The sequence below is a fragment of the Homarus americanus genome, unplaced genomic scaffold (assembly GCF_018991925.1).
Source record: "Homarus americanus isolate GMGI-L3 unplaced genomic scaffold, GMGI_Hamer_2.0 scaffold50281, whole genome shotgun sequence".
NCBI lineage: Eukaryota > Metazoa > Arthropoda > Malacostraca > Decapoda > Nephropidae > Homarus > Homarus americanus.
This window is the reverse complement of record NW_024742338.1, coordinates 1755681-1899859: the sequence shown is the minus strand read 5'-3', so window position 1 is coordinate 1899859 and position 144179 is coordinate 1755681. Positions and strand designations below refer to the sequence as shown.

Below are 144179 nucleotides of genomic sequence, written 5' to 3'. Positions count from 1 at the left end.
CTGGCAGCCCGGAGTTTCACTAATATAACCATTATATGAACCGATTGCCCCATTAACGGGAGGTGGGGCGGGGTAGGGTAGGGTGGTGGTGGGGCGGGGTAACAAAACACGACGGCTCGCCAGCACAAGCAACATACATTACTCGAACCAAATGACGCGTCTCTGCCTACCCACATTCACTCACTCTCTCAAAGTCTTTAAAAAAAATGAGACCTACCCGAAAAATACTAAATAGGCATACAATTGGGACCGACATACAGACGGGGATAATAGTAACGTAATAGACAAAGGTTCATACGTTCAATATTCCTCATCGGTGAAAATAATAGAATGTAATTAACTTGAAGATAAAAACACCAAATCAAAACATTAATCGTCAATTTAACACTAAGATACATTCACTTTAAGCATTCTCACACCAGTTAAGTGATTAAATTAAGTTAGATAAGTGTTAGAAGATTTATGTACCTTAATTTTATCTCCTGGTGTAAAAGTGAATGTTACAGTATCTAGTTAAGCTTGGAGTCTCAGTTTGATCTTGGTGTTTTGTGGTATAATTGGGTTATTATCTTTGTGATTTGTGGTATAATTCTGTTATTTTTCTAATTTGTGGCATAATTCTGATGTTATTTCTTTGTGTGTCATTAATGTGCCTTTGTGTCAATTTCATGTTATCTTGTCCGTGTCATAATTGTGTTGCGCCAATTGGTTTTGTTCTTGTTATAATTATCTTGTTCATACTTAACTAATTAGGTTTTCTTTTTACGTCTTCCCAACTCACAAAGGAATATTGATCGTGTGAACCTTAGTAAGTCAGGAGCTGGTAAGTGTTCAGCTGGACGAATGCCAAATTGGTGCCTGTGACGTCAATGACACCTCCATGACGCCATAGAACAATTGAAGTCGCCTCGATGACGTCATAACAAGTGGTAGAGACCTTGGTGACGTCATAGCAGGTGGTAAAGACCTCGATGACGTCATAAGTGGTAGAGGCCTTGGTGACGTCATAGCAGGTGGTAAAGACCTCGATGACGTTATAGCAAGTGGTAAAGACCTCGATGACGTCATAGCTAGTGATAGATATCTCGATAATATTATGGAGGGAAGGAAGGAAAAAGAGGGAGGGAGGGAATAGGAAGAACAAGAGAAAAGGAGGAAGGAAAGAATAAGAGGTAGAGAAGAAGGAAATAAGAGGGGATAGCGAGAAGAGAGGAGAAAAGAGAGAGAAAGAGAGAGAAGAAATAAACACAACATAATCAGAGAGACATCTGACTTTTTACCGCAGAGTAGTGTCTTAGGGCGGCCATCTTTGAAATCATAACCCCTGGTGGAGCTCGTAACTTAAATAAGTTGAGAAAATTAACTTGCGAACCTTTGAGAATCCCTCTTTGACTTACGAACTTTTGAGAATCCCTCTTTGACTTAACAACCTTTGAGAATCCCTCTTTGACTTACGAACTATTGAGAATCCCTCTGACACGAACTATTGAGAATCCTGCTGACTTAATAGCCTTGCAGAGAATCCCTCTTTGACTTAACAACCTTTGAGAATCCCTCTTTGACTTAACAACCTTTGAGAATCCCTCTTTGACTTAACAACCTTTGAGAATCTCTCTTTGACTTAACAACCTTTGAGAATCCCTCTTTGACTTAACAACCTTTGAGAATCTCTCTTTGACTTAACAACCTTTGAGAATCCCTCTTTAATTTACGAACCTTTGAGAATCTCTCTTTGACTTAACAACCTTTGAGAATCCCTCTTTGACTTAACAACCTTTGAGAATCCCTCTTTAATTTACGAACCTTTGAGAATCCCTCTTTGACTTACGAACTTTTGAGAATCACTCTTTGACTTACGAACCTTTGAGAATCTCTCTTTAACTTGAATCGTATATAGGAAGGTTAGGTCAGTCTTATATATTATCAAGTTAAGGTTGTGATCCTAACTTATAAATATATTCAAGAATTATTAAGTAAAATTCGTTGTTACCTTTTAAGTTAAAGAGGAGCTACTACTACTACTACTACTACTACTACTACTACTACTACTACTACTACTGCTACTACTACTACTACTACTACTACTACTACTACTACTACTACTACTACAACAACAACATCACTTCTTCCACTAATACGACCACCATCACCACCACCACTGCTGCCATCACCACCACTACCACCATCGCCACCACTACCACCATCATCGCCACCACTACCACCATCATCACCACCACTGCTGCCATCACTATCACTACTACCATCACCACTAACTCATTACCACTAGAAACATCATAATTACCACCTTCATCACCACAACCACCATCACTAAAACCACCACAATCACAACCATCACCACTACCATCATCACCACAACCACCACCAACACCACAACTGTCAATAACACCACAACCACCACCACAATTACCCTCAACCATCATCACCACCACCACCACAACCACAACCCACCACCACTACTATCACCCTCATCACCACCACCCTACTACCACAATCACCCACCACCACCATCACCACCCCCACTACCACCACCGCAACCACCACTACCACTACTGTGTAGTCGTCTCACCACCCTAGTATGCTGCTCTGCTACAACACTGTTCCGCTATTGATCCCCGCCCACCTTCTCTCTCTCTCTCTCTCTCTCTCTCTCTCTCTCTCTCTCTCTCTCTCTCTCTCTCTCTCTCTCCAATGGACGGGTGTGGACTCAATCTTATGAGACAAGTGTTCAGACGGAGACCCATTTGCTGCTATAACTGTAAATCTGTTTCTTACACACACACACACACACACACACACACACAAAGGCCTTAGAAGTCCTCAACCTAACACAAAAACGTTTATAAATTACTTGCATGTCAACACGCTATACCAGTGTAGTGCCTCCTCCCTGCCTGCCACCACCACTATTAACACACTATACCCTGCCATCATAACCACCATCACTACTACCACACCACCACCACTACTACCACACCACCACCACTACTACCACACCACCACCACCATGTACACAACTCACTGCACACACACACAACATGAAGTTCTCAGAAATGTGTGTGCGTGTGTGTGTGGGGGGGGGAGGTCTTGTGTTGCAAAGCGCCTGAGGCAACACACACACACACACTCCTCCCTGCTCTCTTCATAGTGGAAATAAACTTGATATCAGGAAGATCTGCCCGGAACACACCCCAACACACCTCCTCTCTCTTCTTTCCTCTTGTCGATAATACTATTTTCCTCTGACAGGGATGGCTATTGTGTAGTGTCCCGAGATCTCTTGCCACCAAATCGAAAGATCTTTTTTTCTTCCGTTTTTCCGGGTTTTTTTTTTTCGTTATTTCCGCTTTTTCCACTATTTCGTTTTTTTCCCCCGTTTCTTTACTCTCTCGTTCTGTTCCACGTGTTATTTAATACTCTGTCGTGTTTATCCAATTCACACAGGAGCCGTACAAGGTTGTGGTGTGTTATAAAGAGGTGTTGTTGTTGAAGGTGAGGTTGTAATGTGGTGAGATCGTGTTGTTGTTAAGGTGTATACACGTGATGATTATTATATGGGACAAAGCTAAAACCTAACCTAACCCAACCATACGCAATTTAACCTAACCTAACCCAACCATACTCAATTTAACCTAACCTAACCCAACCATACTCAATTTAACCTAACCTAACCCAACCATACGCAATTTAACCTAACCTAACCCAACCATACGCAATTTAACCTAACCTAACCCAACCATACTCAATTTAACCTAACCTAACCTAACCCAACCCAACCCAACCTAACCCAACCTAACCTCTCCCACGCCAACCTAACCAAAGAAGCCTTGTCCTAATAATAACTTGTTTCGAAATGATCGTGTGTGTGTGTGTGTGTGTGTGTGTGTGTTTTGCCTCGTCCTATGCATAATACCTGCTGTAGACGCTATAACTACACTGTTCTATTTAAGTTACTTACGTCACGATTGTTAGCCTCTGACTTAAAAGAATGGTCTTGAGCTTTGAGTTACGACATGAAATAAGGCTCCGAGTTACGGAGAACGTATTTATCTCTGAGTTACGACAAGAAATAAGGCTCCCAGTTACGGAGAACGTATTTATCTCTGAGTTACGACAAGAAATAAGGCTCCCAGTTACGGAGAACGTATTTATCTCTGAGTTACGACAAGAAATAAGACTTGAGTTACAGGATAAGTGTTTAGCTTTGAAATACAGGGGAGGTATTGAGAGTGAGTGGCTAGGTGGAGACACTCATGCGGGCCAGACATTTACAGTGTGTGTGTGTGTGTGTGAACGTGAGAGCCAGGACTACCACAGCTCCTGGTGACACACACACACGGCCCCAGGTTCTCAAAGGTTCAACAAGCTCGCCTTATTTGTTCTCCCTGTCTACTATACAGTCTCAATTCAGTTCAGACGCCATTTTTTAGCAGTGAATACATATGTTGTTCTTAATGACCCAATTAACTGTGATCCTATACTTTACCACAACCAGTTAAGAGAAAAAGAAAATCGACTTACGAACCTTTGAGAATCTTCCCTTGTATCATAATGAAAGGTTAAGAGGGAAAATCGACTTACGAACCTTAAGAGAGACCATCTTTGTATCGTTGCTTAAATGAACCAGTATTTCTCCATCACCATTTACGAGGAAAAAAAAAATAACATGATAACTTTTGAGAATCCCGCCTTGGTCTGACCTAGTCTGACCAGTCTCAGCCATTCACTATGTTGGACAAGTTCCTTCTGTGAGTTGTTCCGAATTTCTGTGTGAGCAAAGAGCATCCTACACTGGTACCCCCCTATAGTGTACACAAGACAACAGGTATCTACTGGCAGAACGAAGGCATCTGATTGGCTGATAAGCTAACCATTGACAGACGAGTTGCAGTCAAAACAAACATGGCGGAGAAGTAACAATTATAATTTGCGGTAGAAACAAACTATTTTTTTGTGATATCATAAAATTTAAAGTTGTAGCTATTGTATGTCATTTTATTTTAATTGCCTCGTCCCTTATTGGTTGGTAAATTAGCCAATCAGATGTCATCGTTACACCAGTACATACCTATTGTCTATGTATACTAGAAGGGGGTACCAGACGAGAGCATCCTACAGCACGCCATGTTGCACGAGTCAGTTGTCCTCTGTATTACGTTGATGTTCCACTCCACGTCATGATACCTTAACATATTTCACATTAAAAAAATAATTCATGGTTGTGAAAATCTTTTTTTTTTTACCATTTTGTGACAATAAGCGATTATCTTTTGTCTGTTTGTATATTTTGAGAATAAAGCTTATGAGGCTTAATGCAGACTCTCATTTGACCCCCAACAACTCCCCTCATTTGATGTAAGAAAACTGAGACGATGGTGTTACTGGCTGTCTTAAGGCTGTGGGCACATCACGTGGGCCACAACCTTAACACAGCACGGTAGTGACGTCACGTGGCCCACAACCTTAACACAGCACGGTAGTGACGTCACGTGACCCACAAACTTAACACAACACGGTGGTGACGTCACGTGACCCACAACACTCACAAACATGAAGGTAAGTTTTAAAACAAGATCGCTAACACTTGTTTCTCTACTTACAACGAGTCATTTACACCACTATACCCTGTAGGTTCCTTTACAGCGGTAAAACAACGTAATCTGGGTTCAATTCCCGGCCCGGGACAGATGGGAGAAGGATATTATCCAGAGTGACCCTAACAAACACGGCAAGTTATCTCCAAGTACCACAGTTTCCCTCATGAACTAACACTGAACAATAAAGTTCATAACAGACCAACAGAACGGCTTGTAAACTGATACGTGGAAAAATTAAATCAAGCTGAACTTTCATTTACAATATACACAGCCATCACAACTTTACACGTGGCTCTCATTATACACACGCAACCGTCAAAGTATAATCAATAACATTGGTAAGTAATTATATACAAGTGAAAAGTAATAATATATACTTATATTAGCTGACTGATAAACGATCTAATAAAAAAATATACATAAGGATATATACAAACCTTTTAACAGACACAGATATACGTAAATAATCAGCACAAGAAAATACACAATAACATTATTAATATATGATGTATTAATATTAAAATAAAACCAAGTTAAAATATGATACTGAATATTGAAAAAAATGCATTTATAAAATTTCACAATAACTACGTAATTGTTAAGGAATAATATTGTAATCGCTTACTATTATACTACAACAACAGTGCAACATGGCGGAGGTCGGATGAAGTCATTATGACATGAACTACAATAAACGTAAATTACAATTACTGGGATGAATATGATTTGTTCTCAATGAATGGATTTGTTTTATACTATAGAAATGTATCTTGAAAATAGTTAGCTTGGGGGCACAAGAACTGATCATAATGGTACTAAACTATTAAAAATTTCTTAGGCTTTTCTTGGTTGGATCAATTTAGTCTACCACTATTTATATACCTGCACTGTCTATGTACGTTGTTTGTATACCTGCACTATGCACATTGTATACTATGTATAAACATGCCAAACCAATGTGAACTTGCATGATAATTTTATTGAATAAATATCTATGTGTAAATGCTTACCTTATTCATCCAATTTTAACTTCTAATTAATAAAACGGAAAATGTTATGTTGTTATTCCTGATACACCTGAGTGAGGGGCGAAGGTGCAGTACTCTAAACCTGCATTACAACAACACTGGCTCTTCTGAATCTTGAGTGGACTCGTATAATACCCACTGCCGAGCCGATGTCCATAATTAACAACTGTACTAAGTTATGAAATCTGATATATCTAATATTTTATAAAACTCGTATTAATTATCACTATTATTATCCTTATGCAAAAAAATCAATAAAATTTAAAATAATTCATCTGCACTTGGAAGATATACTGTAGGTATATGATAATAATATGGATGCTCATAGAAGAATTAAAGAAGTGATTTTTTGTAAATAATTTTACAAGAGGGTAATAATATTTATAACGATCATTAACACGATAAAGTAACATCAAGATCACGTTTATTATCAAAATATGGCTCCGTTATTTCCCTCGGGGGCTCTTCGGTGTTGAGTGTTCAAATTATGAAACTTCTCGGGGCTCCTGCCAAGGAATACCTATTTAGAAAGTAACATTCCCAAGAATTGGTCGGATGTCACAAGAGATACTTGGCATCTAATTTAGTTGGCGACTCGTGCATTAAGTAGCGCACTGTCGCAAGTCGTCTGTTGCGTTTATAAATTTGACAGGTGGCATACTGCGAGCGGAGGTGTTGCCCTCGTTGAGTGCCCGCCCTTATTTACACTGAGGTGCCTTCTTGTCTCACCAGAGAGGTCACCCATGATGAGCGTACGCCTTACGGGCCTTCCAGTGCCTGTAACTCCACGCTCACCATCTGTAGTGCCCGCGTTGCCCGGAAGGACATCCAAGCTCTCACCACTCACCCGTCCTTGTGTCAGCTCTTCGGGAGTACTTCAGCTTGCTTGTTAGATGGATAGCCCACCTGTTATCAAATCTCCTACTTTATTTCCCACTTACTAACTTTACCTTCCTCCTACACCTTCTTGCTCCTTCAGAGACAACGGCTCTCTTCTCTACATCTCAACAACAACTTGCTTGTTCTCTTAGGAAATTGTATGTGCTATAAAGTGCTCTCTTATCTGCATGTCTACCTTATTTTTTTATAATAAGAGTTGTAACGGCTTTTGAAAACTAATTATGAATTGTGCTCGTTGTGTATGATTTGTTAGTTTTTGGTAACAATAAATATGATAGACATTATGAATATTTTTCTTTAGCCTTTTATTAATTCCACTTGTAATTCAAATTGAATATTAAAACAACTAAATGAAATTTATTGTTGATTTATGCTTAGACAATTCAGAAGAGTGAGAGGGAAAGATTATTTATATTGGGCTAGGCCCAATATAAATAATCTAGTGCCGTTTTCTGTGACCAATGGAATACTTTAGTCTACCTAAATGGTTTTCTACTCGTTCTCTTTTTGGTAGTTAGCCCACCCGGGCACAGGTCATCAACCCACAACGAGGCCTGGGGGGCGAATAAAATAACAGTAAAAGGAAATTAAAAATAGAAGAGAAAAAGACTATACAGGTATTAATATACACCACGAAGATGCTGCTGCTTAAATAAACTTCTGACAACTAGAAAGTAGAGGGATTGTAGAGGATACCTCCCCTACAACCGCCGTTTGTCGCTGACTAACCCGACCCTCTTCGAGTTCCCCAGCCTGCGCCTCGTGGTCTAGGTCGGCAACCAGCGCCGCCTAACAAGGCGGAGGTCAACTATCAACCCACCCCTACCCCCGCTATATGACACCTCACCCCGCCGTGACCTACCTCTTTCTTCTACCTACAGCCACCAGCAAGCAACACCTCTGCTCCTGCCTGGTGGCTCCCGCTCCCGCCGGCGACTATGGCGGCCCACAAACTGGTCCTCCTCTGAGCACCCTCACCAACCAGCTCTCTCTACTCCACGCTTGGACCCACGCTGCCACTCCCCAGCACCAAGCTGCATTGTACATCCAATACAATATGTATACAGAGAGCACATTGTGAGTTTCCTTTCTCCAACCCATCCTGAGTGTGAACCAATATCTCAAAACCCCACAGGATTATAAGGGAGTGTTACTTTTTTTTTTAAAGGGAATTAGCCCACCCAAGCTGCTGCTTAAATGGGGTCGTCTTATCAAATATTAATTTTTGGAGATACAACGAGAATATATCCTTCGAGACAAGATACAAATAAAATTAAAATTAAAATATTTCTTATATTAAGATATACTGCACAAGCGTAAAAGCCTTTCATCTTTGAGAACTTTGAGTTTTGAAAAATACTATTTCTTTGGGCTGTGTGAAAGTCGGAAATGGAGTCCCATATATTTGTTTTGTGTCGTATAGAGAAAATAACACTAGGATTGATTTTCATCAATTGTATCTTAAATAATGAATTTTTTATTTAATGTTGTCATTATTATAAATCGCATAGATGTTAGTGTTTATTAAAACCTACTAGAAATATAAAAAAAATTGTTGGAAAAATTCGGAAGATGATTAAGCACCCTAAACGCTGTTTGGGGGAGTAGATTACAGTTAGGATGGTTAATCTTAAGCTTGGGGTCTAATCTTCAGGTGATCCGTTACGTTGACATCGGGTTGTTTCTATTAAAAATTGAATAACATAAAAGGTAATTATTAGTTTTTCGCCCATTCCCCTCTTTTAATGTGTAGTGTGTTTTAGTCAAATATGACCTTCATTTCTTGTGCAAATAAGCAATTTTGTTCTTGAAAATCGACCTAACCTTATCTAACTTCCTAACCGGAGAGCCCTGCCTGCCCCCATACCCCCAGCAATATTAAATATAAAGTACTTACTTTGATATCTGGTACCAATAAAACCAAAATTGTGGAAACGTCATGCCGTAATTTTACGTTTTTTGTGGACATGAGACAACGCTGGGACAGAGCGGGACAGCGGGTCTGTTTAAACAGTTCAGACGAGAACATGCGCCGACAACAGCAGATACCTAATGTTTGAGGGTAATTGTATTAAAGAGTAGACATTTTCACAAGAAACGTTACTCTTAAATATCGATTCGTAATTAAAAAAACAAAACATTTCGGGTTGTCTGAAACACTAGAACATGAATGGGTGAAAGGCTAATATTAACCAAACTATCTAAGGCACCAATATAGAGTACTGTACACTTATTTACCATGAACTACAACACTCCTGGGGCCGGGATTCACGAGGAACTGTCAATTAAAACAGTGATTAGTTCTTGTAAGAGACACCTAGTAATGACCACTGTATACATAGTGTGTACGGTATGTTTTAAATACGAGTCACAAAATGTATTAAGTAAATAGAACCTAATTTAATTATCAAATGAATATTTCTAGAAAAGTAAAATAGTAAAAAAATAATAAATGTTATGTATTATGAGTAAAAAAAACTTATGATATAATTCAATGACATAAATGCATAAAAATAATTCAACGCTACATAAACCTGAACTACGTTTTAAAAGTTGTCCACAACAAGAGGTGGCGACGCTCCTTCAGTGTACACAATATTGTACCTGTACTCTACCTTTATTACTTTACCTGTCCTCTCATATATTGAAGGTACTTATTGTAATGTTTATTTTATTAGTAAAGATTCGGAAAAGGTCGACCATAGAAACTACTAACAAATATAGGCTTATCTAACGTAGTGTATTTCAAGGTAATCTGAACATTTCCTTCACAAATGAGCTGTATTGGAGATATGACCCCCCCCCCTCTCCAATTATCAACAATATTAGTTGCACAATGTTGATAGGGTTTTCAAGTAGAGGGGAAATTGTGGTGTAAGATAATGCAAAAAAAAATGTCGAAACGCAGCCTAATCAGAAAAACCAGAAGGATCTGACCTAACCTAGCCAAGACCCCCCCTCGTATAAAAACCTTCCTAATTAACAGATGCTAGAGGAGAAAGTGATGCTAATTGTAGGAGGAAGCGGTGGAGTATAATCTTGTGATCGTTATATTCTGCTTGGAACATGTACAGATATCCTACAAGCTATATATTTTGTGTGTGAACGCCTGTAGCACTTCACAGAAGTTGGCAGACTACCATGAGCCTTAAAAATGTCAATGGCAGCAGCATCTCTTTCAAATACCTGTACACAATGAATGGTTTGCCAAGCTGACGATGAAACACACTGGCTCCGCGGGGAAATTGCTACGAGGTTTTAGATTATTACATGGGATTATACAAAATTATTTCCACAATGTTTCAGTATATAAATTCACCTAATTTCCTGAATACACTAAAATGCCTATAATAATATGGTACAATATTTACCGTAGTAAGACAGTTATTATCTTCCATTATTGTGTTTTATACAGAAATGTTCTTAAGGTGTTGGTTTTTTACGTGTATGGAATGATATGCTCAGCATACGAACACTAAACCTACCACCTACTACCTATTGTGTGTAAAGAATACATTTTTAGTGTGTTTATGGTCCCAAAAGTCAATAAACTTGTATAGAATATTCAGGTGTGGTGAGAGGATATTTGCCTTCCTAACCAACCTGAATTCTTGTACATTTGCAATATTGTCATCAAGTGTTACCTACAACAGTATACTGTATATAAATTATATTCGATTATGTAGCAGTTGCTGGAAGTGTTTGTAGCTAAGTATGGAAAGGTTAGGAATAAATAAACAATTATCTCTAAAAGGTGGGTGTGGTATTACAGTGCTGTACATGTAAAATAACTTTGACATTTAAAAATAATTATTTCTCCTGTAATTATTATCAACTGATGAATCTACAAATTTATAGAGTACCGGGTAAGGGAAATAAGTTTTGTCGATATAATTAGAGAAAAGATATTGGTAGAGATATTGATAGGTGAAACCATAGGAAGAAAGGTCAGTGGAAGACACAAACTGGGATGAATAAAATTAAAAGTTTGTGTTCCATTAAGAAATGTAAAATTTGGGAAGATTGGTAATGACATCCCAAAAATGTGTGGAGTAGTGGGGTGATGGTGTCAGCTTTCACACCTGAGGATAGTTAACCTGATGGATTGTTTGATTGATCTACAGATTAGCCAAGATGGATGGGGAAGTGATGATGGAAGTACCCCAGAATCTACAGATGCTTGTACGTCTGGTGGTTCGTGGGTTCTACACCACCGAAGACGTCCTCATTATTGATATGCTTGTCAGAAATTTTTGTAAGTTGTAGTGAATTATTACTGTAGTATTGATTTATATTGTATTACATATTTTTAACCTCCTTCCATGGGTCTTGGTTCAACAGACTTTGGTATGTTGTCAAAGTAAGAGAAACAATTGAGACCCTGCAATTGTGTGTAAATGAGGCAGAAAGTCAGATCAGCAACCTGGGACTTGGTCACAATTTTTGTGGTGCCATACGGCAGCAGGGTCTACCATTAGGCAACACATGCTTTCAATATCTTCCCAGGCGGTAGTACCTCCCTGTTTGGTAGCTGCCTACCACCTACTACCTATTGTGTGTAAAGAATACATTTTTAGTGTGTTTATGGTCCCAAAGTCAATAAACTTGTGTAGAATTCTTGTACATTTGCAGTAGTTTATATTTAAGGGTTAATTTAGGGGATCAAAAATTCCAGACTGATTTTTTAGCCCAGAAATATACTGCTTTATTAATGTTTTCTTCACATGCACACACAAGTTTCAGACACAATATTGTGCCAACACTAAACCTCTAAAATGACACTCTTAAGGTATGAGTGAAGAAGACCTGTGTGACTTACTCAAGTTTGACCGGAAGATGTTGAGGCAGCGAATCAACACACTTCGGGCGGATAAATTCATCCAGGCGAGGATGAAAATGGTGACATTAGAGGACAACAAGACACAGAAGGAACAATACTACTTCATAGACTACAAGGTAAAGTATAGTTACATTTGTTAAGGTACAACATATAAACTCTGTGTGTGGTCAGGAGAAAGTTGTCTTAATTTATCCCTTTCCCATATTCAACACTCATGGAGATACAGTACAGGTACAGTATTTACATAATTACCATTACTTAATATGGTGTTTGTGGTAATGTGAATACTGTGAAATTACTCCCTTGATGATCAATGTTTTCACCATTGTATAACTTGGCATTGAGCATGAAATTTGCTGATGGCAAATTTAATACAGGTCTAGAGGTGTGTCTACTGGTCATTGGAACATTAGACTGTTGCTTGACGTAAGAGGATGGGTTATGAGTTAGGCTTCAAGTGGTAATAGAGTATTATTTCATCTATTAGGTGAGCATTTATGTACTTCTATTCTCTATGGAACCAGAACTATAATAAACCTCCATTGAAACCCATTGTCAGGTAGCTCTTGTTACAGGACCACCACCACCACCTCCAGAACATCATGGTAGGTGTAACATGTCAGTGGCTGGGATGTGTGTGGTGTTAGTTGTATTATGTCGGTTGTGAAACATGTCCCATATTTCCCTATAAATTTTAAATGCGACCAGTGTTATAGATTTGTGGTCTTGGAACATAACCCTAGTTTATCAGAAAGTTAAAGTCATCAATTATTGTTGTTGGCTGAGTTGTAGTAGCTGTTGGGAAGCATTATTGTAATATAGTGGTCTGCTGGAGGCATAAGAAAAGCAGACTGTTCTTTACATACACTGTACAGTAGTGTCTGTGTGTGTTTTGTGATTTTCCCCACCTACCAAGAATAATATTTTTACCGCGTCATTAGGTTATTACACTACACTATAAAAAAGTTTTATTAACGTAAAATTTCATTGTGTACTTTTCAGAGCTTTGTAAATGTTGTCAAATATAAGTTGGACCATATTCGGAAAAAGCTGGAGATGAAAGAGCGCGACCAGACGAGCCGAGCATCATTTATATGCCACTACTGCCAGAGGTCATACACGGACCTTGAGGTACTTAACTTTCATGGTTCTTTTATTGAAAATATTCTTATATGTAAACTTTAATAAAATTAGATTAGTCATATCCTGTGACAATATTGTACAGTACATCCTTGACTCATCTAAATTCAAATTCACATTCTCATATTAGTTTTTGAATACAGTACACATACTGTATCTCTCTTTACTGTAGTATTATTTCTCAGTCGTGCACACCTTTACATGCTACATCACAGGACGGCCAGAATCAATAGCAACGCAGATCCTCTCATCCAGTCTTTGATACTCAGTTCTCTCTAATTGTGTTGTGATGGTTCTCAGGTTATGATTTAGGTGTTTTGTGGTGTAACCGTCCCTGAATACAACGTAGATCACACTTATGCTGTACAGTAATTAAACTTGTAAACAAATATTGTGTGATGTGAGGTGGTAGTTTTGAATCACAGTGTAGAGGAAAATGTTGGAATGGTGTAGTGTGAAGGTCAGTACAGGCCACATATATTTACTACTGAATACTGCAGTTGTAATGAAATGTAAGGTATTGATATTAACCAGGAGAAAATTAAGTGCAAAACATGAGCATTAGTTTGGGTAAAGACTAGTAGTGAAGATGAGGTATACAAGGTGAGTGAGAACATAGGTGGGTCTCTACAGTCTTGTGAATGTGTCCATTATTTTGGGTCCACCTCTGTACTACTGGGATGTATCAGATGCTGTGAGCCAGAACAAACAGGTGACAAAATAACTAGAGATGTGTTTATTATACCATTATACTTATTACAAAGTTGTTAGATTATACTTTCTCCTTCTCCCCAGAGCCTTGAATATTATTGTCAGTTTCCTTTTAGTGGAGTCAGAAGGTGTTTCTTTTCTCAGTAAGAATTATGAAAAACAACTATTTAAATTACTTGTGCATTTTGTTTTATGAACATGAATATATTGGCGAACTAGGCTGACCAGCTGTTAGACATAACAACGGGACAACTATTATGTATCATTTGTAAACAAGAGGTTCAGGAAGACATGTCGGGAATGCCACGACACGACACCCGGATAGTTCTTACAAATTTCAACGAGCAGATGGAACCTCTCTTCAACCTCCTGCGTGAGGTAAGTTGTACACCATGTTCATGGTTGTGGTCAGGACTATAAAATGCATTTCTCTTCTCCCTCCCACATGATTTTACCCATAAACAGTATTGTCAGCATTTTATTACGGTAAGCTTCCCGGCGTATTTCACGAAATGATTAAACACCATAATGTCAACCTAACCTAACTCCCCCAGGTAGCTTTAGGGTGTTTAAACATCAGGTGGAATAAGCTGGAGGGGGCTAATCTTCATGTGATCTTGCTCATGCATTCAAGGTCCACGAAGCTGGTGGTACAGTCTTGTTTATTGTGTTCATATGTTAGTGATTTCATCGTGAATCAGATCCAATACTCACAATTTCTGACAAATAGTTTGGAATATCAGCTTGAAACTTAGTCTAGTTGTTTAAAGTGATGAGTTTTTAAATCCTTTCGAATATAATACAAATGTAGTGTATAGTTTGTCAGACATAACATACTTCAGCTGTTAAAACTACATTGTACTGTATGAGCTTAACCCCTTGAATATGATGACATTGTAATTAAAGGTTATAAAACATATTCAAGTTATCAAGTCAGTGTATTCAAGGGTTAAGTCATTATACTCAAGAGGTTAAGTCATTGTGGTCAAAGGATTAAGCATTTTGTATATTTTTTTTGTCGTATCACTTGACAACGTATTACAGACATACTGTACTAAGGCTTCAGTGACGTTATGGCTACTGAGGATGTTATTAATTTTTTGTCGTCCTCCCTGTTGACATAGTGATATAGAGATGTTTTTATTTTTTCATGAATAGCCACAGATAATGTTTAGTTCTATGGATATTGTCTCAACATTTTATATACTGTACTTCCAGGTTGAAAACATAAAACTGGCTGCCAAATTCTCAGAACCACAACCAAAGGACTTCAGCGACCTCAAGAAAACTGGGTGAGTGTGTGTGTGTGCATCCTTATGGAAGAGAAAGTATACCGGGTAATCCAAATTTTTTCACTCTACTCAGTTTGACAATTTTGTATGGATCAGTAAGGTATTTCATATTATCATCATCATTACCACTGAGAAATATACACCTATGCTTTCTTGGGGGTTACTGGGTCAAAGATCAAGGTTAGAATTTTGGTCTAACTGGCTAAGGGGTCTACTGTGCTCATTGTGGCTATTTTAAATTAAATTAGTTTCTATCCCAAGTATTTTTTAAAATGGTCAAGGTGTATGAGGGCTCACAAGAGTATAGTATGCAGGGATAAAACACACTTAACTCAATTCATTCATTCATCCCCAACTTGTGTTAAGAGAAACAAAGTGAATTAAATCTTCCACACATCTAAACCTAAATATGACTGGTTTTATTTTTCAATATCATAAAGTAAGTGATTTGTAATATTGTGAGTATTTACTAAAGATAGTTTATTTTTCTTACTAGACAAGCACGATCATTAAAAGCCCCAGCACATGGAGAATCGGGTCGGGCGTGGTCTGGAGATGCCACCAAGAAGTCTGGGTTTCAGGTGAGCCATTCATCTCATTCCAGTTATTCGTGTCAAACCTAAGATCAGGTGAGACTAAAGAAGGCAAAAGTTATACCTAGTGTTAGTACCGCCAAAGACCATGTTTTCAGGTAAATAGTAATTATGTACCAAATGACAAGCAGTAAGTCACACGCATCAGTAATCACAGGATCATCTTACATCTTCAAGATTCAACAAAAATTTATGCCAATTCATGAAAACAGTGGAAATGTGCAACTTTAAGGATATGAGCCAGCACATGTGGGTATTGCTAATTGTTTTTTAACACTTTCCTTAACCGTCTATACTTGTCTTACACCAAGTACTTTCCTATTATTTCTACCCAGTCTTTGAGGTATCTGTACCCTTGACCCACCTCAGTCAAGAATACCAGAGGAGCAAAGATAATAGACTGACAGAAAAACAATGGAGGATTAATCTCAACCCCCTTAGCTATTTTACGTTACTTTTACTATTTTTTTCAGCACAGAGACACCCCTCATACCCAAGGAGCTAAAGAAATTTATTATTACAGGTTGAAGGATCTATTGATGTCAACATTAATGCTGACGGTACTGGAGAGGAAACTGTCCTGACCAAGGAGAAGCCCATTTGGTTGTCTGATGCTACCTCCCTCATCACCACAAACATCACATCATCAGAACCAGCTAAACCTAAGGTAACTTAATTAGTTTTGTTTGAACCAATGTGAATTTGATAATTTCTTTATATTTTTTTATAGTTATGTAGTCTTCATGTTTTTATAAGTTTCTCTTTTCTTATGTGCATTTTTTTCTCCACTTAGGCTGAGACTAAAAAAGCAAAGCCTTCAATCAGTAACAACCAGCATCAAGTTGGTTCTGGAGCGGACGATGTGATGATGTTGTTACAGGCACACGAACGCAAGTCCAAAAAAGGCGGTCGACGCAATTCTGACAGTGACTCTGATGACAGTGCTGAAGAAAGCATAGCAAAGAGACCAAAAACTACCGCATCAGATACTGCGTTTGGCCCAGAGTCTCGAGGTAAGTGCTATCGGGGCTTTGTTTTGTTATGTTGTGTACTGTATGCTGCTGTTTCTTGGCACAAGATGGAGTGATAAATGTAGATTGTCTTTTAATACTTCAGACAAACTACACATCCTCAAAATCATCATCTTTCTCTTTAGTGATTCTCTTATTCTAACTTTCTACCTCCTCCACTCACAGCATTCATGGAATTGATTATCTTTGCTGTAGTTACTTTTATTAAAATGCTAGGAGACTAAAAAATTTACCTCCTTTTATGGGCCCAAGCACTACTGTCCTTGCTAATATTAAATTACTGTACTGGATATCATCTTACATGATGTATTGATCATATTTTCTAAGTCTTTCTTTTCAATCGCCATAAGTTGAGATGTATAACATAGTTTAGCATAAAAAATGATTAATTTTATGCAAAGCAAACAATACTGTATAAAAAATAAATAAATTTGGTAAGTTTCATTGATTGAAATTGATGTTATAAGGTGGAGACGATATTGAAGTGATGGACTCTGACGATGACGATGCCACAGTTCCACAAGTGAGTGTAGCAGGGGAAAAGGTGGCCATCACGGAGGTGGACAACGCCCTTATTGCCAAGATGACGCAGGAAGAGAAGAATTCATATATGCTGATCTACCAAGATTACATCGGTTCATTAGATGACTAGAGTAATTAAATTCCATATTTATTTTTGCTTACATAAACACCTTAACTGTTAAGTTTTCAATCAAGGAAGGACAGCCAGCCATAAAACTTTGCTCCAACACACCTGATGACAACCAGGTCACCAGAGCTGTGCCCACCCCATGGTCTCTGCTGCATCTTATGGGTTGGCACCCTGGGTTTGTGGTGGCGAGCAGAAGGAATTTGCTTTGGTTTTACCTAACAGCTGCCATCAGATAGCCACGACTAACCCACACGAGCGTGGAAAATGGCCATAGAAAGTTGATGATGATGACGTCCACCAGGATTAATCATACAAAATTCTTCCAAGGTTCACAGTTTTTTTTTCATTAAAGTAATAGTGATAATGTACTATTAAAGCTCATCAGGAAGAGGTATAGAATGTTTCTATTCACAAGACTCAAATGTAATTAACATTTAATTTCTTTTTTTCTCTATCCTTTCATATATTAAATTAAAAATGAAAAGAAGAAGAAAACAATGTATTATTAACCTTTTAGCATTAAGGAAAGATTATACAAGTGCAACATGTAATGCAAATTGAAAATATTAATTTCTTTGAATATGAAATATAAAAGCAATAATTTTTTTACATCAGAAGTACTTCACTAGCATCATAAACTATATATATATATACAGTACTAAAAAAATTATCAGATATGTTGTAAAATGGGATTTACGGTGATTAAACATTTGCAGGGAAAGGTTAAGTTACAGCATGACTGTACCACAAGTGACACTCTTAATGGTGTGTAACTAAATGGCACCAGCTATGTGCTGCCTGGCAAGAAAATATCACATAGGAGTAACATAACAATTTCAGTTACGATACATTAACACTTCTTTTCTCTAGTCTATATTATAATTATATAAACATCTCGTATCCTCAAACAAGAAAAAATGAGCACTTACGAATCTGTCTCAGTTCCGCTGTTCTTGTGTTTTCCTTTACAAATGTAGGAACACTTGGTCAACGATCCTTAACACACCTATAAGATTTACTCAATTGACAGTCATCATGAGCAACACAACTCCTGAAGTAGCTGTGTCTTGCCTGTGACTCTTACTTTATAACTTAAACAATACTGTACTATTCAATTAAGTAATCAATGTGACACGAGATGTTTACAGTATGGTGCATCCCTACTCACCTGCTGTCTTATAAGCCTTTTGATATTACACAAGTAGGAGGGGATTAACATAGTGCTTATCCACTCTCATTTAGCAGCACTATTACCTACACTGTCTGCAGTTTTAATCACCAAACTGAGACTATTGTAAAGATGATAATGTATGTGGGTCATCAGGCTTCCAAGGCAGCAAAATAAAGTACCTGTACTTAGTTTTAGCACTAAATCCTGTACTGTTTATCCCAAATGAGAAGGGGTTAATATAAACTCTTAACTTTCTAATTATAAAAAAGATAATTATATTCTATCTCTTCAATACCACCCAGAATTGAAGTTGTAAAATGTTCAAAACTTTACTGTTGATAAGGCATATCTTAAAATTATCTACTGTATAGTGAAAGTATTGCAGTGTTCTTTAGATATTATTTGTTATTTTTCAAAGCTTTTCTGAGGGTTCAAATGAGAGGTAAGTACTGTACAATGGAAACCAGCTGGAGTGTGACTTTCTACATTGTGTTCATCAAAATCAGTCTTTCCTTTAGTCATGGCTGAGCTATAGATGTATTGGATATGAAAGTGAAGCACTCCAAATGCCAAGTTAAGAGTATGAATGCCACTCTGCCATCAGTTTTAAATGACTTGGAGGGAAAAAAATCAGGATTACTTTCTACAAGCATCGGTATTTAAGCATATTTGTGGCAGTTAGTAGCTAAATAATATTGTTAAATATCACTATTGCTTATCTCTCGAACACACCCACACTTTTATACATGCACTGCTTACACCTGGCCTGAATAATGTAAACACGATGACATTATTTCAAGTAACTATTTTCCGACGTTTATCATACATGCAATCCCAGCAATTCATCACACCGTCATCACTAAAGATTACTTCTCTACACTGTACGGTTTTGTTTTCAATTATCAAAGATTCTAGAGTTGTATAAAAATAAATATTGTGATGTTTGATTATATTACTGTACTTAAACTGTATTACATCCTAGACCGAATAACAACTTAAAAAAACAAAATGGAAATGGACTACAGTACTGCCAAACCAAAATAAATGTTCAAATTTAATTGTTTAGAAGCTTGAGCACAATCAGTTAAATAATGAGAAGTACAGGAACCTAAGCTCAAGATCTATCTGGTTTCCATTGTACAGTAGTTGATATTTGCTCTCCAACAGGTAAACAAGTTAAAATCCTATATTTCAGACCAGTGTTTCTTCATGATTCAGAATAGGTTGTATCTGAAGCCACAATAGAACCCCCAATCAAAAGATTTTTTGTCAGTGACAACCTTGTAATTAAAATTGAAGAAATAGTGTACCTGTACATACACGAGTTGGAAGCATGATGATTAGTGAAAGTCACTCTGGTGATGGGTGATGATGATAGCTTGTGTGAAGTGGAAGGAGAATATCTGTGTGTGTGTGTGTGTGTGTGTGTGTGTTTATTTCCACCCACCCTGCATTAAGTTAAAAAAAAAAGGAGTATTCTTATCCACATAGAGAAACACTCTTAGCTGATGCAAACCATCATAAAGTACTGTCAAAAAATTCAGGTTGTCATTAATTAAAATTATGGATATGACTTGGGTACACAAGGAGGTTTGGTGATGGTTCAGACCCAACAAATTGTGAGAAAATCACTTGATGTGCCGTATTTAATTATCCCTCCCACGATTCACTTCTGGCCGCTATACTGTAGTATATTAAAATTACAATCAGCTCGTTGTAAAAAGCACAGATAACTGTCAACAGTACAGAAAGTTAAAACATGTAGCTATACATGTTGTAGTGTATCAATAAACTGGAGGAAGTGCCACTTACAGCACTTTTAATAAAACAAGAATACAAAATAAAGATATCACATCACTAACAACTTAAAGAGAATTGCTATTAAAAGCACAGTAGTGATAACATTTGTTAACTATTCTAAGCTAGTCAATCATTTATTATATGTTTTCCTAGAATTTACAGTATTGTACAGTATCTTCCTAAGTCTACCAGAAATATAGATTTTGTTTTTTTGATCCACTCTGAATTAACTGAGTTTGGTTCAAGGTAGATGATATTTAAAAAAAATAATAATAATAATAACAATACACTGGATGCAATTTCCATTAATGTGAAAACTACAGAATAATTCTTACAAAAAGTATAAAGCTCACTTGGAATCCCGAAGGTCAATGACGCCTATGGGCAAACTATTTTCCAGCGTCACGTGGGAAGCATCCTGGGAAAAAATTAATTAAAATAACTCGGTTAATTTATATCAGGGTGTGATGTCCCTTTATCTTTTCATATAACTCTTGTATTCCCCTGTCATTATAACAGTTCCCTATGCTGAACATATGGCTTATAAAAAAAATAATCCTTCAAATGTGTCAAATATAATAAAACTCATTAAAATTGATATACAGTATACAAAATAAAATTATCCTAACTTTAGTCTGAGGTATAATTTATTACTATACGTTAAAATCTAGTGTTTTCACCTAAACATTTCTCAGAGAGGTAGGAGCCAGTGAGCTGGGAAGGGGGGGGAGGGAGTTGAGTCCATTATTTGATTGGACATTAACCTGGCGACTGTAATTCTCTTAAATATTAATTGTGTGCATACCATCATAAAATTAAGATGTTATTTTTACTACAACATAGGTATTGCGTCGGAAAAAGTGGAGTTTGGGGGTCGGGCCAGTCTCTATTGGAATTAATCCCATATGTTCTGTTGTTCACTTTACGAGGTTTTTACTTTCCGAGGTACCCCGTGGGTTCAATTGACTGCGGGGTTCAATTGACCGTGTAAATCGGAGTACTACTGTATATGTACTGTATATTAAAAAACTCTTACTTCAGTGCTTTCAACACAAACATCATTACTGAGCACAGAGGAGGGTAAATACCATCCCTTGAACAGAGCTTCTTAAGGTGAAGGCACAATCAGTCCTTAACACTTGACATTGAGTGACAAAGTAAGCATGTTAGAAAAGCTTCGAGGTGGTACACAAATCATGGAAATGGCCCCCACGTATAGAGTTAATGAACCTACATTTATAAGTCTTCTCATCTTATATATAGTAAGCACAGTAGCCTATAGTGTTGTATGGGTATTCTGAATGAGTTATAGAATTCATAAAAAATTTACCGTAGTTTTTTGGGTTGTACGAAATAGAGGAGGACTGTCAGAGAGGGAGAGTTGTTTGTTCTTTTTTTTTCTGGAATGGATCCTTGCTGTAATTTATTGGAATGTATCAACTGCATAAAGCAAGGGAACATTGTGTGTGTGTGTGTGTGTGTGTGTGTGTGTGTGTGACTACAACTGGTCACCCTGTAAAAGATATAGGGCAGCCACATGTGAAGCAGGCAGCATCTATGCAAATGGCGGCTGTGTTAAACTTTGATTTAGCTTTTCTTTAATATTTTTAGCTGCACATTATTTTATTAATGTTTCTAATGTGTTAGGTAGTAAATTACAGTAGTTGTGTAATATTTATCATTAGTTAGGTACGTTTTTCTCTTGTTTGTAAACCGATTTCATGTTTTTGGGGTTATGATATTGGGGTATTTTTCTTATTAGGAAACCAAACTCTATTTTTTCCATTTGTTCTGTTATTCAAGACACGAAAATTCACTTAACAAATTTTTTTTAAGGGAGGAAGCAACCCAACCCATTCGTGTATAGTATACTGTATATATATCTAACATTTTTATGCATAACCCCGCATACACAAAAATGTATCTACTGTACTACTTACCAGGAACAACGGCGGCTCTTTTGGGTGCGGATGAAAACCACTCTGGTGACAGTTGGCAATAAAAGGTAATCCATGGTCCTGGGTGAGAGTGAAGAAGCCCGTCTCTTCATACTTTGGGGCACAAACAATAGCCACGGCCTCGGGCATCATCAACTGGTATGAACAATGTGTGTGAAGGTCGACACTTGACAAGAAAGCCGTCTGTGTTGGGTGAGTCTGGAAAAAAAGGATGACTTAAATATTAAAACTACCATAATTAGGAATAATATTTGAACTAGTTCTATTTGTGAAATCACATCCTTACCAGCTTCAATAACACCTACTGTATATTATTGTTTTTAAAGGCCAAAAATTTCAATAATGGATGGTCCCAATGGTTTCTAGATCCTATTTTCCCATTACAGTAGTACATGTAAACCTCGATAAATGGTGGGGTTAAGTTCCTGAAAAACCCATTGCTAAGTGAAATAACATAGATAGGGAGCATTATAATAAGGGGTTCAATGGGATACATTCCCAGCCAGTCCCCAAACACAAATGTATCACCGACCAAAAATTTCCTACACTACTACTATCAGTACCAAACAAGTAAACAACACTCATATCATATTTGACAAGTCTGGTGATCATCACATGTCCCCTTCAAGGCTAAGGGGACTCTTGTAGGTGGAGTGGATACGTCACTCTGACTCCCACACAGCCTCTAGGGAGTCTCATGCCGCTTCACAATGTCAAGCTTCACCTCAGAGACATAGTTGTCTTGGATGCCTTGGCCGTCCCAGACATTTTGAACCACTGCTGTCTTCAGTCACAAAAACAGAGCAAAAGCATTTGTCACAAAACACAGCTAATGATGACAGCGGCCGACACTGTTCACATAATTTTCACAACAGCAGAGGTGAAACATTTTACAGCCACAAAAAAATATAAAAAATATATCACTTTTCACAGTCACCATAACAAAGTTCAGTCTATATGTTAGTGGTGTCCTCTAACTATAAGAAAGAAAAAAAAAACACCGATTATAAGAACACCGTACATACAGCCAACGATGCTCAATGGCGGGGAGATGCGATTGATAAAGAACCAAGCGCAGGACTGTAGTGCACGGGTTGGCCGTGTGGCAATGCACGGGTAGTTATTACCTCGGCTGACAAGTGCAACCAAAGATGCGTTACCTATGGTGGTTCATAGGGTTAAATATTGTTTCCTTATAAAATGTCAGTGACTTGACATAGAAAAATATAATTTGCATTGCTTGGAATCCTTGCAAGACGGTGTTTAATTTGAGCATATACAACCCATAATTTGCACTAGAGATTAAAATAAAATTTACAACCAGTGGATATCAATGGATAACGATGGACATCATTAAAGCGAATTTTTTTATCATATATAGCAAGATAGTCTTAATTCATGACCATTGTTAAAGTAGAATATTGCTGAACAAGATATCGTTTATCGAGGTTTACCAGTACATGTGTTTACACATGCATGGTTACGAATGCTCTCTGGGGACACAGCTAGCATAAAAATGTAGGTTTACTACACATCTCTCCTGTGGTATTGACCACAGGGGAAAACTACTTACATGTATCCAGCCAATGGTAATAAGGTCTAATTTATCTTGATAATCAAACAGTTCCTCTTCCTGTTGGGTGGTGCAAGAGTCTGAGGTGCCACACTGCTTAGGCACCAACAAGTGAGTCACCAACAATCTGTGTTGAGCCTGAAACATTTTACAAGGATATTTGAAGTGGTCTCTCACCAGCAAAAAGATTCAGAAATATAAGGCAAAATCTATGATTTAGGAATAACAAAAATTACTGCTTATACTATATAGAAACTGTAAACTTAACTCACCAGTTTGCCAGCAAGAATCCCACAAGTTTCAACATTACGTTGAGTATTTGGCTGAGCCAGAGCCATGAACTTGGCCATTAGTTCACTAGGAACCCTCACTTCACGTAGACCTCCACTCTTTGTCCCCACGTTGGCACTTAATAGTGACGTGGGTTTACTGCTGCGGTCCACCTGAGGAGTGCTGAAATATCAAGAAATAAAACAATCACCAAATACAGTGCAAAACAATTAAGAATTCAAAACCTAAAATTCCACAATAAAAATAAACTTACCACTAGTACCCACTTAATTATAAGATTACTGTTTATAAGAAAATTATACAACAAATACAAGTTATAGTTAGGGAAGTTTTCAGCATGGCACAAAGAGTGTTGAGATAAGAGCCTCAGCAGCCCCAGGACCCTAAAGTCATTCATGAGCAGTGCCCCTGCTTACAGAATTAATAGTTCTCATTATACCCTACTGTACATACCTATGAAGCATTGGCTTCAGATCTCTTGATGGGATGTTGGGTAAGGAGTGAGCACTGTTGGGTGGGTACATTGGTGATACACAAGATGAGCCGATGACCTCTGGTGGCCCACTTGGTCTGTCATCATTACTAAGGTCATTCAGAGTTAAAGCTGAGGTAGGATAGCTTAGGCTACCTAAATCATCATACCTGTAAAGGACATACATCTTATTTAGTTGCCAGTATGTTTACAACTGAAGCTAATATTTAAATTAGTGAAGAAAACAAATATTATCACATGTCTTATGGCATTCATAAGGGATGATGCTTGACACAAGTTTGTAAAAAGTTCTAAGAGAAAATTTGGTATTATTAAAAAAGACCTATCAATACTCAAAGGCTTTATATGTTCCAAAATTTAAAGCAAATTGGTTGATAGCATCAATATAATGTTTATGAGCAAATTATAAACATTTTAATATAACAATTTTGACACTGTACATACTAAGCCACCTGCAGTGTCCTGACCATATGTGTAGGAACACTGCTGCCTGCCAACTTTCTAGAGAAATGAGAATTATCAGCACTTACTGTTTATAAATATAATTTGATTTATAATCTTCATGCCTTTTCCCACTTTATACTGTACAGGGTGGTTGGAAACAACAGTAAGTGTACACACACACATATTCAGTCTTCCTACTGGGGTACTTCCTGTCCACATCACTCCAAGTCTGGCTTACTCATTGCTTCACACAAGCCAGCATCCTTCCCTAAAAACCACTTCATGCTGTGCCCTACACAAATCCAACCCCACTGTTGCTTCCTGAATATCCATGACCCTCATTTCTAGTGTAACTCCACCCCTCCTTCCATCCACCCCTCCTTCCACCTGTCTCTTACTATCCACCTCAGAATAGCACACTTTTACTAATCTCCCACTTCCCATTATCTCAATATACTCCTACAACCTAAGTAGATCCTGATCTGTTCTTTGCCTAACACTCCATTCAATTCACCATCTCCTTTCTGTATATCCTGCTCTTATACAGGTACTTATTACTTACCACTCATTGCTCTCAGAGACAACATTTTGAAATTTGTTCCTTCCTTTCCCATTCACAGTCTGTTTCACACCCATACAATATCTTTGGCTCAACACCCAAGTACACTCCACTTTTGCTTCCATTGATAACGTTCCTTCCCTTCACATATTTCCCAATCTACCTATAACTTTATTATTGTTATTATACAAAAAAAGTACTTTTAATTTTAAGAGTTAAATGTACTTTGATCATAATAAATTGACACTGGGTAATGTATTTCAATTATAACGTAAGTATTCACAATTTATAAATGTACAGTACTTTGAGAACTAACTTGAACAGACTCAATTTACAGGTATTGTACTGTAAAAACTATCTGACACAGGATAAACATACTTTGATTATAAAGTAGTTATAATGGATTAATGTACTTTGATAATAAACTAAATTATGCTAGAGTGCATCATCCAGGGGGTAACTCAGACTATGACTATAACTTACGCTGGGGGAGCATCATCCAAGGGGTAACTCAGACTGTGACTATAACTCACGCTGGGGGAGCATCATCCAGGGGTAACTCAGACTGTGACTATAACTCACGCTGGGGGAGCATCATCCAGGGGTAACTCAGACTGTGACTATAACTCACGCTGGGGTAGCATCATCCAGGGGTAACTTGGACTGTGACTATAACTCACGCTGGGGGAGCATCATCCAAGGGGTAACTCAGACTGTGACTATAACTCACGCTGGGGGAGCATCATCCAGGGGTAACTCGGACTGTGACTATAACTCACGCTGGGGGAGCATCATCCAGGGGTAACTCGGAGTGTTTGTGATGGATGGACTGTAGGTCTCGTATTCTCTTCTTCTCGTCCTTTATGTCTTTCCTCCTCTTGTAGTCCTCCTCACTTTGCTGTCTTTTCCTCGTTTCTTCCTCCTGAGCTTCCTCTTGTTTACGTCTAAACTGTTCTTCCAAAAGTTTCTGTAACAATATTAATGAGGAGTCATGCATTTCAGCCCAAACAGTATTCATGCAAGTGTTATTTGTATCTACCTGCAGATCTAGGTCATGGGTTCATTGTTCTATTTGGGACACAGATAGGATAACAATGTCCCAGATGAAATAGCCTGTTTTCTAAAGGTCTTACAAGTTCAAGTTACACAAACATAGAAAATGATCATGAAATGTGGTGGTGATGATTCTTGCTACCCAGGGTTTTCTTCCATATATCATTTAATAAGCAACTTGACACATGTTTTTTTTTTAAGGACGTGTCATTTTATATATTATGGAGTGATCTCTATAAGAAGATACCTTAATGAACAACCTGTACTGTACTCAGGTATGTGATGTGTCCTCCTGTTGTAATACTGTACCATAATATAGTATTACAGGAGTCAGCTCATTACTACAGTATACCCCATATGTAGGGATGCACCAGATACTGTACTAAATTTAAAATTTTACTTTCTGACCAAATTTACCCGAGATTAAAAAATGTGGCCAGAGTTAGTTTTTGTTGATTTATACATAAATACTGTACATGAATAGGGGAATACATTACTCTGTAAATCATTGTAAAGGTTTCTTTCTTATCTCCTTTAAAAAACAAAATACAGTAAATTAGCATTTAACTACTTTAATACCACCATAATAATAAAAAAATAAAATACTCCGTACAGTAAATAAAAATGAGCTTTGAAAAATTACATGATGATGCTGGAGATGATACAGCAACTCCAGGAACATTCAATAACTTTTTACTGTCACAAGTAACACAAGGGTGCAGTTTTAGTCAGTTAAAGTGAAGTATTACAGTGAGGCACCAACATCAAGCTGGTTTAAACACAATGCACGACTGGTGTCAAATCTGATATTTTTTTCTCCAGAAATGATCAGTTTATTAAAAAAAAATGCTCTTAAGAGACGAGGGTTTTTTGGAGACACTATATTTTGTTTACATGGGATTCTCTAACATTTTCCACATCAGGATATGTAGTATTAATTTAATCGTCTTACCTGTTCTTGGACAATAACGTTGTATTCTCGTTGATATTTTTCTCTCAGTTGGTTTTTCAGTCTCTCTGCCTTTGGAAGAATTTCCTATTGCAAAAAGAAAAAAAAAATATTGTAAGACAGGTAATGATTAAAAACTGGATACTGTATACAGTATAAGCATCTGCTATGACAGTTATCTGGGTTGGTACATTGTAAAAAATACTGTATGATCATCTCCAGAAAATAAATATACAGTATTTTTCTTTCAGTCTTGTAAGTCTTTTCCCAGTATGGCACAGGGTAGCCAACACCAGGATTAACCACAAACTATCTCTTCATGTACAGTCATCAACACTCCCTCTCTCTGTGTTGAGTTGTGCGATTGTTCTCTGCCCCAAAAGTTGTATGTGATGTAATGTACATACTTGTGTCTCTCTTTATAACTCTGCATTTTCCCCCAGTAGTTCCTCCACTTATATAAATGGCTCACAAGATAAAAAAAAGTTCAAATAAATATCCATCAAATATGTTTGAAACTAAGATCTCAGACTGAGATTTGTTTGCTTATACAGAAAACTGGCAGTCCTAACATATAATGGTTGCCTCTCGTGTAACAAGGATGGCCGGCCCTAGGGCCACCTAGGTGTTTAAGGTGTAGAAGCTGTCGCCAACACAACAACCACACCCTAAGTTAACGAGCTGCATGACCCAGTGTCAAGGAATAGTCAGAGAAGACCAGACAACTCGCCACCTGCACTGGCTAACCATTACCCCGGAATACGATCTGCAAATCGATTAACATCCAGGTCCCCAATTACTGCTGGGTAGACAGATGTAAATGGTTTCAAGAAACTTGTCTGTAGTTTCACCCTGCCCGGGGATTGAACCCGGGTCCGCTCGCTTGTGAGGCGAGCATGCTGACCATTACACCACAAGTCACACCCAAACACATAAGTACAGTACTGACCTGCTGTTTTACAGATACAGAATACATACTTCCTACTTCTAGCTGAGAATGTCAATAACTGCATTAACATTACACTACTGTGACCGAGCGAGCAATAGTTGTGTACTGTGACGTAAGATTAAGGGATTGACTATATTGTATAGGTCCTAGTAAGGCACTTGTCAGAATTCTATACTGAAATAATATTAATCATTGTCATTTATTCAACATTTAGTTATACTGTACATACTCTAATAAAGATTGCCTTGGCCCTTGCCTCCCCACCCTACTTGAAGGGCTAGTCCAAGGGGAGTTGGGGGCCACTGGTCGCCCCAAGCTGTCACCCACAATTCTTAGTCTCTACATTATTTCACAATCACTATGGTAATACAGTATCAACTCACTGTTCATAATAATGAGTTGTCAGTTTACAAACTATTTTTTTCAAAATACTGTACAGTACTAAACTCACCTTAAGCTTTTTAGTATTAATAGTTTTATCAATTGATGAATGGTTAGAGAAGTCTGGATGACTTCTGATCTTTTCCAAGAATAACCTGCAAAAAAGTTACATCTGCTGTAATAAAATTATACAATACTGTACTTTATTTCAGTAAAGTGTAGGAAAATACATTTATTTAAGATAGTACTGTGCTCGTAATCACAAGGATGTTATCTATTGTACAAATGTACCGTTAACTGTCTTGTTTATATGAAGTAAGACAAACATTCAGAGTTTCTACTTACGTCATAAATTTCATGTATAAAATAAAGGCATTTTCAAGGCTTCCCTCCTCAGCATACACATCAGCCATCCGAACCATTTCCAAGCCTGACCTGAAGTACCTGCAACAGTGACCCTTTAAATGATCAAGCCCAACTTTAAGACTGTTACAGTTCTTTGTAACATTAAAACAAATAATAAATAAAGAAAAGCATCTCTGAACTATCAGGTAAAACTAACTTTAAGTAACATATTGTACATTTCATACTGCATATAAATACTGTACAATACTGTTTATACTGGCAAATGTAAAGTACTGTACAGTACAGTATTTAATTCCTGAAGATTGTAATTTAATTCAGGAATACAACTCAAGACTACAGTATATGTAATACAGGTCAAGTTATAAATACAGTACAGTATGTATTGTAATATGAAGGTGGCACCATAAATACCGTGTCTAAATACTGTATAACCAGAAATGTACAATACTATAATGTATAGTATTGTATAAATACTGTATAGCATAATTTAACCCTGTCCTTTAACATTAGTAATGTAATCAGCAAAGTGACATAATGTAATAAGTTGGAATCTATACACAGAATTCATGCCTAGATAAGTAAGATTAATATACAGTACGTACTGTACACAGTATTAAGAAAAGTGCACAGTATAGTACAGTAAATTCTTTAATATCCAGGAACCTCAGGATCAAGACCAAGTATAACTTAACTCACCAATTTTGACACTGTTAATGTTATAACTCATTCTTATCTATAAAACTAACATTAATACATACTGATACACAAGTACAGTAAAAGTTTTAATAGCCTGCACTTTATTATCTGATAATGAACTGCTACAATACATAATTTTATATTTACTCTGTAATGTGGAAGTGTTTTTGTAACAAAATACTATGCCTGTGCAATACTAATTATAAGGAACTCCTTTAAATTGACAAATGAATACAGTACAGTATATAACTTACCTGCGAAGAGGAATTTTACCATCAACTATAACACAGTCACTCTGGGAGCACAGCAGTTTAATACGCGCCGCCGGCTCCAGGTGAGAAAAATCCGAGCCCGACATCCTGAAAACACATTAATGTTCCTTAACTTCTGTACTTTAATGTTAAAAGTTAATGAGTTAGGAATTATAAAGTGCACCTTTGAATAAAATTAGAGGAAAATGCTCCTTCAACTGTAGTACAAATCTCAAGTACTGTACGTCCCAGTCTGGATTACTCTACACAGGCATGGAAACCCTGCCTACAGAAACATCTAACATCCCTAGAAAAGGTGCAACACAGAGCAGCAAAGATAATTCCAGAACTATGTCATCTCAATTCACAAAGTAGACTGAGGGCCTTAGGACTAACAAGTAATAATCCTTCAGACAAGACACAATAGGGCAAATATCATTGATACATTCAAATCCCAAAAGGGATGGAAAACATGAGCCAAGACATTTCTTTGTGATGTCACGCACCACCAACATGAGAGGACATAACTATAAGCTCACCAAGTTATCATGCAAACCGAATATAAGGAAATACTTTTTCACACAATACATTTTCTTCGGAAACTTATATTTTTCAAGTTTATTTTACCTTTTTTTTTATTTCACCTTAAAAAACTGAGAAAAGCTTTGAAGTAGAAGGAAATTATGAGGTAAAAAAACTCCAAAAATTGACGAAGACAATCCTAACCAAACCTAACCTAACTACAGAATTACAGAAAACTTTAAAGAGTGTAATATTTAAGAACAGGTGTCCGGGTTAAGAAGCCGAGTTAAGAAACTTTTCAATAGAAGAAAAGTTCTTAAATTTATCAAGAACAACCCGAAAAAAGTGGAGGAAATAAACTTTTGCAAAACAAAGAGATCATCAAGAACCTAACAGCTCTCATATATCAGTACTGAATACATCTCTAACCAAACCTAACCAAAGACACAAAGACCTGACCTAATCTCCTTTTCAGGGGGGGCAGAACCCTCCTAGACCCATGTGTAAACTTAATCTAACCCAACAAAAGAAAAGAAAAAACAAAGTAACCTAACAACCAAACATGAAATCGAAAGGTCAGAAAACGTTGAAAAATATCAATTTACGACAAACAGGCTATAAAGTATTCTTTTTTCTATCTCCCTGTACAGTACAGTATACAAATTGATATAGAATTCCGTGATTGACCTTTTCTGATTCTTAACCAACAAAACTATGTACTGTAGCCAAATAACACCTGAAATGTGATTTGTGCATTTTATTGTGTAAGTTACGGTATACAAAAATTTTATTCACTACAAATTATGTTGTGAATATCAAATATATCACTAATGTTATTTTAAGAGACAAATCAACTGAGTTCAGCCACATATGAGTTAATATTGCACAGTGGGTCATTCTGCAGCAACAGAGCACAAGGTAGTACAGTAGTTTTATTGTGGTTTTTATCAATTCATCAAAAACAGTGTAGCCAGTTTACTTCTTGCTTAACTGACTCCGAATAATTTTCCTAGTAATCAACATACATTATTTGTATACCTACACTGCCTATATACATTATATACCTGCTTTGTCTATATACATGGCAAGTCAAAGTAAACTTATATGAAAATTTTTCTGATTACATATCCATCCATCCATCCACCAGCAGATCGCCTCGAACAAAACAATTCATTATTAACGGGGCAAACCTAAAATATACCTATAGCCAAAGATCTGACAACAGAACCACAAACTCAAACATTCAAGTGAGGAAATTTGAAGTAGGAACAAAATCACATTAACTATCGCTTTGTTTTTCAAATTTATCTGTGAAAATGATTCCTAACCTTGAAGGGTTATTTTAGGTTTTTTTTTAACCTCATATTATACTGTGGCTTCCGGTCGTGACATTAACATATTTTCTCTCTTCCAGCACCAATATTTTACACCAATCATATCTTATCACTAAAGTCCCTCTACAAATTTTCCGAGTACTCTTATAATGTAACACACATCTCTACATTTTTACCAATCTGTCGAATAAAACAGTAAATTCGTAAAAAACCTGTATCATAGACTAGTGTTCTACTTCCTTGTCGCTGAAAATGAAGGTTAAATATATAAACTAAAACTATTAAGTAAGTTACCTGCAGTGTGAAGTGTGTCTTGTTCACTCACGCTTAACTACATCATTCTCATTGTATTCACTCTAATTTGATGAGATATTGTCAAACGTGATTAGAGAGAGTATGAAGGATATTGTGGAGTGTTACCTGGCAGGGGAGGAGAGTAGAGGTCAACCTTAACGCTGGGTGAAAGGTTTGAGGCGGCTGTGACGTCATTTGTTGACACTATCATCTGATTCTGACACACATTGCCTCATCATGTTTAGCGATATACCACGAACATTGCAATTCAACCAATTACTTTCCGATTAACAATGGTTCGATTAATCAACTTTCCTCTTATTATATGATGTAAAAATTCACCTAACCGATCTAATTAAACTAAGATAATAACAACAGCAAGTAAAATACAGTTATTGATAATTTCCGTGGTATTTTTCTAACAATGTCTAAATGAATGTGCCACCACAGGAAACCTAATAAATTCATTCCACAACATTTTTTACAACTCGAGGATAATTACATGAAACATAAATCAATTATATTTTCTGTTAAAGATTAACTCTATTCTACCAAATGCATTTTACCTTAAACTGGATTTATTGACACGTTCCCTTTCCGCACACGTCTCTATCATATTGAACTTCTTTCTTGTTAAATATAAATGTATCTCAATATAGAGGTGTGTGTACTCCTTTTACATGCAACTTACCATAATTGGAATTATTTTCGAAAATGTTAGTCTATGAAGCATCATAGTAATTGATAATGCTCATTCTGAAATCTGTCGTGCCCAGATGTTCAAGATTTTTTTTTTCCGCTGTACATGGACCGTGTACTATGCCTAGACAGTGCAGCTAATATAAATATATAAACAAGACTGCGGGCATACAAAAAGTGGTATCTCTGCACTGTCTATGTAACCATGTATACCTGTTTTGTAAACCTAAATTGTCTCTCTCTCTCTCTCTCTCTGAATATTTATTAGCCGATCACGTCTCCAATGACTGAATAACAAACATCATAATTTATTGAGAGTCGAGTCCGGGAGATGAATTTTGTTGTTGTTAATAATAATAATAATAATAATAATTTTACTCTATCATGAACTGCGTTAAAAAATTATCCTAACTGAGCGAACGGAAATAAATCATCCGGATTTTCGTAATATAACAAGGACTTTATTTTCAATACGAAAGATTCAGAGCTGATTCAAATCTGTTTCATTCAGGGAGTTGCTTCGAGGTGGCGGTGCCCATGGACAGGTGACCAGGGCAGACAACACACCTAGGCAATACTTCAAACAACACTAACATCACCTTGAGGTACCGTGGAATTAGAGTGAAACGTATTTATTTGAATTTTGTATTTGGCAGCACTTATTAAAATTGAATTGGCACGTTCTTGTGAGTGGCTATACGTACACGGGTCAATGGTGTTTATTGGACATGCATGGAGGACTTAGAGTATTGCAATAGACGTATTTAGGGCCGAAATGATTGTGATAAATTCCGAAATGGTGTGAAAGGAACTATAATTAAACACTGAAATGAAGTGAAATATGATTTACGTAATAGCTATACAGCGAAACGAACCAAAATGGATGTGTTTGCATCATAAACTAGCGTCGAATAGGTTAGAAGTGGACGATTTAAAATGAGAACATGGAAGGCACGAGTTATACATTCAGGGTTATATTATATGAATACTGTTTATTATTGTTCATTTCACAAGAGTATTGACCCGTGTGTTATCTCAGTATAACACCAGGACAGTTTACATGTTGACGTGAGTTTTATCAGAAAAGTCAAACGCTTTAAGACAGTTTATAATCGGGCGTTTGGGTACTGTATTGCTGATTACCTGAAGATTAGCCCCCCAGGTCATTTCCCGATAGATTAACCCCATAGGGAACGCGAGGGTGTTTTAATCGGGTGAAATAAGCTGGAAGGCCAATCTTCAGGTGATCCTTTATTACTTCTATCGTTGGCCTATTGTTTAATGACATTGTAGTGAAGATAGTGTTTGATTTGGTTTGGCTTGATTAGAACTGTGAAATTTCGGGAACGCAATTTAGGGAATATTGTTTTCTTCTGGATCTTTAATAGAAAGTTTGTTTTAATAAAAGAAGCAAGAGATAAGTCGTGGCCTCGAAATATTGGGCGATAAAAAAAATCTACAATATTTGAATTCAGTAAAAATGAATCTCAGAGTTATATGATCTATACTTATGATCAGTTCAGTGAAATTAGTTTTTAATCACTAGAACGCAGAAGTTATTATTTTTTTCATTAAACTTTATGAAAAAAAGTTGTCGACAAACAAAAATTCTTATAAATTGTAATCTGATCTAGCTAACAGGTTAAGTTGATTTCATGTTAAAAATGTGGATAGGTGGATAGATAGATACTCAGTAAAAAGTCGTTGTACAAGTACAAATTGATTAAAATTGTATATAGACAATATATCTATACAAAAAAAGTAAGAATCTTGAATTTCTTTGCACAGATTTCAAGAAATTTTGGCTATTACACCATTTCTTCTTTAAGGTTAGGTTAGATTAGATTGTGTTGAGTTAGATTAGAGTGTGATGAGTTAGATTAGATTCTGTTAGGTTAGGGTGGTTCATCTTAAGGTGAAATAAGCTAATTTAGCTCCCAGGTAACGTTAGGTGTACTTTTACTGCCTTGAGATGATTATCAACCAAGCTGGTGTCAGTATCAAACCTAACCAAACTAAAACCATCCTGTTTTAGCCAAACCCAATTAAACCCAGCCTAGCCAAGGTAAACCCAACCTAACCAAACTAAACCCAACCTACCCTAACCAAGCTTTCATCCAGCCAAATGTATACCCTAAAGCCTAGTTTGTCACTATAAGCTTGAAGTCTACCGTTGATAACCAAATAAACAACATCTAAAGCATATTAAAAGATAGTGCATGAATCACCTTAAATAGTTTCAGTGAACAGTAAAAATTAAGAAGTGATTCACATGTTGAATTTATTTTTCACGCATAACTGCTCGTGTAGTGATTTCACCGGAGTTAATTTAATATTCTTTAATGGATCGTCTTACTAACCTTATTATTGTTTTGGTGGTGTTATCAGATTATAAATGAAATGTATATATTTGTCAGGTGAGCGGTGGAATATTGCTGGCATAAAGGAGAGAACTTCGTTTGACGCCTACACTGTATATGCGGTGACGATTGACTGACAACGTCTATACCGTACTACCCAAGGTATGCAGGAACAGCAGCAACAGCAGCTCAAGGCCATGCTAGGCCCCCGAGGACAGCTGGCTTACTATGGCCTCCGTGTGCCTCCACAACAGCAGGTAACAAACACCGCCGGGCTAACAAGAGGATTGAGCCAACCGTTTAGGACTATGGTGGCGCCTAGCTCCAATTTGCACTCCGTCAGACCTTCGCTGGGTATCACTGCCTATGGGAATGCTACCTCCTCCTCACCATCCCTCACCACAACCCCCGCTTCGGCCACTACTGTCACGGGTATTGTTAACCTCAGGCCCTCGACCACCTCAACGTTTTCAGTTAACAACACATTAAGTACCCTAACCAACAACCCTGCAATCACCACAAACACCATTGCAAAGAGTACTCTTGTCACTGCCAACACTTCAGCAAGCAGTGTACACAACCCCGGCAGTATAGCTACCATTTCGAGCAGTGAAAACTCTTTGTGTAGTAATCCTAGTATAACCGACAGCATGGTGAACAGCATATCTAGCAGCACCTCACAAGGCTCTGACACAGGTAAGATTGAATGTAAGTTAATGAGAGGGCTGGAGAATGGTAGTGGGGGCCGTAGGACTCCTCCTCCACCTTCAAGAATGGTAACTCGTAGTCAGACGGCAGCTGTTAGGGCTCCCGTGTCAATGGAGGTTGATGACCGACAACAAAACTCACGCGGTAAAACTTACAGACGAGCTCGTAGTTATGGTGACAAAGACGATAGAGACGGGTGTTCCAGCCCACGTAAATTGCGAGAAGGCGGAATGTCGGGGGGGATTGGATTCGATGATTTTCCTTTCACCAAAAATCCGGCAGGAGCAGGGATCGAGTTTGGTGCTGTGTGTACTGATTGTGGGGCAGTGGCGGTCACGGGTGCTGGGTGGAACGCACACCAGGCCGCCCACCGTGGCGATGGCGCGCCTTGTAGCCACTGTGCTCAGGTTTTCCTCACCACTCACGGCCGTGATATTCACCAGCAGCTGCACCGGGATGGCCACTCGCGCGACGTGGACGACTACTGCGAGTGTGGTTTGTGTGGCGGCTCCTTCATTAGTGTCATCTACCTTGAGCTGCACTTGCTGGAGCTGCACGGCCGCGATGCTCTGTATGATCAACAGGCGCTTCATCTGGGCCCCACAAGTAACGAATCTTCTTGTCCTCAAGAAGACGAGAGTGGACGCCAGTTGTTCCGGTGTGGTGTGTGTCAGACCCAGTTTACCTATAGTCTAAACTTAGACTGTCACATGGCGCTGCACACTGATGCCTCATACGCTTGTGCCCTATGTGACGCTGCATTCTCAAGCCTGGACCCCCTCGTTAACCACTCCAGAGCTCACCGCTTTGCTGGTATTCCGCCCACTACAGTGGCTGGTATGCCCGTCCACCTGCCCGGGGTCCAGGTGCCTCTGAGGCAACACACACCCACACAACGCTCTCTACACCCTACCACACCTACACCTTTCAACATGTGGGGGTTACAACAAGCCAGAGCCAACCAGCACCCAGTTGTTACCCCACCAACCTGTCCGACCACACCCATTGGCGTCCCCATGTCTCCCGCCATGCTTAACTACTGCATGATGATGTCCCTCTGGGGGGGAGATAAGGCCAACACTAATGTCGACTCTTCTGTATGGCCCAGCTACTTAAACCCAGCCATGAATAACGTTTTCAACTACATTAATCCTTACCTCCTCAACAATAATAACAATAACAACACGAATAATAACAACAACAATATGAAGTGCAAGAATGGCGGTGGCAAGAGTGAACAAGATACGGATGAGGATAGTGACAAGGAAGAAAGCAATATGGAGGAGACAGTTTAAATCACACGTAAACTTAGATGAAAACATCAGGACAAGGTTTATCTGTCCTGATGATATTTTCACCAGCTAAGATAAACAGCAGTAAATCTCAGTGACATCAATCAGTTTTATATGTAAGTTGTTCTTGGTATAGTGTTTATTATCCTGAGTTACATTGATGTATGTAAAGTTAGGACAGGTGAATTAATGTAACATTCATTGTCTTAACTAAAGTGACATATGTAAAATGTGGGGTCGAAGGCAACGGACTATTCATCTGTTGATTTCATCTTGTTTTTATCGTCTTGGCAAAGGAGGGAGACAATTTTTTTTCGTTTTTTTGTATTTTGAAATGGCCCAAATCTTGAGTGTATTAAGTTCATGAAAAAAATAATTTGGTCTGACATTTAAAAGGAAAATGTTCTTAATTGTTTGATAACAATGCAGTTTTCACATTTAACAATCGTTTTTACCATTTCTGTGTTGAGTGTGAACTATAAAATGTTTTGTTGCTTTCTTCATTAGTTTATTTTTATATAATTTGTGAGTTGGTTCCTTTAAGTTTCCGGAGTTTATTAGATATTTCTAAAAAAATTCAGGTTTGTTATATCTCACTTATTACTAGTTGTGTTATTAATAGTTTATTAAGTTAATGAAAAAAGTAATTCCAACATTTCAAAGGAAATTTTAGTCACGTAATATCAATGACTCACATTTATCCATTTTTTTTCAATGTTGAGGTCGTTTCAAACCCCTTTTTATCTACGGTGGTCTTCGTTTTAACTACCAAATTGGAGTGGCGACACATTTTGTTTTACTGATTATCAACATAAAGACCCTGCTGACGTAAAGAGGTGTTTAAAACTACAGGGTAATACTTCTTCAGCAGAGTGTTATTTATATACTGTATAATTTGAGTATAGGTTTCCTTAAGCTCTTGGAGTTTATTCATTATTTCTAAAATTCTTCAGTCTGTTATATCACATACAGTATATATGCATAAATGGAAACTTGTTACTAATTGTGCTAATTGCTGTTAGTAAATAATATTGAAACATATACTTTAGTTTGAAAATTGTTTTACATTTATATTTGATATATCTCAGATTATTTTGTGCCAGTTAGTTTTGTTGAACCTACTTATATAAGTACATACTAATTTAGTTGTTGTTTGTTATCAGTTTCTTACATCTGCATTATATTAAAGTAAAAACTATATGGGTTTTCTATCCTGTAAGATCACTTTACTGGCCTGCTGTACTACAGTCTACATCACCAACGACTGTATTTGGATATATAGATATTTATTTTGCAAAGCGTCATACAAATTTACAGTTGGTTCAGATTGCAATGTATAATCGGAAATATACTGTATACTATGACAATGCAGGTATACACTGTACAGGGATAAGTCTTCTATGATGAGTGAAATGTAGATATAGTTAGAATTTATTTAGTTGTAGGATAAAGTGAGGAAAGTTTGCTAGCGTGGCCGATTAGTTATTTAACTTGGTATATATTCTTCAGGGGAATTTTCTAAACACCAATTCTAAGTACAACTATTTATTATTCAACCCAACGGTATGAACACATTAATAGATCATTATATTTGTGTTACTAAACAATGACTCGGACACAAACATGAAATGGATACACTTCCCACTGTAAGTAACTCGCCCTTGGATCGCTCTGACAATCCCGAAAGTTGCAACTAGTTATGTATGAACAGATAAAGCTTCTGAAATACATAAATACAAATTCAAATGAGAAAATAAAGAAAAAACAATATTTAAATGGCCCAATAACCAGTTCCGACGGAAATTTATATATTTTTAAGACACCGTCTTGTATCCCCGTGATGTTTACCGTCAACTCTGAAATGTTTTTGTCTCCCAATTATACTTATCACAAATTATCTAGCATTACTTTCCTGCAAACATCCTCCCGTAGCCTCAAGTACACTGCAAACATCCTCCCGCAGCCTCAAGTACACTGCAAACATCCTCTCGTAGCCTCAAGTACACTGCAAACATCCTCAAGCACACTGCAAACATCCTCTGCCTAGCAAACATCCTTCAAGCACACTGCAAACATCCTCCCTGTAGCCTCAAGCACACTGCAAACATCCTAGCCTCAAGCACACAAACATCCTTACACTGCAAACATCCTCTCGTAGCCTCAAGTACACTGCAAACATCCTCTCGTAGCCTCAAGTACACTGCAAACATCCTCCCGTAGCCTCAAGTACACTGCAAACATCCTCCCGTAGCCTCAAGTACACTGCAAACATCCTCTCGTAGCCTCAAGTACACTGCAAACATCCTCTCGTAGCCTCAAGTACACTGCAAACATCCTCCCGTAGCCTCAAGTACACTGCAAACATCCTCCCGTAGCCTCAAGTACACTGCAAACATCCTCCCGTAGCCTCAAGTACACTGCAAACATCCTCCCGTAGCCTCAAGTACACTGCAAACATCCTCCCGTAGCCTCAAGTGATACTGACACTAATAATTAACTTGGAATTCTTTGTTCCATGCTATATGGAACCGTCTACATACAAACTGAACCAATGTAGCTGAATAGATATCGATCTATCTACCGGAGAGTGGGGAGGAGTATAGATCAGGGGTTAGGGGGGTCAAGTTGTGCGGGCTAGGCTGGTCGCAACACCAAGTACGGTGAATTTACATGAGTCAGGCCTGCCTCAGCCCCCACACCTTATTGACTCATCCTGGTGTTTTTCTCCACGGTAGACTAGGAAAATTGTTGTACTGCCTTCTTCTGTGTTTCCATAATTATACAATCTGTCTCACTTTAAAATGCTGGTTTTCCGGCATCTTCGTGGTGTAGATTAACACTGTATAACCTTTTTCATCTTTATTTTTAATTTCTTTCTGTTCTTATTTTTCCCCAGGCCCCGTTGTGGGTCGTTCGACCTGTGCCCGGGTGGGCCAATTCCCGTAAAAAAAAAAATATATGTACAGCACTGTACAGCACATAAACAGTGCAGGGTTTTTTTTTTACGGGGGTTAGCGCACCCGCTCGCCCCACAAGGGGTCACAGCTCAAGACTGAAGAAGCCGCAGTCCAGAAAACTGTGAGAGCAAACTTTTTCGGAGTGAGAGTTGTGAACTCTTGGAACAATCTACCAGAAAGTGTTGTGACGGCACCGAATGAAAGCTCTTTCAAGACCAGACTTGACCAACACTGGAGGGAGTTCAGGTACATTCAGGAGCCGGTGCATGCCCAGTACTTGCCAACAGTGCGTAAGAGACGTGACCGATCGCCCAAGCGGCTAACGAGCCGATCAGTGGTGAAGAGGATAACACTAAAACCACATCAGGGCTTGGGGTGGGGGGGGGTGGGGGGGGCGTAAATATAATAATAATCAATTAATAGAAATGAATAAAGATAAATAAAAAATAATAATAATACTGTAATAATAAAATAATAATTACCACAAATAAATACAAAAATTAAAATATAAATCAAGAGTGAGAAACGAAATACAATATGTATGTTGTGTTGTCAATAGTAAGAGAAGCAACTGAAACCCTGCAATTGTGTGTAAATGAGTCAAAGTCAAATTAGCAACCTGGAACTTGGTCACATTTTTTCTGGGGGTCTTTTGAAGAGATGGTTTATCAGGATGCTGGTTTTTCAAGAGTCAATCGAAATGTGACAGCGTAACATATCTTCAATATCACCAGAAACTGATATCCTGGACCCGTCGAAAGCGTATGACGCACAACATTGCAATTTCCGATTATTGTTTATCATATCTGACTGGAAAGTAGATTTCCTGTCATGAGTCAGGAAGTATCTGAGGATGTAGATAGGTCTTGCCATAAAATATGTAAGAGAGAGAGAGTAAAGACATTACCCGTGTATATATTTTTAATGTAATTTCTGATTCGTATGGTGATAAAATAATTTCCCTTGCAGTTTTTACATATTTGTCTGAACTACAATATACGACTAGAGAAATACTATGCATTTCAAGAGTCGGGTACTGCTACTAAAAGAGTATATTTCAGGTCATTTATGATAAAAAAGTTAGAAATAATTACTTTTGAGATAGTGTCTTTGAACGAGAGAATACAGAAACAGACAAAATACACAAATACAGCCACACCCTCACAGTGTGACTGACCCTCGCCTCCACAGGTTTAAAGGGACCAACGAAAGTTAGGTTAGGTCACATTATGTTCTGATACGTTGAATTAACTTCAATTAAGTTTTATAAGATGTAGTTAATTTTACTTACAAAAAGTTAGGACCCATTTTGGGTAAAATAAATAAATACAAGGTAAATTTAGCTAATAATTTGTTGAGGGGCAAATTGATTATATTAAAAATACTATTTTTATTCTTTACTTTACCGATATTGTTATATAAAAAGTTTCATAGACCTCTACAGGTCATAGAAAAGATATATTTTAATAAATAATTTAACTGCTGCACACGAGGTGGTTTAAATGCAGAGGTATTGAGCTTCTTTAGTCCAGTCAGTATACAGAATGAACAAAAGTATTCATACTACCAGAAAGCTGCAAGATTTTATTGTTTACTGCATATCAAGAGTATTATGCCTATCTAATAACTCATTCAAAATCTAAATGTAAATTACTAAAAATAGGCAGTAACAAGCGCTTTGCATCTTCCTTTCAATTAACAATTAATACTCTAACTCGATTAGATCAGTGTTGATCAAGATTGTTCATTAATAGCACCAGTCAATTAAACACAACTAAACCAAAACAGGATTAATGTTATGAAACGAACCTCGTAATAATTGTATTTCATTATTATAATTACAGGCTATATTATTACTATCTTGTTAATATAAAAAATTATTAAATTGTTATTGCTGATATTATTGCAGTTAATAATGGGAAGTCAACTTTCCATATTTCATTACAGTCATTAGGTATCCCGTAAAGAATATTCTTATAACCTAAGATTTTAATATTCTTATTTAATGTAATTATATGTATAATATTCATATATCAACAGGGTCACCGGTAAATATCATTAGTCTGTCCTAAACTTTGTAATAAATTTCATTTTCTATTATTCTTTCTAGAATATTTTCATTAAAGGTCGCAATATCTGGTGAACCTTATTAATAAGAGATGTCTCTTTCAGATATATTAATAAATACAACACAGAGATTATTTATGTTATACTTAGAGATAATATTGTGAGGTGAGAGAGTCAGGAGGGAGATAATGGCAGAGGCTCGGGCGTTTCTGAGTGGTGTGTGTGGGTTGGCGGAGGCGCAGTAGAGGCGCAGCATTGTATCGAATTTTCGAACTGTGGTACAGTGGTCCGCTGTCTGCCATATTCTGTAGTGACTGAATGTTTGTGAGCGTGAGGATAGTGTGCACATAACCAGCCAAAATGTCGGGGAACACGGGGATGGAACAGCTCATCCCCATTGTGAACAAATTACAAGATGCTTTCACACAATTGGGCGTCCATATGCAACTGGATCTGCCTCAAATTGCCGTAGTTGGTGGTCAATCAGCTGGCAAGTCCTCCGTCCTGGAGAATTTCGTCGGACGGTAAGTAGGCGGCCATATTTACCTTATAATCATTGTTTTAGAGAATATTAAGTGAAGTGGTGGTGTTGTAGGATTGAGTTAAGTTGGAGTGGAGGTATAAGAGGACAGGTATAGTGTGTGAGGGTCATAATGGCGGGTGTGGGCGGCTCTGAGGGGGCGGATCCTACTGACAAATTCCTCTTCATTTATCATTATTTACCTCAATATCCCCCGACCTGTTAATTAACTATCATGCCACGTAATAAGACTCAAGATCATCGAGTATTGGCCACATCTAAACTGTTCTGAGTCTTATAAATTCGACTTTGGTGAAGGTTGTTGGTTAGGTCAAACCTCCCAGGAAATCAATATTTTTCAAGGTATAATTTATACTTTGGCGAGACCTGGAGGATATATATTATTATACTTTGACTAGTATTTATCACTGTGCGTGTGTAGGTTGGCAGAAACGAGATGATTGTGTATGTATATTGATAAATCTTAGGTGTCACTTGTCATGTCATGAAATTGGTCAAGTCTAAACTTCACTCACAACCTTCCAACTCCTTGAAGGGCGACACAGTTGTACTTTGTCTCTACAATAGTGATCGTCATTTTTATTAACTTTCACCGAAATATACAAATATTCATCAGTTCTGGAGGAATTGTTGGTAATAGTTTAGTTTTGGTTGATTCATGTTAATGAGTTGATGAGTAACTGTTAAGAATAGGTGTTATGAAACTGGATATAATAAGAATGAACCAGGTCATTTTCACTAAAATCATACAAGCTGGGTGTTAGTGTGTCACTTAGCTAATGGCCAAGGCCTACTCGCTGCTTCACAAGTACATACTGTACTGTGATTTAGAAGTAATGTTTTGCAGTTCTGTCACTGGATCCCTCAACTACTAGGTCATTCAAGTAACTAAAGCTCTATAAACAAAATTCTTAAGACTTATTCACGTGATGGGGTCACAGTGCTTTAGCTACATTTAATTTTGGTAATATAGTAAGTCTTTGCTTAACGTCAGCTTACTTTCCTGAAAATGCGACGTTATACGAAACAACGTTAAGCGGATCAATTTTCCCCAAAAGAAATAGATAAAATCGGGACTTACGTTCCTGAGCCTTCCTTTGCCTCGTGAAATACATACCTATACAGAAAATAGTGCAGGCGTAGACAACTACAAGTACTGTAATGAGTTTGTATGAGTACTCACCGATGAGCGGAGGTGTCTGGTGGGTATTGACGTGGAGGAGACGTATGGCGGGAGCGAAGGAGGAGGGTGGTGAGTCACTGAGACTCTGCGGCTGCCTCCTCCTGCGCTGACTGGGGCTCCTCCATCACTGTTTGCTCCTCTTCCGTTGTTGTTCGCTCCTCCTCGGCTGTTGTGAAGATGCTGCTGCTGCTTCTGCCGTTCCGCGACGAAAATCTGAATCCAGTGTTGACTGCTTGGGGCTACTCCTCTTCTTCTCAGTGTAACAACCAAGACTGTCATCAATGCTGCGCTGAATTGTTGAGCTACGTTCCCTGTTTGGGTCATCTACAAGGATTTGCATACTTTGCTGGATCATGTTGAATGCTTCTGCCATCCTCTTGGTAGTTAGCGTGCGTTGAGGTTCTTTTTCGTCTTCGTCTTCAACGGGACTGTGTTCTGTTAGTTGTTGCAAATCCTCGTTGACGAGCTCTTCTGTATGGGATGCCAGGACATCCTCAATATCCTCTAATTCCAGCTCATCAAAGCCTGCCTCTCTAGCCAAGCTGAGGATATCCTTACTCACTGCTGGGACTAAGTCCGTGAATCCCGTAAAACTGTTGACGCACTCGGGCCACAGTTTACCCCACACACCATTCAGGCAACTTTCAGAAACCTCTTCCCTTGCCTTGCCAATGTTGTCAATTGCATGAAGAATGTTGAAGCTGCTCCAATATTCTCGGATCGTAGGTTTATTTTCTCCGTCTGTAGCCTTGAGCAGCTGGGCCATGGTATGGCGTAAATAATACGCCTTGAATGCTGCGATGATGCCTTGGTTCATGGGCTGCATCACTTCTGTCGTTTTGGGAGGCAGGAATGCAACTTTTACAGTCATGCAAGTCGTCGAGATTGGGAGGATGAGCTGGAACATTTTCAACAATCAGAAGAATTTTGAAGTCAAGGTTCTCCTTGGCACAGTACTCCTTCATTGCAGGGATGGCATACATGTTTACCCACTGGCTAAATATGGCACTGGTTATCCATGCCTTCTTGTTTGCCTTGTAGATGACTGGAAGTTGATCCTTAGAGTAACCTTTCAGGGCCTGTGGGTTGAAGAGCGAGAAATCTGTATAGGCTTCAGCTTGAAGTCGCTGGCAGCGTTCGCGCCAAGCAGCAGCGTCAAGTACTGTATTTTAATTTGGTTATTTTGCCTGAAAAAAAAATCTGTCCTGTGTAAAAAAATGGGTTTGGTACCGTTTAGTACCTTAATAATACTGTAATTCTTGTATTAATTGCTTTCAATGGAAGCAAGAATTTGAATCTAGTAAAATAATTTAAATTAGCAATGTTGAATATGCATGTGAAGAAAAGCATCTGGTCATTGTTGAGATTCGCTAGTGTGTCATATAATCCTGCTTAAACTTGCTAATGTAATTCAGAAATGTTTTACAAATTGCCAAATACTGAAAGAGTGGAATTTATGACCTTGAAAATTCATAAGCAAATTCAAATTTGTAGTTTATTTCGCCACCATATTTAGCAGTACTGTACAGTACATTTAAAATTATTCCTAAATGGGCCCAGGCTTTTCTGCCTAAATGTTGGCGGTACAGTGGCAATGTGTGTATCTCTCACCAATATGTCAAGGGCTCCAGTCCTGCTTGGCCCATACACTTGTCCCCTTATTAAACATCACAGGTTTCCCAGATTCCAACTTTCTCCTGTATTAATACTGGATAGACCAACTGCCCGAATGGCTATTAAGCTGATAAGTGGTTAAATGATAAAAAACCCAAAAACAATAATAATAATAATAATAATAATAACTGCAGATCATCAGGTTGGTTTAGGAAGGTCATTATCCCCTCAGCACTGGTTGATATGAAAGCATCTCTGAATTACCATAGTCTTATTTTAACATTTCTGTACTGTACTGTATTTTCAAGTACAAATTTCAGGAACATGTTACGTTTAAATTCATGTCTACAGATGTCTTGAAAGAAATCGAGTTTTAACACTTTAGTAATGCAGTTATGATAAGTCTCAACATTACTGGACTACATTAGCAAGAAAAGGTGAATATTTAATAGACAATATGTGTAATCTGTAGGTAGTACAGTATATTGTAAAATCTTTGATAGTCGCCGCCATTCCTTTTACTGTATTGTACTGTACGTATTAATATATTTTGTACAATACAGTGGTCCCCCGTTTATCAATAAGTTAACTAAATTTCATAATGACCAATAATTTTAATGTAAAAATGCAAAAATATTCAAGAAACCGACAAACTGGATGTTCACTCCACTGTAAACAAAGTTAAACTGAGAAGCGTTGGTGGGTGATTCGATCAGCTGATTGGCACACAAAACTGTTCCCTGTACTGTATATATTATCAATATGTTAACTAAATTAGATTGACCAATAATTTTAATATAAAAAATGCAAAAATGTTCAAGAGCACAACTTTCCTGATATTTACTCCACTGGAAACGAATGTAAACATAGAACTAATTACTGTATTGGCGGACTAGCCGATCAGCTGATGCGCACAACAAAGCGTAATTCTCGTAAGGCTTTCGTTAATCAAAGTTTTGTTCGTTAATGAAATTGAAAATCCTTATGGGAGCTAATTCGTTAACCGAAATTTTGTTAATTGGACCGTTCGTTAATCGAGGGACCACTGTAGTATAATTGCATTGCAGAAAATAGATAATCAAGACCATACAGTATTTTACATTAGGCTACAAGGAATCAGCAATCTGTATGTTTATCTATTTTCTTGTAGACTTGAGTGAGACATGATACTACTGTATATTGAATTTGTGCTCTGTTACAGGGATTTTCTACCCCGTGGTTCAGGCATTGTGACCAGACGACCCCTCATCTTACAGCTCATTAACCATCCACATGGTAAGTTGTTTCATCTACACTACTGTACTATACTGTGTGAATGTACCACTTTCCAAGATACACAAGTTGTCTACGCCCAAGATCGAGTGTGAAATTCTGCCCACTTGCTTGCCTGAGACAATTAAATAGCAATACTGTACTGTGATAATCTGATAATCTGTGAATGTATCTGTGCTCATTTCATACTACAGTACTGTATAATGATTGCAGCTTGTGTTTGTCTAATGATATACAGCGTACTGTACAGTATGAAAACTACCACCACCTTCATCACTAGCCAGTCCTCTTAGGGCCTTCTGCCTTAACAAGATTTTATTTATTTATTTATTTATTTTTATGGGGAATAGCCCACCCGAACACAGGTCATCAACCCACAACGGGGGTTGGGGGGGGGAATAAGAGTAAAAAGACATTAAAAATAGAAGAGAAAAAGACTAAATTAATCTACACCACGAAGATGCTGAAAAACCAGCTTTTTGAAGAGACAGATTGTAAGAGTATGGAAACACAGGAGGAGGTAGAGCATTCCACAGTTTGGCTGTGTGAGGAGAGAAGATGTACTATTACGGGTTATTCTAGTGTGACCGACATTCACACAGAAACAGTGGGCACCGCAGGCAAGACGAGTGTTACGAGCCCACTGCCTTGCTGGCGGTACACAGGATGCCAAATCCACTGAACATTGTCCGTTAAAGTACCTGTAAAAGAGAGAGAGTGAAGCAACATTGTGGCGAAGAGAAAAGGATGAGAGATTATCAACTAAAGGAGGAGAGTTAATAAGACGAAATGCCTTTGATTCCACCCTATCAAACAGTAGGATAGAAGAGCCACCCCAGATATGAGAGCAGTACTCCAAGTTAGGGCGAATGAATCCCTTGTAAACTTAAAGCAACTGCTCCGGAGTGAAGTAGCTACGGCATCTGTACAGTACAGCATTCCCAGCTTTCGGAAGGCAGCTTTTGCAATGTTGTGGATGTGTGGCTTCCATGACATGGAGGAAATGGTGAGGCCTAGCAAATCTATTTTAGAATTTGGCAGAATGATTGCATCATGAAATGTGATTGATGGGAGATCTTCTATTTTGGAAAGTGTAATTGGTAAATACTGTGTTTTATTACTATTGAATTTAACCAAGTTTCTACCTCCCCATTCGGAGATGCTGCACAGATCCGCATTAATAGACGTAATGATATCAGCTCTAGAAACAGATCTAGTTTGAGGGTTAGGGGGAAGGGAAAAATGTGAACAAGAGTGAAGAGAGAATCATCAGTATAAGAATGGATATAATTAGTTGTAGTGTGAAGTAAGTCATTGATAAAAAGAAGGAAGAGAGTAGGTGAAAGAACAGAACCCTGTGGAACACTACTATTGGTAGAGAAAGAGCAAGATCGATCCCTCGACAACAACTGCCATGGATCGGTTCTTAAGGAAGCTAGAAATTAGAGAACAAAGTGGGGTAGCAATGATGAGCTGTTGCTGTGGTGAAGTGTTCTTGTATGTAAAAATTGGGTCAGGTGTTTTGAAGATTTTCATATCATAGACAAATACAATACAGTATAGTACTGTATAAACTCTGTTGGATATCCCTCTTTTAAAAGAATTCTATTCTCATGTTTCTTGAAATTGTAATTATTATTCTCCCCCCTCCCTCGACATTTTAGTATTACAGTACTTCTTTACATCCAATGGATCACCTGAAGATTAACCACCATGATGCTAATATTACTTAGCCTGACTTAACCTACTCAAATCTAACCTAATATCCCTTTAGGTAGCATTATCATGGTTAATCTTGAGGTGAAATAAGCTTGGCTGTCTAATCATCAGGCAATTCTCTCCAACTGCAAAACTAATTGATGATGCTGGTCATGTGTGCAGGGTTACAGTAATAATAGAGGATAAATCGAATCCTCAGTTTTGTTAGTGAATCTTATCTCAGTGTGAAGGTAGTGGAGGCTACCGTTTCCTGTTATTCAGGTGGACAGGCGAGGCAGAATCCCTCTCAGCACCTGGATGAGGCTCCATCTCCTAACACACTTTCCACACACTCATACTTAAGCCCTGCACACACATGCCTTCCCCCCCCCCCACCCATCTCACTCTTAACTATTTCTTACACTGTTATTTCCAATTGTATCTTTGTCCTTCTTTTCTTTACGGTTGAATTATCAATGGCATTTCCTTTGCTCACCACACTGCACTTTTTTCGTCACTCCTCGGTACAGTACCACAGTCTGAACCATATCCACCTGAAATCTCGTATGTTTGTTCTATGATTATATCTTCCTTATTCCTGCAAAGTTATTGGCGTTGTTTTTTAATTTTTGTTTTTTTTTACGATGTTCTAGACTTTTACCAATGTGGATTATTTCAGGGGTTCAGTGTGTGTGTGTAAATCGTGTACAGTACAGTAGTGTGTAATGACAAAACAGTACTGTAATGTACGGAGAATGAGTTGAATAATTCTCAGTGGGACATCACATTATTTTGCAGAAATGGTGTATTAGGTGTGAGTGATTAGGGAAAAAATTTATAATGGTTCCTCGTCGATAAATTTTGGGTAGATTCGTGGTACTTTATTGTATAGACAAGCACAGTCGGGATATAGTACAGTATGTCATCATCACATGACTTTTTCTTACGTTTGTGTTATCAGGAAGATTATAACTGATAACGTTAGTATATGACCTGCATTAGAGCAGCAGTGAAAGGGAGTGGAAGCAGACAGTGTATTTTTTTAACATAATGTAAGTGATGTGTCCCGGGCGGTCTGTCGCTTGTGGTAATCTAGCTTTGTCGCCCGTTATATGATTCTTCCTGACACCCCCCCCCCCCTTCATCACTACCCGCCACAGTGTTCGTCTCTCCTGTCTGATCTCCGATTAACCAGAAATGTACCATTCCGTGCCTTCGTTTAAGTCATTTGCGAGTTTAAAATTAATGTAAATCTTTTGCGGTAGTGTGTGTGTGTGTGTGTAATTGTGTTGGAAATGATTTTATAAGTGCAGTAAAATACTGAATTGTATGTCATGACTTAACCATTGTTATTACAACACACTACCAGCCAAGTGGCCGACCACTTACCCAAGTCATATGTTATCAATACACTCATAAGCTGACATAAACTTCACTTAACCTTTCGTTAAAATAAAAGAATAGAGAGGATCCTCCTGATTATCCGCATTTGTTTGTGTTTAGTATAAATATTATCTTACGACTTCGCAGTGAAAAGTTAAAAACTTGCAACTTGCGTCACGTGATATGAACGGTTTTAAAGACTACCATGGAAACGTGAACACTAAGATTAAGGTTGTTTTACTTTGCATAGTTGGTTTTCTGACTTCAGGAGGATCAACCGTTCAGGGAAAAGTTTTGATTGGTTGGTGTCACTATTACGTTATGAAATTCGACAAACATGAAGCATGATAGAAGCTTTTCTGTCCTCCTGTGAAGCTTTATAGAATGAATGGGTGGCTTTGTTTAGTGTTATCAGGCATAATTATACAGTACTGCCGTTAGCTCTGATAAGTTTGGAGGTGGAAGAAGTAACGTTATACAATGTGTTTGAGTGAGCTCATAGTCATGCATCACCTCTCAGCCATGACTCACAATCTCATCCGGGTGGCGATATATATATATATATATATATATATATATATATATATATATATATATATATATATATATATATATATATATATAATTATTATTATTATTATTATTATTATTATTATTATTATTTTTATTATTTTTATTTAACGTTCTGTAGTGTGAAAACATCATTAAAAATAACACTCGCAGGATGATGGCAAACAACCCAAAGCTAACACATGCTTAAGTTTGATTGTACTGTATTGTTGATTCCAATAATGATGCTTCAATCAGTTTCCAGGACAAAAAATATATTGTACTTGCTAGATCTTGGCTTTGTGGCTTCGATAAGTTAAACTATGGGTTATTTATGTTTTTGGTTTGGTTACGATGCTGTAATAGTTTTTTTTTTACTGCAGAATATTTGGTTAAAAAATACATATCCAAGTTGAATGTGGTGTGACACAGTAATGTGTATTTGTTGTTAGAATGCTACTACTGCGCTTCAATAATGAGGTCTTTAAGCGTGTAACGAGGTTAATAATTACACTTATAACAACATAAAAAAATTATGAGATACAAGTCTAGTAATGTGTATTTCAGCTTGACGTATATAGGATGTCCCCTTTCGGCTGTCAACATCCTCCTCTTCTCCATAATTGTGTTCGTTCTCTACCACGTCCATACTTATTTCTATTTACATAATACCTCCTTTATGTGATAATTTGTCTTAATAATCGTGAAGTACCGTAATGTGTTGCAGCGAAGATGTCAGTAGTGGTTAGTGATGAGTTTGAAGGCGACGTTGATGTCAGTGTATCCAGAATGAAAACATTGGCTTGTGGACTGGATCGTCAGTCGGCTGGAACACACTCCTTTCTTTCGTGCTAGCAGCTTATATTATCTACACTCTACTGTACCACCCAGGCGCTCACGCTGATGTACTGTACTGTAGCGTTATCATAAATTGTACACCAGTTGATGCTAGATTTATGGATGTTTATTCAGTAATAATGTCATACAAGTTTACAGGGATCCAATATGTATTACACTGTACATAGACAATGCAGGTATACAAACAATAAGGTAGTGTTTATCACCTTGTGTTCGAAGGTCGTAAAATAGATACAGTGGATATGACTTTTTGAGGATAGTGATTTTTTTTTTGCCAGTGTTTGTCTTGTAAGCCGTAAGATATATAAACTGTATATTATCTGTCCCAAACTGAGCTGAAACAACGATGCATGTTCCCTAAATGGTATGCATCAGGCCAGGCCGAGGCAACATTCTACGGTAAACACCAATTGATAGAAAAGTGCTTGCTGTTCAGGGAATCTCTCACTTAGTTATTCTTTTTTTTTTTCGCTCTCTCTCTCACTCTTGATTTTATAAAAGGAAGTGTGAACACAATGGAAATGGATACCGGCATTAGTATTTTTCTTGGAGCGATGATAACAAGGGAGGAAGTGCAGAAGAGGATTTTTATATTTCATAACTTTATTGGCTAGATTGAGGTACAATTTTATCTAATATGAATAGTTCAGTCAGGTCTCGACACTGAGGGTTCTCTCACTGATCACTGCCACGTAGTTCATAAAGGTTCATACACAAAGGGCGATAATAGAGTAGGTCATATCCATTAGTGATGTAATTGTGGACTAATCAGTGTGGACTGGACTAGCAAATTTAGGATAGACCGTCAGATTATCCTCAAAGACTCCTGATTCAACGTAATAGTTACATATTTTATGATACAATAAGCCAGGTGGTCAGACGACTTTGACAGTGTCACAGTTCATAATATAATGTTAAAAGAGTGTGCTGTAATATCTTCCCTACGGCATAGAGGGGAACCGGTATACAAGTGGTTAGAAGTTTATCTCAAAGTTTACAATGCTGCGTTTTGAGTGACGCCGGGGGAAAGGAGGGTGGAAGTGAGTGACGGGAAAGGAATGTGGAAAAATATGAGTGACGTGGGGGGGTGGCAGGGATGAGTGACTGTGTGTGTGACCGGAGGGAAGGAGTGCGTGACGGAGGGAAGGTGGCAAATAAGTGACGAGGAGACTTGGGGGGGGTGTGTTACGGAGGAGGGATAGTGGATAGGAAGAATGAGAAGTGATGGTGGAAAGAATACATGACAGGGAATATGTGACGAATGGAGAGAAGGAGGGGGGGAGGGTGGACGTGAGTGACAGGTAGTGTGTGTGTGTGTGATGGAGGAAAGGAGGGAGAGAGTTATTGAAGGTTGAGTGAGGAGGAGGAAGAGGTTAGTGACGGTAGTGGTTGTAATGACCTTGGTAGAATGGCTGGTGGTACAGTAGTGGAGGAGACTTGCATCCATAATCTGGTTGTCATCTGGTTTACTCCGCCTGTCACCAACCTCCGTCCAAGGCCCGTTTTCCCTTGTCTCTCTCACTTTCGTTATATTCCTTGGCTGTCGAGAGATTTTCCAACGGATGTCCGACTTCCCGCGTTATGTCTCCGTCATTGTACATCTTACAGACGCTTAGATATCTCTCTCTCTCTCTCTCCCTCTCTCTTTCCCTTGTTATCTTATCTGTAACATTATTTCCACGGACGTTCGTATCGCTTATCTGATGGACGCCAGGATTTCAACGTGGGTTATCCGTTGTTGAACATTGAAATCTACAGCACTGGTCTTAGGTATGCTAGTAACTCAGTATGGGACTAGATTAAAGAAATTTGTGGATCACCTAAAGATCCCTCCCCCATCCCCCCATCCCCCCAACGCCACCAGCAGCAGCGCCTTATTTCACCTTAACATTAACCACCCTATTGCTAATTTAACAAGACTTAACGTAATTTAACCTAACGTAACCTAACCCGATGGAACCTAACCAATTGGAACCTAAAGAAGCTTGGCATAATCATCAGGTGAAATAAGCTGGGCGGTTAATCATCAGGTGATACAATGATTAACAGAATTATTATAAAAAATGAGTTTCCTCTAAAAGGCTCGCATTGTTTTCCTACTCAACTGCCGTAAGAACAATACAATGCTATAGTAAATATTGACAACGAAAACAGTAAAGTGTAATGTCGTAGTTGTGGTTCAAATTCCCCGGTCCAATTGGCAATATGTCATCTTGTTGGCGTCACACTGTGCGATTGGCTTACACAGTGAGTGGACATTGCTGTTTCTCGTTATGAATGATCAGATTAACACGAACAAAATTAACACCGTAACACCAGGTAAACATCATTGTATATGGCCCTCAGGTACACGGTAATCATATGTTAGTAAAAGTATCTAGGTAATTTTTTGTATTTATTTTTTACTTTTCAACTATATATATACATTGATCTTGAGTAATATGTGTGTGTTCTGTGGTTGTTTTGAAATCTATATTCGTAATTGTATTGAACTGTACTAGTTTTGTAATCGATGAAATGAATGAAGTTACAGGAGAGAGAGAGAGAGAGAGAGAGGGATTGTGTATTTTCGTTGATATCTCCGAGTCGTGTTATCTTTTAGCACCTGGACACGATAAAGCATTCAGGCGTCTTGTGTGTGGAGGGGGGGGTGCGATTAACATGTCACTGGGTAAAACATCTTTACGCGCATAAACAAACAAGCACACAAACACAGTCATACACATTTAAACAAACAAATAAGCACACACACCTCTACATAACAGCATTCTCCCTCATCTCCCCCCCCCTTTCCCCCTCCTCCCCCCTTTCCCCCTCCTCCCCTCTCAAAGTTATCCTTATTCACCCGTTGACTGAGCTGGGCCCTGTGAAGCCACCCATCTGACGTCATGACCGGTCCGCAGCGTTCCAGGAAACAGAACTTTAATCATTTGTTGAATCTTTGAGGAGGAAAAGGTGGACATTACCTGGACACACTCGTAGTTAATGGGGAAACAGGTGGAGTGCGTGTCTATTATTATTATTATTATTTTTATTATTATTATTATTATTATCATCATCATCTTTAGAGGTGGTTTATATAGTCTACAGTTTTTTGGGTGGTGTTTGTTTGATAGCTTGGGATCACCTGAAGATTAGGCATCCTAGTCCTAAACTTAACCCTTATTTAAACCTAGCTTAACCTTAACCTAACCTTACCCAAGCCTAATCTAACCTTACCCACCCCCCCCACCCCAGCTAGCGTTAGGTTGTTTAATCATCAGGGTGAAATAAACTGAGGCGTGTTGTATTAGCTACGAGTACCAGTGACCCACACACACACACACCAAACTTCTCCTCCTCCTCCTCTCACCTTGGTCCTGGGGGGGGGAGGGGGGAAGTCCACGGAGATGTTTGAAATTAAAGTGAAAATCCTGCGTTTGGCAACTATTTCTTACGAGAGATAGCCAAGCTGGTCCGCCCCCAGTCCCAGCCGACGAGAGAAATATCTTGGTTGGGGTTATCTCAATGCTTGTGGGGATTTCCTGAAAATATTTTCCTTGCTGTTCATATCACTTGGAGTTTAACCTATCTTATGGCCAGATTAACCTAACGCTAATCTAACACAAGGCCCTAGAAGTACTGTATATTCTGTGCCACAGTTGTTCATATAATTTTCAAAAGGTTCATACAGTACATACATACATGGCTGGATATTATAACTACAGCCAATACCAATCCATATTAATTATGTAGGTACTGAGTAAAACCACACATTCAGACATGACGTGAGATCTAAATTAATCCCACAATACCCGGCCTACCTTCTCATGCCGCGCTCAGAATTGAACACACACACACACACACACACACACACACCCCGAACGGAAAATACCAGCCATGCTCCTGTGTTTTGTTCGGAAGATTTTAAAGGGTTCGTTTGTTTGGGTTTTAAAGACTAAAGGGTTCGTTTGTTTGGGTTTTAAAGACTGCGGTGTTCGTTTGTTATGGTTTTAAAGACTACAGGGTTCGTTTGTTTGGGTTTTAAAGACTGCAGGGTTCGTTTGTTTGGGTTTTAAAGACTGCGGGGTTCGTTTGTTTTGATTTTAAGGACTAAGAGGTTCGTTTGTTTTAGTTTTAAAGACTAAGGGGCTCGTTTGTATTGATTTTAAAGACAGTTATAATTTACGAACGGATTATCTGGAGTTAGGGGCCCGCGCTTTGGCATTTACTTGAGGGAGAGGGGGTAGTAAGGCGCTATTAGCTCCCTAAGTAATGATGACAAATCAAGTGTGATATTATAGATGAACACGTTATCACCATCATGCTGTACTGTATATAAAGTATTATAGAATCACCATATACAGTGACCGTCGCTTATCCTGGTCACTTCAGCATAAGGATATTTTAAGTTACGTTTATGTTAAATGGTTTAATATTGGTGTAATTCCCTTAAAAGTAATTTATGTAGGCGTTTTGTTGTTGTTGTATAGAGAGGCGCGAGGCCCCTGAGTAGCCTACGGTGTCGTCATAGTGAAGGGCATTGTACTCAAGGGGTTAAGACCTCTTACTCAAACTATCCAACCAGGAGCGAACTCGTAGCAATGGTTTTAAATTGGACAGATTTAGATTTAGACGTGAGATAGGTTAACACTGGTTTGGAAAGAGTAGTGGATGAATGGAACAAGTTACCAAACATCATGATCATTAACTCGAATAAGCTGGATAGCTTCAAACATAGGTTGGATGGATATACAGTATGGGCGAGAGGGGTTGGGTGTAAACGGGACTGCCCAATATGGGCCAATAGGCCCGCTGCAGTTTCATGTTCTTATGTTACTCAGGGAGTTATATAAAAGGTTGCATTCAAGGGTTTAAGAGATCTTAGTCAAGGGATTAAAACATCTTACTCAGAGGATTGTCATCGTAATCAAGGGTTTCAAACTGTTTACTCTTTTGTGTGTTAATTGTACCTCAGGTCATCATATCACATTACCATTATAACGATGATCTTGTGTGTGTGTGTGTGTGTGTGTGTGTGTGTTTAACAACAGACCTTTAAAATTATCTTATATTATGACATCATCCGGTGCTTTATGTACACATGGTGCAACTCGTCATTCTGTGTTGAGCACACACACACACACACACACACACACACACACAGTAATCCCGTAACACAAGTCTCCGGGGCAGCGTACATTGACCATTTTAATTACACGTAAATAGATCGTTCAACTAAGGTGCGTCACACTATCGTCACTCCACGTTATCAGATAAGTCTTACAGAGTCATAGGTGGTGCGCAGTGTCACCATGTTGGTATTTGTGTATGTTAGTATTATGAAAGGTCGTTTAGATGTTGATGGGGTGGGCAGTTGTCTTTGCACATACTTGTAACAACTTAGATTAAATTATATATATATATATATATATATATATATATATATATATATATATATATATATATATATATATATATATATATATATATATATTGAAGCATTAACTGTAATTATGTGAGAAACTTACCTAAACTGTGACTCGTATATTAATTAGGTAGATATAACCTAAAGTGTATCTCACCTTGTTTATGGCTGACACGTTTAGTATTTAATTGAGGTAAATGTTTGTTTATTTAAGACCACCAGAAATATGAGCTCCACACACATACACACACACACACACACACAGAGCAAAGTTTTAATATATACTGGAACACCTCAGTTTCTTTTTTTATGGTGATGGGGGTAGAGTGATGCTTGGTAACAATAGGTTGCTTAGGACGTGGTGTGTGTGTGTGTTAGGGAAGGTGTATCAAGAAGCAGTGCACACGGGAACAACAACAGACAGGTGTTATTGGTCGTAAGCGCTCTTGACAGCTCTGCACTCGAATAACAAAGTGAAGTTCTGATGGTGGTGAGTGATGGCGCGCCCCACCACCACCACCATGAGTCGTTAATGTAATGGTTTTTTTTTAAGATTGGCGAAGAATAAGAAGAGGTTTGGCAGTAGGTCAAGTGTGTGTGTGAAGAGAAGACCATTGTGGTGTGTGAGTGAAGAGGAGTGAGTTGGTCGTTCACTAGACCAAGCTGAGAGAGAGAGAGAGAGAGAGAGAGAGAGAGAGAGAGAGAGAGAGAGAGATGAAACCGGTGGGGAGGGGGAGGGGGGCGATTGACAAGATAATTGAAAAAAAATAAAACTGGACGGAGCTGGAAACACAAATACTCTGCGGTGCTGTTATGCCATTATGGAAGGGAAGGAACACTGTGACTGACTCGGGTATTGGATGTTATTCTCTCGGTGGATTCCCAGAAGACTGATGGATGCTTTAGTCAATGGCGCTGTGACCACTCTCAATGGGTTAGCTTGACTATTAGTAAGGCTGTGTAGGCATTCTCGTCTGCGCAATAGTCCAAATGTTTCTTGTTTATGTCGTTAAAGTGAATCACCAGGTGTTACCAAATCATTGCTGTTTGTCGCCAGGGAGATGAGGAATGCTACATTATGTGAGGGACGGGGAGGGGAGACAACAGTAAACAAGTACACCTGTGGGTATGAGAGGTGGGGCCAACACCTGCTTACGTAATCAATTAAAATTATACATACAAGCTGTGGGAAGGTAACTCGTGTGTGTTTTGTTTGTTTGTTTGTTTCTTTCTAACCTTCTCATCGTTAACTTGTATATCAGTTGTAACAGATTACCCTCGTGATGCTGTGTGTGGCATAACGTGACGAGCAACTGTAGCAGGACAACGAGGAGGAAGGAGCCTGATTGCATGTTGTGATTGATGAGGCTCGTGTGGGTCACTTGGGGTTCGGATTCAGGTTAGGGATTCGGATTTCGGGGTTTATTGAGTTGGCTTCTGGGTGCTCGTACTGCCGCCGTTCCCCAAACTAATAATGTGTGGTGGCCGGCCGTGTATAATTATTATTCTTGGAAGTGATGATTGACGTATCTTTTGTTGAAATACCTGGAGAAATCTTTTGTCATGTTGCGTTGCGTCATACGAGTACTTGGATAATACCTGCCGTGTTCACCTACGCCTCACGAACACCTGGATAATACCTGCCGTGTTCACCTACGCCTCACGAACACCTGGATAATATCTGCCGTGTTCACCTACGCCTCACGAACATCTGGATAATACCTGCCGTGTTCACCTACGCCTCACGAACACCTGGATAATACCTGCCGTGTTCACCTACGCCTCACGAACATCTGGATAAAACCTGCTATGTTCAGTTACGTCACATTGAACAAACACACTCCTTCATATCCAGCTCAAGTGCAGGGTGTCTAGGTGATCCAAGTCATAGTAATTAGAGTAATACCTCTCTCTCCACACACACACACACACACACACACACACACACACACACACCCTATACCTACCTGAGTTTGTTCCATCATTGGGTGTTGTCGGTTATTGTTGTTGTTTTTTTGTTTCTGATTTACGTCCCTACAACCACCATTACAACCACCACAGCTACCGCAAAAATAACCATCACAACCACCGCCATCACAACAAAACAACCACCACCACAACAATCACCACCACCACAACAACAATCACCACCACCACAACAACTATCACCACCACAACAACAATCACCACCACCACAACTACCACAACCATCACCACCACAACCTGCACCAAAGTACATTCCATTCAACGCTTGAAAAAGATGGACATCAAAAGAGTGACGACACAATTGCCTAGTTCTACAGTACTATGTTATTATGCAGCACACGAGGCCGGCACTGACTTGGTTATTATCTCGTGTGGGTGATGTTTACTTTAGTCTCGTCTCTTCTCCCCACTTGGCCACACCTCTTCCCGCTCGGCCACACGCGTTTCCTTATCTCGTCTCTTTCCCCCGCTCGGCTCCACGCGTTTCCTAATCTCGTGAAAAGATTTGGCCGGGCCCCGTCTCTCTCTGTCCTGCCTCGTTTTTCTGCTGGGGGCGAGACACGTCTGTCCTCGCCACGTTCTCGCCCGGGAGGATGACACGTACGGGAGGAGTCGGGTTTGGAAAAAGAGAGAGACGGGAGGATTGTTTAAGGTTGTTTGGGTGTGGTGGAAGGGACGTACGGGAGGCAGCCTTGAACGCCCGGTATGTGTCTGTTGTGGGGGGGGGTGGTGTTGGCTGTGGTAGAGTTGGGGGGGTGGGGGAGTTGTGGTAGAGGGGTAGGTGGTGGTAGTGTGTTGTGGGGGTGGGGAGTTGTGGTAGAGGTGGTGGTGGTGGTAGTGTGTTGTTGGGGTGGTGAGTTGTGGTAGAGGTGGGGTTGGTGAGTTGTGGTAGAGATGGTGGTAGTAGTAGTGTTGGAGTTGTGGTAGTGGTGTCTCCTGATATATTGATAGTGGTATAGTGATAAAGATGTGTCTTGATGGTGATAGTGGTAGTATAGTGGTGGTGATGGTGTTGCTGGTAGTATAATGGTGGTGGTATAGTGGTTGTCGTGACGTGTTGGTGACATTGATGATGATGGTGGGGCTGTTATTGGTAGTGATGGTGTGCGTGCGTGTGTGCGTGCGTGTTTAAAGCAAAATATTAGGAGTGAGTGACTTGGGACGAGAAGTAGCACACGCACACGCACGCACACACACACACACACACACACACACACACAGTTAAGGTGAAGCTACACAAGATAGTTACTCACACACAAAGACACCACCACCACCACCTGTATGGCTGCAGTGTGCATACCGGTGTGTTTGTTTACGCATTATTGATATTTAATACGCCATGTTTATTTGTTTTTACTCATTGTTGATAGATATATATATAGTACGCCAAGTGTATTTGTTTTTACGCATTATTTTATTTACGCATCTCTGTAGGTGTTTGATGTACAGTATATGTAAATCACAATTGACGCACACTAGAAGATAATGCGTCGAATCGGTGTAACTAGACCTGAGTATTTAAATTTTCTCTTGATTGTTGTAGCGTGTGTGTTTTGGATATTAGTACCTCGTATTGTGAAGGATTATATGACACTATACTCACTGCCCCCGAGGAGGACGACCCCCCTGTGTGTTACCTCATACCCCTTTGGATGTTAATATAGCGAGTGATTATAGAGTATAGATCATCATATATTTAACATGATCTTGTTATTTTTGCAGAATATGGCGAGTTCCTACACAAGAAGGGGGAGAAATTCAGCAACTTCGATGAGATCAGGAAGGAGATTGAGGCGGACACGGATCGCATCACGGGTCAAAATAAAGGAATCTCCCCCGTCCCCATCAACCTAAGAGTCTACTCCCCTAATGGTGAGAGAGAGAGAGAGTCTATCTATCTATCTCTGCTCACACACATAAGAATGGAGGAAACTGCAGCGGGCCTATTGGCCCATACTGGGCAGTCCCGTTTACACCCAACCCCTATTGCTCATATAAGCATCCAACCTATGTTTGAAGCTATCCAGTGTATTCGAGTTAATGATGATATTTGGTAACTTGTTCCATTCATCCACTACTGTTTCCAAACTAGTGTTTACCTATTTCCCGCCTAAATCTAAATTTGTCTAATTTAAAACCATTGTTACGAGTTCACTCCTGGTTGGATAGTTTGAGTACCTTTGTAATGTCCCCTTTGTTTTGCCCTGACTTCCACTTATACACCTCTATCAGGTCGCCCCTCGCTCTACGTCTCTCGAGGGAGTGCAAATTAAGATGCTTTAACCTGTCTCTATACTCAAGGTTCCTAATGGCCGGGATTAGTCTTGTCATTCTCCTCTGAATTCTTTCCAATGATTCTATATCCATTCTGTAATACGGTGACCAGAACTGAACTGCGTAACCCAGGTGTGGTCTCACAAGAGCATTATACAGTTTTAGGATGACCTCGCTAGTCTTGTAACTAACACTCCTTTGTATGAACCCAAGTACTTTATTAGCCTTGTTACGAGCAAAAACACATTGTTTACTTGGCTTAAGTTTCCTACTTATCATTACTCCTAAATCTCTCTCGCACCTGGCTGACTCATCCACAACCCTTCCACCTGCTGTCGTTTTCACATGACTAACTACAAATTATAACTTTAAAACTTCACACACACACACCCAGGTGAGTGTTAGCGGTGGTCAGGATATGAGGTGATATTGTTACTGGTTAAGAGAGAAAGTGTGTGTGTGTGTGGAGGAGGAGGAGGAGGAAGAAAAAAATGTTGAGTGGTGGTGACGGGCCATTGGTTGGGGTGTCGGATGTCCCTCGCTGCCGTCGCCGCCGCCTCCTACAGCCAGCTCCTGAGATTCTCTTGTGTGATGACGATCTGTATGTCCTTGTTGGCTGTGTGTGAGAGAGAGAGAGAGAGAGAGAGAGAGATTTTTTGTGTCATTTCTTACCTGTACTCTTACCACCAATACAGACAGGTGAGTGAGTGTTGGCGATCCTCTCATTATTACAGATCTCTCTCTCTCTCTCATGTAATCGTTGCGTCATGCGAACCACGAGGACACGGTTAAGAGTTTTGTGGTGTCAGAGAGAAGGGATGGGAACGTAGCAGTGGGTAGGGGAGGGGAGGGTAGTATGTCGTCATGGTACTGGGGAGCGTAGTAGTGTTGCCTTGGAGAAGTGTGGGAAGCGGGTGGGAGGGGTAGTGTGTCAGCGTGTCTCTTGACTTGCAACCATTGTGAGCTTGTGGGAATATATCCATCCTTCCTTCTATCTATCTATCTATCTATCTATCTATCTATCTATTCTTTCGTGTGTTCATCAGTTTTGCATGAGAGTGTACGTACAAAGTGTAGGTATACAAACAAGTAAACAGTAAGCCGATTCAACCAAGGACAACCTCACATACGCTTGTTGCCATTAGGATCAACCTTATAGTACAGGGCAAGCGGGGAAGACTTCTACCAGTCAGGTCAGGTAAGGTAGGTTAGGTGGGGTTATAAGTTAAGAGGGGTTAGGGTAGGTTAAGTTAGTGTGGGTTAGGGCAGGGCAGGTTAAGTTAGTGTGGGTTAAGGCAGGTTAGGGCAGGGCAGGTTAAGTTAGTTTGGGTTAAGGCAAGGCAGGTTAAGTTACGTTAGGGCAGGGCAGGGCAGGTTAAGTTACGTTAGGTTAGGGCAGGGCAGGTTAAGTTTGGTTTATCTATTCTAGCCCAACAAACATTTCTGACAAACCACGATGATTTTTTTTATCTAAGGCTGACAGGACACACGCACACACAGGGGCTGTCGGGAGGAGAGTTAACCATTGAGACTGTATTGTGATTTCTCTCGTGTGTGTCTGTGTGTGCGTGTGTACCTGCATGTCTGCCTGAGAGAGGGTGAGTCATATGATCTGTAATAAAAATAGTAACCATCCTTACTTTATAACATCATCACATCAGAATATCACGTCAGTGGGGACAAACGGTGTACATGAATGGTGTGTGTTTTTGTGTGTCCATTAGACTTGGTGTACTGTAAATAAAGATGGCGGACGGGTATAAACAGTATTACGGCACCTCCATGGACTGTGGCGTGAGAGGAGGAGCAGGAGGAGGTGGATTTGACCATCAGTATCTTGTTTTTTTGTTTTGTTTTCCACCGTCAGACACTCGTCATTGTACGCTAATTTGTAACACACTGATTCCAAGGTCACACACGGGCTGCTGCTAGTCCTCAACTGAACCCAAATTGCCAGCCCGGATCTGTGTCCCTCCCCCACACACACACACCTATTGGTTAAGTCTAGGTCTGTGTGAATGATGTCCTTCCCCTTACCGTCTTGATATATGTGGTCGGTTGTTAGTAAGGGAATAGGTTAGCTTAGGTCAGATCAGGTAAGGTAAGGTTGTGTCTGGTCATACGTTGGCCAGATTATCACGCTAGATAGATAATTCAGTATACACAGTCCTCCTCTATCCCTCCCTTCCATTTATCCTCCTCCGCCTCTTCTTGATTTTTTCTGCTTTTTGTTTATTCCTCCTCCCCCTCTTCCCTTTTTCTTACCCTTGCTAACTTCTCCGTTTACTCCATTCCCCGTAGAGAGAGAGAGAGAGAGAGAGAGAGAGAGAGAGAGGAGTGTGTGTGAGAGTCAGACAGCGTTAACAGATAAGAAGATAAAACTCACTCATAACACACACACACACACACACAGAGCTAAAGTTACGTATAGTGTATGTATGTCTGCATGTTTGTTGTATTTGTATGTGTGTGTGTGTTGTGTCCGAAGTTTGTTCTGTTGTGTGTGTTGTGTTGTGTGTCTGTATGTTGTATGTTGTGTGTGTGGGAGGTTTGTGTTAGTGTTGTGTGTGTTGTGTTGTGTGTCTGTATGTGGAGGGTGTGTGTTAGTGTTGTGTGTGTTGTGTTGTGTGTCTGTATGTGGAGGGTGTGTGTTAGTGTTGTGTGTGTTGTGTTGTGTCTGTATGTGGAGGGAGTGTGTGGAGGAGAGGGTTGAGGTGTTCCACTGTGGTTCAACTCACAGCTGCCCGATAATCAATGGCAACTTGGTCGGTCCGCCTGCGTGGGAGTCCTGTAGTCCCTCCCGCCCTTCCCTCCTTTCCCTCCTACCTTCCCTCCCATTTTCCCTCTTTTTCTCCCTAATCCATCCATCTTCCCTCCTCTCCTACTTTACCTCCTTTTCATCCCTAATTCCTTCCCCCCTCCCTCCCTTCTTCCTTCCCCCATCCATCCCTCCCACCCTCCCTCCTTCCTTCGTTGGTTCCTTCCTCCTCGCTTCTTCCTCCCCACCTCCTCCCTCCTCCTTTCCTCCCCTCCTTCCCTCTCTCCTCCTTCTTCCTCCTCCTCCTCCTCCTCCTCCCTCCTCCCTCCCTCCCTTCCTCCTCCCTCCCTCTCCCTCGCCCTTTCCCTCTCGCCCTCCTCCCTCGCCCCTCGCCCTCCTCCTCGCCCTTTCTCCCTTCTTCCCTCCCCCTCCCTTCTCCCTCCCCCTCTCTCCCTTCTCCTCCCCTCCCTCTCCTCGCCTCTTCTTCCTTCACAGCTCCATTGCTCACTGCCATGTTTTTCACCCCCATTGCCCCATGATCTGAAGTTCACCTGAAACCATGACTCTTACCATTACCATATTCCTACCACGCACTACCATTGATTACTACATTGCCTGCTACCAATTGATTACTACCATACTACACCATTTGCTATCACTATATTACATTTTCTACCACCACTGCTACCATAATACTTCGTGTACCACTATTACTGCCATTTTACCACTACCATACTACTTCATCTACCACTACTAGTATTTAATACTATTACAGTACACTGATTACCACCATCACCAAATAGTACTATACTTTTTACAGTACAGTATTATTACCACCATAATATCACCACTACCATACTACACCACCTACCACTATCTACCACTACCTACCACCATTCACTACCTTAAAGTACAGACAGCCTTGTAGAGGAGTGGATTTAGGGGGGGGGGGGTTAATAAGAACTTTGATGGAACTGCAGGTGATATCCGGGTAATGGAAAAATATTCTTAGAAGTACCTGAAATTGTGCATTACATCATCTCTCGAACCCTGAAAAATATCCGGAATTTTCCAGAAAATGCCAATTCCGGCTATCAGAGAGTTTCGGGTCTGAGGGATTCTGGCTAAAGGAGCTATTACTATTACTGTATATATGCCTTAAACTTTAGAGGTAATTTATTAAGTGTACAAAATTCAAGACATTACTTTTATTGCACTGTACATCTGCATTGTCTATACACTGTATTGCAGCTAAAACAACTATCAGTGCATATTTTGTGGGAAACAATATGAGACCATGGACAATAAATTTTGGTATATGAGGGCTGTCACTAGTCACACATAAAGTTTTGAAGCATATTGACCCTCACCTGCACAGATACTGTAGTTGCTTTAGCTACTGTACATGCTGAACCAATTGTAAATTTGTACCACAATTTTACTGAATATTTATCTTCATCACTTCTATCTCTTAAGGTCTCTCTCCCTCCTACCATCTACTGTACTTGTGAATTATACACTCTAGTAATCTTACTCTCCCTGTTGTCTCAAGTGTCAACATATCCAACCTGACTGAAAAACTCTGCTCCATTCTTTACACAACACAACTTTTACTTTCTTGGGATATTATGTGGTTGTGTAGGTTGACCTGATCACCACAGGCTTACTAGGCTGTACAGCACCATGGTCCCTGGGGATGAAAACAATGAAGTACAACTATTGTCTTGTAATATGAATGTTACTTCATTCAATAAATAGTTTCAACTTAACTGTTTTTATGGAAAGGTGCTTGTTATTTTGACCGTTACACCAGTAGGTACTGTACTCAGAAGGTCTCATCAGTTTCTTAAGTTATGTTAGGAACGGTATGTTTACATTATAGTGTGGGAATGGTGGAATGATGCAGCAGTTTTGAAAGATTTGCCATTTTTGCCATTGATTAGATTTTAGCCAAATTATTGTCCAATCACTCAATACATGACACAGCATTTTATAGTATAGTATGTTATCTAAATAATATATCAGTGTCATTTTTATAACTTGCCATTTTAGATAAATGATTCTTATTTTATATTGTCAAGTAAATTTTTATTAACCCATTGTGAATTAATGAGTAACCAAAGTGAGTCTGGCTTCATTATCCTTTGTACCTGTGCCGTATATAATTAGGATGTTGAAAATTTGACATTGGTAAATACAGTTTCCTGTTCTCTTTACAGTGCTAAACTTGACGCTTATTGACTTGCCGGGTTTGACGAAAGTGCCCTTGGGTGATCAGCCACCAGACATCGAGCAACAGATCCGCAACATGATCATGACCTACATTACCAAAGACAGTTGTCTGATCTTGGCTGTATCACCTGCCAACTCAGATTTAGCCAACAGTGATGCTCTTAAATTATCCAAAGATGCTGATCCTGATGGTAAGTAACCACTACACTACACTTATCTTGACAGTTTGTACACAATTATCTCCGTACACATAACTTGGATAATATGTCTTGGTCTTCAGCTGTTAATGGGTGCTTGACTTAACAGCTTGGAAGTGAAAAGCAGTGGAGTACAAAGCTAGCTACTCTTTCTTCCTGTGTACCAAAGTTTGAGTACTCGTGTGCTGTAACTGCCCTGACTGATCCTAACAGGGCTTAAGAGGATCCAGTTTCAGTTTTAAGATTAAATGTGAAAGTTGAACATCTGTTTCTAGAGGTTTAGTGATACACGAGTACATTTCCCGATTCAGTTTATGTGCAATATTTTTAATTTCTGTCTCCCCTACAGGTATCCGAACTATTGGTGTCATCACAAAGCTAGACTTGATGGACGACGGAACAGATGCTCGGGATGTTTTAGAAAACAAACTCCTCCCCCTACGGAGAGGCTACGTGGGCGTTGTTAATAGATCTCAGAAGGTGAGAATCTTTACGGAACTTGTATGTCTCCGTATCTTTGTATTTATGATATGTGGTACTGTATCCTTATCATGTAGTAGGTGAGTTAGTACAGTGTGAGTAATTTTCAGTACAGTATGTGTGTGTTAATAGAGCAGCAGCTCCTCCATACACCCCTTGCCATTTTCTCTCTTTTTCTGTCTCTCTCCTGTCTTCTAAAGGTTTGAAAATATATGATGCTGTTACCTCAGAGACTCAAGAATCTAACCTGAGTAAAATACCAAACAGGAATTAATGACTTGGGGAATAAAGATGAAAAAGGAGGAGAGAGAAAGATGGGAAAAGGGCACCATTACATCTTGTAAATTTCTTTCATTCAAGCCCCATAGCTACCCATCACTCTCACCTCTGATGGCTCCAACACAATACTGTATATTATTCCTCTGAAGAAATTTCCTGCCACTTCTCACAGACGATCTACAAAAATGTTAACATTCTATATACTGTACTATACTGTAGCCCGTATGATGACTAATATTCTCATCACTGTACCAGTATATTAATTTGTACCTGTGGTCTTTCATCCTTCCAGCTGCCTCATATCTTTCTCTAGGCATGTGAAACTTTGGATAACCTGAAGATTGGCTGCCTAAGCATAATATTAATAACCTAACCTCCCAGATATTGTTGTTTTTTTTAGTCATCTGGTGAAATAAGCTGGGGTGGCTAATCTTCAGGTTGATACAAAATTATTACATTCCTTTAATTGGTTGTGTTTAAGTTAGAGGATTTGGATGAATTAAAAAAAAATTAAGTCCTTTTTATTTGTTTATTTTAATGAAAGGGGAAGTCATATACAGTACATTGAGAGGGAGACCTGCCCACTTCATGAGATTGATCCATTCATGTCTGATAAATGGTCTCACATTATGGTGGTAGGAAACTTAACTGCTACATCCTGGTTGATGAGAAACTTGTCAAGGCCCTACTTGAAAATTTATTCTGTACTTGTCTTCTTGTGATGTTTCTTTTATTCATGGTATTGTAATGTATTGAATAAATCTGGATTCTCAGGTCTTCACACGATGTTCTCTAATTGTATTCTTGTATTGCTGTGGTCAGTTAATTACCTATTTATCAATCTGTATAATCTATTTATCTATGGAAACCCTGGTGCTCACTTGATTCAGTTAGTAATTCAACCATATCCCTTTCCAATAAGTAATTATATATACTGTATTATACTTAAGTGACTAGGAGACCAGATATTTACACAATTTACATATTAAGTGCATCCAGACATTACACACCATGTTTTAAATCCTCCCCAGTAGTAGAGGTGTTTGATCTTCTTAAGTGTCAATTTAGGAAACTATGTTGGGGACGTTGGTTGAAGTCGTCACCAAACACATGAATGTGAAAGTTGCTGGGATTCTTCAAAGCATTTTTTAAAAGTCTTTCTTCTTGTCTTTGTTCCAACGGATAATTAATCTTTGTATGGATTTCCTGTTTACCACTCGTGGTATAATTATGAAACAGGTTGTGTTATGTTTGTATGAAGGTTATTGCCCCCATATACTGTACTTGTATTAGGTTGAATGACTGTGTTACTCAATAATTATGTGAGGCTCAACAGTGTTTATATTTAAGTTTTGGGGAGATTTAACTTTGTTCCAGCTGATCTTGTTCATGTTTTGCTTTATATTAATTTTAAGTTCATTTAATAACAGTAAATTTCAAATATATATTAATTTCTTCTAGGATATTGATGGAAGGAAGGACATTAAGGCTGCAATGGCAGCTGAAAGAAAATTTTTCCTGGGTCACCCATCCTACCGTCACGTTGCTGACCGCATGGGAACCCCGTACCTGCAGCGTGTTCTCAACCAGCAGCTCACCAACCACATTAGAGAAACTTTACCAAGTCTTCGTGATAAACTCCAGAAACAGTTATTGACAATGGAAAAAGAGGTGGATCAATACAAAAATTTTCGCCCAGACGATCCATCCATCAAAACAAAAGCCATGTTACAGTAAGTTGTTTACCTCTGTTATCTCTTACAGAGTCTTCACTTATTACTGGTTGACAGGTGTATTATTATTGTTTTTTCTTTTTTTACCTCAATCACCTGTCATTTTTTACCTCTATCACCTGTCGTTTTTTCACTGTCATACATAGAAGTTGAATAATATTTTTGTATCAAGGCTGATGGAAATTTTTGCAAATTTAATAGATATGTAGACATTGGCTCCTTCTGCAGCTCACCTTTGAAAATTATTTTGTTTCTGAACATTACTTTTATCATCCAAATCCACGGGATGAAATAATTAATATATACCACATGGGATGTTACAAAAGAAGATTCTCAGGAATATAAAGTAAACATACATTTTTAAGCAGTGTTTGTGCAATTAATTCATGTTGTATAACTGATGTTGGTATCCAGGTTTTTTTTTTTAAGCTGTTTCACTCCTTGAAAAGATTTAGCTTCTGACCCTCCATATACACAGTGAAATATCTGCTGAATATAGTTTGTAAATACAAGTGTACTGTAATTGTTCAATCTATATTTCAGGATGATTCAACAGCTTCAAAATGACTTTGAGCGAGCTATTGAAGGATCCGGCTCAACCCTAATCAACACCAACGAGCTTTCAGGAGGTGCCAAGATCAATCGCCTTTTTCATGAGCGTTTCCCGTATGAGATTGTTCGCATGGAATTTGATGAGAAAGAACTCCGCAGAGAAATTGCTTTTGCCATCAGAAATATTCATGGTATTCGAGTGGGCTTGTTTACTCCTGACATGGCATTTGATGCCATTGTTAAAGGACAGATTGCTCGACTGAAGGAACCAAGCATTAAGTGCGTTGACCTTGTTGTTCAGGAACTCACAAATGTTTTCCGAAACTGCGCCCTTAAGGTAATTAAGGATTTTAGTCGATTTGTAGTGGATGATTCCATTTATTGATATAATCATAGGTGCACATGCATGCTTGCTAATTCGCACATACATACAGTATAAAGTTCAAGAAAAACACCATGTCCATGTATGTACACTTGGTGCTCACACCATACAAAAAAAAAAGGTGAATTTGGTTCATGAAGCTTGACCACAACATCTTTGATGAATCACTCCTCTGGGAACTATTGTCTCCCTGTATGGAGTGGCCAACTAACCAATTTTCTCCTGACACTTCAAATCTCATAAAAAACTAAATAAACAGAATTTTGAACTTACACCAGTTTAAAACAACAACAAATGGATTAGGATTATCATATTAGTTATTGCATATTCATAAAGTCAACCACTTTTTTTTAATATAAGTAGAAAAACTGTTAAGTGAGCTTAGTTAGTCTAGTCTTTAATAACATTTGTATTAGTTTCATTACTCAGAGTCGCTGTAGTTTGTCCTGTTTGTTTAATGACTTTCATTAGACAAGACGAGCGCCCTGACACTCGGTCTCTGTATATTCTCTCTCTCTTCTACCTAAACATATAGTAAACACCTGCCTTTACTTACTCCTTTTATTTTACAATGTAATAAGTTTTCTTATTGCATACACCTCCAAAAATTCTTAAGCTTTTTACTACTTGGGTAGTTTTAACCAAGGAGTATTGTGTGCAGGCATTTGTATTAACCTGAAACAGGTCATCTCGACTACACTTACAATTGTGGATAAAGTGATTGAAGCTTGGTTAGCAATATCACCACATATACATGTGCATATGCTTTTCTTGGGGATCGAAGGACGAGGTCACTGTTGCTAAACAATGCCCCATGGGATCTACAGCTCTGCACTGGATTTTTTTCCTGTCTACTTAAATAAATTTCTTTCTTCACCTTAAGAACCCCAATAATGGGGATGGTAGCAGTATAAACTTGTCCATACTGTTTGTGCAGTTCTTTGTGCATTCCTGATCTTTTCATGCAAGGATGCTGATGCTATATACAGTTATGCCTCACAGTAAACACAGAAGGGGCTTATATTACTCTTGTCCATCAGTCTCTTTCCACCCATACTTTATGTACGTGTGACATGACCTTGTTCACAACTAGAAGCCATACAAACTTGATACTTCTCAAGCAGGTACAAGTTGATTAGTAGAACAACACCACATCACAAGTAAGCCACTGTGACCAATATTTTGCTCTTTTTGAGGTTTTGTTACATTTTTGCTCAACCTTTTGGCTCATTTTTGTGGCAAACTTTTGTTGTGAATATTGCAAGGGGGAAGTTTTTGCCATCCACCACAAGTCTGGAAATTGAGTGTAAAGAACGAAGACAACATCTAGATGAATTAAGTCATTGAGTACTCTTCATTTGTGGTCATAGATTTTAATCAGTCATCTGCCCAATGTGGCACATAACAATACCATTTGTACAATGTTTCCCTCAAAATGAAACATTGTGACTATGCAATGAGAATGCTTCATGCATGACCAATTTGTGCATGTGTGTGTGTCTGTCTATAGATGTCAAGTCTTTGCAGCAGAAAAAGTTCTGTTTTAATGAGACTTAATAGGAGTGTTAGTGTAGGTAAGAGTTGGGATGGTATTGTATTTAGCATTTCTTGATATGTGACCTTTCTACAATGACCAGAGTCGGGTGTTTGTCAACTTAATGGTTCTTATTTGTTCTATTCCTCCTTATGATAAATAACTTAACCTTTCCCTCTCTCTCAGCTGGATATATCTGTAGCAGGAGACCCATGACTTGCATTATTGTAGCATGAAGTTCTGCCTGTTAGTATTTTTAAAAACTTCTTCATTAACCGGAATACGGAGGACCAACTTGTTCTTTTTATATCGGTTAAGCTTCTCTCAAGATAAAGGACTGGTTGTTGTTCTTGTTACATTGCCTCAGTTCAATTTTTATTAAATGCATCTTAAACTTGGTATCCATCATCAGTACCATCAACATTATTAACACTATTGGGGTTTTCATATGCAAAAATGCATGTGATCTAAATTATTGCTTTAGGGTTTTATTGCGCAAATTTCCGTATGGAGTAAATAATTTAAATAAATAGAATTTATGTTTGCATATGAAGGTTAGACACTCAAGATACACATTTGGCAACGTCAGTGTGTTTAAAGGACCCAGGATATAACGTTGACCCACATTTTCCACTCATTTTCTTGCGGCTTGTGCTGATTTCATTTATATTTATAACACTGTTGTGAGAGTTTGAACCATGCCTCGTGTTGTTAGGGTGGAGGGGTGGGAGAATGTAAAAAGAGCAAGGAGATTGAACTACATGGTGATACTGTAGTGTGGTGCCTCCTGTTGCTTCTCTGTGATGAAATATTAATTTTTTCACAACTTTTCTTCTATAACTGTTTTATCCTTAATATGTATGCTTTATAACATGAAATAATGAAGGTATAAAGTGATGTATAAACATTTTCATTAAGCATAAACAAAATTTTGTTCTACTTGCGCTTACGTATAGAAATAATTATTTTATCGTGATTGCTCATACAAAACTGTTTGTAGATAATTTATTTTCAATGCTAATTCAACAAATCCCACCTTTTTTATCTCAAATAGCAAGGTTGCTCTGACTCGTTACGTACAATTATCTCTCGTGTGGTGCAGTGAGTAACAGGCCAGACCCCGAGTGTCTTGCAGGAGAGTGCTACCCAAACCCAAGAGTGTCAAGGGTTCAAAGGTCAAAGTCATGTCTGCTAATAAACTGACCCAGTGATCCATTGCGCTTTTCAAGACTTAATTGGATAGGATTTACCATGAATGTTTTATGGCCATGTTCATGTGAAGGGATCAAGACAAATCAAAGATTGGATGATGATGACCAATCGAATGACCATCGAGACCTCTGGACCCCACACCTCTCAATTTCTTCCTCTGGGGTCACCTAAATGGTTTTTGGAATGATAAACAACAGATTTTAGGTGACCCCCAGAGAAAGAAATCATGAGGTGCAAGGTTAGGAGACCTTGGTGGCCATTTGGTTGGTCCTCATTGATCAATATTCATTGATATATGATCCCCTTACTTGAAAAAGAGAGAAAGAGAGAGAGGAACATTAATTATCCTATGATGCACAACCTATCAAACACCTTGTAGTAATGTACTATATTTAGAAGAGGATGGTTGAGAAAGACAGAGATATATATTGTAGTGTCACACAGTGAGATTGGAGAAAGACCAGGTCTTAAAATATTTCTGGCTTACCGAAATACTGTATAGGCCATTAGAACGGGAACCAATTTTAAAAACAAAGGAAAGGAAAATAAAGCTTGAGAGAAGGAGGAGGAGAAAAAAAAAAAGGAGATAATAGAGAGGTTTTGGGGCATGATTTTAGGAGGAGGTCTGACCAGTAATTTTGGACACCAGGAGGCAGAAAATTTTTTCAGGGCATGAGAAATCTGGTAAGGTGGTTCATATGTAGGGTTGATGTTAGATGGTACCATAGAGAGTGTATACAAGTTAGTTGAAGGGGATAGTGTGATGAGAAGGCAACTGATATATTGTAAGTAGGATTATGAAGGGGCACAAAGGAGATGGAACAGTCAAGAAAGGCAAACACTTGTTTAAAGTGGACAAGCTGGAGGCTCTGATCTGGAGAGCAGGCCCAGAGAAAGTGAGATGTCATATATTGGCAGGTGGATGAATCTGTGTGGGAGTAATTGGATGTAACATAGTACATGTAATAAACAAATGACATCTTAGCAGTGGTCCAGGAGTCGCGCTTCATGCTCTTCCCTCTCCCTTGCTCTCAGCTCCTCACATGATACTGTCACAGGCTTTAGGTCCAGTAATTTTACTGTCTTACCAAATTCAGCTTCAGCAAGCTTGTTCAGATACATGGGAACAAAGTAGAGATTTGGGTGTAACATACAGTACAGTTGGTACATGTACAGTAATTCCCTTGTGACCGTATCATCTAGATGGTGATTTACTTAATTACTTAAATCAGAGTACAGTGAACCCTCGCTTTACGCGGTCAGTTGAACCCACGGCGGCCCGCGTAAAGTGAGAAACGCGTAAAGTGAACAACATAACATAAGGGATTAATTGAAATAGAGACCGGGCCGACCCCCAAACTCCACTTTTTCAGACACAATGCCTACGTTGTAGTAAAAATAACTTCTTAATTTTATGATGGTATGCACACACAATTAATAATTAAGAGAAATATCAATAATATTAGGTTTTTTAACACTTTTCATAAGTAGAAAAGATGGCTGGGCACACGGGGATGGGGGGTTGGTTCCGAGGCAGAGGGCAGATTATTGGCCCTCACCTGTATCACTTGTATCAATTGCTTCACTATCCACCACAGAGGCTTGCAGGGCCTCTTTGTCAAACCCCTCAAAGTCCATATAAGTCCATATCCTCACTATCATTATCACTATCACTGACTTGTGCGCACCCTGCTCGTGCCGCTCTCCGCGTAAAAGGGTACACACACCGCGGAAAGTGAGCATTCCGGTTTCGGCAGGGTAACGCGTAAACGTGGAAACGCGTAAAGTGAAACCACGTAAAGCGGGGGTTTACTGTATAGTATTATAAAGCGGTTTCCTTTTCACTTGGCATCATTCAAGTGCTAATGTTGAGTTTCAGATGACTGTGAATGTGTATTTTACTTTGATTTCTCCAACAGATGTCACGGTACCCAAGACTTCAGGAAGAAACAGAACGCATCATCACTACACATATCAGAGAACGGGAGCAGATAGTTAAAGAAAATATTCTCCTACTGAACGAGTGTGAATTAGCCTACATGAACACCAACCATGAAGACTTTATTGGATTTGCCAAGTAAGTATAAACCTGGATTATGTATTTGGTCTATAGTTAAATTTATGCACCAAATGTCACTTGTCAGTTTTTGTTGTGTTTAAGTTATTGGACACTTTTCTTTCATCAGATTTTATTTTTATTTACCAGTCGAGGAAACTATTGCACTCCATGACTCGTCCCCAGTATTAGAAGTTGAGATATTCTGAATGTTTGTGTAAGAGTAAGAAAGTCCTTTAATACTTCACAAATAGTCTTCAATTTTGGGTAATTTTATGCATGGAAAGTATTTTTTATTACTGTATTATTATCATTTATTGGTTTTGTTCTCCTTTTTATTGTTTGTGCATCGAAGCATTCCAGGTTACTGAGTATGAATAGTCATAAATATAATTGTCCCTCTTTTGTCCGAAACAAAACACCCGAGGCCCTTTTTTTGTTCATTCATTACCGGGCAAGATAAACAAACGTGTGATGTCGCATTAACTAAACGTCTATGTACTGATTTCTGTGGGTGCCGTTTACGACAGTCGTGTCTGGGTATTACAGGATTTTCAAACCTTAATTACTTTTGCAAAATAGTTCATCCCTTGTGTGGCTTTACCTATACAGTTATTGTAATTAAAGTTAAATACACTCTTCTGTAATAATAAACTGCTGACTTATCATTAATTAGCATGGGTACAGTTAATAGAAATGTCTTTAAGCTGTTATTAAATGTAAGTACAGCTGTAATAATAAATGGCTGTCTATCATCGTTAACTACCTTGGATACATTTGGGGGAAAGTAAATAATAAATCACATATAGTTTGGTTCTTAGTTTCACAGGGTCGCTCACCATTGTAAAAAAAAAAAAAAAATATCAAAAGGACAAAGGCAAACAATACCAGATTCGTGAAGTGTAAGAGGTTTATAGATGACGGGTGTGTAATCACTAGAGAGCAGGAGTTAGTGTGTTTGGTGTATGCTCACGGATATTGCACACATGGTATAGAACAGTGTCAGATGGCTCCCTTTCCTCTCAAGCCGTATTTCACTGCAGTTTAAATGATGGCCAGAGTCATGTTATTGTAAATGTTGTGAAGCATTAGATTTTGAAGAGTTATTGAAGTGAAATAGGAACATGATTAATTGTTATCAAAGAATTAACAATCAATTTGTTATGAATGCTATAGCTATCCTTCACAGTGAAACCAATTAAATTAAACACTTACCACTATCCCAATATGATCATCCAACTGAACTTTATTCAGCCTAAAATGTTGTTGCTGTCATTTGTTTTAACCTAGTAAGATTTTTAATATTTTCATAGGTTTTCTTGGTAATAGTAATTCAAGTTTTTGTGCGAATTATTTTTTGTGAGAAACAAAATTGTAGTTGAAATAATTGTCATGGTCAGTTTTGTGTAAGAATCTGCATCTGTCAGGGTTGTGTCGGAGGAATGACAGTGCTAGTTATATGACTAAGTGATACTAAAGTGAGTGAGTGAGTGGTCTGTTAAATGAGATATGCTCTGACTCTCAGAGTTCTTTTCTCAAGAACTGCTGGACCAACGGAAACAAGTTATTGTAAAACATAAATTGTAAAACAAAAGTTAATTCAGGTTGAGCAACTCTATGTACTGTGAATATAATTTATTCAAAGTAAAAATGACCGCTATAACAACCAGAGATAGAGATGATTTCTGGTTCAAGAATTTGGAATGAATATATAAAACAATTTGAACAAATGATCTTTGGATTTAAACAATTTGAATTAATCTTGGGGATGTTTTAGGAAGAAGAGAAATGTTTGGTAGTCTTAGGGCAATCCATATTTAACGTACAGTGTTTGAAATTATGTTAGTGAATCTTTTTCAAAAAAAAATCTGTACTGTACATTAATTTTTTCTTATAACTGCTAGGTGAACATATCTAGTTAAAGTAGTCTCAATATAACTTTTATTAATATTTTTGGGTTAACCATTTAGGTGCATATTTACTTAATTAGTTATGAGGAATATTCACCATATGAACCTTTGGGAATCTGACCCCTGAACCCCCAACCCAATAGAACTTAAGGCTCAGTTGTGTGGGTTATTGGGCAGTCATTGTGCTGTGTGTGCTGAGCTGACCCCCAACCACGTCAGGGCTCCGGGGTAAGCTAGTCCTTGAGCCCCTAGAGGTCGCCACCCCAAACTTTGTGGGATATTGTGTAGAGGTTGTTAGTTTAAATTTTGTAATATGTGATGATAGGTATATTGAAAAGCAGTATGAATACTGTATTACTATCCATTCCCTTGATTCCTCTTCCTCCATTTTCTAGCGTGGGTCAAGGAGTACAGAAACTCTCAAAGAATAGGGGGAATAGTAGAGAAAAATATAAGAAGTATAGAAAGGAACAGGAGAGTATTAATACACCAAGACATTATACTTCACACAGTTGCTTGTATCTTGAACTGACATTCACAGTCAACAGATCGAGTCATTAACCTTCTCATTGTAATGATTCTCAGTGCTTCATATCAGTTCATTGTAAAGTAATGTTATATAGTTCACTGTCTAGGTAATGGTTTATGTTGCATGTGTTATCCAGAACATTGAGTCATAAACTTAGATGCCCAGTCACAGTACATGTGGAGACTTGGGTCTTACTACTGTACCCACTTGTAATGTTTTGTTTTAACACTTTAAGCACGATGGTTTAAGTGCTATAACTAATTAAGCATGGTGACTTAAACTATAAGCGTCTTAAGGACAGTAGTTTTAAAGTTATAATCCTTTAAGGATGATGGTTTAAGCTATTATCCTTTAAGGATAATAGTTTAAACTAAATCTTTTAAAACACACTGGTTAAAGCTGTTATCCTTTAAGAACGATGGTTTAAACTATAACCCTGTAAGGACAAGGCTTAAGCTATAATTCATTAATGATGATGGTTTAAGCTGTAACTCTTTTTGAATGATAACTAGAGCTACAGTCCTGAAGGGGTTAGATCATCATCGTCAAAGGGTTTAGAATCATAACTCCTGGTTTGCTTATATCATGAGTGAAGTAACTGGCATGTGTGTGTGTATGCGTGCGTGCGTGCTTTATAACTTACCCAAAGTACTGGGTGATTCACTCACTGGTAATCCCAGAGTATCGCTAATACATCCATCATTTATGAACAAAAAAGAGGAAAATGAATTGGAGATTATTTTAGTGAAACTCCAAGGCTTCCAGCAAATGAATCGCCTTGTATAATGATAAGAAAGTGTTTAACCCCAGTGAATGAAGTAACCCAGGGTGGGGGAAGAGGAGGAGGAAGGGTAGGGAGGTAAGAAATAGAGATGGGATAGAATTTTTGTGTGAAATTTCTTCAATTTGGTCACTTAATAAATGTCATTGTCTATTAACTGTGATCCCCAGCATTAACCTGTTTCTTAAGGGTCACTTTTGATGCCTGTAGCTTTATTGTTTCTGGGTGTTTGGTATAGTATCTTGTTCCCATAGGTGGAGCATCTTATTGGGGGGAATGTCTTGTGAAATAGTTGGATTTTGATAATAAAGTGATGGGTATACGGCTGCATCACACATACCGGTACATTGCTTCCTCAGTAGTAGTTCAATTGTGGGCTGTAAAATTTCCAGCTGAGTGGTCTAGCCATCCACCAAGGTGTTGTATTTTGTAATAAAAAAATGAAATGTATATAAATTCTTATACAGTATGGCATTGACAACTCAAGTACAGTACTAAAATTGATATTAATGAGAAAACCTTTTCATTTTTATTTTTTATTTTTCAAGTTAATACTGTATTGCAATATGACTTGTGTGATATATTAATATGACCCCACAGTACAGTAGTTGACCTGCCGTGAGTGTTTTGTACGAATTATGGCCGATATGATCCGGGTTTAGATTTGACAAGTAATCTGATGTAACTAAACTTAACTCATTAATATCCTTAACTTGATGTTATAATTCCATATAACTTAAATTATTATAGCAAAGAAAAAGTACCAGATATTTTGAGTAAAATTTTGCCATATTAAAAAGGAAATATAGATTTTTTAAATAAACATCTTTCATACGTACCCAGCAGAAATTGAGAATAAGAAAACTGCCTTTTATACACTTGTAAAATGTATTGACCAAGATTATATAAGCAGGGTCTATGTTTTTAGGGTCAAGAAGTCATCAGCTCTGTCTCTTGAAGTTGTCACATTGAATTTTGAGCTCTCAGCCCTAAAATCATTGCCCGTCTCAGGGTCGACCTGGTGAATACATATACGTACTGTAAGAGATGGGAGCATTATGGCTCTTGCTGTTATTGAGTAATGTTGCCGACACACATAGCTAGTATTTGCAACTCAAACTGGTGTTTCTCATGCAGTCTTATAATATACATATACAGTACTATATATATATATATATATATATATATATATATATATATATATATACACACAGTATATATAATTTTTTTATTTTTTATTTTATGGACAGTTCTTTTTAGGTCAGATATTTTCAGATGATCTGATGCTTAACTGAGAGTTTTGTCTTGTAAGTTTATTTTTGTGTCTATTAAGCATTTGATTGGTTTCTAAGATAGGGCATGAAAGGAGTGTGTCTATTTATTACCATTGTCATGATGATTATTGTACTTATATGTCAGTAAAGTTTGAGGCCTTAGTGTGATCTGCCTTCACTTTAAAAACTCTCCCCCTTATGTTTTGTCTCTCAAGTGAAGTGAAAGTCATCTCAGTGAAGTACTCTATACATTTTTCTGATGGTTATGATCAGCAAAGCCATATTAACTTTTCAATGTATTTTTTTAATTTTTGTATCAGAAAAAATGGCTGTTTACTGGTTTGTATAAGTGATTAATATGTTAAGATGTATTGTTGTTGAACAGTGGTCACAGAGCTAACTTCGAGACTTCTTTGTTTATGCAATGCTCCAGAGGGTCAAATATACCAGAGTAAGTTATTATTCCTCGTGCAGTCAAACTTACGAGCTGCATTTAGAGTGATGCTGGTGTGTTCTAACCCACTTCTCGGGTTGCCTTTAGCTTATATCTGTACCACAACCAGTACCACTTACGGCTTTTTTCTCACAACCTACCAATGGTTCATCCTGTTTCTCCCTAGTGCTAACTCTACTGATATGCCAACTTCTATGCTCTACTTACCACCACTACTACAGTCTCTTGTTTTGAATGCTTCTTTTATAACAACATGGGTGTTCACAGCTTCAGACGGAACATTTGTAATTTGTGCTTATCTACAGTATAACGAGTTGTACAAACCACATTTTTCACCAACTAGCGTGGTTGTTTTTTTGTTGGATTTACACTTATAGATGTGAGTCGTGTATTGAAATACATGGTAGCAGTATGCTATTATGTCTTAGATGTAGACAACATAGTTTTAGCCTGTGATTTGGTAAATAGATTTTTTTTATAACTTTAAAGTGACAATTTCAGAAGGTGATTTCTTCCCATTTGTTATTTTGTGTTTGACTAATTGTGCTCGTTGTTCCCTTAACCCCTCCTCACCCCCAACCCACCCAATGTGCTGTTATGTCATATCAAGTAGTTCATCTAATATATAGTTTGATATACAGTACAGACTAAAAATTGCATGAGTACCGTAAGTGAATGACAAATGTAGTTATTGGTCAACATTTGCATGTGGCCAGGTTGGGTCATGCAAAGAACCATCCTTCAAGTGCTCAGGTAGTGGATTCTTTTCCCTGCCTGGGAACAAGTTCACTGGATACCCAGAACTGAATTGACCTGTCAGCAAAACTGTACCTATTTTGGGGGCTCTTTAGTAACTTACAATTCATAAAAGGTGATGACAGTAATTACTAGTGTGCCACAACACAAAACCGTATTAACTGCCATTATTTTCTCTTTTTTCATATAATGGAATTGTTCTTCAGTTGCTAATTCTAACACAATTTATTGATTAAACATTGAGTAAAATATTGACTGCATTTAACAATCAGCTACGTTGGATTGTAATGGTTGCTAAGGTCACCAAAGTAGGCACAGCTGAGTTGATGGGTTAATTGGGAAGTGCTTTGAATGTCGGTAAAGCTGCTTAAAAAATACTGCCACCACTGCTAAAGATCTCACATTCATGTTGAAGGAGTTACCTGGAAACTTTCCCATAATCATAATATGATTTTGTATGTTAACTACTGGACCTTAATTACTCATATCACTATTTACTGGGTGATGAGCCACTAAAGGTTCTGTGCTGTTGTTGAAGAAATGGAATATACAGTAAACTTCTTCATTGTCATAAATGAAAATTTTTACATGTAAACTTTTTTGGTTAATCTTACCCTATTGATAATGTGTGTTAACAGATGCAGAAGTGCTGACGGGATCATTAAAGTCCTTTCCAGTTTTTACAGTTATTTCTAATATATTTTTCCCAATAAAGAAAAGGATACAAATAAAATAACTGTGGATGCAGAATCTCTCCTGCATTACCAGCCATCTTGGCAGTATTGTTTGTCACCCAGAAAAAGTTTGTTGCCATAAACTTTTGTCATACAAACTCGGCAGCAACATCTCACTGTATGCACTTGTTAGTCTGGGTGGCTTTACAAGTGTATTAAGTACAGTACAGTGTGTCACCATCTTATACCATAAAACAAGACTACTTAGAGATAAGGAAGATTGTCTCAGTAAGTACAGTACAAGGAAGTGAGCTCAAACAAACATGAAAAACACAATTAGGAAAAAGTTTAATTCTTACAACCCCTTTGTTATTATGGTACAGAGTGGCCAGTATGGTGCAGAGTGGCCAGTATGGTGCAGGGTGGCCAGAACCAACACCAAGACATTCTTTCCCTCACTTGTTTTTTTTTTTTATTTATTTATATGATTTAATTAATGAACATTTCATGAAGTTTGGTGCATCTGTTCCCCCAAACAGTATTTAGTCCAGGATGGAATATGTTTGGTAGTTTTACTTTTATTTATTTTCTTGTGGTCCATTTTTATAGTACAGTACAGTATATGGAAACATTGCACTGATGATAATTGTCCCCCTCCCCCCTTCCCCCCACCCTCCCTCCCTCCCCTTATTAAATTATAGTTTTTAAAGACATTTTGACCATAGAGATAGAGAGAGTCTCCGTAAGCCTGATGTTGTGTATTGAAACTTAACGGTCATAATCCATTCATGTTTTGTGTACAGTACTGTAGTCTACCTGCATGTGATAAGCAAGAATATTTGTATTTTTATTACAATTACATAAATGAGGGAATTGGCTTTTTTATCAGTGAAGACTTTTTTTTTTCATTCATGAGGTGAAATAATCAGTTTTGCATTACACTTACTGGTAGAAGACTCACCTAGTTTGAGGTTACTGTACCATTACATAGAAGTGTTTGCAAGTTGTTCATCTTTTCTTAACAGATTTTATATAACTTTCTCCCCTTGTCAGTATCATTGTCCCCCTTGTCTATTGTTGTTGTTGGTAATTGCGCATTAAATTATTTAAAATTGGGGAGGAGGGAGGGGGGGATTATTCCAGAGTGAAGGTTTTTTTCTTTTTACCAAATGAGTCATGTTATTGTAGAGGGCATGGGGGGGGGGGGTAAAAGATGATGTTAAAGACCCATTCCTAAAAGCTGGTTGAGTCCTTGAATTCCTTCTGTTGATGATTATGGTGGAAGACATGTGTTGAAAGTGATGATGGGGAAGGAATAAGACACCACAGAAATATCTACACACACTTGCTCATGTCGTTAACTTGCGTACATAATTTACAATGTGAATTCACGCTTTGAATTTCACAATGGCCACAGCAGCCTTGGTCATTATTACCTCTCCTGTGGCTTTGATGCTGTCCTCAATATACAACCTCTTTATGGCCCCTCTTCTCATTCACTATGGCTGTAATTCCCTTTTCATGGACTTCCAGGTCAGCTAAGAGATGAATGAGATTGTATATTACAGTATATTGCCTGTTTTAAAATAGAATACTTATTACAGTAGCAACAAGTATTATGCTGTGTAAAGGGTTATATGCGGCACTCATAGTTGGCAGGATACTGCTCCAGGAACATGTGTGTGTTCTATGTAAAGGCATTATAATCTAGTATGTCTGCAGAGCTAAAAGTCTACATCAACTTTAATCCCTTGAATTTCATGTGATGTAATGTTATCATTAATCATTAGGGATGAGGGCATAACACTAGTTGTAACTTCATTAGGACTAGATTACCCTCTCATCAGTTAACTCAAATTGTTATGGTTCAAAATGCCAATGTCAGCACCTATAAACTTGAGACTTTGTAATGTACTGTACAAGTATACATTAATTTCCCAGTACCACAGTCGTATGTGAGTTAACTTGGCTTTCAACAGTACCAGGTAAAGTGTGAGAGCATAGCCCCTCAGCCCAGATCCCCAGGTAATCTTTATAAATACCTCCTCAGATAAAACAATGTGAAAGATCATAACCCCAAGACCCCCAGCAGCAGCTATGTTTAATTTGAACCTCAGATCATACATTTTGAAAGCCATGGTTTCCATATAATGTTACAGGAACACATTATAGATCATATTTTGCAATTTTCCTGACATTTGTGAGTGTCATTGTATGATTATATATCAATAACTGTCATAGTTGCTACTTATATCAGTATACTGTATATTATAAGCAACATCTTGCCCTTCATGACACTGTTATTGTATTAGGTCTCTTATATCATGCCTATAATCACCTTCCTAACTTATTTTATGGATGGATATAGAAGTCATAGTCAGCTGCTTTTCTTGATCACCTTGTTTACATCTGACCCTAATATCAGATCATTTGTATAGCCTCATGTATGCGTTATGGACGGATATGGTTGGCATAGATTAAGGTTGTTTGTGACCTGCATTCAAATTAGACTCATTACATAACCTGTATGCTTCTTAGGGGTGACATTAGGAGGTTTAAGTTGGCATGATACTATTTTTGGAACCAATGTGCATATATGTCTTTGGTGTGTCTGGGTCAAAAAATGTCGTGCCAACTTTGAACTTTTGAAGATAAACACATTTAACAAAATTAGATGTTGGAGTGACAAATGTATCTTCAACACCTGAATTTTTGTACATGTTTAATGGTTAGTTCAGGGGTTCATAGTTGGTATGACACTGACTTCTAGGCCCATGGAGTCATTATAAACATTTTTACGTACCTGCTCACAGAGGTTAAAAAGTTTCATGCCCACTGTTAACCCTCTCATTGCTAATAAAAATGTTAGCCAGAGTAAAATCCTTAAAGTTGTTCATTGCACTCAGAGGGTTAACACCTGATATGGACCCTTAATGTTGCATATAGAAACTTATTATTATTATGTGACTTTGAAAAGAGGTATCTTGTGTCGCTCCCAATTTCTGTGGATCTGTCTGTAGATATTAACTTTGTAAGCATTACCGTATAAGCCTTCTGTTTTTAATTAATTTATAATGATATTTGGGAATAATCTAGATACTATATGGGGTGGTGTAGCACAGGGCAGTACACTTCCTTTCCTTATACGTACTCTTACTCTGATCAACACTTGGTGACTACTTCATGTAAGTGTGAGGCAAACCAACACAGAAATGTGCAATGAATCATTCAAGTAATGTAGTTGAACCACCTCCAGAAGGTATGGAAGTGGTTGTCAATCAAAATATTTGGAGAAGATCTAAAAATGAGTTACAGCGCTACAACCTGGATGTAGCAGAGGAGCTTTTATATTTGGGATCTGTGTTTGATGAGACTGGCAGTAATAAAGCAGAAGTTGAATAGAATTTTGCAATGAAGCGTTAGAGGTGGTCTTTATGGAATGTGCTTATTCCATTTCTATATGACATGAAACTTAAGTTTAGTATACAAAAAATTCCAGAAAATTTTTAGTGATCTCCTTTCTTCAAAATATTGTATGAGATAGTGGAGATGATAATATTTTGGTACCATGTTTTTATCCTTGTCATGGTCTGAATTTGATCTTAGCTGTGATAATCAGTTTGGTTTAATTTATAAAACCTTTTATGTAATTATGTAATATTAGTCTTAAATTGGCTACCTGAGAGGAGGATATCTAACACCAAGAGTCTTACCTTCAGACACATGTATCTGACCAGATTTTGAGGATGCATCAACTTTCTTACCAGATCTTGTGTACACCAATCTTTGTGCCTTGCTTGATCTTGGGTATTATGTCTGACATCAAGGCCCCTGCCATGGGGTAGATGTGTATCTTCTCTTCATTTTCCTTAAGTGATGTCACAGCATCCACATTTTCACAAAATCCTGCATGTGTTACTCAATCCCCATTACTTGACCTGGGCCAATTGCCCTTGACTTAAGAAGTGCACCCTGCATGTGACTTTTGATTGAAGCCATAGTGATCACATTTCTTTTAATCTCTGAATGCATTACTCCCCTCCTGGGATGCCTTCCTCTAGTAGTTACCTTGGGGCTGATGTGCATCTTGACCTTGAAGATAAACCTTGTTAATTTTTCATCTTATTTTAATAGAATTATGGGAAAAGAATCAGATATATACCAAGTAACTGGAGTCTCTGATCTTTTGTTTTATGGTCAGTTTGTAATGTGATTTCCTTATGATTCTGAATTGTTCAAGTGGTTTGGAGATGGATACCTTGTTGAGGGATGTCATGTGCCCGGTTTTGGAAGTAGAACACCACAGGTAAATGCCACTAATGAACACCATAGAACACCACTGGAGAACTCCATAGTAGAACCTCGCTGGAAAACACTTTAGTAGAACACCCTTAATGAACACCACAAGCAAACACCATAGTAAAATGCCACATGGGGAACACAGCAGAACATGACAGAAGAATGCCACAACAGAACTTACCTTTTAACTTGGTCCTGGCCATCTTCATCATAGTGGGAAAGGTTCAGGAGCTTGATAGATGAGACTATTATTGTTGGTGGGATATTAAAAGAGGACTATTGATTAAAAAAGAGACATTGTTATTGGTATATTCAAAAGGGACTGATATTACATGGAATAAACTTGGAAACTTCTCTCTCTCATATTGAAAGTGTCTCACCCTTAGCACACAATTTCATATGATTTGAAGTCCATGTGCTTAGTACATATAACATTGTTTACCAGTATCCAGAAAAGATGAATCCAATATATATGGTGTCCTCTCGTTGAATTGTGTCATTTTAACTGTATTTTTAGCAGTGATTGCACCTTGATATAAATTAACTGTGGTAAGTGCTAATGGTGTTTTCTATCAGTAAATGTTTGTAATAGAATTTGTAAAATATTTAATTAAATTTATTTATTTAGTTATTTTATTTTTTTTTGGGGGGGGGGGGTTACTTTCCACAAGTTCCTGAAACTGATTGATGATGGGCCTTTAGGACTCATATCCAGAGGCAGAAGCAGTGAAGATGCTGGTTTTATTTATTTATTTATTTATTTATTTTATTTTTATTTATTTATTTTTATTTTTTGGTGTCACAATTTTGAGTATAATATCTCAAGAAAAGAGTGAGGTAAAATCTTGGTCTGTAGTACAATGGCACCTTCCTTGGGCCGCTCACTTGACATCACTGATAGCTGTTTTCCTTCTATTTTTGGGGAGTTATGACTACTTTTGATTCTCTCTGGAAGTTTACCTACTGGCAGTCCTGGATATTCTGGGTCATGTTATGTACCTACTGGTAGTCCTGGATATTCTGGGTCATGTTATGTACCTACTGGTAGTCCTGGATATTCTGGGTCATGTTATGTACCTACTGGTAGTCCTGGATATTCTGGGTCATGTTATGTACCTACTGGTAGTCCTGGATATTCTGGGTCATGTTATGTACCTGCTGGCATTCCTGGATATTCTGGATCAGTCAGGTTAAGTTCTAGTTGGTGTAGCCTTGACATAAAGAACAATGCTCCTACTAAGACATGGAGGTGGGTTCAATCTGTAGTGAGCTACATGTTTGTGCCCTTGGAATATTACCAGTCTCTTGGATGACAACAGACTGTTATAAGAGTTACCAGCTGGGGATTACAATGGCAGCATTCTGATCGGCAACTTCCAGGTAGCGAATGTAATGGATTTTACCTATCAATAGATTTGTTGTACCTTTTACTCCCCTTGTGAAATTAGAGCATCGTCAACACTATCTCTTTTTGCACATGTTGGTGGAGATGATTGATTGTGAAGAAGAGACTTTGCTGTTTTTTTTTATCTCGGTCACCACTGGGGTTGAGGGAACCCGATACGGTCCATGTTGTTTATGTGTGTCTACCGAGTGCTTTAATTTGTTTTATGTGGTTGATTCCTCTCAGATGAATATAAATAACCCAAGGAACCATTTAATTTTGGCATCTCTATTATGTATAGATGTCCCTTTTGTAGGTGAAATAAGTGGATGGGTCGTAACATGAAAAAAGTGTTTTCCGTGGGTGAGGGGTCATCCGGAGTTGATATGGACCAGATTCTGTACAGTTAGGGATTGTGAGATGTGTAGTGGTGTCTTATAAGTTTGTTTTTGTCTTTTCAGTTTCTGGTAATGACATCTTTTAATATATTATCTGTGCATAACTTATTACTGTACACACGCACACACACACACACACACACACACACACACACGTCCTCAACTAGCACACTCGGCACAGTACAATATGTAAAGTGAACGAACGCATAATCCCCACTTTGGTTCAAGAGGAGCAGTTTGGTGTCTTGGGACTTTCAAAAGCAGCCTACCTTAGCACCTCTGGTCCTGGAAACAAACAGCTTAATATAACACTACAGCAACTGCAGAATTATTGATTATGACTAAAAAATAATAATAATAATAAAAATAAAATAAAAATTGACTGAGTAATATTGCTCTCATGACCTACTCAATATAGTGTTGTCTTTGATGACTAGAATTTTTTTCAAGTTTTGTTTTGAAAGTATTTTATTTGTGCAACTCTTTTTATCATATAATAGTTTACTTTTGTATTAGTTTATTTATTTATTTGTATCTGTTATAGTGAATTATGATGCATGTGATAGATGTCTTGGTCATGTCTGTAGGCCTGTACTTTTTGTCTTTTATTTGACATTAAATGTTTTATTCTTACATATTCTCTTTTTTTCATGATGCAGGGCAAATCAAACGTTTGTATTTATGTGTCTTGTAGATTTGTAATGCCATAGCTCGTCATCTGTAGAAGTAGCGCGTTATGTTTACTTTTACTGTTGTTGTGTAGTTAACTGTAGACATTCCAAGCTTTTTATTCAGGTTTGTTCTGCTGTATTTTATTGACTTTAAAGGGAATACGTATATACCAATTAGAGGGAACAAATACATAACGTGGAACTCTGTGCTGTAGTGTTTTGGCTTTCATCGTATGACCTCCAACGGGTCACATTCTCCTGCTTCACATACCTGCAGTCTTTGGCAGCAGTGTCAGTTTAGCTCATTTATTGATTCAACAGTTACATTAGTTTGATGTCTTCTTGCACCAAAAGATAAGGATGTGATTAATCTGAGAAACATTATAGGTATTTTGTAAGGATTCTTTGGTGTTTAGTCAAGTACAAACGTTTCTCATGACTACTAAAAATAGCTAAATTGTATAACATTTCTTTGGTGGGTATTGTCTTGTCACTGATTTTTATTGAAGGTAGTGACTAATTGACCCATCACCTAAGCTCTGTCTGCTTTTAATGACCTTAATAACCATCAGAGAGGTTGACTGATGGCTGGTGTCAGAGTGAGTTCAGCTCCTAGTTGAGGAATTCATCACCATGTTATTTATGAAAAGATAAAATTGTCAGTGAATGAAGCAGTTTAGCAGCATGACTCACAGCAGCCAACAAGCAGTTAACCTCTATGAGTTGTGATGGTTAGTAATGCCGTTAAGGTCAGTTGTAGCAAATCAGAATCACTATGTGAGTTAAACTTTAATGGACACACGTTTTATGCTCTCCAGACACGGACAAACTCTAAATGCATTTCATCTTTAGCGATTTATCCGTAGGAAAATATACAGCATCCGTTTCTCCTTTTATTAAGAATGCAAACTTTTCCTTTTATTTACCACATCTTATGGCATTGAGCCTCTTGTTACATCACCACACTGGCAGACAGTGATAAAACTATGATATAACTCATAATATTATGATGTTTATGAATATACTGAATTTATGGCAGCTTCCCATAACAATGGTATCCATTATGTTACTTTCAAACTAAAAATAGATGTCTGTAGATACTTGTATTTTTGATAGAAGTACATAGTGACAACTTGTCTGAATATCCAAGTGGACTGTTGTAACTCCTCTCTACTACAAACCAAAACATCCATACTAACACAGTGTTGGGTGAGGTATGCATGTACTGTACACTACCACATGTTTTGGTTTGTGGCACAGGAGGGGTTGATGTAAGCATTCACATCTCTTCTTGGTTCAGTTATGTTATGAGATTCCATATTTGTCTTTGGAACTCTGCCTGTAGTACTGTATTGTATGTGTTGACCTACAGATTAAGGCAACTGAAGTTTGATAGCTGACTACTGTAGTGCACAAGAGCATTTTTTGTTTATTTTGACGAGTTAATTTTTTCATAAGCCATTGTGAATTATGTTTTATTTGATGTGGTGTTAATGAACTTAATAATCTTGAATGTTTATGTATGTTTTGAATAACTTCTAAAGATTTATGATATTTATTATTTTCTTCTCTACCAAAAATATGAGGTTATTCATAAAGATATTACCAGAACATGTGTACAGTACTTAAGACGATGTGCAGTGTTAAACAAACTACCTGAACAAATAACAAAATTAATTTCTGATATACCCAAGGTTGATGTGTTTGTGAACTGAGAATGAAACTCGCCATTCAGTGTTTTGAAGTCTTGCCAAGAGTAGCAAGCAAGTGGAGCATAGAGGGTAAATAACTTAACTCTCCCTGTGTGCTAGTAACATTTTCATGAATAACCGTGTATTTTAGGACACATTCAAAGAAAACAAGGAATGTATATTGATGCAGAGAATTATTGTAAAACGATATATTATACAAAATCATTCAGTTGCACATTTTTATGGTACTGATGATGATATTTGTTTAAAAAAAATCTTGCCAGTTATGATCACTTATGACAGGTGATAGTATTTAGTGTGTGATGGTTAATGAAATACAGTACAATACACTTGAGTTAAGCAGCATCTTGAATGGTGGTTCCTTGAATGTGTCGTAGATATTTATGATACTCTGACTTGAAACTTTGGAATCAAATTATGTACGAAAAAATCAACTCACGGAAGAAAGCAGATATGTTTTTAAAGTAAGATAGTCAATTTTATTATGAGAAGGTACAGTGGAAGTCTTACTTTGCTTGTAAACATATAGTAGATTTGTGTAACTGATATTTAAGTAACTTATCCAGGTGCATTATGGAAACTTAATTATTTTTTCCTTTTCTTGCCCATCCCAACTCTTAGTGCCCAGCAGTCAAGTGAGAACCCCAGTAAGTCCGGTCGCAAGCTGGGGAACCAGGTGATCCGCAAGGGTTTCATGTCCATCTCCAACCTGGGCTTCATGAAGGGCGGCTCACGCGATTACTGGTTTGTCCTAACATCTGAGTCACTCTCTTGGTTCAAGGTGAGTCTCCTCTCCTCTCCTATCCTCTCCTCTCCTCTTTTTTCCCCTCCTCTCCTCTCCTCTTCTCTCCCCTCCTCTCCTCTTCTCTCCCCTCCTCTCCTCTTCTCTCCCCTCCCCTCCTCTTCTCTCCCCTCCTCTCCTCTTCTCTTCTCTCTTCTCCTCTCCCCTCCCCTCCTCTCCCCTCCTCTCCTCTCTCTAACCTATCATTCTATTCCCTACTGTATAGCGATGAACATCAATATCATCAGTTCACTTAGAGCTGAGTGAGCGCTGTTTCCCTACAATCCATGGTCCCATTTCTCTTGCTGCATGGCTCTCTGACAGGTATTTACATTTTCTCGGTGTAGCTTTAGAAGGGGGACTTTTTTATGGTGTTGTTTTAGTTTTATATTTACCATTACATCAGTAGACTGGGGAGAAGGACTTGTGGCTACTGATTAAATATTAGTTTCAGAAAAGTTAATACAGGTACAATTATGTGACAATGCATAGGTAATTAGACAGGATTTTTTAAGTGAATATATATATTTTATAATTAGCTTTGCAGTATAATTGATAATTTATGCATATTTTCACTTACAGGATGAGGAGGAGAGAGACAAGAAGTACATGTTAATGCTGGACGGCCTCAAGATCAAGGACATAGAGCAGGGCTTCATGTCCCGCCGTCATGTGTTCGCTCTCTACAACCCAGACCTGAAGAATGTCTACAAGGTAAGACATTGTGTGCGTGCAAGAGAGTGAGGTAGATCTTGATGCTTTGCTGGTCATCTTATTTTATTATCACCGGCGAGTTAAAATTATTGCCAATTCTCCATTTAGGGGAAGCATTGAGCTCATGAAGCTGTGAAGATCAACACCAAGCCAAGGAAAATATCACTGATAAAATGTCAACCTTCATGACAGGATTTACATAAATGAGAAATATTTAATTGTATCGGTGTGTAGGGCAAGATTATAGTATTTTATTATGCGGCATCTGCAACAGCTGATCTACTTAGTGAAAGTGGGCCCCATAGGTATGACTGCCCTTTGGGAACAGTGTGGATATAGCACACTGTATACTAAGCCGGTACTGCTCTCTACCACATTCACATTCCCAAGTTGTAAACTTAGGTACCCATTTACTGCTGGGTGAACTGGGAGCACCCAGCAATCAAACCATTTACCCCTAAAACAGGAGGCGAGCGCTCTTTCCACTTGACCACCTATTATAGTGATTTGTTTGATTAAATTTTCTTTAAGTTAATTTCTAATGAGTTACAGTATTATCATCCCACAAGTTGTACATCACTGTATTATAGTCATTTGTTTTAATTTCAAAAATTTCTAGTTTCTTTATATCAATAATGTTGGGTTCTGTCCCTTTTCCATCACTGTTTTGGTAGGAGTATTTAGTGGCAGGGATCTTCTTAAATACAACTGTGTGTTTTTATTGTATTGTAACACCATGATACACTTTATATATAAATATTTATGGACAGCTGGAGCTGTGAGCTCATGTTCAGAGAGCATAAGAGACATGCTGTTTTAATGGTAGTCTAAAGAATTATATAATATGATAATATTATGCGTAGAATATTCCGTTACGCCACACTCCTATGATCTACCTGTTAATAAACTGTCAATATGTATACCGGGTAACACTATAATATTTTATGTAGTTGTTGTAAATGTGACAAATATTGATGAGTGTGATGTATATCTAAAGGACTACAAGGAGCTACAGTTGGGTGTAGAGACTCAGGATGACATGGACTCCTGGAAGGCATCATTCCTACGTGCTGGCGTCTACCCAGAGAAAGTTTCTGACTCTAGCAATGGGGAAGAGGTAAGCCCAGTTACATACATATTCTGCCTCTTATTTTTACAAACCCTTCCATTTGGCAACAGAGTGGCTGGAATCAAGAGCAGCATAGACTGTTTCATCCATTGTCATATATTCTTTCAAGTTATCTTTTTGTTTTCAGGGCCCCAGTGAATGCTCCACATCCATGGACCCTCAGCTTGAACGGCAAGTGGAGACAATTCGCAACTTAGTTGATTCCTACATGAAGATTGTCACTAAGACTACACGAGATTTAGTACCAAAGGTTGTCATGAATTTGATGATCAACAACACCAAAGACTTCATCATGGGAGAACTGCTTGCCCATCTTTATGCTTCTGGTGACCAGGTACAGCACTGTCAACCTTCTGCTCTCTTAAAAAAATCACTACTCATAGATAGTTTCCATGACTGTAGTTATATTAAACAATTTGTAATAACTACTGTAGTTCTTTTGAAAATATAAGGTGATGTAGAATTTTTGGGACATTACACACAAATTGTTTACAGAATTCAATGATGGAAGAAAGTCCAGAGGAAGCACGCAAGCGAGAGGAGATGCTGCGCATGTACCACGCATGTAAAGAAGCTCTTAAGATTATAGGAGATGTATCCATGGCAACGGTGTCTACTCCAATGCCACCTCCAGTCAAGGATGATTGGCTCTCAACTGGTCAAGAAAGTCCAAGGTAATTAATTCACTTAACATTTATTAGAATTTCAAATCCTGGGGTTAGAATTAGCTCAGAATATGAAAAATTTCTATTTATGAAAATTTTTATCCACAAGACTCATGAAAGTTTAAGAATGGTACAGTAATAGGTTTTAGGGGCAGGACCTCAAACAACCGATTTTCTGCGTCCTCTGCTTCTTGTTGTCGATCATCCAGGGAGCTATAGACATAGTCCTGGCCTGGGGTTACTGCACAACATAATCTGAGACAAATTTAGTGGACAATAACCTTGTTATATACGATGACTAAAGCAGCTGGAAGGATGAGGTTTAGGATACAAGAGTTCTTCACCCTAATGTTAGGAAATTGATTAAAAGTGGGTAATAGAATGAACAAAATTCTTATGTGATATGCCAATTGATATCCTAAAGTGAAAGTGTCAGTGGAGTTGCTTTTTTTTTTTACATTTATATCAATTTGTCATGTCAAAGATATTTTTATTACCAAAACCAAAGTTGATTTCCGGGTGTTTGAGTTGGCTCATTGCCTGCCCTTCAAGATCTGCCGTACAGTTGAGGGACTCCATTTGTTCTCTTGGTCACCCTTGTTTATTCACTTCATCCTACCGTAGTTTGCACTTTACTGTATTAGTTATATCTAGTTGAAGGGCAGTATATGTAAAACACAGTGAAATAAATGTTCTGGCAATGTGGAAATTGTGATTCATTTATATATTTTTTTCATTTGACATGATGTAAATATTACCCAATTCATATTAGTACAGTAGTTTCTTTTACACTTGTTCTACCCAGTGTAATAACAGACAGATAGATGATGGGAACCTTAGGACAGTAGTGTAGTCTTGTAAAATATCTCCCATCACTGTTGGTCGTCCATAAAGTGCTGAACTTTCCTCAGCTCAGAAGTAAAAGCTCACACTCCTTGATGGTACACCTGTTCCTCTTCAATCTTAGTTGTCACTTTAAATGTTAAGTTAGATTGTAAGTTTCTCTGTCAAATGGATTTTAATATTTTCTTCTACATCCCTGAAAATTTTGTAACTTTTTCTGTAGGAAGTTCTATACAACTTGAACTAGGGGGTTAGGGTTAGTTAGGTGTAGGAGATGAGAGACTGTTAAGAGTTTTGAACCTCTAAGCTACCCTACCCTAACACCCTGAATCAATAAATAATTTAATTTATTTCCTAATCTGAACTCATTTGATTCCATTTATGTGTAAAACCTGTATTTCTGTACAGTATGTTATTTTTACTCCTCTTATTTTTTGTGGGTTGTGTCAAGGAATGTAGGAGCCTCAGAAAAGTGGAGAGTATTGCTAAACAATTGTAGGAAGCAACACAAAATGGCTGAAATGCAATGTACAAATATCCATACGCACTTGCACATGTCCTCAGCATGTGTATGCACTATTCTGTATCATAACACTTACTGCAATGTTTGCTAGTGCACTATTGTCACTGTGCATTGGAACACCACAACACTAGCAAATATGACATTGCCCCACTGAATCTCAGGGCAGCCAGAATCAAGAGCAACACCGTTCCTCCTTACATTTGTTGTCATTCGTTTTCTCTTAGTTTTGTAGCAGCTGTGTTCTTTTGAGGTGTTGTCAGTTGTATACCTCTGTGGTGTTCTGTTTCCAGTTTATTTCTGTAACATAATGCAAACCAACATTGACACACTAGCATTATAGTCATCTACATTGACCACTTGATACTGTGCCATGCTTTCTTTCCTGTCCAGCTTACACACTGCTGCTTCCTGAACCCCCATCCCCTTCCAGTACCTCCCTCATTCCTTCCTTCCATCCTTCTTGGTCGTCCCCACTCTCTCTTGCCTACCATTGCCTACCATCTACATGTGAATCATCATCATCGTTTTATGGCCATTTTCCACGTTTGCTTCTTTTACCACACCAATACTTAATATTCTCTTAATACATTTATACCCCCTTTTGTAACCCTGCTCAGGGGTAATCTGTCTGTTCAGCCTGGCCTTGTAACTCACAATTCTCTCTCAGATTTTTTTTTTAGTATTATTCTGCTTCACTCACCATATTACTGTACTGTACTTTGTCACATTTCATATTTTCGTCCACTTTCATAATACACACACACACACACACACACACACACACACACACATATTCTTATCTGCCATTTTCATTTTCAACTGCCATTCTTATTTGTTTTCTTGGTTTTTTTTTTAAACCTTAACCCCTTCACTACAGACAAGCCACTTTTAATATTTTATTTAGGTCAGAGGGAAACCCCATACACTTCTTTTACGACTCTTTCCTCCTAATGTTTATCTTCCATGTGTTTCTTATTCCACTTGTTATCCATCCCAACATTCATCTCTCCTCTCATATACCTGTAGTTGGTAGTCATATGCTCTTACTATTGACCATAACCTTTTTCTCTTGGAGTTCGATAAATCCGGCCATTCGGTAAGATATCTTTATTCCTGAATACAATGATTTAACCCCCTGAGTACAATATTTAATCTCTTATGCACGATGTCTTATCTCAATGAATACGGTGGATAATAATCAATCCTCTTGAGTACAATAACACTGTACAGTACTCAAGGTGATACGTAGCCAGTCTGATCTCTCGCCACCATTCAATTTTATTCATTTATTTTTATCACGTGAAGATTAACCGCCAGTTTATTTCACCTTAAGATTGACCATCCTAAAGCTAACCTAATCTAATTAAAAATAACCCAACCCAACATAATCTAGTCTTAACATAACCCATCCAGGTCGAATAATCTGGGTTGCAGGGGTAAATTTCATGTGATATTTTTTTTTTTTGTGCGTTTCCTAAATTTTTTTTTACCCAAACATTTTAGTTAAATTTGATTGGTTTACACTCTTGACTGCTCCCAATTTACATTAGTCCATTCCATTTCATTCTTATTTACATGGATGTATTTTCTTCCAGTTTTATCCTTCAATTTGTCACTTTCAAAATTTTCACATCTTTGGTTCCCTCACCTTGAACCTTCTATTCATTGTCATTTCACTTTTGCCAGCTACTCAATATAGTACATCACTCTTCTTGGCACCTATATATCACTTGCCTTTCATTTCAGTGTTTTCTACATAATATAAGCAACCCTCGACTGCCTCACCATCATCATCATTGCTTGCATGGGTTAGTTGCAGTTACCTAGTGGTAGCTCTCCATGCTGCGCGGCTTCTTGCACTCTCTCTCTTATCAGGTTCCTAACTCTGTCATTTACAGGTTGACAATCCCTTATCCAAAATCCTTGGGGCCAGAGGCATTTCGGTTTTTGGAATTTTTCGGTTTTCAGAATGGTTAGTTTATTTTTTTATTTATTTATTTTTTTTTTTTAATGTGTATTAGCCCACCCGGGCATAGATCACTGACCCACATTGGGGCCTGGGGGTCGAAAATATAATAAAAATTATAATAATAATAATAATAATAATAATTCATAGGTCTAGGTCGTGTTTCTCACTTTTGATCTTTTTTTCATTCTTGTATTTCTTTACTGTATTATTATTATTTTATTATTACAGTATTATTATTATTGTTATTATTATTATTATATTTTATTATTATTATTATCATTATTATTGTAATCATTACATTTTCACCCCCCAGGCCCCGATGCGGGTCAGTGATCTGTGCCTGGGTGGGCTAATAATCCCTGTTATAAAAAAAAAAAAAAAAAAAGACCCACAAAAAAACTTAAGGTTTTTAGAGCTTTTCGGTTTTTGGAATTTCGGATAAAGGGTTGTCAACCTGTATTACAATTTCTCCCAATTTCATTCTTGTCTTCTCCCCTCCATATTTAGGCTCCTGCATCTCTTGACCCAATTGGTCTTATCCATTTTTTCCATATGATTAAACCATCTCAGCCTGCCTCTACATCTGTACTTCTACTGCATTTCCTTTTGTTAGCCTTGTGTCCCCAGCATCAGTCATTTGTTTTTTTCATTCTTTTAGCTATCATTTATTCCTGAGTTTTCATATTACTCACATTTCCACTTTCTTTCTTTTGTTACTTACTTTTTGAAGCTTTAATTTTAGCTCCTCAAATCTCTCCAAATCCTCTCCCTTTTTCCCTCTCTCTCTTTGTCCCCAGGTGTAGACACTCACTATAACCCATCTCTCATACCTTCACCCTAATCCATAGTATTTGGGACTAAACTTATATGCCATCATGTATCATCACATAATATATATATTTATTTATATATACCCTAAAATGGCATTATTCTTTCGTTTTGTCAGTTCCCCCTGTCCTCCACGACTCTCAGATGAAGGGTCCAGGTTTGGCTTCACCCACACATCCTCTTCATCCACATTAGCATCATGCAGCGAGAATTTTTGCCTCTCATTCTGGCAGCCAACCAGGTGAATTGGTCACCAGAAGACAGCACCAAAAGCTCAGAACATTTAATGTTTACATAGCTTTCTTATTTTGAATTGTGTTAATCATTGACCTGAGGCACTTGAAGAATAAAGTTTGGAATGAGATGCTGTATAACCTTTCATTCAGTATGGGAACTTCAAATAAGTACACTTGTTTCCACTCACTGCATGTGCATGAATGTGTGCACATACCGGGCTACACCGCTCACTAACAACACGGGTGGCTTTTGTGTTGGTTATAAGCCTTGGGCAGGTGGTGTTAGGGTGAGCCATTTTTGATTGAGGGGAAATGACTTTTCACACCATGTACAATATATAGACAAAGTTTGCCCAACTGAAAGATTAGAATGGGTGTTGAACCGTTGGAGAAGGTTGGAGAATTTTAATTAGTGGAGTCATACCTGTGCTGCTAATGTTTGTTGTTGGCAAAACACATTTGTTGCTGCTGGTAGAAAGGACACGTGACAGTGAATGGAAAAGAATTATAAGAAATAAAGTAAATTAGCACGTTTTATTAATAAACTTAGTATACGGGGGTGGAAATATGTTTGTATTTAGTATACTATGTCTGGGTAGAAATAAAAGTACTGTACTGTAGTTTAATTATCTTGCTGATGATCTGTGAATTTTTAGGATTGGCCATAGTGGCCCCCCGTCTCCTGGTGGAAACATGAGACGAGCTCCTCCACCAGCAGTGTCTCGAGCACCACCTCCAGTACCCATTGGGGGACGGCCTGCTCCAGCCATTCCCTCTCGCCCGACTCCAGCCCCACCAGGTCGTCAGGGTAATTCAGGGGCGCTTCCACCACCTCTTATTCCATCGTAAGTACCCTGTGCTCTTGTTGACATCCTGTTCTTAGTTCCTTTGTATATAGGGATTTTTAGTTTTATCTGTCAAGTTTGAATTGCTTTTTAAACATTTTTTAATTTAGCTTTGTGTGTGTCTGTAAATAGTGATATCCCCATTAGCCGGAACAATTGGTGCAGAGCCCTTACAGGGATGAGAGATTTCCGGGTACCCGGTAATAAGACAACTCTCTCAAACCCAGAAAAAATCCCCCATCCCCAGAATTTTTCCTGGTATTGTACTGGTAAAAGTTTCTCAGAATTTTCCTGAAATTGTGCATTATTTCATCCTTGGAATATGCTCCCAGGCCCAGGAAAAAAGAAATGGAGATAGTTTCCTGAATTTTCTATAACTACACATTATTTCATCCTCGGAATTTGCTCCCCGACCCAGCAAAAAAATGGAGAGAGTTTCCAATTTTTTTCTTAGAATTTTCCAGAAAATGCAGCTGATTTTCAACCTCAGGAAATCGTTCCCAAACCCGGAATTTTCTGGAAAATTCCAAGCAAATTTCAATTCCAGCTATTGGAGGGATTCCGGCTAATGGAGAGATTTACTGTACAGTATAACACTTCAGATGTGAATCTTAAATTGGATGGATACTCTCAGCAAATCTGTGTATAAAGTTTGCAGTGCAAGTGTGTTCTCAGGTCTGAATACACCTTTCTTTTATAAAAATGCGCTTGGCTTATTTTTAACTCTTGTAAACTTTACTACTTTTCTCTCCATTTAACAATGGTAAGAATGGCTTTGGCACTAATCTTCCAAGTTGTGAAGACTTTCCTTTAGAATTTGCAAGGTAATCCTTTCAGAAATGTTATGCTAAGTTCTCAAACTAACCAACATACTTATCCCTTTACTACAAAGTTAGCAAGGGGATAAAGCATTATGTGTGTCTATCATTATGCTGTGGTTAACTTTTAAGGGTCTGCTTTTATTATATGGAAATATGTTGTAGGGAGTTGTGCACCATCCTGCCAGAAATAGGTCAACATGACCTACATGCAACACATCACTGACATTATTTACATATAAGTGAACTGTATTCTTGAGACACTATTGGCCACACTGTCTTGCCTGTTGTGGGGATATCTCTATACAGTACCACATGTTAGTTATTGTTGTCTTGTTATGACTTAACTTCCCTACTGCAAGAAATATCTCCATTACTTGTGTTGTGGGGAGCTGTGGACCATCCAGCTAGAACTGAACCATTGTGATGTACACTTATTACTTCATGGACTGGCTTCTTGCCATGTGACATTGAGAGGATTTGTATAATTTCTTAATGCTCATTTTATCAGTTTGTTAAAGGTGAGTAATAATACCTACATAAAGTAATCCAGGTCACCCAGGGAGGTGTTAGAAAAAAATTGCTCTTGATGGATGATTTTGTAGTTATTTATTTATTTATTTATTTATTTTTATTGGCACACACTGCTGCTCCTCTTAATTTACTGGTGAATTTTGCCTCTTGAATGCTAATGGAGTCAGCAGACTAGTACTTGGTTAATAATGTATATTGAAAACTAAAATTATATGTCAATTGTACAGTACTACCGGTATCAAGTGATCAAAGCTCATATACCCAAGAACTTTTTTGTTTTCCTCCGCCAATTAATGAGGTATCAATTGTATCAATATTTTACGGCCATTTTTCACTCTTGCTTGGGTTAGCTGTGACTACATGATGGCAGCTGTTAGTCAGGTGCTTTTACTGGAGATTAATTCTCACAGCCTCTACTTGGCCTACCCTCCCTCTCCATCTTGCCACATCCAGACTCGTGTATCTCTTGACCTAGTTGTTCTCCTTATGTTTAATCTTAAAACATGGAATAGTTTTGGTAACAGAAGAGGGACAACATAAGTTTTGGGCAGTGTTAAAAATTAAATTGTGTTACAAATAAATGGATCCAGTACTTAAAAAATAAAGTGGTGTACAATACATATATTGTATAAAAAAAATTTAGGATGTATTTTAAATCAGATTTGCTTAATTGGGTTACCATTTACTGAGGGTAATTTCATAATTTTTTTTACTCCCCCCTCCCTAAAAAAAACAGTAGAAGATACTTGTCATCACATACCAGATAAGCCTTTAAGCTGCTGATACTCACTAGTTCTCCACACTGATGTTGCCGTGAGCTCTAACCTTTGCAGCTGAGGATGGCACTTTGATTGATCAGTATTCAAGTCCTGTATCACACGTTGCTTTTTAGAGAAGTAAGAGTACAAGTATCCACTGCTATATGAATTGGTTAGGTTCCTTGAAAACCATTTGTTGAGTGATTATTTGTACATTGAATAACATAACATATGAGAAAAATTGGATTCGGTTTCCTAAAGACAAGAAAGCCTTAATATTATACCTAAAAAAATGACAGCTTCACACACACACACACAAAAAAAAAAACCTACCTACTGTAATTTAGTACTGTACTAAACTATACAAGAAAACAGCAATATACGTACCTAAAAAATTAAATATGGTACTGCACTGTAAATTAGTACAGTACCCAATTACTGTAATTTAGTACCTAACACTTAAAAAAAATGAATGTAAATTTGTTATATTACCTTAAGGGACCATCATTTGTATATGTGAAAATAACTTTGGTATTGTGAAAAGAGGCGTAAGAATAGAATACAGTATTTGTATAAGCGAATGTTCATATAGCGAGGGATATCTGTACAGAATCATAGATTTCAATGCAGTTTTATTTTCTCAGGAGATGAGAGGAACTTAGGAATACTGTACACACTTAACACTTCAATCAAGTAACAATGGATTTGAACCACAATTGTTTATGTACTGTAGTTATATCTTGTGACATTCTCAACCAAAAAATTGATAATCCATATTTTCTTATTAATTTCATCTTGAATTGTGTGCCTTAGGACTTGGCTATAGCATGGCAGGGGATTTGTACATCTTGAGACATAACTTTGCTTCCTGGTGTTGGCTCATACACAAGTTATCACTGATAGGTTCCTTCTCTTTGCTAGGGTTTGTGCACCCCCCCCCCTTTTTTTTTCCTTTCCTTCCCTTCAGAATACAGTTGGCATGAGCTTAACACTTAAACAGATTTTCTTGGTGTCATATTTGCATGTAACAATGAACATGCCTGTGACAGCTATAATGCAGGTGAACAGCTTTTTTTTTTTCTCTGTGTTCACACTTCAGTAAACTCTTGCACATTATATCCTTTGCATTTGTTCAGTTATTGGAGGTGTGGATCCTTGTTGGTTTACTTTAGTTGGATAAAAAATGTCAAGTGCATACAACAAACTAATGTTGAGCAGTTGTCATAATTAAGACTACTGTACAGTATATGCAGGAAAGTTGTCTGACCATCCCAAAAATTATTTATTTATTTTTATTCACTATTGGAGTAAAAAGAAATGAATGTTGATTAGAGAGAGAAAGTTGTTTGTCAGGAATCTTGGTATAAACATTACTGTAAGAATAGGCAGAAAATTTTAAAGGCTTTGAATATCCCAATAAGCAATCACTCTTGATTTATTGACAGGCAAATTTTGTACTGTTTACACAAAGAATGTATGTAGAAGAAAGTTAAAAGTAAGACTTGGTTCCTGTCATTATAATGCATGCCTGAAAGGAAAAGAAGCTGAGGTGTTGACTGTGAAAGTGTATACAGTATATGCAACGGCAGAGCATGAGTGTGAAGTGGTCCTGTAAAGTTGGCTGTGACTTTTTAAGAGGAATTGATGATTTGAAGAAAGATGCTGCAATAAACATGTTATGTTAACCTCAAACAGACACGCAGTTAACATACGTGGAGATGGTATGGAATGTATATGAATGCATGCAGTGTATGTGAATGCATGAAATGTATGTGGCAATGTGGAATATATGATAATTAACTGCAAAAATAGTGATAGACTGTTTATGAATTGTTGTTGAACTATGGTAGAGAAGGAGCAGTAGACTGTGTGTGTGTTTGTGTATGAATGTGTAAGCCATTATGGTGACAGTTATGAAGTATTCACATTGTATGTATGTTGTCATAGGCTTGATGTACATGATAGATTAGTAGAGGTAGATTAGTAGAATAATTAGGAGCTAATTACAGTACAGTAATTACATAGATGAATTGGGTAGAGAATTTAAACTGTAATTTTATTGTTCATAATAGAAGTTTTACATTTATTTGATGATCAATTTACATATGTGATGTATGTACAGTATATATAACCTAGATTTTGTAGATTTTTATTAATTATTTTGTGTTTAGTTACTTATTAGAAGAAGTGGGTGTTAATGTTCCTTCACAGGTTTACTCTCATTTAACACTGTGGCCTCTGTTGGGTATCACTGATGTTCTTATTATTGTTATTCATTTATTTCATTTTGCTTATTGCTTTACCTGGAGGTATCATGAATCATTAATAACATCAGATTGAGACAAAAAAATGTAGTTATTAAAATTTCCAGAACATTTAATGAGAGAGATATTTACCTTCTGTTATTTAGCTTTATATTATACTACTATACCTCAGTTCACAATGTTATGATCTCATAAGTTTGGTTCTCATACATCTGTTTATATATCTACCAATGTACCTGGTCAATTTACCATATGAAACACCACAATAGATCAGTACTCGGAACAATGAACCACTACATCAAAATGGTGTTAATGTCGCAAACGGCAGCTGTGTATACACCTTTCTTATTATAGTACTGTATTCATCTCACTAATACTGTACATAGTAGGATATTTTATGCTATATGCTCAGACTACAGAATCTATACTACTGTACACTGTCACTCCTCAACTCACTTACTTGAAGGTTTTACCAAGTTACCAGTTTGAAATATTTAGTAGGATAGTTACCTCAGTGAGATCTGGGTTTGTGCAGTACTGTGTTTATCTTGGGGAAGGAAGTGGCATTAGGAGTGGGCCAGAAGAAAGGTGACATAGAAGGCGGGTTATTTTGTGTGTGTGAGTGTGTGTGTGTTTTTTTTACTTGCTCTTCATTGAGTATATTGTAGGGCAGTAACCAATTGGTGAGGAAAGCAACGTTGTGCAGGAAAAGTAAAGAACAGGGAGGATTTAGAGAAAGTAGGGACAGTTTTGTGCAATCCAAATATTTCAGTGAAAATGATGGCAACAAAAAATAAATAAAATGCGGGAAATTATTTATGAATGGGGGAGACATGTGATGGATGGGTCAAGAAGCATTGTGGGGGGTTGGTAAAGATGTGTGGGGATGGAATAGATGTGCTTGATGTAGTAAAGTAATCTAGAAGAGTAGGGGGAAGGGGCATAATTCAGATACTAATGTGAAGACTGTCGTAGGCACCCCAGCTTATTTCACCTGATGATTAAACACCCTAACATTACCTGGGGGGGGTTAGGTTCGGATTAGGGTGGTTAATCTTAATGTGAAATAAGCTGGGGTGCCTAATCTTGATGTGAGTTAGTAGAGGGCTAAATTAAGAGCTTTGTGATGGGAGTACGAATGAGGGACGGACGGAGGTGTGTGGTCTTTGAACTGGTGGGGGAAACTAAAGCAAGAGTGACTGGAGGTGGTAAGTCAGTTGTGGCCACAAGAGAATGACACCACAGCATGTTCATGACCTTTACAACAGCATATTCAAGACCTTTACAACAGCATATTCAAGACCTTTACAACAGCATATTCAAGACCTTTACAACAGCATATTCAAGACTTTTACAACAGCATATTCAAGACCTTTACAACAGCATATTCAAGACCTTTACAACAGCATATTCAAGACCTTTACAACAGCATATTCAAGACCTTTACAACAGCATATTCAAGACCTTTACAACAGCATATTCAAGACCTTTACAACAGCATATTCAAGACCTTTACAACAGCATATTCAAGACCTTTACAACAGCATATTCAAGACCTTTACAACAGCATATTCAAGACCTTTACAACAGCATATTCAAGACCTTTACAACAGCATATTCAAGACCTTTACAACAGCATATTCAAGACCTTTACAACAGCATATTCAAGACCTTTACAACAGCATATTCAAGACCTTTACAACAGCATATTCAAGACCTTTACAACAGCATATTCAAGACCTTTTCATTTATGAGACCTTAATTGCTTGTATCCTTTTTTTTCACATTCTTTGTTTCTATCTTCCTTCCTTCCTTCCTTCCTTCCTTCCTTCCAGGCAGCATACTTAAACTACTGTTTCTGTATGATGAGCCTCCCCTCAAGGAAGGAAGGAAGGAAGGAGATAGAAACAAAGAATGTGAAGAAAAAAATAAGAGAAGAATACAGGCACTAGAAAATGTGAGAGTTAGTTCACACAGTTAATGTAAAATGGGGTTGGTGATGTTAAAAGAGGGGATGAACTACAGGAACAGGTGTGAAGGATGATCTTTGACCGTCGTTAACTTTTAAACAGTGGCCAGCATCTGTGGGTGTTAGTTGTTGAGATGGCAGCCTTGATTTGTTGAAGTTAGCTGTAGGGACGACAGCCATGATCGGTGGAAGTTAGCTTCAGGGACGACAGCCATGATCGGTGGAAGTTAGCTTTAGGGACCACAGCCATGATCGGTGGAAGTTAGCTTCAGGGACGACAGCCACGATCGTTGGAAGTTAGCTTTAGGGATGAGAAACCATGATCGGTGGCAGTTAGCTTTAGGGATGACAGCCATTATATTCCAATTTTGAATATAGAGGAGTGTGAAATCCTTAGCTGCCAATTAAAGGATAATAGTCCTAAAATAATGGGTGTAGTACAGGCCTATAATAATGTATACAGTATATAAAAAAAATTACATTTGAAACACTGTACTAAAATGGTTATTGGAAATTTCAGTAGATATGAAGGACTTTAGTTGTGAACCCAAGGCCAAATATGATTCACCTGAAGTTTGAGCTGGTTCATATTGTTCTTAGTACATAGAGTGGAAACCCATGATATATACAGTACTATTACAAGAGGTGGAAGTCTTCTAAAGGGAAATATTGTTTGGTCTTGATAGGAATTCTTAAATCAAGTCACATTTTGTAAACTTCCACATATTTTCCACTCACTCACTTACACATCCTCTGTACACTTACACCTTTATATTTTTCTTACAAAATCAATTAGTTTCTCATTATTAACCAAAATGCTGTTACACAACTTTGTCAGCTACTGTAATAGTGAACTTCACTTTTATATTTGGGGTCGTTGAAAACTATTATTTACCCTTATTCTATATGAGCAAAATCTGAGCTAACTTTTTCAGTGGCCCTATACAGTATATTGTATATATAGAGACTACATATAGAAGATCATTTACTTTAATCCAGAGACATTTCAACACATTATAAACCCTCAATAGAGCAGAGAGATTTAACATCAGAGTTGAGTGTGTGTGTGTGTGTGTGTGTTTTTACAGTGCTCTTGCAGGAGTTCGCAATTCAGCATATTTGCCCTCCCTATTTAAATACATCATGGCCTTATTTAGTTTCCAGTGTACTATGTTTCTGATGAAGAACCTGAATTTACTTAGTATTATAATGTATGATAATACTGTAAAGGGGCAGAAATAAATGTTGTTTATAGCCATGCAGACATAATTAAAGAGGGTACTGGGTCATAACAATATACCTGGTGAGAGGAAAGTCAAAGGTGTTTATTATATTTAAAGGAGATAGTATTGTAATAAGTAAACTGAGAATATAATTTTTTTTTTATATAGGTAGGGTATGAGAGAGTCACAGGTCAATTATATCCCAGTACTGTAGGTCCCAGTCATAATGGGCATCAAAATCACACTCCAATTCGTTCAATTAGGTTATTTAACCACTATAACCTGTGTCTGATTGAGGAGTGTTCAGAATGTGCAGCTGAACATGGCACCCAACTTTAAATATAGAAAATGGAGTAGAGAAAGATAGCTTCTTTATGCTTATTTTGTCACTCACTGGCTAGTTATTTTTTCCATTGCTGTATGTAGTTTGTAACCTTGAGAGAGGGTGTCCTAGGGTAGTCTTATATATATCTGCTGTCATATTGTGTGTGACTCTGAAAGATTAGTAAGTTAATATCTCCCAGTGTGCTGTACAGTTTCATACACACACTGAAACTTGCATTTAAGAGATGTTCACAACTTGGTCTCGTATAAGGTTGCTCTCACGTGAGAAGCTGACACACACACACACACACACATACATGCATAAATACATTTACAATACACGGAGAAAACAAAAACACACATTGTATTACTGGTGAGTAAATGGTGAGGTTGGTAGTAGTTTGTGCCTTACTAATAGTCCATGTTACTAACACTTATCTGGCATGGTGGTGCTGCCCCTCTTGTTTGTAGCCGCCGTTGATAGCCTCCCTCCCTCCCTCACCTCCAGCCGACCGGGAGGCGGCGGCGGAGCACCAACCAATTCCTCAATTAGCCAGCGTGTGCAGCAGGCCGCCGTGAACGCTGCTGCAGGCGCTGCAGTCAACGCAGCCACCAACGAACTCTTCTCTTCCTTTGGTTTCAAGAAGTAGATTTTGTTCTTATGTAACAGACAAACATGTTATGGGATACTGATTCAGTACAGTGATGTGAAATTACAAGATTATATATAATTGTAAAAAAAAATCTTTTTTCTGAATACACACAAGTGTGTGTGTGTGTGTGTGTGTGAGTGCATATATATAATTTTTTTTCTTATTCATGGCCTAGGAGGAAGAAAATGCCTTCTAGGTTTTATATCCGTCTTATGAAAACAAATTCTAAATAATTATGGCGGTTATGATGATGTACTACCAAGGTATATTTTCAGTTAAGTTGCAGTGTATGACATGTGAATCCATAAATCATAATTACCTTTACAATAATGTCGGTATAGTTTATCAGTAAGATTTTGTAAAGTCCTGGCTGTCAAAGTATGTACTGTAGTCTTGTTTTGTTGAGGTTCTCCAGTTATGAATTGTTTTTGTCAGTTATGAGAGAATAGAAAAGTTTTGAGGTTATCAAGAACACCATTGTGCTCCATGGGACAGTACCTGTGCTTCCATCAGCCCTCGCACACACCCACTCTCAAAGTGATATTCATGCTTTTGTCTTTATCAGAAAGAAGGATTCCTTTATTTTTGTATGTTTTTATTTATTTTTTATTAATTTTTTCTCACCTGACAGACCTATTTCTGTGGCCCTTTGTGTATATATTTATTATCCATCAATCTGGGTGTCTGAAACTCTTGTAGTTATGAATACACTATATGAAGGGATTCTCTCACTGGAAAAGATTCATAGAAGTGAATTTAAATTTAAAAACAAATCTTGAATTCTGTAGTTGGAGATAAAAACCCTTGACCACCATCATATGAGATAATGATCAGCTGCTGCATATTATTTTAAATATATTTACCACTAAATTTTGATCAAGAAGGATGACATCACCTGTACTTCACCGAATACTAACACTTTCTTCACGCAGAGAAAACAATAATTGCTAGAACTGTAGAGGATCATATTTGATAATTAAATTGTGGTGTTGTGTGATGCCTCCATGTACAGTAATGATTATACTGTAAGCCATTCATGAGGGAGTGCTTTTAATAAAATCAGAACTGATGGAATATTACATTAGAGAAATTATCTTTAAAGGATTACTTTGGTAACTAAACTATTATTATTGGTATAGCAAGTATTAATATCACTAAGCACTAACATCTGATGAGTTAATGCTGTTTTCCTGTTATGAGGGACGATAATAATACAGTAGTGTTAGTGGCCATACAGATACTGTGCTCACATATAGAAGTTTTATTGTCCATGTTACACCAAAATGTGAAGTATTGAGTAGTGTTGTTACGTGTCCTGTGTGTCGTGTAAAATAATTCGAGAAGTGAATGAGGTTTTTTTTTATATTGCTGTCCATGTGAAATTTGGGTTTCTATGTGCCACCATAAATGTGAAAGATATATACCATAGGCTGAGGGCAGGTGTAAAATTCTTCATTAATTGGTTGATAAATAATAAATATTGGATGACTTTATTGTTGGTATAATATATCAGTGTCATAATACCACCCATGTATGGTGTTCAGCTGATGTTCTCTCTTGTCAGGTCCAGTACTGTATTATGTGAGGAAGGATTATGATATGGGTTACACAGATTATTTTTTTTAGAAGTGGAGGTAATGTACGAGTCTTTGAGTGTCTCGTAAACCATTTTTTGTGAGGTGGGGTGACGAGGAAAACTAATTTAACATTGAGATTTCCCGCCGTGGAGCTTTCTTATTATTTGATGAGGATCGATCTCAAAAATTGGTTTGTAGATGCCGCAGGTGGGTTTAATTTTTATTTTTTTCCCCAGAGTACAGGAACACCTGCTTATGAACCCCCCCCCCCCCTGAACATTTTAAAAGGTCATATCAGATTAAAAGTTAACATGATGGTGTTTCTGAAATTTATGTGTTTGTGTGCATGTGTAGTGTTCTCTGATGCCTCAAATTCAGTGTCGCGCTAAATTTAAAACCTCTGAACTAACCCGTAAACATGTACAAAATTTCAAAGTGTGTTGGGAGGTGTTTGTCTTTTCCTGAATACATCTGGGATTATTTTGATTGTACAGTGTTTAACTTCAGGGGATGACATGTCAATGACCTTCAGGCTGATAGATACACTGTAAACATCTTAAACACACACACACACACACACACACACATGTATGTTAACTCTGACCCAGATATGATCCCTTAAAGTATACCTATGACTAATCCTTGTTCATTTTATGGGTTTTTTTTATATACAGTACAGTATATATATATATATATATATATATATATATATATATATATATATATATATATATATATATATATATATATATATATATATATATATATATATATATATATATATATATATATATATATATGACGAACACTACACACAAAATAAAACCCTCATATATATTATTTTGCATTTATTGATCCTTTTAGTCATAATTATTCTGTTTTAAGAATTGGGCTATATCACTTGTAACCATTGGAGCTTGTAATTCTTCTCCTCTTTTCTGTTGGACTAAATTAAATGGTTTAGATAGATTAACAGTGTATTATGCCTTAATTTGATAGATACAGTAATAAACAAGTAATAGATAAACAGGTGGAAGCTTAATATTTTCAATGGAAATTTTATGAAACTGTTTTTTTTCCTTCACTTCTGATGGAGGTAAAAGGCTTGTAAAAGTTATAAAAAAAGATATCTTCATAGTATAATGTCATAATCAATGATCAAATACCTCAAATGTCACTTGTGAAATATTTGAATGAGGCATTACATATATGTTAGAGAAGTTGATGAAACATGTAAGTATTACTGTACATTAGCCCTCCTCTAGTGCCAAACAAGCCATTACTGTTTGAGAGAGAGAGAGAGAGAGAGAGAGAGAGAGTTAATATAAATCATTGTAACTTGCACCGCCAGGCCACAGTTAGGGGGTGCTGTATTCTCCTTTTAATAGATATTACACAATTGACAGATTTCTTCCAATGTAAATTTTATATAGTATTTTAGTTACTAAAGAAGTGCAGTAAGGACTTTTGGATTTTATCTTTAGAAATAGGTGTGAATATTACACTTGAAATTGATATGAATATTCTCTGTAATTTACCTATGATTTTTGTGCATCCTCTGTCCAAGATATTGTGACATTAATAGACATTAAACACCAGTGACTTTCTCTGATGAGATATTAAAGGTGTCACTCTAGGGGTTCCAAGTAGGCAAGACAATGTTTAAGTGTGCATGCCTGCCTGCCTGCCTGGCTTAAAGAAATAGTGCTCGTGTTTGACAGGACAGATTTACAGGGTGCGACCCTAGCTGATTAAGTTTTACCCTTTGTATTGATGTTATTATTCAAGTTTGATTTAAAAAGTTCAAGACAAAATACTAGCCCGGCTTCTATCCCTAAAGTCAAGAGCATTCTTGAAAAAATAACTCTGGCTATGGACTTATGAGGAATGATTTTGAATGGGTGTGACTCAGTTGCTATGATTCTTACGATATGATCTGTAGTGTTATTATCTTCTTAAATCTAGTGGTGTTCTCCACCACCAGCCCTTCTTCCCCCAACTATCCTCTAAACTCTCATTTCATAATAATTTATGATCGTTTAGTTTGAATGTATCGTGACTGATACTTCTAACTGACTGTATCACTCATATGTCTGGCAATAACCTTGAGAGATTACCCTATGGAGTTATTGTGATGGTGTAAGTTATGAAGGGCCTGATGGCTTCAACTTCACAAATCCCTGATGAGCATCATACACACTTGGTGCACACTCCATGGCTGGTGATCTTGACAAGTGTATAAACAGGTGTCATATGAGTGGCATGCACCATTGTTTCCCATGTGTTAATTATATATGTGAAAATATTTACCTCCTCCTGACTTTACCTCCTCCAAAATCAGGTAAGTTTTATTTACTTTTTTGTTGTTTACTGTGACAAGATTCATCATATGCAACAAGGAGGACCTTGAAGCTTTTGTTGGCACTGTTTTAGAACCCATATTAATTTTCAGTATTTAAAGTTATGTGCAGTTTCCTTCTCCTGTGTTGTTGTAATTATGAATTGTACACAGGCATAAGTTTTTATTGTAATTATTGTTATTGAGTTTAGTATTGTGACTTTTTTTTTATTCTGTAATAGGCATCGTGCAGCTGTTGTGGCTAAAGTCATTTATAATTCTAGATTATCACAATAACACATCATTCATTTCAAAACTGTCTGAGAAACTACATAAATGTTTCTGATATTTTTAAGTAAACAAGAATTATGACGTGTTGACTCCCTGATGTGTAGTAACAGTGGTAGTTGTGTAGAAGAGGGGATTATAGTAGTGTTGTACAGTAAAGGTGTAAGTGGGGTTGTCTGCACTTGTGGAATACAATTAAATCTTGGTGTGTATATATATATATATATATATATATATATATATATATATATATATATATATATATATATATATATATATATCACTATAGGTGTATGATCCAGGTATGCTGATAAATGTATATATATATATATATATATATATATATATATATATATATATATATATATATATATATATATATATATATATATATATATATATATATATATATATATATTGTGTGGAAGTTTGTAGAAATGGCCTTCCATCATCATGTAGTAATTGCTAGTGAGTAACTGCACATTCAGTGTTGAGGTTAATTGATGCCATTTGCTGGTGACATGTCAAAAATATTATAAAATATTAAAAGATATTTTGACTTTGTAAATATATTTTGTGAAGAGTAAATATGTATTATGTTAATGCAATTGTGAATCAGTGATTCACTCCATGTATATGTCTGCAGAAGGCACAGTCATTGTTTTGTTTGTGCATGTCAAGCAGAGCTCTTGATAATATTTGGGTGTTTAATGCTTATTACTCACTTTTCTTTTAGCCACTCTGTTACCAAAGACAATATGAGTGTGTGTTGTAAGGGCTTCTCTATTTGTTATTTACTACCACTGGATGTTAAAGTTTCAGAGTTTATATATAAAGCTTATTAATCACTTGTGCTAGATTCTGGGGCACTCTATGTTGTGGAACACTTGTCTCATATCACTATCATCATGAACTGTGGAGTTATCATGTTGCCTCCACAGTGGGGGTCACATGTGTGTGTACTAACTATTGTTGGATTCATATTAAGGCAATAGAAGATATATTGTAAATTATGTAAAATTATGTGGTCTCTTTGTGTCAGTCTCCTTCCTTCTTTTAACCTGAAAATAAACTGAAACAGCTAAATACTGTATGTGGATTTTTTTTTTTTCACTTACTGTTACACTGCTGTCATGTCTCATTCCATCTTGGGTGTGCAGAAAGCATTGGCAATGGACTTTGGAAGAAGCAGATCCATGTTCCCTTTTGTCACTGATATGGATGGTTAAAAAACGCAAAAACATGTAATAGATAGATATTGACGTAAGAGGCAGGTAGAAATGAGACTGGTTGTTAAAAATATTCGTAGATAGATATTGATTTAAGAGCCATCACACGAGACGATGGTGTATCAGCTGTAGACATTGATCCAGGAGCCAACAAATGAGACGAGGAAGATTACAGTACAGTAGTAGATGTTGATCCTTGAGCAGATAACAGGAGAGTACTGTATGCTGTAGTGGTGCTCCTAGATAATTGCCTCTTTATCAGTTTTCTGTTTGTGGGATCTCTTCTTCATGGTACTGTACTGTACTATATTAGACTCCGATGAATGATGTTAAAATATTTTATGGGAAGAAGAAGAAGAAGCAGCGCCCAAGAGATGCAATAATACTAAGCGTGTAGAAACCTGTAGTATCTGGTCAGTGTCCTTTGTGTATGTGTGCATAGCTCTTCATTCTTGTTGTACCTTGTTCTTCTTGTTGATTATGCAGTTGTTAGGATCAGACAGAGAAAGAGACAGAGACAGTAAGAGATAGTGTAAGGAAAATAGACAGAGAAGGATTGTAGCCAGGTTAAATGAGAACTAAATGAGCCCCCTTCAAAAAAAAAAGTCAGATTGTAAATGCTAACGACTATTTACTGTCTGCAAATCACAATGTGGAATATACTTAAGTAAGGTTACCAGTGTCTTCTTCAAACTAGTATCTATCGGTAAAATCCTATAAAAAAATCAAATCTTGTGGTCAATCGGAAAAGAAAAATACGTAGTTGCAGTGTGGATCAGAAATTGTGTGTTGGGGGTTTGTAGAGATAGCCAGTTGAGTATATACAGTCTAGATCCATGAGGGTCCTGGGCCAAAGAAAATGTTGGAGGAGTAATGCCTTGTCATAACTTTAAATGATCTTTTACTGGCATGAATACTCGTGTGTGTGTGTGTGTGTGTATTAGTGTGTTGGTTGAATTTGCTTCTTGAATGTATGTGTGTGCTTGTGTATGCATGTGTGTATGTATTATTTATGTATATATGTATGTGTGTGTGTTATGATACATTGGCAAGAGGTATTTCTCAACTGGTTCTGGTGGGTGATGTGAAGGGCAGTGTGTTTATCCTTGTTACTGTCGGCTTTCTTCCTGTTAATACCAGGGCAGTGTACAATAAAAGATGTAAACTTAATGTTATTCTCATTTAAAATCCACAACGTAAATGTGACCTGGTTGTTGGACGTGAACATAAACTCCGATACTGAAGTGAAACATAACATCATGCTGCAGTATACACGGCCTTATAGACAGACTCAGACATGACACACCTACTAGATTCAGCCATAACAGAAATACCAAGCTTGGACATAACATGGTGAACCGAATTAGTCATTACAGTTACCAGACTTAGACTAATTGGCAACCAGTAATTGGGGCCTGAGGTACTTGACCCTAGATTTAATATTATTATTTTCCTGGTGGTTGACTTTTTTTCTATAAACTATAGCTAAACACGCAAGGCCCAAGAAAGATAAGTAAAAAGCATGTTTTGTTCTGTCTTTGAACATGTATGTTATTCTGTATCAACTTTACAAAAAGATTAGTTGACATAGTGATGTTAAACACAGTAGATATTGTAACTATAGTACTGTATTTGTTAAAATACTTATGCTGTTATAACTTTCCATTTGGTTGTACAATATCATTTAACTGTATGCCTTAATTAAGTTAATGAACCTTTGAAATGTAATTCAATTTAATTTTTGTGTTAAATGTAGAAATATTTTTGTCTCATTTGGAAACAGAAGACTTTTTTATAGTCTTTTTTTCTTGCAGGCGTCCAGTGCCCATTGTGCCTCCAAGACAACCAGACCGGCCTCACATCCCCCAGCGACCCCACTAAATATTACAAAACAAAACAGAGATGCAATGTTCTCTCTCAGATTACAGATGGGTGCTGAATTCTTTACAGTCTCCTGCTAGGTATTAGTGTTATTATTGAATATTTAATAGTCAGTGGAGTGCCGTGTACATTCTTACTTCATCCCAGGAGCAAAGATTAGGTTCACGAGAGTAAGACCTGTTTTGTTCACCAATGACGATTTGTCACCTATTGTGGTAAATTAACTATGGCATGCTATTTTATTTATGAGAGTATAGAGATATATTAAAGTTTATCATAAACATCTCTTAACTAGATTTGTTTACGCATCATTCAGGTGAATTTATTTGAAAGTTTTATATAGTCATTGCACATTGATATAGGATATAAATATAAAGAACCTTGAATGATGTACACTTACCTGCTTTTGAATCAAAAGTTTAATGCAAACCCCAACACCTTGTTTAAATTATTAATTATCTTGAGTCTTTTTTAAATTACTGTAGAGTTATTTCTGTTAGTCACTGTTACTGCCAAATAGAATAATAAGTCTGTGATACTGTCCTCACATATTGGATGCTTAATTTATATACTGTATAGGATGTCCATAAATTGTCTGGCCTCAAAATAACCTACAAGTACCTGAAGGCAGCTCTCCATGCTGCACTATCGTGCAGTCTCTCTTGTCAGGTTCCTAACTCTGTCATTTTTTACAACCTCTCCCCTATATCATTCTTGGCTGATCCCAGGTTCTCCTCCCCTCCACATATTGGCTCATGCACTTCTTGACCCAATTGGTCTTTCATTCACTCCACTTGTCCAAACTGTGTCAACCTGCCTCAACACAGAACTTTGCCAATATAGTACAGTACTCTTAATACCCAGCCCCTCTCTTAGCTCTGAACAGGGCCTCCTGACTTTCATTTTCACATTATACATAAACCTGATCATTCTCATTTTAGCTCACTCAGGTCTGCTTATGTCATCCTCTTTAACTGCCCATGTTTCACTGCCATACAACATCACACTTCTCACACCTGCTGCATACGTTCTTCCTTTCATGCAGAGGGAAGGTCCTCGTGTTGTTAATAAAGGCAACAACTCTCTAAACTTCATGCAGACACTTCTGACTCTTGCAATTGAGCAGGCTTCAAACACTCCCACTGGCACTGGTCATATCATCTAGGTAACAGTATTCATTGAGCCAGTCCAGGGACATTCCCCTACTTTCACTATTTATTCTCAGAGGTTTTTGGGTCCTCATAATGCCATAACCATTCAAACAATGTACTCCTTGACTCTTGGCGATCTCATTGCCCATTTTAGTATTTCACTTGCTACTCTGTCAAATGCCTTTTCAATTATGAAGTACAACTTTCTTTCCTTCCCTAAATATTTTACTTGTATTTGCCTGGCCATAAATATTGAATGTGTTGTCCCCCTATCTGGCATAAATGCAAATTGCATTTGTTTATGTTCACTCTCTCCATTATCAATTTCTCCATACTTTCATAACCTGATCTAGCAGCTTCATGCTCCTGTAGTGCGCCCACACTAAAGTGCATCACCTGTACTCTTGTAAGCACTCATGATCACATTCTTCCTCCAGTCATCTGGAACAGGCAAGTATAATATAACCAGTGTGTTCTATCGATAATGTTTTTGTAGTACCTAATTTTTAAAATGGATCAGATAATTTATGGACACCCTGTATGTATATAATAGATTAAATTGGGTAAATTACAGAGAAATTTAATAAAAATTGACATGTTCTATAGCACAAACTAAAATTGGTATCAACACGTTGGCTGTGGTGGTAGTGCACATGTAGAAAGGTTTCAGCTGGTGGGGAGGAAAGGAGTCGCACTAAACAACATACGAGGGATCCACTCATGCTCGAGTCTTAAAATATACTGAACTAGTGTCTTGCCAGTTTTGTAATGAATATAATAAGTCCCCTCACAGCAAGTTTACTGGGCACTTGTTGCTAATGATGTTATCTCAGGTGAAAACATTTAGTTGAGATGTTGCCTTTGGAATTATTGGGGGAATTGGAACTTAGGTCTTGTTGTTCTTGGCTGGGAATAAATGTTAATATTTTTAAAAGTGGAGGGGGGAAAACAGAAAAATTGGGACCTTAAGTCAAAAACGTGTGCTTGAGGATGAATGTAAAACTGGTCTTTCATTTTAAATGTATTAAAAACTCTTCATTTGCTGTGGTTTGAAGACCTTGAAAATAAACCTGAACTTGGAAATTGAAATTGCCTATAGTGTAAGAACCAAGTGAAATGTGTTTCCATCTTTTCATGTGGGTTTAATTTGTATACTTGATTTTTATGTAGCTGTAAGTTCAATGAGAGGAATAATAATTTACAGGGCTCTAAATGTTTCATCTTAAGAGGTACTTGGGGGTGATCAGGAGGTGCTTCTCAAGAACAGGTGATGGTCTGGGACCTAAGATTTAGTATTTCACCCGATAACAGAGACAAGTTGAAGCAGGTAATGTTAAATTTTGAAAATCATGGAGTTGTACTGTGACAAATAAGTCCTTCATAGCACCATAGGATTTAACTTGGCTTCCTGGGTTGTGAATGTGACCGAAATAAACCATGTTTTGTTGGACAAGGGGTGGTTAATTGGTGTCTAGGGTATTTGAGTGTGTTAAACATGTGATTGGCAATTTTTTTGTTTCTTTACACAGTGATTAGGAAAGTGCTCTTCTATGTTTAGTTGATGTAAATATCTTTTTGTGATTTGTAAATCTACTTTTCCTACAAATATTTGAATTCATATAAAATAAAAGATGTCTATGTGTTTGTACATGTTAGAATATTTTTAATGATTGTAAATATGTACATTAAGAAGTTACCAAGTGTCTGAGGTAGATTTAAGTATTTTTATATAGATTTTGTAGGGTGAAGCTAGTCAAGCTTGCCTATGGAAAATAGTTTATTTTAACTGCGAGGAAATCTGTTTTTGGATATTCTCTTCTTTAAGTTAACATAGGCCATAAATTTATATTCTGGTATTTCTACTTTATATTACTGTCTCCAAAGCAAAAGACCTAATTTACAGTGCTCAACTTAATTTCATTTGCTTGTGTAGAATTTGGGCAGATATTTTACAGTGTGTTTCTTTGTACAGTATATGTCTTGAGTGTTTGTTTCATAATAAGTGTGTGTTATTTTGGAAGGTCCGATATTATCACTGTGATGGGTATTTGTCTTGAGGTTCACCTCCAGTAGTTTGCAAGAGTTAAGTGTAGTGTAAGAAAGTTGAGGTCGTTAGCAAGTATGTGTGGGTATTTCTTTTTGTTATCTTAGCACTTTCCTATCACTTTCTACTCTTATTTTGTTCTGTTCTCCTCTGTCATTCTCCCTTATCATTCCCCACATTCATTGAAGTTTGTGTACTCCTTGACCCACCACCACATGAGATAAGAGTAGAGTCATTAGAAGTTTGTAAGAACTTTGATGTATTGGACTAATTAGAGGGAATGACTGTCCGATAAAGCCAATTTCCGATGTTTCAAGCGTGTCCAATATAGCAACGCTCTACTGTATCATATTATTGTTGTATGTTTTCATTGCCATTCAGTTTTGGTCAGCATCCTAAGAATTTCTTAATGGATTTACTCTCCACTTAGAGGCATAAAAGTACTGTACTGGAATAGGCAGTGTTCAATTTTACATTTCAGTTGACTGTTTTTCAAAATTCTAGTTTCAGAGTCTTACTGTGCATGCATGGTATGTCAGCATCACTAGAGCAGGTTTGTTTTAACATGACACACATATCTGGTGATACTTTGTGTTATGATTTGGGGACTGAACTTCCATAATAATTTCTACTTTGACAAATGTTCTACATGATATGACGTTCTCTCCTGGTTTTATTGTAGATGTTATACTTCAGCACCACCTCCAGTGATTCACTTCAAGTGAGATGAGTTTTGGAATAGATTCATTGACATCATTTACTTACTTGGTTGATGTTGGTAATTCTGGACAATCTAACATGCTCTCTTCAGACAAAATTCCCTGGACATCATTTACTAGACTCTCATGTTGGTAAGGGATTGGAATTTTAACACCAATTTACTCATAATTTTCATTGTGCAGTTTTATACGATGTATTTTATTATACTGTAACATGATTAATTATAAAAGGCAAAGATGGTCAACTACAGATCAATCATGTGTATGACCCAGATATTACTGAGTGTAGAGAGAATTTTGGTTACTACTGTGGAGGGTAAGACTGTTCACATGATGGTGGAAGTGTTTATGTATGAGACAGTTGGTAGGGGAAGATCACAGCCCAGCTTGGCACCCAACAGTGAATATTACTACTTAACCTTAAAGGATGACGGTTAGCCCTACAAGATTGTCAGTTCAATACATGATAGTTTAACACTTAATTTGATGGTTTAGTAACACAAGGATGATGGTTTATTTTGAGTATTTAATCATCAATGTATACTCTTTGACACTGTAATTACCTTTTAGATGTTCAAATGCAAGGTAACTGCTTCACCTAAACAATTGTTCAATGTCTTTAATAAGGCATCTGATGAAGATTTGTTAGTGACACAGTTATGGTGTGTGACAGAATCCTGTGTTATACTGTACAGTGATTCAAGAGCAGGAAGAACATATTAGCAGCATCCAAGGTGTGGTGCATCATGTCAGATTTATTAATGGCATTGGTTGCGTGTATTAAAGTGTATGTCTTTGTGAGAGAGAAAACTATTGTATTTCCACGCTAACCTGACCCATAAGCCACACCCCTCTTCTATAAAAATAGATGATTAGCTCAAAGAAAATGTTTTTGTAGCTGTCCATTTATTCATACTAAATATGTTCACAATTGGTAAGCAGACCTGTTATCTCTAAACTAATGTTAAATAACTGGACTATCAAAATGCAACTGATTTCAAGACATTAGCACTTTGGAGAGGATGTTGTACCAAACATAAAGCAAACAAACAAATGGTACCAAACATAGCATGTTCTTGAATAATGTCTCTCTACACGAGCTTCAGGCATGTTGACTGAATACGGACCATAGTATCTAGGAATAATCCAAGAAGACCTGATAACTTACCACCTACACTAGCTAACGATAATACTGGACTCGATATGTTAATAAATTACCATGAAGGTTTCTAATTACTACTGGTTAGACTGTGGTAAATGAAGTAAAGAAAGTTGCCCATAATTTCAACCTGTCTGGGGATTAAACCTGGGACCACTCACTTACGAGGTGAGCGTGCGAACTATACACCACAGGTTTCAAATACAGTATCATGCCAACACCTGATATGTTCCATTAAGTAGATATGTCAAATACTCTAATGATCAAGTGGTGATGTACAAATGATGAGAGGAGCTGGCAGTAGGGGACAGGAAAGTCTCATCAAGTCTTCAATGGTAGCATCTGTGTATAGTGTAATGCAACGCAACAAATATGTTACCTTACCTTAACTCTTAACCTCCTTGCTTTTATTTATACAGTATTCATTCAGTTCTGTAGGTTTTCCAAACATTTCATATTGTCTGCATCTGTTATAGTGACACCCTCAGTAATAATGCATTGCCTCTTTCATCCAACATTACCATTAACTGCTCTCACCCTCCTGTACTGAACAGCCTCAAAAAAACTTAGGGTAGCCTCAATAATCATTATTTTTAAAAAATTCACCTTTACTGTAGTTATAGTTCACAAAGTGTCGCAAAAGAGATAGCAAACAATTATTGGGACATATTTTGCTTGCCTGATTATCACAATCCTCCATAATTGTGATTTGTACATTAAGAGATGAAATAGTTGCCCAGTACAGTACTGTACTGTACCTCTTTGTAAGATATAAATCTCACATTGGGAAGAGTTACTCCTCCGATAAATATTGGATGTAAAGATTCATATGGAAAAGATGCGAGTTGTGGTATTGATTAACACAGTTGGGGAAACTTGAATTTTGAAGGACTATCATTGACTAGGATATCTTGTTTAGATGTTTTATTTCCCTCAAGGATTTAGTGTTTAGTTGTCTGTCTTCATTGTTTGGGTAGAACTTACAATGCAAGAAATGTCAGATTAATGTGAGTGATGCTCCCCTTTTGTAGTTGTGGACCTTAATTGCACAGGTATTATTGGCATTATTTCATACCATTCATAGGGATGTATTTTTATGGGGTACAGTATGAGCAGCCTACGAGATTATGTCAAGAACTAACAGAGGGCACAAGACATTATGATACTGTATAATGGTCAGAGGAAGAAGCGATAGTGGAGGCTGTGGTGATTAGATCTGTTGAAGGAATAGATGTAATGGTATAAAAACTTAGGCTAGAATGAGAAAAGTGGCACATTAAGGAATGTAATGTGGATGTACAGAACATCTGACTTTTCCATTCAAGGAAATGTGAAAATATTTTAAAATAACTTTACATATCCCGATTTTTTTTTTTATCTAATTTAATGCCTTATCGTGCATACTCGTGATAAAATTTTTCCTCTATTCAGAAACTAAAAGATCAGGTTGTGAATAAAAATAAGGAATTTTTAATAGGAAAGAGGATGTTAAAGTACACTTTATTTGCTAGTATAACTCCTCCCCGACTTACGGTGGGGTTAGGGACCCAAATCCAGGTCGTAAGTCAAAAATGCTTAATTAATACATAGAAAATCTAAAATGGGTGTCTTATTTTCTTCTCAGCACCACAAAACTCTCACTTTTAAGCATGCCAGCCATTTTAAAGTGAATTACAAACAAAAATTTTGTATGCGTACTGGTGTTGGGACTCACTTTACACTTGTTTTACACTTCACTTCTCTCTCCAGTTATTTCTCCCCTTTTCTTTGAAGACTTTATGTCCCTTGGTCCACCCCACACATGCTGGTAGGTAAGTAAAGATAATAAAAAGGATAAGTGGAAAGAATAACTGATTGTAAGTTAATGTACTATTGCAGGTAAGTTTATTTATACATCTGGTGTGTGTGTGCGTGTGTGTGCGAGAAGATAGTACGATAGGAAAGTCGAGAGGTCATTATAACACACATTTTTGAGAGATAATACAGGTATCAAGATATGCTAAAAAACCTCAAGTATTTAAGAAGTATAGTTTATGATATATCTAAACAAATCAAAAAAATTTTCTCCCAAGATTTTAAGTTTGACATTTATATTAACATTCCATTGTGTTTTGTCACTAGGCAACCTTGGTATCATTCCATAAACTTGCCAGCCATTAATCTCTTCCTCACTGTGTCTCATGATGCAATTTCGTACCTATGTAATTTAGTTGTATGTTTATTTTTTAAATTAATTAATTAATTGTGTAACTTCAAGATTGACAGATTTTTGGAAATATGACACTGGAGTGTTGTTAGATCTCGGTACAGTATAACGTGTGCTGCTGCGTCAGGACTTCTGTAAACACATCTCACTTTTTACCCCCATTACTGAATATTGTAGGGATATATTGTATCTAGATAATGTATATGCCCTTATTGATCAGTGGTGCTGTGTATTACAGAATGTTCTCCCTCCAGTCATTTGTATTCATTGGATTGTTATTGAAGATGAAAATAATTTAATTCAGCTGTTGTTTGAAAAAAAAAAGGGATGAATTACTGTACCACCACATAAATTAGATTCTCATTGTTAGTCATCTTCTAGACAGTTTGTCTCTTTCTTTTTATTGTGAACTGTATGACAGAATGAAATTGAATAAATATGTCCATAATATGGTACTTTATATAACAAACCTTTAATACTATCATTATATGAAAGCCCTATATGTATAAAAGCCCAACATAAAAAGAACACGTACAGGTACTTAACACTTTTGGGTTTAGGTAGGTGCTCGGGTCTAACCTATTACTGTATATACTTGTTACGACCCTCTTCCTTTTCACTGCTTACCCAGCTTCCACCACTGGTTACCAGTGGCTAGGGTCATGTGTACAGAAGCAGTAGATATCTCCCAAGTGTTGTCGAATTACCACTGGCTGTCCCGCCAGTCCTGATGATAGGTATCAGTGTACAGGCAGGTAGATTTCCACAAGGTCACAGAAACACTTGTGCACTGTAGTCTTTTTTTTAATAAGCACCGATTCTTCAAAACACTGTTAACAGTGTAATGGCTTCACAGCCAGGACTCCACACTTCGAATATATAGTCAGCACACTTCCAGTGTACAATTCCTTAACCTTTTCACTTTATATAAATCACAACACTTCCACAATACTTGCACAACAACTGTCTTCAGTTGTTGTGCTAGGCTTATTGTTTACACTATAACAAGTGATCGACTCACTCCTAGCCTGCTCGCTGCTATTTATATACGCCTCGTCAGATGCTTCTCGAACATCCTAAAATCACCCAGAGACGCCTGGGAGATTCTAGAACGTTCTACTCCGATTGAGGCTTTACAATAATAAGTAAATCATAACAAAAAAGATGCAATACATTCTAGAGTATTCTTAAATAATTAATACATGATAATCCTGAAACTTGGTAGGTCTTCTCTTCTTCTGCTGCTGCTGCCGACATACTGGGATGTCTTCAGAATCCTCCCTTGGCACAGCAACCTCAGTCACACCCTCAAATCGGTCCCCCTCTCCTGTCATGTCCAGTTCCACTAAGAGGGAACAGTGCTCCTCTTCCTGGTCCATGGTCGAGTTCCTGGATCGGTACGGGCCTGAGTTCTTCCAGGATCTCCAGTCTGGTCCTCATCTGTGGTAGGTGACTGCTCCTCAGAGTCTTCCCAGGTGTACTGCCCTGGCCCATGATACTGCCATAGACGATTGACATGTACTACCTTTGGCTGAGCCTTCCTTCTTCCTCTAATCCAGTAGGTTACATCTGAAAGGCATTCCACTACAGTGTATGGTCCTTCCATGGATTATGCAACTTTGGTGACTGACCTTTCTGCAGAGGGTTATACAGCCAGACCTTACACTCCCTTGGACACTCTGGCACTCCCTGGAACAATCTGGCACTTCCTGGGACACTGGGTCTCCCTGGGACACTCCGACACTCCCTGGGACACTTTGGCACTCCCTAGTATACTCTGGCACTCCCTGGAACACTATGGCACTCTCTGGGACACTGGCACTCCTTGGGACACAATGGCACTCCCTAGGACACTCTGACACAACTTGAAACATTCTGGCACTCCCTCGGACTCTGGCACTCTCTGGGATACTGGGACTTCTTGGGACACCTTGGAATTCCCTAGGGCACTGGCACTCTCTGGCACTCTTTGGGACACTAGCACTTCCTGTGACTCTGGGACTCCTTGGGACAATCTGGCACTCTTTGGGACTCCTTGGGACACTGGCACTCCCTGGGACACTGGGAATCCCTTCCCCCACCCACAAGTTCTTGGACACACACCCCACCTACCACACACACACACACACCCCCACACACACATACAAACACACCCCACCTACACACACACACACACACACCACCTACCCACATACACACCTTACATGCTCTCACACACCCTACCATCTCCTATTCTCTCCCTTGGCCTACATTATCCGATCTGCCATTTTAGTCGCGGAGTGTGTAAGGATAATTATTTGTTTAGTGGGAGGGCGGGAGGTAAGGTGGTACCGTACTGGCGTGTGTGTTGTGTTGTGGTAATGGTCTACTGATACTCCGGAGCTTCTAACTAATGAGGGTCCTCCAGCCGTATCACCTGACTTCTCTTCTTCCTTCCTTCTATGCTAACTCCTGTTTTTTTTCTTTTGCTCTTCGTCTCTCCCCCCCTTTCTCTACAGATCAAAAGCCTCCTACTCTTACAGTTTAAGTTTTATCTCTGAATGTTCAATATTTTTTTCCTTTAGGATAAGTTAATCCATAGTTGAAAAAAAAAGAGTGGGTTCCATAGGCCTGACGACCCATGAGGGGCAGCATGAATACAGTTAATCTTGAACATTTACTGATTTACGTTAGAATAATACTGATAATATTCATATACGCTGTAATTTGATGTTACTGTGTTATTGCTATGTTCAAATCAGTTCCAATTCTCGTAAAAATCTGAAATTTATTGGGACCAACTGAAGATCAGTCCCCAGCTTATCTCACCTTATAATTGGCCAGGCTAATGCTACCCCCCCCCCCTCCCCAGGTGGCAAACACACCCCTTGAACGAATCTCCAAAATGTTACAATGAGCTGGCCCCCAAAAATAAATAATACACAGATGGATAATATATTCCTAAACACAATAATTACGTAATATAACAGCACCGCCCCCCCCCTCAGTGACTGTACACGAAAGGCATCCTACTGCGGCTACTCAATCCTCCCCTGAGGCATTGTGATTGGTCGATACCTTTCCAGTATTGGAGGTCTTGCTGTGATTGGTGGAAACCTGGCGTGAGGGGATGGAACACAGCATCAGGAGTAATACGATTTTTCCGAGAGGTTCACTTCGTCCTGGACTTCAGTGGGAAAAGGAGTGACACGGTGAGTCCAGCCTTTCTCAAACACCACACACACAACCACACCTTGAGGAATTAATTCTAACCTTATACTGGGCGAATGCAGGTGTGTGTATGTGTGTAAAACCCCGTGGATCACCTGAAGATTAGCCCCCACCTAATTCTATCTTATGATTAACTACCTTCACGCTAAATATACATAGAATAACCCAACCTAACCCCCATAGGTAATGTTAGTGTTTAATCATCAGGTGTATTAAGCTTCAGGTGATCCCATTCAGTTTAGTGTTGCATTCACCTTACATTACCCTGGATCACTGCCGTATATGTCCATCAGTCAATTACTTATAAATTGGTCATTTTACTTTCAATATAAGAGTGTTTTAGATAATGAGCAGAACAATGTATAAAGATAGACAAAGACAGATTAAAGATAAGGAGGTTACTACTTATTGATTAAAACATTGACTTAGCGTACTTGTCATAAGGGCAGTTGGTTACAGCCTTGGTCCAGTGTTAGTACAGGGGGAAACCGGAGAGTACCCAGAGAAAACCTGCCATGTTTGCTGGGGTCACACTAGATAGCCTAGCACCCTTCTCACATCTCACCTGGGACAAACTAGTGAGAGGCACACGTTCTACCACCAACACCTTAATGTTTCCTGTCCCATAATGACCTCTTCACAGTCAACCAATCCTATCTCCCTCCATTGAAAAGAATTGGTAATATCTCACACAGAAAAGAATCGTAATGCGTGGCGCGGCAGGGAACGGAAGGTATGTGTGTGTGGTACTGATGCTACTAGTGGGTGGCGTGGTGACTGCCCATCCTGCCCACATCCTCCTGCCCTTCCAGCTGGAGTACAACATCAAGCTAGCTAGCGGCGAGGACATAACAGGTGGTGAGGTTGAGGTCACATCCCTAGAGCAGGACCAGCTGATGCAATTCCCCCCAGCACCCTACAGTCAACTGGCATCTCCCGATCTCGCCTCCTTCCCTCAACCACACCTGTACAAGTTGACCCCCAGCAAGCGAAATTACCGTGAGTACCTGTGTTACCTGGTGTCCTTGTGGATGACACATATAATAACCGGCTGCAGCTCTATTAATAAACCGTTTATTATTATTATTATTATACACACGACTATACTATAGTTACCAAGTCACGATTAAGTGACTAAAACATAGGATAGGTTAGGTCACTCTGTTTCCTCTCGTTAGGGTTAAGGAGTGGTTAAGTTAGTTTTGGTTAGATACTGTTTACTTTATTAATAAATTACCCAAAAGAGATGTATACCCATGACCTAACTCAGTGACCCCTTCAAAGATACACCGTTCTTTACCTTCTCTTAATCGAGTCAAAGTGCCACGGGTATAGTACTATCTTATTTACCAATCCTTTACGTACCTTATTGCCCAGTCAGAATACACGAAAATTAAACTGTGAAATGTTATGTTCATTAGCTCGAAGATTAAGCTGTTGACGGACGGACAGACAGACAGATACACACACTCACAAACAAGGATGACCAGACTCACCAATACTATAAATGATGTACTGTATAATTTAGATAAGTAGTGAGCATACGAGATGGGGTGGTGGTGGTGATGGTGATGTTACGGTGTTGTAAAGTGTATAAGTAAGATACAAGTGATAAAAACACGATATATAGGGCACGGGTGTTAAGTGTTTATGTGTAAGACGTGGTGAAGTATTGTAAAGTATAATTATAAGTAAGTAAAGTAAGTAAAGTATAATTATAAGTAAGTAAAGTATAATTATAAGTGGTGAGGGCGCTGCGGGGTGTTGTGTAATAAAGTATATAAGATTGACGTGGTAAGGAAGACGCCAAGTGCAGAGAGACAAGAGAGAGGTTATCCAGCCTTCACTAACGCTAACTGGTGTGTTATTACCTTCGTTAGTGACGCGCTGCCGAAGACTGGGACATCTGAGGGGGACCTGACACACCTGCCTCTACACCCCAGCACACCTGCCTCTACACCCCAGCACACCTGCCTCTACACCCCAGCACACCTGCCTCTACACCTTAACACAGCTGCCTCTACATCTTAGCACACCTACCTCTACATCTAAACACATCTGCCGCTACACCCGAAACACATCTGCCACTACACCTTAACATATCTGCCGCTACACCCAAACATACCTACTTCTACACCCCAACACACCTGCCTCTACACCCCAACACATCTGCCTCTACACACCTACTTCTAAATCGCCACACACCTGCCTCTACACCCCAACACATCTGCCTCTACACACCTACTTCTAAATCGCCACACACCTGTCTCTACACCCCAACACACCTGTCTCTACACCCCAACACACCTGTCTCTACACCCCAACACACCTGCCTCCACACCAAACACACGCACCTACGACCCATATACACGCCATCACACCTAAGGATCCTGACACCTGTGGGAATCACGCACGTTGATATTCACTTGTTCTCGCCTGAATTGATCCACCCTGTTATTGTCCCTCCTTCAATCCACTAATGGAAGTTTGGGTAAATATTAACACCTCCACAGGCCACCTTCATCCCCCACAGTATATTGTTTCGGTGGTGAACGCGAGTTATTGGAGAAAATGGGTGATCATTATTGACATCTTGGTCTTGGTGAATTTTGGGGGTGATATGGTGTTAGAATGTCCCTCTGTGTGTGTGTGTAGAAATGAATAATGATTTTTTATGGGGGGGGGGAATTGTTATGTTTATATTTATTCATTTGTAGTGTTTATTTCATGAACACATACACGCAAGACTCACAAGCAATGAGACCTATACAAACGTATCTACAGTACTCAAATAGAAACAAACATACAGACACACACACATCTTTTCTTACTCTCACACAAAAACCACACAGAAATACACGGGAGTACTCTTACTACTAATATTATTTGATTACCTGAATATTAGGCACCCTAGCTTATTTCACATGATGATTAAACACCCAACGTTACCTGCAGGGGTTAGGCTAGGGTGATTAATACCCACGTGGAATAACCTAAAGTGCCTAATCTTCACGTGAAATAAGCTAGGGTGCCTAATCTTCACGAGAAATAAGCTAGGGTGCCTAACCTTTATGTCTTCCTCCAGTGGGCATCGAGTTACCAGACTTCATTGCCCAGACCAACCATGGCAAACTGAGGGAACAAATGGAAGCTTCCGGCAAGTAATCACCCCCTCCCTCCTGCCCCTCTGACGTCACCTGTCCTGTTATATCAACTGTCTCATGTGATGTCACTTGTCTTGTGACGTCATACTGCCAATTCTGATGTCACCTGCTTCCTTTTAATGTTATTTACCCTTTGTGAAGTCTGTGATTTTTAGGTCCATGTACGCATTAAAAAGGTTTGCCTTACTCTTATCTCACACACACACACAGGTACCGCAAGTGTCGTGCCAATTTTGAACCCTTAATATGACCCCTGAACGAACCCATCCTAAAATGAATTAAACAAAACAAAACTAAATTTACCTACACCACCAGGCTTACTCAACCTGTGACGGAGAGAAACTGTTCACTCAGATGGCAGAGTTGTACCAGCATCTCGTGTGTTGCCAGTCAGTGCGTGGGAGGAAACACAAGTGATGTGCTGAGCTGTAGTGTATTTGAGGCTGAACACTACGGCAATGGGAATGTGAAACAACGACATGGTGTGTGTGTGGAGAAGACGTTTAGAGTGTCTTTAAACTGAAAACATGTACAAAATATAGGTGCTGGGGCGAGATACTGTTTTTATCTAAAGACACTGTAGACCTCTTCTTCACACACCCACACACAGGCTCCAAAGAACATTATTATGCCACCTGCAGTACTGTATCATTGTCTGTATGTACCTTTGATAACTGTTTAATATTGACATATACAAATACTGTAACGTACTGCAATACCAGAAGTATGTACAGTACATCCATCACGGAACAGACTATGTAATGAAGTATAATAAAGATTTGCTTAAGTGTAAAAAAAGTCATTCTACCCATTAACATCACATCACCTAACTGTGTTGACTTGTGATACAATATTATATCTGTATAGCCAAGCTAGATGTCACCAGCATTGAAAATGTATGGGAGTGTGAGGCGTGCTTCATCCCTTAACAAAGAATCTAAAACTCAAGCTACAAATTATTCAGAACAAGAAAGTGAGGTTCATTCTTGACATGAAATCAAGAGAGCACATTGGTCAAGAAGTCCATGCTGATTATGAATATGTGGTCCACGGTTCGATTGCAGAGTAATTGGAAACCCATAGTTGATGGCCAAAAACCACCAAAAATGTAAGTCTTACACCTTACAAAATTCTTGACCAAAATATACTTTTTTCACCAGAATTTAAATTTAAGGGGTTTAAATAATTAAGTACTTTCAGAATAATACACTAACCCCAAATCACACATTGGAAACCCATAGTTGATGAGTAATTAGCATTGAAAAATTTCATTAAAAAATTAAAATATTTCTTTTACTTTTATCCTCTTCGCCACTGATCGGCTTGTTAGCCGCTTGGGCGATCGGTCACGTCTCTTTTCCTTTATATTCTTCACCAAAAGGTCGGCTCGCTAGCCGCCCGGGCGATCGGTCACGTCTCTGTCACGCACTGTTGGCAAATACTGGGCATGCACCGGCTCCTGAATGTACCTGAACCCGCTCCAGTGTTGGTCAAGTCTTCTCTTGAAAGAGCTCACACTCGGTGCCGTCACAACACTTTCTGGTAGATTGTTCCAAGAGTTTACAACCCTCACTCCGAAAAAGTTTGCCCTCACGGTTTTCTGGACTTGCGGCTTCTTCAATCTTGAGCTGTGACCCCTTGTGGGGCGAGCGTCCGCCAGCTCCAAGTAAGGACACTCAACTGAGTAGTGCCCCCTGAGATGCTTATAAACCTCAACTAGGTCCCCCCTTGCCCGTCTGTAGTATAAGCTAGGCAAGTTCAGGCGCTCCAATCTCTCAGGGTAGCTGAGGTGCCGAAGTGCAGGCACCAGTTTGGTGGCCCTCCTTTGAACATTTTCAACCAACTGACAGTCCCTAGCATATCTCGGGGACCAGATGGGGTGACAGTACTCCAGATGGGGAAGCACTTCACTCCTGAAGATCGTCACGAGGGACGGACCGTCTAGATATCTGAACGACCTTCTTATAAGACCCAATAATTTATTTGCCTGATTTACCTTCTTCTCACAATGGCCCGAGAACTTCAGCTCATTGTCAACATACACACCTAGGTCCTTCTCACACACAGTCTCAACTAGTACATTTTCTTCATCCCGTTGGGACATATGGTACGCCTCCTTACCGTTGGTACGCCCCAGGTGCATCCTCTTACACTTCGTGACATTGAATCTCAGCAGCCATTCCTTCGACCATTCCTGGAGCCCACAGAGGTCCTTCTGCAGCTCTTCACAGTCCGCTTGGTTCTTAATTTCCCGAAATAACTTGGCGTCATCGGCAAACATTTGTATGGAGGAGTGTACAACGTCAGGCATATCATTTATGAAACAAACAAACAACAGCGGGCCCAATACACTACCCTGCGGTACCCCACTTGTTACAGGTACAGATGACGATTTCGTGCCATTAATCACCACACATTGCTTGCGGTCATGTAGAAAGTCTTCTATCCACGCTAGGACATTTCCCCGAATTCCGTACCCTTCCAGTTTGATTTTCAGCCTTTCGTGGGGTACACTGTCGAAAGCCTTGGCAAAATCTAGGTAAATATTGTCGATATTACCACCCCGTTCTAGAATATGGGTCCAAATATCCAATACCTTGAGCAATTGTGTCAAGCAAGAGCGCCCCGGCATAAAACCGTGTTGGCAATCTTTTACAAGGTTGTTTCGTAGTAGATGTTCCATCGCTGCATCTCTGATAATACTCTCAAGTACTTTACATATTATGCTGGTCAGGCTCACCGGTCTATAGTTGTTCGTGGAGAGACTATCGCCCTTCTTGAAGATAGGACTCACATAAGCCACTTTCCATTCACTGGGGACCATTTGTTCATCCAGGCATTTACAAAACAGAATCTTCAGGGGCTCTGCAAGCTCGTTGCACAGCTCCCTTAGCACTCTAGGATGCACCATGTCAGGTCCAGGACTCTTATGGACCATTAGCCTGGACAGTTTATTTCTAATACCCTCTTCTGTGAACACAATGTGGGTCAGTGCTGTGTCGAACCGTCTGTCCTCAAACGCAGGAAGGTTAGTTGCATCCTCTCTTGTGAACACTGAGGAAAAGAAGCTGTTCAATGCCTCAGCTTTATCCTGGTCAGAATCTGCGTAACTACCATCTTCAAGCCTCAGGTCTGATACTCCTACTCGCGTTTTCAATTTCGACTTTGCATAGCGGTAAAACGCCTTTGGGTTTGACTTGACCTCGCGTGCAACCAGCCTTTGGAACTCCTTTTCAGCCCTCCTACACTCTATCTTTGCTTGGTTTCTGGCTCTTGCATACATCCTCCTGTCTTGCTCATCGTTTGACCCAACCCACGTCTTGAATTTCTGGGTTTTCTTCTTAATTTTGTCGACCGCCGCATGGTTCATGTGTAGGGATCCCCTCGTATTCCTAGAAGCACTGGGTTTGGTCTTGGGTATATATTTATCGATCAAATGGGTCATTTTACTAGTTATGATATTCAGCGTAGTGTCTGCGTTCTTGTACCTTAATAAGTCAGGCCAGTTGATACCCCTCATCTCTTCCCTCATCCCATTGTAATTTCCCTTGTAATATTTGCACCTTGGCCTGGCCTTATCTTGAACTAGGTAACAGTTAAATCTGAATGACAACACTGTATGGTGACTGGTGCCAACTGGGGCAAGGTGTTCCAGTTTGGCCACCATACCCTCCTCGTTTGTTATGATGAGGTCAAGTGGCTTGGGTGTTTGCTCCCCTCTGTAATGTGTCGGGTCTCTCACATGCTGGAACAGAAAATTATCTCTCAGAGTTTCTACAAAAAGAGTAGCAGGATTATTCAAGTCATTCGGGGTGGACTCGTTTCTCCAGTCGATGTCGCCATAGTTAAAGTCCCCCATGATAAGGAGGTGGCTGGGGTTGAGCATCGCCGCATTGTTTATTAAGGTTCTTAAGTTCCTTTGATTTAGTGGGCCACAGTTCGGGGATCTGTAGATACACCCGACGATAAGTAAGTCCCCTCCCTTTAATTTAATTTTACACCACTTGGACTCTTCAAAAACATCCTCTCCCTGTACCCTCGCCTGGCTGGCTCTAAGGTCTTGCCTAGCGTAGATAACCACACCCCTCCTGCAGGATTCTTGAGTTAGGTTCGTAAATGAGTCATATCCAGCCATACTGAACTCACATTCCTCTGGGTCGATTCTCCTGTTCTTGTACAACAGTTCTACAACTCCTACAATATCTGGTTGGTGTACTCTTAGTAGTGTTTCAAACTCCTCTCTCTTATCAAGGAACGTGTCAGTATTAGTGTACATGACATTCAAGCCAGAATTTGTTCTCGGTAACGTCTCTGCTCTTAGTAATAAACCCGCTCCACCCACATTCTCAGAAGCTGCAGCATTTGCTAAGTACACTGTATTTTGCAGGGTGTGGTTAAAAATGTCATTGTTTACACGGCGCTCGTTCCCTCCTGTCCGGTAGGCTGAGCTGGTGCCGCCTCCCGGGTGGGGGGTTGAGTGGGTGGAGGGTGCACTGCTGCCCCCTGGCCCTGTGTCGGCACACTTGTTTCCACTACCCTCCCCCTGAGTATAACCCATGTGCACCTGTCCCCGTTCCTCCTCGACTCCTCCCTCTTCTGCTTCAAGTCCTGCAGGAGCTTCTTGTGCTGTTCCCTCTGCATTACCGTGCGGTCTGGGTGAATAAATACATCCCGAAATTCCTCGCTCCTTGCTAAGTTTTTTGCCTGCCGAATAACTTGCCATTTTTCCTCCTCACTCCCTAGGGTTATTTTGGCCACTAATTACTCTACAATCGAACCGTGGACCACATATTCATTATCAGCAAGCTCAGGAGTACCCATACTGTGATTTTCAGCAAAATCTGATTTTTGGCCAAAAACCACCAAAAATGTAAGTCTTACACCTTACAAAATTTTTGACCAAATATACTTTTTTCTCAGAATTGAAATTTAAGGGGTTTAACTAATTAAGTACTTTCAGAATAACACACAAACCCGAGGTAAAGTCCCAATGAGCCCCCAATCATAATGGTTTGGTTGAGGCTTATAAAGACTAGAGGCCAATTTGAATATTTTCCAAACCATTTAGCATTACACAATTTGTAAGTTTTTTTACGAAAAGCATCTGATGGTTTTTTTGGCGATACTTGGTCGACCTGGTTATCATTGTTTGTATACTCACACTGTTAAGTACAGGACAGAACTTACATTGTACAGTATACTGAACCTGCAGCCTATATAGTACAGTACATTGTATACCTGCATTGCCTACAAACTTGCTGAATACACTGTACTCTCTACATGCATTATCTTTATACAGTACATGCTTAACTATATAGTACCTGCCAGTGGCGTAGCTAGAGTGTGTGCCGCCCGGGGCGGCCGTTGAGTTTGCCCCCCCCCCTCCCCCCGTGCCCCCACAAAAAATACATATTGCACAGTGACTCACTCTTATATATATATATATATATATATATATATATATATATATATATATATATATATATATATATATATATATATATATATATATATATATATATATATATATATATATATATATATTAAATAGTTTGTGTACCATTATAATATTACTGTACTTTCACATACTCAAATATAGTATGCTTTAAATACACATCAAACATACTTAAACTTTATAAGTTTCCTTAATCCTCAACAGGTTACAGGTTGTGTGTGTGGCGGGGGGGGGCATAGCAAGGGTGTAGCTCATGACGTGGCCGTGATGATGTGGGTCAGGTGTTAGGTCAGACACGACAAGGATTAACTTGCCGCCGATACAAAGGGATGGATTAACGTCTCCAGTTGCTGCAGATATGGGTGATGAGCAGACCCAAAAGTGCCGCCCCCCCAAAAGTGCCGCCCGGGGCGGACCGCCCCCCCCTAGCTACGCTAAGGGTACCTGCATTCGCCATACAGTACACAGTATATATTGAATAATGTTAACTTGTAAGGAAGATTTTACCGAGCAAGTTAAGATGGTTAAATGAAATACTTGGTATATTAGAAATCCTTTATCTTATAACTTTAGTTAACAGACAATGTGAAAACGGAGAATAAATGCATTTGAGACATAGTAGTGACAGCCATCCACCTTCTGAGCTTCCAACACCCGACTCAGCTGGGACACAGGATCCCCAGACCCACCTTGCCACCCTAAATATGAGGGTTTGAATAGGTTAAACCAGGGTTGAGTTAGATTAGATGAAGTTTAGGGTAGGGTTCGATTATACGAAGCTTAGGGTAGGTTAGGTTGGGCATTGGCAAGGTTTGATATGGTTAAGTTGAGTGTGGGTAAAAAATATTAGGTAAGGAAGGTTAGGTAAAAATGGTTTTATTATATTAGGGTAAGGATGAGGTAGGGAGTAGGTAAGATGGAATAATACTGATTTAGGCGACAGTATTTGGGTGCATCAGTTTGGTTAGGAATAAGTTTAGGTTTGGTTAGATCAGATTAGAGTGGAATTGGGTTAAGTTAGGTTTAAGGTACACCAGAGTTGGATTAAAAGAAAGTTAGCTTAGGTTAAATTAATTAACTTAGAAAATATTTGGTTGGTTAGGTTAGGGGAAGGTAGATTTCAGTTTGGGTGATCGAACAATCCCACCTCAGGCAGCTGCTCTAATCTCAGCCAATTGGAGAATAGTAAACAGGAGAGGACTGACACCATGCAATCAAGTGACCTGTTTCATGGCCATCCAGCAGCGGTATCATAAACTTACCAATGGGAGGTTCAATGAAGGAGAGGTTTAATCTACGGTTTAGCTTAGTCAACAGGGAAGTTTAATCTAAGGTTTAGCTTAGTCAACAGGGAGGTTTAATCTAGGGTTTAGTTTAGTCAACAGGGAGGTTTAATCCAAGGTTTTGCTTAGTCAACAGGAATGTTCACTACTGTGTAAGATTTAGCCTATTCAACAGGGAGGTTTAATCTAAGGTTTCAGCGGGTTTCACACTGAGCTGTCACGACACAACACAACACGAAAGTAGTAGTCAAGAATGGCAATGCAGACATATATTTATTCTACTGTATCTCAGCTAGGCCCTTGGCAAATATACTTATATATCCCTTTTAAAACTTTTATCCTCATCACTGATCAGCTCGTTAGCCGCTTCGGCGATCGGTCACGTCTCGTTTCGCATTGTTGGCAAGTACTGGGCATGCACCGGCACCTGAACCTGCTCCAGCGTTGATCAAGTCTGGTCTTGAAAGAGCTTACACACGGTGCCATCACAACATTTTCTGGTAGATTGTTCCAAGAGATCACAACTCACTCTGAAAAAGTTTGCTCTCACAGTTTTCTGGACCTGCGGCTTCTGTATACAGTTTATAAATTATATAGCTATTACTTACTGGTGATCTTCAGATCATTTGAAATTCCCTCCCAAAGCTTATCCACAACTCCTCTATTGCTGTGATCCTTCATAGTGAAGTTATAAATTGCCCTCCATCTTCACATTTTGGAGTATGGAACTTGACTGGCCCTAATAAAGAGCAGCCAGACAGCACCAGGCATGACAGTTGGTGTTTTTGTCACGTCGCATTGTGTCCGGTCAGTGTGAAACGGCTTCATCTAAATCCTTCATTTTTGTTTGCACCAGACATGACTGGTGGAGTCGTGTCGTGACAGTTCAGTGTGAAGCCAGCCTTAGCCTGGTCAACACGGAAGTTTAATCAAAGCTTTTGCCAAGAGGAAGTTCAATCCAAGGTTTAGTCAACAGGAAGGTTCAACCTAGCCAACTGAAGTTTAATCCAAGGTTCAATTTAGCTAACACCGGTTCAATATTCAACTTAGCCAAAATGTTCTTTAGCTAAGAGGTTCATTCCAGGATTCAGCCTAGTCAACAGGGATGTTCAATTCTAGATTCATTTTAGCCAATAGGTCCAATTCATCGAAACTAACAGAGGTTCAAGGTCTGGCTTAACCAAGAGGGAGGTTCAATTCTAGCTTGCAGCAAATCAATGCAATGCTCAGTTGAGCCAAAAATGAGGTTCAATCCGAAGCTCAGCCAGTCAACATAAGTTTAATCCAGGGTTCAGTCTAACCAACAGGGAGGTTCAGTCCCATTATCATTTCAACTGATGTTCAATTCCAAATTCACTCTTACTAACAGAGGTTCAATCCCAGGTTCAATCAAGCCAAAAGATTAAACCTGTGGCTCTTATACTCAACTGACTCACTCAACCTGGAAATACAGCCAACAGGATTCAATCAGGCTCAAGAATGAAACTGGGTTCAACATAGCCCAAAGGAGACTCAAGTTGGGGGAGAGGGTTCAAAATAGTCCACAGGAGGTTCAAATTTGGGGAGAGTTCAACATAGCCCATAGGAGACTCAACTTGGGGGTGGAGGGGTTCAACTTAGCCAAGGATGATGCAGAGGAGGTTCAGACTGGGGTTTCACTCTAGCCAAGCCAAGAAAGATTTAACAGCATTACAGATGAAAGAAAACGTAACAATAGTTTTCTCAAATGATATCATGACATCTTGATGTGAGACAAAAACAGAAAAATAAATAAATGTAAAACACCAATACAATAAAAAAACACAAACACTTTAAATAATTATATAAATAAATAGATCACCTGAATATTAGGCCCCCTCTAGCTTATTTGACCTGATGATTAAATACCCTTATGCTACCTAGGAGGGGTTAGGTTAGGTTTGATTATTCTAGTTACGTCAGGTTAGTGTTGCCGTTCAATCAAGTAAAATAAGCTAAGGGGCTAATCACTAAGTGTTCCTAATAATGTACAGATAAAGCAGAACAGCTCAGGAAGTTTTAGAAAAATAGAAATACTGTAGCAGTGAAAATCTTCTCGTTACGGCTATCCTTCCACAAGCATCAACACATTTATATCAACAGTGAATGAGGGACACCACAAGACAAGTCATTTGGTAGCACGGGCAAATTCTCTTACAACACCAGATAACACCATACTAATACTGTACTGTTGACCTTCATTCAGTGATATCAATTACATGGTTGCAGTGCAGTACGTGACTACGATTAATACTACCGGGTAAACCTGTGCATTACGGCAGGTGTCATATTAACGTCAAAGCTTTTATATATTATTTTTGTAAGGTGTTATGCTGCAACATCCTACTCAATGCACTGAACATTTTAATTTTGACTTAAATTTTTGGTGGGACTATACTTTTGACATAATTAGGAAAAAAATTTACTCTTGAAATTTTGACACGTCCACTGGTACCTATATGAAATCTCGTTTTTAATGTGTTTGCTCATTAATCATTTGTATTTAGATTATATAAACATGTGACACTGCATAATACTTTGAACATATAAATCTTCATTTATCTCCTACACATTTTATAAAAGCAGAGAAACTCCTTGGCTCTACCAAAACAAAGTCTATCTCCCAAATATAATCTCCTGCAGTGAACACTACAGGAGTGATTGACATGAGGAGACACCACAGCGCTCCTCTCTACACTCAAATGTTATCACTTATACAAGGAGACAGTTCTTATTTACAAAGGTTTGCATCTGGAAAATATTAAGTGCCCATAAAACTTGGGACAAGAGGAGCAAACTATAATACTGTAGCATTATATAATAAACGGTACATGAATATCTGAACATGGGTAACTGACCTATCAACTTAACTACAGCCCCTTTTGGTTTCTCTAACAACAGACAAATGATCAACCACCTGAACAAGTTAGAAGCTTAAAGGTGGCAAAAAGGACAATCAAGGAGGTAACAGAGTAACAACAAAGAATAGAAATAACTACTTATAAGACTAAGTAAGTACAGTATGTAAGAATTCATATAAGTTAACTGCTACCATATTGGGAAATCCATAGATTTTTTTTCATTTTAATATCTAATACAACAAAAATCCAACTTGTGATAGAGTAATAATTCCAAGTACAACTTAATTTTTTTTAGATTACTCGTATATATAACAATGAAAATGAAGAAAAATTATGATGAATTCACCGAGACAGCAGTATGACCATTTGGATTCACATACAGTACTGTAATCAACTTTTATGAACTGCTATGGTTGCTATGGATATCAAAAGTGGGCAAAGCTTGATTGACAAATCATTTTCTTTACAGTACTTCAATCGTACAGCTGAACCTATATGTACTATGTGTGTCCAGAAAAATGCCTCTTCACCACAGATAGTTCATCCCAGTGGTACTAATGCCACCAGCTAATCAACTGGACATAATATGCATACAAACATGTACACAAATGTACACACAAACATTATTGAATATGTTTGGCCAATCATATACAAATGACAAACTATCCATGTAATAAAAATTACATATAACATTTAATACAGTAAAATTTGTGAATGTGTTTGAGGCACAGAAACTTTCTGCTGAAGTGTACAAGATGTAAACTGGCATTCTCATGAATGAATAAACAGGTGAGATTGTAAAGAAGCCTATGAATGACCTACTATTCTGAATAGAACAATTTGCAGAAAACAACAAATTCTGAAGAGTGAACATGACTCACCTGTTACATAAACATATTACCACCATTTAGTCTTAATCAACCACTTCATATAAGGCATATTTCACATAATTCCTCAACGTGTGTTGGATAAAGTAAAGAATAAGACTGGAAGATACAGATTAAATACACTAACGTTTGATTAAAGCAACACTGACGCCAGCACAGAGGTCTTCGTCTTGCTACACCACCACTCACACCTGAACATTCTCAATTCCTGAAAATCAAGAGTAAAAGAAAATGACTCTCAGGACACGATGTTGGTTCAGCACTACAATCACCAATTTAGACATTATGACTAGTTGGAATACACCTTGTCTGCAGTTACAACACAATGGTATAGACCACTAAGGACATAATGCTCTGGAGACTAGTAGGATACACTCAGCCAATGACCAGCTAAGACTCACAATAGAAAGTCATCACTTGGTAAATACCATGACAGAGACCAGGTCAGTCACACTGAGCCAGAAACCAGTTACCTAGGACACAACATACCAGTAACCAGCTAGAACCCATAATGCAAGTGACCAATTAAAGTATACCATGATAAGAGACCAGTTAAGACATACTATGCCAGAGACCAGTTACAAATTAGGACAAATGATGGTAAGGCCAGTGAGTAGTCCATTAAATATCCTTGATTCCCATTTATGAAAACAAAATTACTGTACTCGTAGCTTCATGTTCTTGTCTAATACTGTACTTCCCAGATGCTATTAACAGAAACAATATAGCAACATCAATCCCATCATTTAGGGTCTTAAAGGAAGTCATATCCATTTTTCAAACACCTGGAATGTTTGTTACATATAAATCGAACCTTTTATGCGATCCTTGCACTCACAATTTTCTGCAACTGGCTATTAATAAGTTGTTTCTCTTCACTCTGGACCACAAATCTAAACAAGAAAATATCACTGAAAATGAAACTGTGCACTCTTTTAACATTACGTATCATATAAACATAAGATTAATGTGATGATAGTACAATACAGATTCCTTTACTGACAATGTCTTGGTGTGATATTACCAGCATATATTAATGATGTTGAGTTTAATTATCTTTTTATGTTCCTCATGTTACTTGCAGCATTTATATTTTTTTTTAAGAACAAGACATTTGCAGACTTAAGAATCTCAATAAATCAAATTGCTAGTACAGTACTAACTCATTAACAACATTACATATCTTAAAATCCATATGTATGTGTGCATGGTTTAAAAATACAATGTTATGAGTGGAAACAAACATTGAGTACGGTACATAATTGTGTTACGAGTGGTTTCAAATCGCTACGTGAATATATATATATATATATATATATATATATATATATATATATATATATATATATATATATATATATATATATATATATATATATATATATATATATATATATATATATATATATATATATATATATATATATATATATATATAAATATCTAGTATTGGCATTGTAACGAGGTAATCTTTGGTACTTTTTGAAGCTGGTTGTGATGCTAATACTGTCATAGGTTGAGCACACTGATGAGCTGACATATCAACAAAAGTTATTATTTACACTTGAAATATTTCTACCTAGCTAATTTTATATATATATACAGCTCTGATTCTGAATACTGTAGTTCAATATTTCATGTCAGCTTCATTTTCTTTTGATATTCTTGTTCATAATTCCAGTCTTTTATTGATCTATTTTATTTTCAAAATATTTTTTTTTCAAAAATTAAAGCACTTTCTTCCAAGATACATAATTTAGATATACAGAAATCCCAAATACATTTCCAGGTCATTAGCTTATGGTACCATTTTGGCAGCAAAGGTAAGGTTTCTACATTCCATCAAAAAGACCATTTCAAAGCAACCCAAATTTAGTCTTATAACAGAACGAGGCAAGAAACTAGAGATCCTTCTTGAGCTTATTGTGTTGGACAGTGGTAGAAGTAGTGGCAGTAGCGTTGGCAGCCTCTTTCGTATCGGTGCCGGATGCCTTTTTGGGGGCCAGTTTGTCCACCTTCTCCTTCCTGCGTATCTGATACTCCACGATCAGTCTGCACGTCAGCATGAAGAAGAACACCTGTAAAAAATTAGGAACATATTCAATGCAAGGCTTTCATTACACTCAAACTGCTGGCCAAATTGACCAATAAGGCTGATGTTTATGCCATTTCTATTCTTTCTGAAGCAAAATACTATACTGCTGTTTTTCTGGCAACAAAAATGCTTGTAAACTAAAATTAGTTGACCTTTGAATGCATATGTATTAATATCATTAGTGGGCATTGCTATACTGTATTTTAACCCATTTGTTAAATGACTTTTACTTCTATTTTTATCCTCTTCACCACTGATCGGCTTGTTAGCATCTTGGGCAGTCGATCACATCTCTGTTACACATTGTCGGCAAGTACCAAGCATGCACTGGCTCCCGAATGTATCTGAACCTGCTCCAGTGTTGGCCATGTCTGGTCTTGAAAGACCTCACACTTGGTGCTGTCACAAAACTCTATGGCAGGATATTCCAAGAGTTCACAATTCTCACTCCAAAAAAGTTTGCCTTTACAGTTTTCTGGACTTGTGACATTTTCAACCTTGAGCTGTGACCCCTTGTGGGGCGGGCATCTGCCAGCTCCAGGTGTGGACACTTGACTGAGTAAGTGCCTTTGAAATGTTTATACACCTCAATTAAGTCATCCCTTACCCGTCTGTAATATAAACTTGGCAGTTGCAGGCACATTAATCTCTCTGGATAACTGAGGTGCCGGAGTGCAGGCACCAGTCTGGGGGCACTCCTTTGGACATTTCCAATCAACTGACAGTCCCTAGCATATCTTGGGACCAGATGAGGTGACAGTACACCAGGTGGGAAAGCACTGCTGAGCCCCTGAAAATCCTGTTCTGCAGATGTGTGGACAAGCAAAAGATCCCCAGTGACCGGAAAATGGCATATGCAAGTTGTATATTCAAACAGGGAGATCGTATTCTACAAATAACTATAGGCCGGCAGCTTGATCAGTATAGTGTGTAAAGTATTAGAGAGCATTATACAAAATGTCTTGATTGAATATCTACTAAGAAACAACCTAGTATACGAATGCCAGCATGGTTGGATGTCGGGACGCTCCTGCTTGACACAATTACTTAAGGTGCTCTATGTGTAGACCCAGATCCTGGAGCGTGGTGGCAATATCGACAACATATACCTGGATTTTGCTAAGGCTTTCAACAGCATACCCCATAGAAGGTTGCAAATTAAACTGGAAGGGTATGGAATTCACAGGAGTGTCCTCGCATGGATCATAAACTCTTTTCATGGCTGCAAGCAGTGTATGGTGATCAATGGCACGAAATTAGCATGCATACACGTGACAAATGGGATACCAGAAAGCATTGTGACAGCACCAAGTATGAGCCCATCAAGACCAGACTTGACCAACACTGGCACAGGCACAGATACACTCTGGAACCAGTACTTGCCAACAGTGCATAGCAGAAACATAAACGACCGCCCAAGCTGCTAATGAGCCAATCAATGGTAAAGAAGATAAAGTACTGGAATCGAGTTGGGAACTCTTGTAATAACCTGCCAGACAGCACCAAGAATGAGTTTCCCTGAATGCAGACTCGACATGTTTAATACTTGCTAGTAATGAATAACAGAGAATAGACTGTATGGCTAGTAAGGTAACATGAAAATAAGTACCTGTAATACAATTAAAATGAAATAGGCTAAAACAGAAGAATAATTTCTTGAGATACCCTGTGTTGGTCAGGTGAGTAGGTTAATACAGCAGGTCAGGAGAGCGAGTGTTATGACAGCAGGTAATTAGGCAGAGGTAATGACAGCAAGTATTGAAGTTAGGTAGGTAAGTAAAGAATGAGAGCAGGTAGGTAAGTACAGGTAGAAGGTAAGAAAAAAAAGGAAGGCATGGTACTCGTTGTAAAGAACGTAAATAAATGAAGAGGAGAAAGTAACGAGGGAAGATCAGCTAACATAGAAGCTAAAGAAACTCTTAAATTAACAGGTATAAACAGCAGGTAAGTATGGAACACGTGTATCACTCATCATTGTGTCCTGGATTCAATCCCCAGTCTGGGACAAATGTGAGAAGGGTGTTATCACTCGTGGCCCTACCAAATATTGCAGGTTTTCTCCGGGTATGTACTCTGATTTCTTCCTATACTAACACTGAACAATACAGGTCATAACAGAGCAACAGAACAGAGCAACTGCCTGAATAGCCAGCAAGCTGTTAAGTGGTGAAATGATAATATAAAATAAAAACAACAGGTAGGTAAAGAACACAACTCACCAGGGAAGGAGCTAGTCTTTCAAACTTGTCCCCGACCATCCAGTGATTGTATGTGGCAAACAGCATCATTACTGCTAACACCAGGTTGGCTGATTGCTTTATTCGTTCTGAAACAACAAAAATCAATTAAAATAGAAAGAACTGAAACTTGTGTGAATCCAGTTAATAATACATTTTCTGAGTCCAATTAATATATTTTGAGTTCTATTCATAATACATTTCCTGAATCCATTTAATAATATATTTTCTAACAGTTTCTTCCGACACCTTCACCATAAAAAGGACCACCAGGTTCTTCTCAACATCAAAGGGGTCACCCAGTTACTGTAAACATAAGGAAGTTCACCAAGTTACTGGAAACATAAGGAAGTTCACCCAGTTACTGTAAACATAAGGAAGTTCACCCAGTTACTGTAAACATAAGGAAGTTCACCAAGTTACTGTAAACATAAGGAAGTTCACCCAGTTACTGTAAACATAAGGAAGTTCACCCAGTTACTGTAAACATAAGGAAGTTCACCAAGTTACTGTAAACATAAGGAAGTTCACCCAGTTACTGTAAACATAAGGAAGTTCACCCAGTTACTGTAAACATAAGGAAGTTCACCAAGTTACTGTAAACATAAGGAGGTTCACCAAGTTACTGTAATGATAAGGAAGTTCACCAAGTTACTGTAAACATAAGGAAGTTCACCCAGTTACTGTAAACATAAGGAGGTTCACCCAGTTACTGTAAACATAAGGAGGTTCACCCAGTTACTGTAAACATAAGGAAGTTCACCAAGTTATTGTAAACATAAGGAAGTTCACCCAGTTACTGTAAACATAAGGAGGTTCACCCAGTTACTGTAAACATAAGGAGGTTCACCCAGTTACTGTAAACATAAGGAAGTTCACCCAGTTACTGTAAATGTAAGGAAGTTCACCAAGTTATTGTAAATGTAAGGAAGTTCACCAAGTTACTGTAAATGTAAGGAAGTTCACCAAGTTATTGTAAATGTAAGGAAGTTCACCAAGTTCCTCTAAATATAAAAGAATTCATGAGGTTCGTCTGCCCATAATAGAGTCCAGCAGGTTCCTTGGGCAATAATTGGGTCCACTAGAGCCCCTTAAACACCTCACAATGGGTCAGGCCCCCCTACTGTGTACCTGGTCGATGTAATGATTCATGGAACGGTACTCGGCCATCCTATACAAAGCCTGGACCACCCATAATTCACTTGCCTCTGGCGTTTGCCAAGAGTGATGATAAACGTACAAGAAATTATTCATAACCTGTTCTCAAGCTCATTTAGTAAGGTTGATAGATGGATGGATACAGTTTAAGG

General features: G+C 38.2%; 5 protein-coding genes and 4 long non-coding RNA genes across 21 annotated transcripts in view; 4 read left to right on the top strand and 5 right to left on the bottom strand.

Moving 5' to 3' along the window:
• LOC121876834 overlaps window positions 1-5181 on the bottom strand; it is a 14918-nt gene extending 9737 nt beyond the window's left edge. Inside the window, exons 1-2 of the long non-coding RNA XR_006090829.1 lie at window positions 3771-5181; window positions 3132-3685 (exon numbers count right to left, since the gene is read on the bottom strand). This is a non-coding gene — a long non-coding RNA (uncharacterized LOC121876834). The remainder of the gene's footprint in view (window positions 1-3131; window positions 3686-3770) is intronic.
• The window catches only part of LOC121876830 (epidermal retinol dehydrogenase 2-like), a 67878-nt gene extending 58074 nt beyond the window's left edge, over window positions 1-9804 (bottom strand). Inside the window, exon 1 of the mRNA XM_042382274.1 lies at window positions 9782-9804. Coding sequence (XP_042238208.1) covers window positions 9782-9784 — 3 coding nt within the window. The 5' untranslated portion in view covers window positions 9785-9804. The remainder of the gene's footprint in view (window positions 1-9781) is intronic.
• On the top strand, window positions 89-1403 carry LOC121876832. Its single transcript, XR_006090827.1, has 2 exons — window positions 89-983; window positions 1041-1403. It is a non-coding gene; the product is annotated as an uncharacterized LOC121876832 (long non-coding RNA).
• Window positions 760-1693, bottom strand: LOC121876833. The gene is made up of 2 exons (XR_006090828.1): window positions 1543-1693; window positions 760-1430 (listed from the first exon to the last, which is right to left on the bottom strand). It is a non-coding gene; the product is annotated as an uncharacterized LOC121876833 (long non-coding RNA).
• Window positions 9805-10091: 287 nt separating the features above from the next.
• On the top strand, window positions 10092-18216 carry LOC121876738 (general transcription factor IIE subunit 1-like). The gene is made up of 10 exons (XM_042382099.1): window positions 10092-10193; window positions 11668-11798; window positions 12333-12499; window positions 13386-13514; window positions 14454-14612; window positions 15453-15526; window positions 16023-16107; window positions 16643-16786; window positions 16913-17132; window positions 17618-18216. Exons 2-10 carry the CDS (start codon window positions 11678-11680, stop codon window positions 17800-17802), a joined length of 1284 nt encoding a protein of 427 aa, XP_042238033.1. The 5' UTR covers window positions 10092-10193; window positions 11668-11677; the 3' UTR covers window positions 17803-18216.
• LOC121876737 (STAM-binding protein-like) lies at window positions 18123-33101 on the bottom strand. 2 transcript variants are annotated; one of them, XM_042382097.1, is made up of 11 exons: window positions 33013-33101; window positions 30740-30844; window positions 29769-29867; window positions 29494-29578; window positions 28097-28180; window positions 26871-27058; window positions 25049-25237; window positions 24577-24757; window positions 24305-24442; window positions 22714-22929; window positions 18123-21191 (listed from the first exon to the last, which is right to left on the bottom strand). In XM_042382097.1, the coding sequence occupies exons 2-11, from the start codon at window positions 30841-30843 to the stop codon at window positions 21123-21125; spliced, it is 1353 nt and encodes a 450-aa protein (XP_042238031.1). In that variant the 5' UTR covers window position 30844; window positions 33013-33101; the 3' UTR covers window positions 18123-21122. The 2 variants fall into 2 exon arrangements, with proteins under 2 accessions (XP_042238031.1, XP_042238032.1); XM_042382098.1 differs by lacking the exon at window positions 33013-33101 and adding an exon at window positions 32887-33012.
• A 10105-nt stretch (window positions 33102-43206) lies between these two features.
• Window positions 43207-122107, top strand: LOC121876880 (dynamin-like). Of its 12 annotated transcripts, none has more exons than XM_042382418.1 (18): window positions 43220-43493; window positions 47509-47582; window positions 61183-61332; window positions 66712-66915; window positions 67271-67401; window positions 69142-69413; window positions 69957-70302; window positions 75013-75170; window positions 80029-80094; window positions 88268-88279; window positions 90613-90772; window positions 91355-91486; window positions 92484-92603; window positions 92743-92949; window positions 93111-93289; window positions 97562-97684; window positions 98336-98524; window positions 114314-122107. In XM_042382418.1, exons 1-18 carry the CDS (start codon window positions 43330-43332, stop codon window positions 114378-114380), a joined length of 2754 nt encoding a protein of 917 aa, XP_042238352.1. In that variant the 5' UTR covers window positions 43220-43329; the 3' UTR covers window positions 114381-122107. The 12 variants fall into 12 exon arrangements, with proteins under 12 accessions (XP_042238360.1, XP_042238352.1, XP_042238349.1 ...); XM_042382415.1 differs by lacking the exon at window positions 114314-122107 and adding an exon at window positions 106923-111546 and having other exon boundaries at window positions 80077-80094; XM_042382413.1 differs by lacking the exon at window positions 114314-122107 and adding an exon at window positions 106923-111546.
• Window positions 122108-124762: 2655 nt separating this feature from the next.
• On the top strand, window positions 124763-128809 carry LOC121876819. Its single transcript, XR_006090821.1, has 3 exons — window positions 124763-124850; window positions 125565-125868; window positions 127955-128809. It is a non-coding gene; the product is annotated as an uncharacterized LOC121876819 (long non-coding RNA).
• Window positions 128810-134029: 5220 nt separating this feature from the next.
• The window catches only part of LOC121876790 (novel acetylcholine receptor chaperone-like), a 14358-nt gene continuing 4208 nt past the window's right edge, over window positions 134030-144179 (bottom strand). Inside the window, exons 3-4 of the mRNA XM_042382184.1 lie at window positions 142852-142958; window positions 134030-140615 (exon numbers count right to left, since the gene is read on the bottom strand). Of these exons, the coding sequence (XP_042238118.1) occupies window positions 140439-140615; window positions 142852-142958 (284 nt within the window). The 3' untranslated portion in view covers window positions 134030-140438. The remainder of the gene's footprint in view (window positions 140616-142851; window positions 142959-144179) is intronic.

What these genes read in the sequence shown, in the direction of transcription:
- LOC121876738 (XM_042382099.1), top strand. Translation starts at nt 11,678, where the DNA reads ATGGATGGGGAAGTGATGATGGAAGTACCCCAGAATCTACAGATGCTT. An exon ending in ACTACTTCATAGACTACAAG is followed by an intron (nt 12,500 to 13,385) that starts GTAAAGTATAGT and finishes TGTACTTTTCAG; the next exon opens with AGCTTTGTAAATGTTGTCAA. An exon ending in TCTTCAACCTCCTGCGTGAG is followed by an intron (nt 14,613 to 15,452) that starts GTAAGTTGTACA and finishes CTGTACTTCCAG; the next exon opens with GTTGAAAACATAAAACTGGC.
- LOC121876737 (XM_042382097.1), bottom strand. Translation starts at nt 30,843, where the DNA reads ATGTCGGGCTCGGATTTTTCTCACCTGGAGCCGGCGGCGCGTATTAAA. An exon ending in GGATTCTTGCTGGCAAACTG is followed by an intron (nt 24,443 to 24,576) that starts GTGAGTTAAGTT and finishes AAAATGTTTCAG; the next exon opens with GCTCAACACAGATTGTTGGT. An exon ending in AAGAGCCGCCGTTGTTCCTG is followed by an intron (nt 21,192 to 22,713) that starts GTAAGTAGTACA and finishes ATTTTTTCCCAG; the next exon opens with GATGCTTCCCACGTGACGCT.
- LOC121876880 (XM_042382413.1), top strand. Translation starts at nt 43,330, where the DNA reads ATGTCGGGGAACACGGGGATGGAACAGCTCATCCCCATTGTGAACAAA. An exon ending in TTGTTAATAGATCTCAGAAG is followed by an intron (nt 67,402 to 69,141) that starts GTGAGAATCTTT and finishes AATTTCTTCTAG; the next exon opens with GATATTGATGGAAGGAAGGA. An exon ending in TTTATGCTTCTGGTGACCAG is followed by an intron (nt 92,950 to 93,110) that starts GTACAGCACTGT and finishes AATTGTTTACAG; the next exon opens with AATTCAATGATGGAAGAAAG.